This window comes from Gnatocerus cornutus, chromosome 5, assembly GCF_029298725.1.
Source record: "Gnatocerus cornutus isolate USDA-ARS CGAHR chromosome 5, icGnaCorn1.1, whole genome shotgun sequence".
Classification (NCBI taxonomy): domain Eukaryota; kingdom Metazoa; phylum Arthropoda; class Insecta; order Coleoptera; family Tenebrionidae; genus Gnatocerus; species Gnatocerus cornutus.
In genome coordinates, this window is record NC_142237.1 from 10899876 (window position 1) to 11033326 (window position 133451).

At 34.4% G+C, this 133451-nt stretch overlaps 4 protein-coding genes and 1 non-coding gene across 8 annotated transcripts; 3 read left to right on the plus strand and 2 right to left on the minus strand.

Annotated features, from left to right (window-relative positions):
- Window positions 1-213: 213 nt before the first annotated feature.
- Window positions 214-17699, minus strand: LOC148174424 (uncharacterized). Of its 2 annotated transcripts, none has more exons than XM_088035945.1 (4): window positions 17577-17699; window positions 2212-2300; window positions 1784-1879; window positions 214-634 (listed from the first exon to the last, which is right to left on the minus strand). In XM_088035945.1, the coding sequence occupies exons 1-4, from the start codon at window positions 17641-17643 to the stop codon at window positions 470-472; spliced, it is 417 nt and encodes a 138-aa protein (XP_087892071.1). In that variant the 5' UTR covers window positions 17644-17699; the 3' UTR covers window positions 214-469. The 2 variants fall into 2 exon arrangements, with proteins under 2 accessions (XP_087892071.1, XP_087892070.1); XM_088035944.1 differs by lacking the exon at window positions 17577-17699 and adding an exon at window positions 2421-2477 and having other exon boundaries at window positions 2212-2370.
- On the plus strand, window positions 13758-119718 carry unc-5 (netrin receptor unc-5). 2 transcript variants are annotated; one of them, XM_088035940.1, is made up of 10 exons: window positions 13758-13923; window positions 30730-30927; window positions 47620-48006; window positions 76615-76893; window positions 92377-92553; window positions 92669-92722; window positions 92783-92971; window positions 113639-113785; window positions 117302-117559; window positions 117609-119718. In XM_088035940.1, exons 2-10 carry the CDS (start codon window positions 30846-30848, stop codon window positions 119072-119074), a joined length of 3039 nt encoding a protein of 1012 aa, XP_087892066.1. In that variant the 5' UTR covers window positions 13758-13923; window positions 30730-30845; the 3' UTR covers window positions 119075-119718. The 2 variants fall into 2 exon arrangements, with proteins under 2 accessions (XP_087892066.1, XP_087892068.1); XM_088035942.1 differs by lacking the exon at window positions 92669-92722.
- TRNAK-UUU (transfer RNA lysine (anticodon UUU)) lies at window positions 29478-29550 on the plus strand. The gene has a single exon. It is a non-coding gene; the product is annotated as a tRNA-Lys (tRNA).
- LOC148174427 (pickpocket protein 28-like) lies at window positions 76913-80105 on the minus strand. Its single transcript, XM_088035943.1, has 7 exons — window positions 79917-80105; window positions 79628-79867; window positions 79469-79583; window positions 79272-79423; window positions 78622-79079; window positions 78514-78573; window positions 76913-77942 (listed from the first exon to the last, which is right to left on the minus strand). Exons 1-7 carry the CDS (start codon window positions 80063-80065, stop codon window positions 77581-77583), a joined length of 1536 nt encoding a protein of 511 aa, XP_087892069.1. The 5' UTR covers window positions 80066-80105; the 3' UTR covers window positions 76913-77580.
- Window positions 81742-85281, plus strand: LOC148174428 (EH domain-containing protein 1-like). Of its 2 annotated transcripts, none has more exons than XM_088036595.1 (2): window positions 81742-82219; window positions 84140-85281. In XM_088036595.1, the coding sequence occupies exons 1-2, from the start codon at window positions 81742-81744 to the stop codon at window positions 85279-85281; spliced, it is 1620 nt and encodes a 539-aa protein (XP_087892721.1). The 2 variants fall into 2 exon arrangements, with proteins under 2 accessions (XP_087892721.1, XP_087892722.1); XM_088036596.1 differs by having other exon boundaries at window positions 81742-82213; window positions 84146-85281.
- Window positions 119719-133451: the final 13733 nt, after the last annotated feature.

Below are 133451 nucleotides of genomic sequence, written 5' to 3' on the forward strand. Positions count from 1 at the left end.
AGAAATAACATAATTATTTAAAAAAGTAAAAATTAAAGAAAAGATAGTTCTTGCAAAATTTCCATAATCTTAATTGTGGAAAAATGAACTAACTAACGACGATTTGCAAAAACTCTCATTCTTCTTACAAATAATAAATATATTTAATCAAGAAAATATTAATTTCTATACCTGAAAGATGAAACTAAACTATTTTTATCTGAAATTGGGCTAATAGTAGGTAAATTTTAAATAATTTAATTGTTTATTTTGGAATAAAAAATTACTTTTTAAACTGGTGTCTATTTTTTCTTAAAAACGAAGTGTCTTTCATGGAATTTATCTTTTTCAACCCTGAAAAATTAACATTTTGGACTTTCAGGTACAGCTGTTGTATCAGTATAGTCCTTAGCACTAATTCCAATAAAATGTGGTCAGAACAAGTCAAGTCAGGTCTCTGGATCCGTATTTGTTGTCACTGTGGTTGAGGCTAGATAAAGGCTTCATTGAAGGAAGGACGAAAACTACATTTACATCCATCGTTAAGGATAGTGTAGTTAACATGTCGGTAATATTTATCACCTAATGATTTAAAAACGCGTACTTCCTTACGTTGAGTTTCTGCTCGAACCTGTTCATGTTTCTGTGAAGTCGGCTAAAAAAATGGTTTTTAGTTAGTATAAGATTTTAGAATTGTATATTCTAAAACAAGTTGCAGCAAGTGGCAGAACGAAGTAGTCTTGGAAAATGCCTCTGCAAGAAGTTTTAGATGCTGTACACTTACGTGCAAAAATCTTGCACCCTCTTATAAAACTAGGATAAATACTATTATAATTTGAATTTGGGCATAACTGTACTTTAAATTTCATTCCATAAAACAAACGTCAACAAAGCTTTTTTGAAAGATTTTTTTCTTTTCTTTAAGCAAAAATCTCTATTTCGTAAAATCTCTAATTTTTGTTCTAAAATTTTTAATTTTCGCACAGTTAATAAACACTTCAGAAGTAGTACACTCTCTAAAATCCATTGCAATATCTTAAAAACCAACAAAGATACGAATTTTAATGAAAAAAAGTTAAACGTTTTTGGTTCGTCCTAAAACGAAATTTTCTAAAATCTCTAATTTTTGTTCTTAAATTTTGCAATCTGGTATAGTTAATGAACACTTTAGAAACAGTAAACTCTCTAAAATCCTTTAATATCTTAAAAACTGACAAAGATAACGTAACTAACAAATTTTGTTGAAAAAAAGTTGAACATTTTTGGTTCGTCCTAAAACGAAATTTTCTAAAATCTTTAATTTTTGTTCTAAAATTTTGCACTTTAGAAGTTACTAAACACTTTAGAACTTCAGTAACTTACTTAAATTTTATTGTCATATCTTAAAAATGAACAAAAATACGAGTTTTAATAATAAAAATTAGAAAATATTTGGTTTGTCCTAAAATAAAAATTTCTAAAATTTTGCATTTTGGCACAGTTAATAAACACTCCAAAACTAATAACCTCCTCAAATTTCATTGTCATAACTTAAAAACTAACAAAGATACGAATTAAAATAAAATCGAAAATTTTTGGTTTGTGGTTTTTATGTACAGCATATAATCACGCCAGTAAAGTTTATGACTTGAAATTTTTGTGTAATTTAAGGCCAAAATACATACAGAAATTTTGAAAGCCATGAATTTCTAGTTCGTCTAAAGTGGAATACAAAAATCAAAAGGGTGCAAAACTTTTGACCGTTATTGCATTTTCTATATTACGACTTTTATTTAGAATTTTTTTCACTCGTATTTATTATTACCTTATAACACAACATGCACGTCACATTAACGGCATTAGGAATGGCGTTTGACTCCTCATTTCCAAAACTTTCAATCCTTTCTATACAAATTCTAAGCTAAAAGCAAAAGATAAAATGTTTCATAACACAGACGTTTTTTACAATTTTATAAAACTGCAATAAACCATTGTACATTTGCATCTCATTTTATAGACAAATAACTACCTAGTTAACAATGTAATTTTGATTTACAGTGGCTCACAAATGTAGAACGAACTACTACTGAAAATTAGACAATAAAATTCTTCAGCACAGATATTTTCATTTCCTAATAAAATGGGAATTAAATTTCCCTCTAATAAAAGTGTTTGTCTTTGTCATTTAGCGAACGTTAATTCGACTTCATATGCAATGGTTTAGCAATTTTATTATTACAATAGCGAACTTACCCCATCCTTATCGTCACACAAAACGCGCCGAATGTATTTATTATGAATCTCTCTCATGTAGGTTTGGTCTAGTTCTTCATATCCAAAGTCTGAAAGACCGAAATCTTCATCAAACGGATATGCTCGAACAGCAAACAAATATATGAGGACAACTACAACCTATTATTCAATTACGTAAAAATTACACTTTTATAAAAATATAAACAAACTTGAGTTATTATAAGCATTGTTCGACTGATGCAGTTCCACAACTAATACTTAAAAATTCCCAACAGGCTAACAGGTATTTGTACTTGTTGGCTTATAATTAAAATTGGTAAGAATTGATAACGTGATAACCTAATTAGCATTAATAATCCTCTGGGAAGTAAATCAGTACAGGGATTTGCACATTCCAGTGGTATTTTAAGCGATAAGCTCTTGTTGATTGAAAATATAAATTCCTGTTTAGATAACAACGTGATTTTTACAATAAAACAATGTTCTCATTGGCAGTATTCCGCTAATCTTACATTATGTTACATCTATTTTAGTTGATTTAAAAAAAAACTGTGGCATCTGTTCTCAAACTTTAAATTTGTATTTGCACGAATAAATAATGAAGGCATAGAAAAAATACAGTGTACAACTTGCATGAAATGTCTACTTCTAAGTTCTGTCATCGACCACATTATCTGATTAAAAAAACTCACAGTAAATCGTATTTTTAGTACTTGTAATAATTTTTTAATCTTTGTAATTTATTTGTCGATGCCTGATAAGCCTGATTGGTCTCATAGTGATGAAATAAATGATAAATGAGCTCCCTATTAAACCATTATAAAGACACTGTCCGATAAATTACCCATTTAATAAATAACGAACGTTATCTAACAATTATGCAATTTCTTTATTACACACGCGTTGATCACTGCAGCGATAGGATTTTCGTGTTACCTACGTATTTACAAGGGGTTGGGGGTTGTGGGGTCGTCATGTGGTATTATTGCCGTAAAAGCTTTGTTTCCACTTATGAATAAGTAATGCAGGAATCGACAGATGTCTAATATCTCGTTTAATCCACCGTTTTGCTTTCTTGTAACACAGATATTGTATTAGTTCTTCGTCTATTATTTACACAATTAATTCGAAACTCAATTTAAATATTTAAATGATTTTTTTATGAAGTCGTTGGGGAATTTTCACGCAAAGTGCATCTTTTTAAGCATAACTCTGACTTGATGAATATTTTATGGACGTTTCAGGATTCCGAAATTGTGAAAGCTTTACATAACTGGAAGCTACTGAAGTTTACTGGAAAGGAGGCAAATATGTGGCATGTAATTTTCTCATTAGTCATTCATAAGCTCAAAGCTTCGGGTTAACGGTAATGGTGATTGAAGCATCGTGAAGAATTTGACTTCTAGCAGGTATGATTCTTTAATGAAGTATCGAGCGTGGAGTTAATATTTGATACCAATCGGAATAATTGCAATGTTATTTGTTTAGTTATAAGAAAAATTCTTTCTAATTCTTCCACATCCCTGCTTTTCTCATGGTTAGCATACCACCCAGCCTTTAATCGACTTGTCCCCTTTCGAAAGGTCCTCATACAAAGGTTAGCAAAGGACGTATCAAGTTTCCTTTCTTCCTCGTCATCATCTTGCCCCTGATGAGGGCTCCACACACTCGAATTTAAATTGGAAAATGATCGAGTATCGAATTTCATACGGTTCCTTTCGCCTGCGTGCCCCCATAAGGGCGGATTTCAATAATGACGGCGACGACGGGCGCCTCATTCGCGATTTCCGCGCAATTTGTCTCCCAAGCAATGAGTCGTAGCCACCTCATGGGACTGGAGTACATATACACCCACGGAATCGTCGCGAAGTGGCCGTCTGACTCCCCTACATTTAAATTTAGACCATAAGTTTCATAGGTCTAAATGTAGCGTGACTGTGCTTCCTCTGCTTTTGCTTTACATGCCACTCCGAATCGAAACGGCCATTATTCTTATTAATTCAAAACGCTTTTACGGCAAGGCTTTGTCTGCCTTGTCTTCTGCCCACCACATGTGACAATGTTTAACTTGAATTGTCACACGTCAGAGAAAAAGAAATGTTGGAGAGCTTGTTGGAAACTGGAGTCTAAAAATCGGGTGTTTACGTTAGGGCTGTCTCACCTACTTTGTTGCTGTATGTAGTGCAATGAAAACAGTTTTAAAATAATACTCGACCAGTGAGCGTTATAGTAAGGAGCCTCGAAAATTAGCAATTTTATTACTCTCGTCTTTGGTTAGTGAAACTGTACTAAATTTCAATAAAACGTTTTTTTAATAAAATCATAATAATCGTAGAAAAAGCAGTATACAAAATTATGTACAGTACGCTCACGAAAAGCTCATAGCAAAAAAAGCAAAAGCTTGCAAGATTATTTTTTTTGTGTAAAATTCTAACTAGTGATATTTGTGAACTTTGGTTTTAATGTTGTTTTACACGTACCTTAACTTGCAAATACTTGCTCACTTTTTTTATAGAATCGCCGATTCACGAACGACGGTTTTAGCAATCACAAAAATTTCATGACTTTGTAAACTTTTCGGTCAATATTTTTAGAGCAAACTCATGTTTTTGGGGCTCATTTTGCACAGAGTTTCACCCAGATAAGAAATAACTGAATTATGGCCGTTTAAAGTTTGGGAAAGTCAATTTTCAGTTTCGAAATTTTTAGTACTCGATATTTTCAAAACTGCAACAGGAAAAAAAATTATTTGCGTCCTTGTTTTTCTCGTTTTTTTTTCTTTTAGAATTTGTTTTTAAATACCCAAAATTTAATAGTTGTTTTTTTTGAAAAAAAATTCCGACTCAATCGATGAAAATTCTTCAATTTTTTGTTTTTTGGCCAAAACTCATAGTGTTTCAGTCCGATCGATCTGAAATTTAGCCAGTTGATATACATATTTTAAGAGGCTCTTTCGATTGCTTTATAAGTCAAAGATATCAAACGTCGTTTTTCCCGTAAAAAAATATTGAAAATTACCCTAAAACGACTCCTTTAAAACAGCTTTTTTAGTTATTTGTGCCCATTTAACGTAAAACATTACGCAAAATCCAAACTGGTCGAATTTTTAACGTACGTCAACAAATAATTGAGTTATTGTCATTTGTAATTTTGGGTAGTCGTCAGAAAGCTCAATATTAATATCTCGGAAACTATTGGAAATAATGGGAAAACGTTTGCGCCATCGTTTTTTTGCAATTTTTAAATAAAAATTTGTTTTTAGATTTTTTAAAAGTCAAAAGTTGGAGTTTTTCTCAAAAATTCATGACTAAAATTATGGCAAAGTTCTGAAATCGATATCTCGCTTATTTTTAGAGTAAACTTGCGTTATTATACATCATTTTACGCAGAATTTTCTGCAGATTCCAAATCTGTAATTAAAATTTAAATGCGTCAACAAATAACTGAGGTATGGCCGATCAAAGTTTCGAATAGTTAATTTTCATTTTTCCTAATTTTTAAAGCTAAATATTTCGGAAACTATTACAGGTATTGAGATGCGGTTTTTGTCATCCTTTTTTCTCGCAATTTATTAGAATCTGTTCTTAGATTTTACGAAAATCGAAAATTTAATTTTGTTGAATAAAACTTTGACTAAAAATAGGTCGATATCTCGTTTATTTTCGGAGCAAACTAATACTATTATAGTTCATTTTACGCAAAATTTTGTCCAGACTCTAAATCTGTGCTCAAAATCGACGTATGGCAAAAAAACTTTGGATTGCTGATTTGTGTTTTTAAAATTTTAAAAGCTAAATGTCTGTAAAATAACGACAGATAGAAAAAAAACATTTAGTTTTCGTGTTATTTGAAAGTTAAAACTATTTTCTAATCTCTCCTCGTCACTTGTCATTTTTGCACCCCTTTCAGAGGGTTGCAATCGCTTAACTATAGTACGCTATGCTAACCATGGGAAAGCCAGGATGTGGGAGGACGACTTGAAAAAAGCTAATGAATATTTATGCGGCGTTCGGTAAGCTCGGTGTTGGAGCCTGTTGCGGCTGCAAAGACAAAGTGCTACAAATAGTAGTAACAATCAATGACTTACCAAAGGGACGATCTCATTCTCCACATCTGAGTTTTATTAAATTTTTCTATGAATGGGATACAACTTCATCGAGCAAGACCACCCTGTCAGTGTCGCTTATTTATGACGCTTTTAGAATAAAGCTCATCTAAATAACTACTATTATAAACATGTTCTTTGTCTCAAACTAAATAAATGTTCGTATAAAACGCATTAATGAAGGAAGGAGTCGTTGTGTAAGAAGCAAAATGAAACACACCACAGCAAAACACAGGAGGGCATAAACTTGCTAAAACGTAATAAAATTTTACTGGGGGATTATTAAATACTTGTGTTATACTGAGAAAATTATATAAAAATTTTTATTTGTCTTTAAACTTTGTGGCGCCATCGTTCTAAAGATATCGAATAAAATGAATCGTAAAACTAGACGCAAACTTTGCAGATGGGGTGGATAGACGCCGGGTAAGTGAACAGAAGTGAGAAGAAAAGAAGTCATAGAGACTTTCATGATCAAATTACATCCTTACATTTTCAAGTTTATGCGGATGTCACATTACTGGGATTTCTCAGTGGCAATTTGATTTATTAATGGCACATTAAACGTTGTTCCGGAATTTTCGAAAATATCCGGGCTAGATGCGAACTTTTGCACTAAACCTGCGGACCCTGATTTACTATTGAGAAATTATTTAGTAGGGTCTTCTAGGTCTTACAGCTAAGTCAAGTTTTTGGAATATTAACCACGTAATGACCGTCACCTTGGGTCGTGTTTACGGCTGAAGAACCCTTTCGGGAGATTTTGAGTTCTGCTAGACTTTAAGACCGAGCAAAAATTTGAACTGCTTGTCTTTTACTATTTTGGAGGTTAATGGATGCATTTTAATTGTAAAATTGGCGCATATTTAACAAAGCAAACAAATTGAACATGTCAAAAAAGTTGTACCGAATAAACAAAAAAAAACTGAAAACGGAGTTACAATGGATGTCATTGTGAGCTGTTTTCGTTGTCACAATGAAGCGCGGTAGAAACAATAATTCACTGAACGCCCAGTTTCCCTTGGCAGGATCTCATTTATTGAATATCACAAGTTGAAAGTTATTTTTAAAAGATTAGTTAATTAAAACTTTTGAAAATCCGTTATTTGTTATTTTATACGATCTTTAAATTGATCGATTGATTTCTTATTCTAACTATTTTATCTGTAATTTTCTACGTGCAAATGAGTAAATTCAAATGAAATCGGCCATCCAAGTTTTTTTTTTAATTTCAACAAAACTTTGAAGCTTAAAAAGTATACTTTTGCCTCTAGAAAAGACAACTTCTAGTTAAGTCGGTACATTTTTTTTAAACTTTGGCTTTTTAGCGACAGTGTATTGACAACTTTTTTTTAACCATCAAATTTTTTGTGTGTTTTTCGGAGGCCCATTTCACTTAGAATTAATTAAACTTTGACCGTTTAGATTGTTCTGATTGCGCCTATTAAAAATATTTTTCCAGAATTTTGCAGCACAGTTTCTTCCATGTTTTCTCTCCATTTGCATGCCTAGTAAAAACACCAGTGTTAAAACCGGGCGATTCCTCGCTAGAAAAGACAATTTCAGTTTGTTGAATGAAACGAACCGTGATCGGCAACCAGTGGTGTATCTCGCTTTATGTTTTATTAAACATGTGGAAAACGCTTTTAAATTTTTGAAATCTCTTCCACCGTACTGAATGGCTATGACCTATATACATAATAAAAAAAGTTACCTTGCGTTTGATCCTCGATTTAAATAAGAAAACATTGCCAAAACCCAAGAGATTTTGCTCGACGGTTTCTGGGTACAATTGGGGGTCGAAAACAAAAGGAGAGGGATATGAAAGTGTACAGTCTAATATACATAAATCGTTCATTTAGCAACCGTCTGTAATTTGCTATAGTTCGATTTCCCGAACGCGAACTATAATTTGATGAGTGAATTATTTAGGTTATTTAAACTGAAATTTCATTGGAGAATAATTTCACAATGGAATTGAATTCTGCTCCGCGGAAGTTATGTATTCAAAGGTTGATTATAAAGTTACTCCAAGTCGGTTGTTTATTTCAAAAGTTTTTTTAGTTTTAATTGAAGCTGATGAAAGATTAATAAATTAGCTCAAGCTCAAGAAAAAATATATTAGAAAAGACGTTTGTGTGGTTTGTTTACATTGAGTGAAACTCATTTTTTTTCATTATTATTTATTTTAATAAAGACGGAACGCAAACAACTTGTCACATTATTTACTACTTGTAACTTAATATTTGATTAAATCATAATGCGGATGGGATTCTGTTGCACCACTGAACATATGTTAAGCCGGTTCTAAACAAATAAACAAAATTGGTAGAGATTCAATATCGCACGTGATAAACATCCAGCAAATTGAAACTGATAAGGCCGCAGTCGCTGTCAGATAATGGCAGTAGTGAAAATTAATTAAAACCTACTACAGCGTTAATTTAAATGTAATTCGATTAATTTTGCAAATCTAAATGTAACAACGGGAATCGGGAATTAAACAACAATAATTGCATCAGGTACTTGGACCAAAATCATAAAGTGCTATAATGAAAACGAAAAAGTAATTACAGTAAAGCGTATCAGAGCATTGTGCAACAACTTCATTACAATGAGCTTTGTGTTTTTACGTCGCAAGTCTGACAGGATTTCCGGACTTGAAACGGAATTTTAAATATGTCGCCGTCATTATTTTTCGTTAATGAAATAATTATCACGATTTTTTCATTAAGAACCACAATAAAGGCGAACCCTTGTACATCACAATAAAGTCCAATTAAACTAGATAATTAGCTTAACAGGGAGCTTTAGAATTAATTGGAAGGTTGGCGATGTATTTTTAAGGGTGGTAGCTAACACATTTTTTCATTGTTCACGAAAAATTAATGTTACCAATTGTTTTTATTTGAATGAGTGAATTAAAATATCTAAAGACAAGCAATGAATTTTCGACTTTGTTTTTAGTAAAATTCGTATTTTTGTTATTTAAGTTATGCCAATGAAATTTGGCGAGGTTACTATTTCGATCGTGTTGATTAACTGTACCAAAATGCAAAATTTTAGCACAAGAAATATAGATTTTAAAAAATTTTATTTTAGAACGAACGAAAAATTTGCACCAAAAATTTCTTTCGCCTTAAGCTGAGTAATATTTTCCTGTCAGAACGCGCCCCTTCAGTTTATCACCAAAAATAAAATATTTAAAATTATAAACCGCTCTTTATGGTCAAGTACAGCGGCGTCGAAAGGGAGCGTGTTGACAAAAAATTTCCATAAAAATGTAAACGTGCAGAGAAGGCAGACGAGCGCCATGTTCGACAAAGCATAGTTAAAGTGGTTCGGTTTTAATCCGTAAAGTGGATTCAAATCCACCAAGTAATGCCTCGTCGGTCGCATCTTGAGCGATTGTTCCTCCACGAGGGCACCAAAGGAGAGTTGAACAAATACCAGGAGCACGGAGAAGAGCGGGAATACTTGCATATGACATGCAGCGGCTTTTCCGAAAGCATTAACTGCACAATTGATGTTAAGCCGATCTTTTATACTTTCGAGTGCAGTCTTCTGACTAAAGTTCGAATTTTCACTTGGCGATAACAAAGCTCTAAGCTTCAGAAGTGCCAACTAACAATGACGAATTGTAACGTTCTATTGATTAAGACGGCGACATCGATTCCGGAGATCTTAATTAAACTTCGTTCTTTCTTCCAAAAAGTGGAGGAATTTGTCGCTTTATCTAAATTAACTGCGAAAATTGAAGATGTTGTTTTCATGCACGCTTGAAACAAAGCCATTGTGCATTATTCACGGGATATTGAGAACTCAAATCTTAATTAGCTATTGTTGCTGTTTGTTCAACAAAATGCGTTTCTACAGACCAAAAATCACCTAAAGACCGACGGAAATTATTTCTACGCCGTGTTCAGCAGCCGAAGAATTTATGAATGAATCGGAGCCGAACGCACTTCCTTCCCATCATTACAACCCAGAATCTCCACCATATGTTTGAAACGTTGCACATGACTGAGAATATCTTTAAAAGTGTTTTGGTTACTTAAAAATGCTTTTAGACCGAAGCTGTGCACTACTAGATAGTACTCGAGTGCTGATCTGTGTTTTGTCATAAAGTCGATTCTTATGCAGCTTTTATGCCTTCGCCGCTGCAACCGACATAAAGATATCCTCGAACAAATTTCAGATTAAACTACATAATAAAATACGATAATATTAATGGACAGGTAGAACACGCATTTGTACGAATAAAACTCTCCCAAACGTTCATTAATCATTAAAACCCAATCTGTTTTCTTTCAGTTTTGATAAGCTACAACAGTATGGCAAGTGGCAAAGCGTTAAAAGCACGGCTTGTGTGTGTTAAGTCAACGGTGTGACAATGTCACTGTAAACTCAAATTATGACAGGATGTTTGAGTACTAAACGTTTATAGCTGCTTAACTGGGTTCTGAAGGCAAATTGTGATGAAATCCGCGCTTTTTCGAACAAGCGTTAGAAGCGACATCTTGGAAACAAACGCAGATGCTCAAGAATTCACACTCTTGAAGAATCGCAAAAATTCAGAGCGGACAATGCAAGAAATATCGCGACAGGATTTCGCAATAGAAAACCAATTTCATGAGCTGAAGCAGTTGTGTAATTAAGAGCTTATCTTGATGGAATTTCGAGTCCGAATAAACAGACAATTTCTAAACACTGTATTGTGTACATATTTTAAATTTCTTATAATTATACGGAAATTTAAGAACTGAGAACTTTAATAATTAAACTCGAAAATTACTCGCAATCAATAGCGGACATTTGGTGTAAAGCCGCTTTACCGAATGAATAAATCATCCAATTTAATTATTTTTAAACGTGATGAGAACCACTATTAGTCGGTAATGGATAAAATTATATATTTATAAGATGATTATTCGTAAAAAACGCTTATAAATTGCTTCATTTTCATCTTAATTTTAATAACATGTGGTATTATCCTTGCTATTATCATTTAATAACATTCGGTTGGATGAACCTGATAAAACCACGCTGAGTATTATAAAATGATTCTTCTAAACGGATCATTAATTAAACAACGAATGAAGAAAATTTTAATTGATTTACAGGTAGCGCATCCAACAGCTCCCGAGTTCATTAATTTCTTTCTTGAATCTTGATATGCAACTGGAGACCGAGACAAAGAATTCGAAACCTCAGATTCCCTGATCTCATCAAGGAGAAATATTGTTTGTATAAACGAACAAAGAGCAATGAATTTGAAATAATCAGAAGATTGTTATTGATTGATTGGGAAAAATTACAACTTGCAGACTTTTAATGTCAAGGTTTGTGGATTTTCATGTTTAAAATTGATTGAAAATTAATTAGTTAGCCAGCCCACTTTCGGAGATAAGTTCGTGTCTAACCTCTCGATTTAGCCGAGCTACTCATCTGAAATTAAAAATTTAAGGTCGAGCGTACCTGACAGTGATAGACATTTTTGCTTGATGCATTAATATTAATAAAGTTTAGGGAAAATCGGTCTACTTACTTTTTTTCAAATGGATTTATTTGATTTTGATTTGAAGTTAGGCGAGGAAAAAATTATGAAAAATTCACAAAATTTTGATAAAAAATTATTTTGATTACAGATAAGTTTACCTAGTTAAGAAAATTATAATTATAGAGATTGGGAAAAATATTCTCTCTAGTCTTCAGATGTGACCATTTAATTGCATAATAAAGTTTATTTACCACTAAATAAAAACAATTTTCTGCACACAAAACCTCTTCCAAATGTAATACTTTTTTACCTGTAATAAAAATTTCTAAGTCTGTGTTTTTCGCTCTACAACTTTGTAATTAGTTAGAGTTAATACACGACTCAAAACTAGTACCAAAAGAACGAATTTTAGGGAAGGATGTGGAAACTTTACGTTTGGTCTCAAAAATAATAATAATAATAATAGTATCTTTTTCAAATTTCATAGTTGTAGAACTAAAATTACCAAAATTACGAATTACTCGTGAAGGATTCGGAACTGTTTGCTTGGTTTCAAAAACAAAAATTTTTAAAATCTGTGTTTTTTGCTCAACAATTTTGCAATTTAATAGAATTGATACACAACTTAAAGACTGTAACTTCCCTAAATTTCATAATTGTAGCACTAAAATTACTAAAATTATTAATTTTAGTGTAAGATATAGAAACTTTTTGCTTGGTCTCAAAAATAAAAAACTTTAAAATCTGTGCCTTTTGCTCTAAAATTTTGCAATTTGCTAGAGTTAAGACACGACTCAAAACTAGTAACTTCTACAAATTTCATAGTTGTACCACTAAAATTATCAAAATTACGATTTAATTACGTATAATTTTTATAGAAAATTAAATTTAATAAAAATCGGTAATAAAAAAATCTGCTGTTTTGATCGATAAAAAATCGAAAATTTCTATAAACGAAAAATTGACACAAAACTGAACATTTTTATTTTCAGTTAATAATAAAAAAAAATCCCGACAAACATTCGTGTTTGATTTTATATTTTTGCAGACATATTTGGATTTAGGAGGTGGAAATCTGGCAACACATGTCTTACCTACTTATTTATATCCGTAATATAATAACATCTACTTTGTCTACTAGTGGATCACAAATAAATATTTGCTTTTTCCACGCAAAAGATTAATTTTATCACACAAAATAGAATTTCATTTGTAAGTAGCAACTTGAAAGTAGGTCAGTGTGTTGTGCATTTAAGTTGAGATTTATCTATTTTTTCTTTAATCAGCAAGGTAGTATTTAGGTATGTAATTCTAAAGTTTTTTTTACAATTTATTATTATTTTTATTATTTTCTACTTATTAAAATCAAAATAATACTTTTGAATTTGGGTGAGTTTTAATTTTTGAATTACAAATATGTATTTGAACAGATGAATTAAATGAAACAAGCGGTTTCCATCAACGTGCATTAATTATTTTTGCTCAAAATTCTGTCATGATAGATAATAATAACAGATACCGGATAAACAGAAGTGGCAGCTCCAACATCCAAACTCGGATTGAAGTTTAAACATTTTCACTGAATTTCCCAGAATTGTTTACTGTTTTTATTGTATAAATCAAGACAACCATATTTTTCTATTTATTTTCGAACATCGGACAAAATAAATTCCCCCATTAGAAAAACTGAAACAATATTGCCAACTGTAGGTAATCAAACCCTCGGTCACACTTCCAAAGTTAATCCTCCACCAAATTGTACATGTTCTTATATTTTTATTGTTGTCTGCAATTTATCACCGTTCAGTTCCCTTTCGAGCCCCCTGCAAATTCAGAACAAATCGTAAAAATGCCCATTTCCAACAGCCCGTCGAATCGTCTCCGCTTTTCCTCGGCCTTTGCGCATCTGTTACCACCAGCCGAAGAACAACCGGCGACTATGTCAGTCCGTGAACGACCCGCGCAGGAGTTGGGTGTTCGCCGCTTTCATCTAAACTGATCGACTAACGTGCTTTCCCAACTCGTAACCAAAACAATTCGGTTCTTTTTCTGTGCTTTGCTGTGTTATTAGTGCACAAATTAGGATATTCTTTCTCATTCATTGCAGGTTAGTGTCAATTATGGAAGTTTGTCGACATTTCGGCGAGCTTCCCAAAGGCTGTTAATTAAAAATTTAAATCCTTTCGGCGTACGGAACTTCTTTAAAGTTTCGCAGACGGTGGAAGGGGTCTATCGATACTTGATTAACTTCTTTCGACACAAATTAAAAGTTGAGGGCAATTAAGCGGCGGTATTTTCGGGGACAGTCGCATCCCTTAATTGTGGTTTGATTATATTGGGTTAATTGCAGGCTATGAAAGTAATAAAGGATGTACAATGAAATGATATTTTATTGGGGTTATTAAGTTTTTAATTGAATTACGCGTAATTGTGGGGGCGGTACAGCTTTTTCCTCGCGGAAGTGGAAGACAAAACGAGCTTTTTACTCCAGTAAATTTTTGTTCTTCATTTTTGGCTTTCATGACAATTTCTTTTAACATTTAGAATTTGTTGAAGTATTTTAAAATCAAATTGTTCGGTTATAAATCGCGGACGAATTCATTTAGAAATTGAAGTAACAGCAAGTAATATTGACTGATTTTAGTGGCGCATCTTTTCGTGAACAATTTGTGCCGTTTAGAAAGTAATTGCACGTGGGTCGGGGCCTTATTACTATCATCTGAGTACTTACTCGTTATCTTCAATTCGTAATTTATAGCTGCATAGTGTTTTATGAGTTGAACAACACAAGTTGATTAGTAAACAGATGCCAACTCGCACTTCAGTCGAAGACAAGCAGTTACATCTTAATTATCAATTAATTTTAATCTTCGGAATAAGTTTTAATTAATGTGATTGTCATCCGAAAAGTTCGAATTTGGGCCGTGGCAACTTCACGTTTTTGCTCATCTTAATCGCATGAACAATCCATTTGCCATAAAAAGAGAGATGCCTCCGGGAATGGCGTCCGCAAAAAATCTAAACATGAACGTTAAGTCAATTAACAGGCACGTTTTGAGTAAATTTTCTGTTTTTGCGAGGATCGTTCAGCACGCGATACTATCTGGACATACGAAGGAAATCCTAACCCCCCCGACCTTTAAATGCCAATAGATCCATTATCCCAGTGCACTTGTTGTGTGATTAGAGAGAGAAAAATCCGCTCCTCTCCTGACATAATGGGAAGATAATAATTCTCCACCGCCTGTCTTGAGTGGTGATTTATGAATAGATGCCCTTTGCATAACCGAATTTCATGCAGCGGTCAATACTTGAGGGTAGTTTTCTTCAAAGAGCTTTTGAGGATGTGATGGGGCTCTCAGTTCTTGGAAGAAGGCAGCTGACCCATTTTACCACAACTAATTACAGACTTTCGCTTTCCGGGTAATTGGGTTCTCTCCACTATTTTTAAACAGCTACATGCACTAGCAAATTAAAAAACATTTTTGTACACCCTCGTAAAGCCGCTCGTAAAAGAGTTTGACTGAACAAAGGCGGTTTTTCTGCCCCTGACCCATAAAATTTTATGAATTTTTTTCTCATTTCCAACAGCTAATTAAACGAACAAAAGAATATTTTGTAGAAAGGATTACTTTCCGAATCCGAGCTAGGTTTCGAACGGATGTTTATAATTATTTTTTGCTGTTAGAACTGAGTTTCTTTCATCTTTCGATAGATTCAGTGTAACTAACGTTTCGTAACAAATTATTTGACATGCGTGGTAAAGGAAATGTTTGTTTTTAGATAGACATCTTAGACGATCTAAAATTTAAATTCTCGTCGCGGTCTACAACTATTATAATTATAGACCAACGATTTTAATGATATATCTTGGTCCATTTCGAAATAATTTGTGGATTTGTTGTAGACACGAAAATTAATACAAATAACACGCTTGGGAGTGACGTTTGGACACGGAATCATTGAATTCGACTTAAATAAATAATGTTTTATATGTGATTTTTGTAATGGCTTCAGCGTCCAATTTTCCACGCCAGTTGCTTATCTTTTATTTGAATACCAAGCAGTTGATATGGTTCGTTAATTTCTAAACGCGTTTTTTGTTAATACGGTTCAATTAATTGTAAAATTGCCACAGAACGACAGTGTTGAAAGTTACCACGTTATCAGGTTAAAGCGCCTGCGAAAATAATCAAAAACTAAAATTTAAAGTGCTGAAATAAATAGTTTTTCGTCCTGAGCGGACTATTATTTGGTGTGGAAATTCTATGCAAATTGGCGACAAAATTTTCTCAAGATTTAGATTTTTTGTTTTTAAAATGTCAGTTTTATAGTGTGCTTGAAAATAATGTTGTTGTTGAATATTATAATAGCTGATGTGCGGATATATTATCGTACCTCCATAATATAACAACCACGAAGGATATTATTTTTTGATGGCAATTTTATGAGTGCAAAGTGGGTAGACGTCTGACAAAAATTGGAGAGTAATTCGCTATAAAATACTATCTAGTTCTGTCACTGTAAATTTAATTTGAATGTTAGAACGAAAACAATAATTGTGCTGATAACATCAATAAAATATGCAGCTATTTTCGATTCTTCATATTGAAATTCAGCTATTTTTGTACTGGAGAAGTGACAAGTCCAGGGAATAATATTTTTCAAAAATGACCTACTTCTGGCTTCTTCTTCTTTCTTTGTGATTTTGTCATACTTTCTCTGATTTTCTTGTGATTTCATTTTACGTCTCCTTATTTCCTTGTGATTTCATCTAAATTTCCCTAATTTTCTTGTAATTTTGTCGAACTTCTTATTTCCTTGTGATTACGTAAAACTTCCCCTGATCTCATTGATATTTCATCCAACCTCTCCTTATTTTTTTGTGATTTTGTCTACATTCCCCTGATTTCCTTGTTATTTCGTCCAACTTTCTCTTATTTCCTTGTGATTTTGTTAAACTTCCTCTGATTTACTGGTGATTTCGTCCAACCTCTCCTTATTTTTTGTGATTTCGTAAAACTACCCTGATTCCGTGGTGGAACGTTTTGATTTGTCCAAAATAATTTTTTTTTTAAATCTTTTTTTCTTTCTGGCTCATTTTAAAATGAAAATTTCTAAACTTTCTATTTCTTGCTTTTATAATTTGATAAACAAGTCAAAAGTGGTAAAACCTCCAAATTTTATTGCTTTAGAACGAAAACTGGCAGAGATACTGAATTTAATCGAAGGTGGTGGAAATTTCTTATTTGTCAAAAATAATTTTTTTTTTTAATTTTGTTTATTGCTCTAGAATTTTGAAATTTAGCACAGTTTATGAATAAGTCTAAAGTGCTAAAACCTCGAAGTTTCACTGTTTTAGGATTAAAACAGCCAAAGTTACGAAATTAAATACGAACTTTCTGGCTCATTTTAAAATAAAAATTTCTCAAAATTCTGTTTCTTGCTCTCAAGTTTTATAATTTAACACATTTGATAAACAAGTCAAAAGTGGTAAAACCCCTAAATTTTATTGTACTTCTAGTAAATACCCAAAAGTGTGCAGTGTCGTGGTCAAATTTTTATGACAAGAAACTCTTTCAAGAGAAATGACTCACAGTGGAGTTGTTAACTTTTTAATCGCGTGATAAAAATTTGCAACAATAGTCATTGTTTATTTTGCAAATTAATTCAACAGGTGGAGGATTTAAAAAAGTTTACAAACGCAAAATGAAAACAAATTGTGAAAAATCGTGTGCTTTAATAATTTTGAATACATACATAATATTTCGAGCGGCTCCCGGAATAAAAAGAAACTTAAACTTGTGGAACTCGACATTTTCTTCATATATCATCTCATTCGCAGCCTCAACCATAACTCAAGCATTTCGCACTGAATCTATTCCAATTTTTCACATCAACTGCAGCCAAATTTCAAAGTTTCCGTACACACATGCACGTCATCCGTTGATAAATTTGCCCACATCTACGTCTATTTATATCAGCGCTTTGAAGAAAATTAAGGGCACGCGATTCCGGTGCGAAGAAATAGGGTGCGGCCCGTCACCGCCGCCGCCATCATCGAAAGCAGAAGGCACATAACATTGACTAGTGGTGTCTGAAGAGGCAGTGATATATAAACCAATTAAAAGTCAGCGGCGTTTAATGTAATACCTTGGCATCCGCCAAACACGCGTTACCGTGTTCAAATAATAGTTCACGAAGCGATAACATCTACTGGTAGAACTGATGGCGTGCTTTCTGACCATTCGTATTGCTGAGCTGTCCACGCATACGATCCTATAATACAAACCGAAAGGAGCACACTCATCATGTGTGTTACCACTTATAAATTTTTTGATGAGAAAAGTGCCGAAAAAAATTGGGAGAGCGCGCTGGAATGGATTTAGCACGCACTCTTTGTAGTGGAATTACTGATACGGAGGGAAAAATCCAATTAGGAAAGATGAAGATTATATAAGATGCTCGGGATTTTACTCGACAATGTTGAGTATGTGTGAATAAAATACGAATGGAGGCAAAAATCTTAATATAAATCCAATTAAATTCAAGTCAAGATCATTGTGTTACATCCCTCTTTTAATATTGAATTGAATTCGTAGTTTTTTAATTTTTGATTAACGTATGTATCATGAATTCCCTAGGTACTTGTGAACACGATTATGGGATTCACATTTAAATCTATAATACGGCTGAGCATAAATTTTAATATCGAACAATAAAATTATAGTAGTACAGTAAATAACGAAACATAATATGAAATTGTCGGTGCAGTTTTTCCAATTGCTACGTATTTAAATTTATCGACAGTTACAGGACATTAATACAATCCGATAAACAAAATGAGAGAAACGATAAAGCGCATGTAGCAAAACTTTGGCTATTACTACCAGTAATATAAAATTATGATTGTAAGGAAAATGAACGAGTGAGTTACATTTTTCACAATTAATTTTCTTTTATAGGATTATAAATTCTTATCATAGATCATAATACAATTCAATCTGAACTGCAGCAAACAATAAAGAAGGAGGAAGTCGTTGCAATAAATGTTTACTTCCTTAAATATGAGATTATTACTATTATTAGTATGCATTATGCAACAGAATGTGAATAAACAACACCATTGAATCATAAATCTTTACTTTGTTTGGAGTAAAATTTTTACTTTGAGACGTAACGAGAACTTATCTTTGTTTTATAGTCTAGCAGTGAATAATGTTTATAGACCTACAAGGAGAATAATCATTAGTATTAAAACTCAAGTTTAAATACCTATTTTGCAACAAGTTGCAAATTGGTATTGCTTTACGCACTATCGACGTTGTGTTTGTAAAATTCATTTTGCACGAGTAGGAAATAAGATTTTTTCTACAATTGCAGAAAAACAGTGTTAAAATCATGCACACTACTCTCGCGAAACGCTCACAGCGAAAGCTCGCTCTCGTTTTTTTGACGCTTGTATTGTCACTTTTTCGTACTTGAGCGTGTCATTTCAAAATTAAAATGTCAAATACTCTCATCTAACGAAGAATCTTAACTAGAGCGTCAGCGACATTTTAATTTCGTGGATCTGAACGGGGCCGAAAATTCATAATTCCATGAATACCGCTGCCAATGTTTTAAATTATCATCAGTGTGACATGTACATTCCAAGAAAGTTCGTTGCAGACACAAATATGCATCGAAGCAGACTTTATGAATCGTTTTGTTATTCCGTACGTTCCAATCAGAAACTTTTCCAAATTCATGAATATTGAGAAGTCAGTACTGTACACCGAGGATTTTGTTTGCAGAAGTTGTGCAGATAAAATGCATGGAGAAAAACGTATTACAGGGAATTGTATCACGGAACTGATTTGCATGAATTTCGAAGAAACTATTCTAAAATAAGAGCACTTCTGACTCTTCCGCTAAACTTGAATTTCATGCTCATTAAATGTTTTAATTATGCTAGTTAGAAACGCACAGAGAACGCTTGTCCGAAGTTTCAAGTTGGACCATAACATTTACGTTAATTAAGTGCAAATGTTAGTGTTGAAATGGTATTTCTTATCTTTTTGATTGACAGTTGTCTCTAGTTTTTCAAACACGCACATTCTTCCGTTAATTCAAACATCATTCACACCAATCCCACGCTTTTCTCAAATTAGTTTTTTTCTTGACGATCGTGTTTTGTGCCTGGAGGTCTAATCGATCTACAATTTAACTTTGGCGGTAAACTCGAATAGCTTGATTAAATCAGAGTTGGAAACTTAAAATGAACAAATTTGGAACACCTCGTTCCATCATCGATGGTTACAGAGTATATGGAAGAGGTACAAGTTTAATAGCTGCAGAGGGGCTGATTTCCTTCCTGTACGAACTTATTTACAAATTACTTCGTAAGTAGTTTTGCTTGATTTAATAAATCAAAGGTAGAACTTCAGATCACGTCGCGATAAGTTTTCTACCGAAAAAGTTACTTTGTATTATACTTGTAATAAATGCAATGGAAAGATGAACATAACAGGACTCAATTAATCATTCTGTTTACACACTATCGTCCTGGTTTCTCAAAGCTTCCTCCAAACTTAAACAGAGACGAGCAAAATTCTCGTTAATTACGGAAAAAACGCTATTGTTCGACTATTTCAATTGATAGCGCTTTCACTGTGTAAGAATCCTTCGAAAGGACCAATAGAAGGGCGCGTATATCCTTGTCAGGCTCCCTTGGTAGCGAAACAATGCACTGAGCCTTAATTTATCACCCAGTGGGACTATTTCCTTCCTCACAATCGAAGTCGTCTTTAGATTGAACTCTCAGATACTTGTCATTCCTCTTCTTCGCCTCGAGGAAGCTCCAAAAATTATTTTCGGAAGAAATACCGGTAAGAGTATTATAAATGAAGCAATAAAAAAGAGAATTTTGGCTACCGTATGAGATTTATATCTTGGTTTTATAAATATTTTTTTTCGATTTTAGAAAATTTTATTTTTCTTTATTAAAATTTGACTTAGTAACAACTAAGTAACTTTAGTAAAATAATTAGGACGGGCGTAATTTTGTTTAAACTTTTGAAATTTTAGCGATTTCGGAATGGTGTCTGTCTTTTTCTTTCGCCTCAGGCAAAGACGACCCTCAGTGTAAAACCCTCAATTGCTACGTAATTATTTTCTTTTGTGTGGCGATTTGTTGATTTACAACATAGTTATGGTCAACTAACTTTTAACTAACTTTATTAATGAATGCAGTTTGATCTTCGGGCGAAGGCTTGTGCATTATCAAATTAAAAATCATGAGAAACATTGCTTTGACGTTATAAATTTTTGAAAAAGAACAGTTTAGAAAAGTATAGGCGTTATCGACTCTTGATTCCGAATTTGATGACGCCCCCGTCTTATCCTGCGAATCGGATTGTATTTTCTTCGTATAACGAAAAGAAAATACTATTTCTTCATAGTTTAGGCTACTGAGGAATGTTTTTTTAAAAATGAAGATTTTGTGCTGCAATATTAATAAAACTGAAAAACACATGTCATTTATGTTACCCGAAATGGTAAAGAAATGGCTTTAGTGGGATTTTTTGTTTTTGTTTTAGTAAACTTTTTATGCTTTTTTTCTGTTTTGTATATCTTTATTTTTTTCTTGCATTTTTTTTTCATCAAACACTGCTCTTTAAAATTAATGGAAAATTTACTTACTCATTTTTAAAATGGCTTTAAAAACATTATTGACGATTCACACCAACTTGAAATAGTTTACTATTTCAAATTCCTCTTGATGACACACCTAAAACTCATTTTTCTTATTATGTGGGCAAAACTTTTATTAAAAGAGACATCATTTCTTTTCAAAAACTTGTTCCTCTTTTTGTTTGCGGAATATTTGTGCAAATAACTTTCAAACTGGTGCAGTTTTTCTTCTTCGTTATTTACTATTTTATGATCTTTACCTACCTAGAAGAGACGAGTGAGACCGATGCATAGTTGCTTCGAATCTGAAATTTACCTTTATGATTTTAGCAGATCAACCTTAAAATAAACGAATACGACAAAATGCTTTATCAAAAACTTTGTTTACTTTACAGAGGTGGCCGTAAAAGTGTCTGCATATCATTAATCTTAGTTACTTTTTTCACTTTTCCGTTCTAAAACAACAGATCGTCTGTTTAAGCGTTTTTTTTCCCCCGATTGTGACAGTTTTTGTCCGAACAAAACCATCGGGACTGCAGTAGAAAGTTCAGTAGAATTTATCCTGAAATATAACGAGACATTTTATTCAGAATTACTCACAATGTCACTTGCTGAACAATATGGTAACGTTTTCATTCTATACACGAACGGTTTTGAGTTTCAACACGAAAGCACACCGTTATAATGCATTGCTCCATCAGGTTGAACCGAAACTCTGTTTTCAGCAAAAATATGATGAATCGCGTGTTTTTCTTTCAGTTTCGTCGCTGCACATTTTGTTTTATTCGTAACAGAGTTTGTTTGAGACCACCCTTCGAATGGGTTTTTTGTCGAAAAGGCATTAAAAAGCAATGGGATCTAGTGAAATATTTAAGCCCCCTAAAAGGCGGTTTTCTGTGGGGGTCCCACAAGATAATATGATAAGCAGAGGGTGCCGAGGCAGGTAGTTTTTAAATGGATTTCGGTCCCCAAGTTGTTAACTTCATAAAGATGAATGGTTGGCAGTGAAAACTGACAATTAGGGCCATCCACAAACGACTTCTCTACCTATTCTCCCAGAAGGAGATAAGTGCTCTTTGTATGTTTTTGTGTCGCCTTTATCAGGTCATAATTTAATAAAGGGAAATTTTCACCTCTTTAAAAAACCACCACGTTAGCGCGATAACGGTCCGCAGGATTTCGGCTTCACCCTCCAAATTACAAAGTCAATCCCAGAAAAAGTAATAGAAAGCTTGAACAAGGCAATTTAGTAATTTTAAATCTCAGACATCTATTTCTTAGCCTCCATTAATGACGGGACATTAAAGCAAGCGCACAAGTCTATGTTATTATTTTAATTATAATCCTACGCTCCTGAAGAACAGGTTCCGAGTGATTTTTTTAGCCACAAAATTTTATGGCCCCAGAAAGATATGCTCGCCTCGTCTATAATTATTGTTAATGTACATTATGAAGAAGAAGACTCGTAAAGTACGAATAATTATTGCAGTCCGCGCCAGTAAAATTTTTGAAGGCTAAATTCCACGCCACGGAAGTTTTGATATTTGGTGTATCGTTTCGAAATGACCACTTCCCTCAAAGTCACTTTGATCGTTTTAAACTCACATTATGCAGGAACGCCATCGTAAAGTCCCCTAAATAATTACAACAGATTGTCGTAAATTTTCGTCTCGTGTATACATTTCGTTACTTTGGCTCTTACTGTCTGCTTTTTCTTTTACGACTTTAATGTCTTTTTGAAGTCTTCCAGGAGTCTCTGTAATGTCAGCCAAGTTGTAAAAAGAAGAATAAACACTCAAACTGTCGTTATCGGCATTCACGGTAAGTTATGCCGGTCTAAGCTCCTGGAACAAAAATGAAATCAATTTATTGTTGGCGCGGTACCGCCATTCTTGGGAAATTCGATTATTATTAATCCCAATGATTCATCGTTTATTTATGAGTACTTAGGTCAATATCGGTGATATTGCACGTAAATCACGTTCTGCGGTTATCACGCCATCGATGGTTGTTACATGTAAAGACGTTTGTCAAACAGACAAGTCATTGTCTGAACGAGAGATGAACTTGATTGGATACATCGGAAGAATGCGAAATGATCAGATAGGAAAAGAGCTCAGACTTGAATTGATGTTTATGCTCTGTCAATTAAACGGATGAAAAGAAATCTCTTTATTTTCGGCGAGATAATATTTTATTGTTTTTGGCGTTTTAAGGAGAAACGTACTAAATTTCGAAGGATTTCTGAACGTTAGATCCTAAACTGGAGCGGCGGTTTTATTCTATTTTCTCAACAAACTAAATTTTTGTTGGTTTTGTGCTGTCCTCGTGGTTTGGGAGGTCCGTTGTTTTTATATGCAAATTATTCAGGCTCATTAAAATATTTGACGGCAAAGATGCCAGGACACATTCATTTGAAAAATCCTTTTAAATTTTACATAATGACCGTTTTTTACCTACTTCAAAGCAGATGGTCAAATTCTGCTATTTGGATAGAACAGATAGTGGAAAATTGTAAAAGGGCATGACTTTGTGTTTTTTAAATAAGAACAAATTATTAAATTAAATTCCGTGGATGCTTGAAAATTCGCTCATTTCTGTGTTCAGGCGAATTAAATCGAGAAAAAGATGTCTCGTTTCGTGAAATTGGATCTTTTAGGAAAGATTAGATTTTAGGTGGATGTAATGGAGTTGACGCATTCTTGTCTTTTGGATGACTGGTTTTTATTAAAAATATACAAAATTTTGGTCTAAAATATGTATAAAATAGCAGACACCTGACTTCCCCTGATTTCCTTCCGATTTCGTCCAACTTCCCTTTAGTTTCTTGTGATTTCGTTTAGCTTCTCCTGATTTTTCTATGATTTTGTCTAACTTCCCCTGACTTCCTTGCGATTTCGTTCAACTTTCTCGTATTTCTTGTGATTTCGTCAACTTTCTGTAATTTTCCTTATGATTTTATCGCACTTGAATGTGATTTTGTCCAACCTCTTCTTATTTTTTTGTGATTTTGTCTAAATTCCTCTGATTTCCTTGTTAGTTCGTTTAACTTTTTCTTATTTTCTTGTGATTTCGTTCAACCTTTTCTTATTTTCTTGTGATTTCGTCTAACTTTTCCTGATTTACTTGTGATTTTGTTTGACTTTCCCTGGTGATATCCTCTGATTTCCTATTGATTACCCCTAATGTTTTAATGATTTTCCCTAATTATTTAGTGATTTCCTATTGATGTTCCGGATTTCTTAACGATTTTCCCTAATTTCTCAGGGAAGTTAACCTCTCAGATTTCTCCATGATTGGCCATTGGATTTTGAGAAAAACTTGTTTTTTTGATCTATTTTAACCTCTACTACTTATCTAGTTATTTACATTCGAGGAATTGTAAGTAAGATTTTGCGGCTCAGGCTGCATTTGCTGAAGAGACGTTAAATCCTTATAGTGCGAGATTTATTAAAAGCTTTTTGGTACATAAACTATTTAAAACTGAATTAAAAATGTTGATCTGACCCATCTGACAATTTTTTGTACAATATTACTTCCAATTTTCGATAGTTTTAATAGATTAATAAATTTCAAAAATCTCTAATTTTTGTTCGAAAATTTTGTACTTTGCCACAGTTAATGAACACTTTAAAAAAATAATCTTCCCAATTATTATAGTCAAAACTTAAAAGTAAAAATTTTTTGGTTCGTCCTAAAATAAAATTTTCTACAATTTCTATTTTTTTTCTAAAATTTTGCATTTTGGCACAGTTAATGTACGCTTTAGAAAGAGTAATCTCTTTAAATTTTATTGTCATAACTTAAAAACTAACAAAGATACCTACGAAGTTTAATGAAAAAAGTTAAAAATCTAAATGTCACTTCCAATTTTCGATAGTTTTAAAAGATGGCGCCACCAATAAAATAATTTTTTCTTTTGATTTTAAGGTGAAAAAAACAACTTAAATTCCCGAGACAGGAATTTCGCATTTTGCAACTCAAAAATGACAAACAGAAATCGGGAACGCTATAAATATCCTAAAACTAAACCGATCTGGAAGAAAAATCGAAAAACGCCCGTTTATTGCCCACTATTGGTTTCTGATTCGATGGATTGCGAGATTTCTCGTTTCTCTCGTAATCTCCAAGGGTGTAGAGCCGAAGTTTTGTTGTGGCAGTCGAGGCGACTCCACCTCTTGTCGGTTTGTTTTGAATGAGCTGTTATAATTAGTAAAGATGATTCGATACATTAGTGATAACATATGATTCTTTAACAAAAGAAATGATTGTATTGTTCGTCGTTGAGCATCGATGAGACCGCCGCCGTCCAATTAAAATTCTGCGAAATTGCATTATTCACGTCCAGCACAATATGCCTGCACATGAATCGCGCACGTTATTAATATTGAAGTTTACATATAAAAATACGGAATAGAATTGTAAATTATACATTGTTTTCTTTTATAAAACATTATATAAACGCTCAACGTACTGATTAACTATTGTTTGTCGAAAACCAGTTCCTCGGCGTGCTTTATGGCTTGTCGTCGAGATCGTGGAAATAACGAAGAACATTATTCAAATTAATTTTTTATTTAAGCAAATTGAATCGACTCAGTTGCGTTATTATCGTTCCGAAACGAATTTCATTATCTTTGAAGTATACTGATTTTTCGTGCTTCTGACTCCAAAAGGCAATTCTGTTGTCACGTCCGACGTTCAACAGCTTTGTTGAGGGAAATTGTGCGCTGGACAATACTTCACCGGCTGATAACCTACGCACGCGATAAGCTTCACTATTCAACTCGACTTCTTCCACGCGATTCTATTAATTAGGTTTCGGATGTCGATAAAAGGACCAACTTTTCGGACTTTTAGGAGACACATTGTTGTCCCAATTTACTATCAAAATAATTTATAGCGAAGGGACGTTCAACAGTTGTATCCACTGTGGCTGGGCTATAAATTTAAAAGTTCCTACATATACAACGTAGATGAAATCGGTTGGTATGATTGATTGTGTTTGGTCCGATTTTGCGATATGCAAATTTGTAATGAATGGCAGTTGCTAGGATTTCTGAGGAGCTAACAAGGTCCATTTTTTATGTTTGGAATTGCATAAGTTTTAACAGATTAAAATAAATTGTAAAGTCTATGAGGAGTTTCCGGCTGATGTTTTAAATTTAAAAGTTTAAGTTTGCTTCATTGACGGTGATACACTCACGTTCAAAAATCTTGCACTCCTTTATAAAAAATATGATAAATATTTAACAGCTTTGTTGATTGCTTTCAATTTTTTTCAGTAAAATTTCCATTTGTTCTAAAATTTTGCAATTTGGCACAGTTATTGAACACTTTGAAAATATGTAGTAAACTCTAGAAATTTCATTGTTATGTCTTAAAAACCAACAAAGATACGAATTTTAATGAAAAAAAGTTAAACATTTTTGGTTCGTCCTAAAACAATTATTTCTAAAATCTCTAATTTTTGTTCTAAAATTTTGCATTTTGGCACAGTTAATGAACACTTTAGAAATAGTAAACTTTCTAAATTTCACTGTAATATCTCAAAAATTAACAAAGATACGAATTTTTATGGAAAAAAGTAAAAAAAATGAATTTTAATAAAAAACTTTAGCAAATATTTGTTTTTTGGTTTTGGTTGAAATTTTGGTCTAATGTAAGACCAAAAAACATGACTTTTCACATGTAATTTTTAGATTTGTCGAAAATGGAACACAAAAGCTTTTGATTGTAACTGTGTAACTGTGTAATTGTACTTATAAACAAAAAGCAAAACTCAAAAAAGTCCCATAAAACTGACCGCTGATTCCTTTAAAAATTGTTTATCGCAATCCAAAGTGTAATAGCAATAAATTAGTATCATAAAACCGTTTGTGTAATCCCTTTATGAACAATACAGAAATGAAATTTACTGCGAAGCTAGAAATTTACGATCAGCTTTTACCAACTTGACAATGAGCCAAGTGAAATTATGGTAAAGCGCCATAAAACTCATATAAAGATATTTCCATGTCACATTTCAACTTGGCTTTATAATTTTAACAGCTCCAAAACAGAATTGAAAAACTGCCTATTTTTAAGTATCGCCAGACTTAATTCCATTAGGGCCCATAAAGTTCACTTTCCAAAACGATTCATTTTCAGACAAAAAGAACACCGGAGAAGATTACATTAAAGAAATTTAATTATGTGTTCCTTTCTAACGTAATGACCCTCTCGAGTTCCAAATTGGCAACAAATTTGATAAACACAAACAGAATAAACGACATCCTAAACAATCAAATTTAATTGCGGACAATTAATAAGAATTTATTATCTTCCAATCTCCGGAAGACGCAAAGATACAACAACAAATGACCAAGAGGTTATCAGCAGTGGTTTTAATTAAACGATTACACTATCATTCGAGGATTGTAAAACACAATAATGATCAAGCGGATCATTTAAAGTCGAATTATGAATTGTGACAAATCTGTGGAGCAACGAAAAGCGAGTTGAGGTCGGCGGGCCACAAAGTCAATTCTAAATATTTTTCGAGATAACAAGGAAGCTGACGTTGGTAAGACGATCCTCTTCTTGTAACTCTAGAAGGCAATCGAAAGTTCCGAGATTCGAAACGGCTTGAAAGAAACGAAGTTAGCCGTAGGTAGAGATGTTAATTCTCTTCCATAAGGAGGAATTTTTCAAACGAGCGTAGGACGATGATGTTGTCAAAACTTCCAAGTGCTTGAACAAGTGTTTTCGAGCATTTTAATTCTTTAACTTTTTATTTGACTTCAGCCATTCTCTTTATTATTGTTCCACTCGGCGCATTCTGAAAAGTTTGCCTCATTGTAGTCGATGTTTGAATTGCTGGATGCTCCGTCACGGCCCGATTTAAAAAAAGTTCGATTAATTGCTCAGTAGCGGCGCCTGCAGGGATTTTTGTCTCTGCATAAAGATATTTTAAGATGAGTGTCAATCTCTTTGTACGTCACATTGTTTACAGTTGGGGCTCCCCGCGGAGCAGTGCCATCTCTTAATTGGCTGTGGGTTTTTATAACTCAGGTAGGAGTAAAAAACAGACGTGAGGGTTGTTTTTCAGAATTATTACCCCCATCCGGTTTTTACCTGTTCAGCTGTTGTAGATATACGAAATACATTTGTGTGTTTATCTTAAATAGTAGTTGAAAGTGCCGTTTAGAAAAGGAAGATGTCTGGCCTACATTAAAAAGCACTTAACAGTACAAGGTTCTAAAAGGTTTCTGTTTCTCGGCCATAAATATATGATGGGTTAGCACAGAACATGTGTCTCTTTAGATGCAGTTTCGGAAACTGTGCCTCATTTAGACGGATGCTCTTATTAACTAATGCTCTTATATTTGCTTTAACCACGTGATAATGGCTGGAAATGGATTTTTTAATGCACAAAAGCTGTACTGATACTTGTTAAAAAGCTCCATTTTACGAGGGATTTGACACGTCTTTTCGAACATTCTATTTTCGGATTTCGTAATGAGACTTGGGGTGGATCGGACCTTCTGGGATCGCATTACATCATTAGAAGGGAAAAAGTAAAGCCAAGGAGGATTTTCCAGCAAAATGCAATGAAATTTTGACTCTGCAGAAGGGTACGTTCCGCTAATTTGCAAAATTTGACAGTTTACAGGTTGTTTGTAAGGATAAGGTTGGCATCATTGTTCGCGGAATTTGACATTTGTCCGTTTTGACCACAATTTTAGTTCTTAAAGACGTTACAAGTGATGCAACTGCGTTTAAAAACAGAAACGAACAAATTGAATTTGACACATTACATTGACAGAATGTACACGATTGTCTGAACATTAAACCCTAGTTTACACATCATCTTTGCAGCATTTGCAACAGGCTCAAATTACACCATGAAAATTTTAGAAGTTGCAAGCTTTGGTGGACATTTGCAACCTGAATCAACTGAATTTTATTATTCGATCTAGGCGGCGACTATAAACTATTGCAACAGCCCGGGTAGCTCAGTCGGTAGAGCATTGGACTTTTAATCCAAGGGTCCAGGGTTCAAGTCCCTGCTCGGGCGGCAATTTTTTTTTTTAAAGCAAATGGTGCACTGTCAGGTTTCCTTAGCATTAGTGGCAGTAATTGTCGATGGGTAATGGAAACTACGAAAGATTTTGAACAACGAAGTGGAAGTTAGCTGCTTTTCGGTCTTTAATTCAGTCACGCGTTTGAAATTTCGGGTTGTCGCCAGAGGGCCAAAATTTTGGAGGTTCAAAAACGATTTTGCTCGATATCTCCGGAATTAAGGCAAATATAAAAAACCCCTTTTCGAAATCGTTTTTCTCGCGATTTTTTAGCTTAGAAATCGATCTTTAATAGTTCGAATTCGAAATTTTGTTTTTTTCAGTATTGAAGTTAGGAGATACTTACACATTTTTCTAGAATATGGCCAAAGACAACATGTGTATCTGATTATAGCATCGACATTATCGTGTCGAAATAATTTCCAGTTATTTTATTTTTGGAATAATTGCCACTCGCGCAAGTGCCCGCGGCCATTACCGTCATTCCAGTAACAAATATTAACGATAAAAATCTGACCACACATTGTATTATAGGTTTTCCAAAACACAATCAATATCACACCAGTTATCTTGCCTTTCTCATCGTTCGGTAGAAATGGCGTTTCTTTCCAGACACATCAATCTGAAAAAGCGGCCCAAGCAACACTTTTCGCTCAAATATTTATTACGCTATAGATCATTATAACCGCGGGCTGTTATAGGCACGTTTAACATTACTTTATTAACCAATTATATTATTTCGATTTATTGTTCTTCATATAACAGCATTCAATTTAACGTAAATGATGCAGCTTCGGAAAACCGCCCCCGGAATTGGCCAAAATGACGCCACCTTATTTATTGGGTCCTCGACCTCTTCGCACTTGAGACACCCAAATACTATTCCGTAACAAAAAAAGGTTGCCTCCCTTAAAAGCGTTAATAATTCAATCGCTCCAGAACATGTGGGGTTGTTTCTTTCGATGTGAACCGAATGGTGGAGCTTGTGTGAAATAATACAAGCAACTGCTCTCCGGAATAAAATTCCCAATTCGCGTTCGGTTTTATTCTGATTTTTTCCAGCCATCAATCATCCCGGAGTCCATTTCCCTTTTAAACTGATTTACCCGAACCATCCCTTAAGCCAGTCATTCAACCACGTTACATCTTTGACTGTATGGGTGTTTTTGTTACAGCTATCTCAAACCCAATAAGTGAAGTGTCAGAGCGATGTGACAGACACACCGAGGAAGATGCGCTTGTGGTGTCAGTGATGTCTGTGTGCAGCAGCCCTTAGAGCGGAACTGTTACCATGGCGTCTCCGGAAACCCCCCGCTATGGCCTGTCACTTCTGATATTGGCATTTTTCCTCAACATAGCTCGGACTAATCAAGGTTGGTATCAGATTATGAAATATGTAGCGATGAACAACACGCGATCTGGGCTGTCGATGTCACGTGCGCACGGGAGCTCATTCTTTATTAATTTCAAACGTCTCTCGCTTTGTAATTGGAGAAGACACAATTTCTATACCGACACGAAACCTTAAATGGACGGAAATTACCTAAAAGTTTCCAGCGGCCGATAAAATATCCACAGGTCCTTTAAGCTATGGAGGTCCAATATTCATAATTATAGTGTTTATCCAATTTTCATTGTGGTCTTGTGAATTTAAAATGTGCTCGCTGGGAAAGTTTTTCACTCGATAAATGCTTTATTAATGGGACATTCATACATAGTTACAGGCTGGTACACGTAAGACTTATTTAGTCATTGGTGTTATTGATCTGTGCGCAAATACGCGTCTATTCTAATCAAAAATGACACGAAAAACGACGACCGTTCACTTAAAACTTGCGCGATTATGGAGATAATTACATTACTCAAACTTCCTGAAATATTCAGGGGATAAAAACAAACAAAGCTTTTATGAGAACACGAAACGCAAACGGGGAAACAAACAAAAATTTCTTTGGCGGAAATGGGGCCACAGGAAGACCCTTATAAAACCAGGTGAATTTGAGAATAAACATGATTAATCTCCACTATTACCGGGTTTATGCCCAGGATCGTGTGAAGCTATTCTTAGATCTGTGACTGTCCCCAATTACCTACCGCCCTTCGGATCTGCCATAAACAACACTAGCTGCACTATTTCTATTGTAGGAATGAATAGTCCAGGCAAAATAGACATGAACCTCGGAATAATTCGCATAAGGCGTATTTTTTGTGTGAACCTTTATTTTATTGTTCCAAACAAATTGTCAAAAGTCCTCATTGATAGGTATGCTGCCAAAAAAGTTACGCGGTGGGAAATGTCAAAGAAAACATTTTTTGCAAATATCTCGGCAAAAACACCTATTATAAAAATTGTACTCTATCAAATATGCAACAAAAAAAAAAACTATAATATTTTTCGTAGGACTAATTGTTTTCAAGATATTTACAAGAAAATGCCTCTATTTCACAGTATCTTCAAAATAGAGGACTTTGAGCGCTTTTTTATTATAACAGAATCCATCTTCAATCTAAAAAAAGGCACTAAGTTCTATGTTTCGACTGTGGTGCACAAAAGAATAAAATTCTTGAAATTTTGAAAAACACTTTCATATCTCATCTCAAAAATGGTAACTCCTACGAAAAATATTACAAGATCTTTTTTGTGGCAAATTTGATAAGGTACAATTTTTATAAGTATTTTTGTCATTGGAATCACCAGTGACAAGATACTTGAAAATATTTGTTTTCTTTGACATTTATCACCTTGTAACTTTGTTAGCAGCACACCTATAGATGGGAACTTTTGATATTTTGTTTGGAACAATAAAATAAACGTCCACACAAAAAATCAGCTTCATGGGAATTATTCCGAGCTTTTGAAATTTTTGTGTATATTTTGCCTGGACTATAGATGTACTGTTTCTATTGTAGGAAGTTACACAGATTCGAGATGACATCAATGCGCTATGATAACCGGTCTATAATTTATTTGAAAAATTCTCTTACAAGTGAATGCGTACAGTTGAATGGAACTCTCAGTGCGCCAAGGTTTGAGAAACCGGTGCACATTTCCTTCTTCCTTGTATCAAACACGAATGTTATTAGAGAAGACTTAGAGCGGACAATGGAGGAAACCCGAGTTTGTTGCGGCAGATGGCAATATGACATGCAAAACACCGTTCTAAATTTCAAAAATCGATGATTTCCTGATTGGATTAAAAGGAGTGTTCGTGTCTGAATCCTTCAGTATTGCCCACCAAAATGAGTCGTCGCGGCTGTCGAAGGAGTGATCGAATAACAATCGGCCGGATGTTTCTGTTTTAGATGTTTGAAGTTTTATTTTAATCACAACAAAGTGAGTGACACGTAAAGCTTCTGGACATGAAATGTCTCTTTCCCCACGTACATCCTCTGTGCGCCTGCACTTCCATATTTCCATCAATAATCAATTACCGGCCCATAGACAGCTACCACGGAAGGGTTAGCGTTAATTCACACAAGCACGATCTTTGTCGACTGATTCAGTTCCGAGTGGATCTGTGCTGAAATATCTCATTAGTTCCATTAAGCCGTAACGAGCGGTTTTATGTGGAAATTACCAATAAATAACCAATCATATCGCAGCCTCTTCGGCAAGAGTAACAATTACAAGGCGATATTTTACAATTAGTTGGCGTCGCGCGGCTGCGATATCTTTCAAGAATCTTCAAGAGAAACAAAACCAAGCCGACATGCAAATAAATTAATAAACTTGAACCTGACAAGAAGATAATTAAGCTCAATCGCCTCCAAGCGCAATAAAAGGGTTCCATGGAAGTTTGCACCACTTGTTCGCAGAGGAAAAAAGGGTTTGCTATTATGTTTCGTGACTGCTGTTATGACGAATCGTGTCATGCAAGGAAAATTATGTTGTTATACATTACTTTTATTAATACGTGCATTTCCAGAAGGATTGAAATGGAGAATAAAGAGCTTTGTTTTGGGACTTTCATAAGAATTTGTTGTGTCTGGTGTTAAATGTGACACCCACAAAGTCTCCGATGTGACTCATTTGCACGGAAACTTCTTTTACAACAAGGTGTTGGGTTGCAGTCGGCGAGATTAATTTTACAGTCTTCCGAGGAAATAATAACTTCCACGGCATGTATATTTTTATTAGACGTATTACGGGACTGGGAATGGAAAAAACAAAAATGAGAATATAATATTACCAGTCGTTAACAGGAGATCTGCTCCAACACGGGTGAATATTCTCAGGTAATGCTTCTGCGGATTTTTATTCAAATATCTGCCTTAAAGCGTGAAAATTTTTAAAGAGGAGTTAAACAAACATGCTTGGATATTTTAGCGGAGTACTTTTGTTTGTTTCATCACTGATCAATTGCCTGAGAATGGTCAACTATTGTGTAAATTTGATCAGCATCTATGCTGAATCAATACGAGGTACTAAAGCGTTTGAACTTGAAACTAAATTTGCTGGTAAACACATTTGGTGCTATAAATTAGTCATAAATCAGCGCAGTTTTGTTAGTTTTTACGTTATTACAATGAAATTTGGGAAGGTTACTATTTCTAATGTGTACAATAACTGTGCTAAAGTACAATAATTTAGATCAAGAAATAGAGATTTTAGAAAATTTGTATTGTATCTCTGTTAGTTTTTGTTTTAACTATGAAATTTGAGGAAGGTACTATTTTTAAAGTGTTAATTGATTGTACCAAAATAGAAAATTTTAGAACAAGAAATAGAGATTTTAGAAAGTTTCATTTTAGGACGAACTAAATATATTTTTTTTTTATTAAAATTCTTATCTTTGTTAGTTTTTAAGTTATGACTATGAAATTTGGGGTGGTTACTATTTCTATAGTAGTCATTATCTGTGCTAAAGTACAAAATTTTAGAACAAGAAATATTTTAGGAAATTTCGTTTTTGTACAATCTAAAAATTTTCATTTTTTTTTTATTCGTATGTTTGTTAGTTTTTAAAATATCGCATTAAATTCGGAGGGATTGCTATTTATCAAGTGCGTATTAATTGTACCAAAGTGTAAAATTTTACAACAAAAATTAGAGATTTTAGAAAATTTCGTTTTTGGACGAACCAAAAATTTTCAACTTTTTTTATTAAAATTCGTATCTTTGTTAATTTTTAAAATATGACAATAAAATTAGGGGAGATTCCTACTTATAAAGTGTTTAAAACGTGTAGCAAAGTGCAAAATTGTAAATCAAAAAATTAAGATTTTAGATTGCGATGATTAAATCTTCAATATTTGTGCATCTTTGGCGTTGCCACCAAATTTACCTCCACGCATTCGCTTTTGCGTAAGAAATTTCCATTAGCAATTTGTGTCGGCAGACTAATACAGTCATTATTTGTAAAATTTTGAGTTATCTGTCTACCCTACATTCGCATTTTTTTCCTCGTTATTTCTCCATTGTATGAGGGATTATGATAATTCTTAAATAAAATAATCGTTACGAGTTGAATAATGATTCATAATTTCCGGGTTTGAATTATAACTGCCATTATTAACATCCAAATAATGGGAATATAATTCAAGAGAAGCAACAAGATATATTACGGTGTTGATAGTGCCTTCGTAATTTTTTTGTTACGATTTTTATAAAACTTTATTCAGTTCTAAATAACGAAATACGGTGCCCGATCTTGTGTAGTTTGGAATAATAAAAAGGTAGCTATCGACCACAAATGTTATTGGATTTAACTTTTGGTACGTGGGCACTCTGTGTATGTTTGTGCCTTTTTCTCTTTGTGAATCTGTCAGGATAACAGATCAAAACTACCTTTTATTGTCGATGTTATGGTTTATTACAATTATAAATTTTTCATTTTGGCTCCGCGATGTAGACTTACACATGTTCCAACAGGCGTATACATTGGTGTAACTATCATATAAAGTTGGCCAACATGTACAGCGGTGTCAGTTCTGTCTCCAACACAACATTCCAACAGAAAACTGATGTATGCATGCACAAGCCCTCGAAATTGTTATTGAATCAATAAATCGCTTTGACAAGCAAATAATTCAAAATCGCGATTGTAAAATTAAACGTAAACAACCCCGATCGTAAATATTTTATAAATTAGACCGACAGATTGAATTAGTATTGATATTGCAGAAACTCAATTATCGCCGCCAAACTAATGGAAGGCATGAGAGAACACACTTGTAAAATTTATTTGGTTTTCAGCCCTTATCTCATTAATCGTCATGTAAATGAGTAAATTAATAGTAATTAGGACTTCTAATTAAATATTTCCGACGGATTTTTTCTGATATTCTTTGTAACTGACTTCATTTGCATTTTTATTACAAACCGTCGTCTATCCTTTAAAGCGGTCGAAACAAAGACACTGAGGAATAAAAGGAAAAACAACATTAGCAGACTTGAATTTTAATCGTTTATAAAAAATCATCCAAGATGTTTGGAGGCGAGTGAGTTGCCGGTTTTAGGGTCGTTCAGCATTTAACTTATTATGCAAGGGGAAAAAGTTCGTTTCTGCTGCCGTCGCCGCCGACGAGTTTGTTTTGTTATCTGCTTAAGCTTCAACGTACATCGTTTATGTGGCAAGAACATGGTACAGGAATAAACGGCGAGGCAAACGCGCGGTTAGCTAATAAGCACATTTTATTACTTGTCTAAACTCATATTAATGCAACAGTCCTGAAAAGGACCAAAAGTGGAAAAGACTTTTCACCAGCTCAGCTAATTCTAATACTGATTGTATGTAATCATAATCATAATCATTTATTACAGATGATTCTTCTTCATGGGAATCTTTAATGTTCGTGACTAGTACTTTCGGGTAGATTCTGAGAACGACGTACCTAAGTTGAACGTACTAATATTAGTTCCGCAAGCCAATTTTCTTAAACGCAGCATGTATTCGATAACCGTTTTGGATTGTTCACGTTTTCAGAATGGATTATTGACGTGTCTATATTATTCGAAACTTTGTACACTGGTTTAATCAACGCATATTTAAGTTTTAGAGTTGAGGTGCATAGTCACCAACCTCTAAACTGCATTAAAAGTCGGAAAATGAAACAATTGGCTTATTGGAAATCGATTGATCTTTCTGAACTTTATCGACTTCATAATGTGCGGTTTCATTTCGTCTTTTTGTAAACGTATTGGCTTAAAATTGACATCAAAACCGGTCGTGACAGTGTAATAATTATGTTGCAGCTGAATACGAAATGGGAAGCAAATTAAGATTCTGCAATTTAATTAAAATTCGGATCTTTGTTAGGTTTTAAGTTATGACAATGAAATTTATTGAGCTTACTATTTCTATGGTGTAGATTAACATTGCCAAAGTATAACGTTTTAGAACAAGAAATAGAGATTTTGGAAATTTTTATTTCTGGACGAATAATTTTTTTTTGCTTTTTTTCATTAAAATTCGTATCTTCGTTAGTTTTTCAGTTATGAGTATGAAATTTAAGGAAGTTACTATTAGGTGTTCATTAACTGTGCCAAAGTACAAAATTTTAGAACAAGACATAGAGATTTTGAAATTTTTTATTTCGGGACGAACCAAAATTTTTTAACTTTTTTTCATTAAAATTCGTATATTTGTTAGTTTTTAAGTTATGACTATGAAATTTGAGGAGGTTACTATTTTTATAGTGTTCATTAACTGTGCCAAAGTACAAAATTTTAGGACAAGAAATAGAGATTTTGGATATTTTTATTTTAGGACGAACCAAATTTTTTTAACTTTTTTTCATTAAAATTCGTATCTTCGTTAGTTTTTCAGTTATGAGTATGAAATTTAAGGAAGTTACTATTAGAGTGTTCATTAACTGTGCCAAAGTACTAAATTTTAGAACAAGACATAGAGATTTTGAAAATTTTTATTTCGGGACGAACCAAAATTTTTTAACTTTTTTCATTAAAATTCGTATATTTGTTAGTTTTTAAGTTATGACTATGAAATTTGAGGAGGTTACTATTTTTATAGTGTTCATTAACTGTGCCAAAGTACAAAATTTTAGGACAAGAAATAGAGATTTTGGATATTTTTATTTTAGGACGAACCAAATTTTTTTAACTTTTTTTCATTAAAATTCGTATCTTCGTTAGTTTTTCAGTTATGAGTATGAAATTTAAGGAAGTTACTATTAGAGTGTTCATTAACTGTGCCAAAGTACTAAATTTTAGAACAAGACATAGAGATTTTGAAAATTTTTATTTCGGGACGAACCAAAATTTTTTAACTTTTTTCATTAAAATTCGTATATTTGTTAGTTTTTAAGTTATGACTATGAAATTTGAGGAGGTTACTATTTTTATAGTGTTCATTAACTGTGCCAAAGTACAAAATTTTAGGACAAGAAATAGAGATTTTGGATATTTTTATTTTAGGACGAACCAAATTTTTTTAACTTTTTTTCATTAAAATTCGTATCTTCGTTAGTTTTTCAGTTATGAGTATGAAATTTAAGGAAGTTACTATTAGAGTGTTCATTAACTGTGCCAAAGTACTAAATTTTAGAACAAGACATAGAGATTTTGAAAATTTTTATTTCGGGACGAACCAAAATTTTTTAACTTTTTTTCATTAAAATTCGTATATTTGTTAGTTTTTAAGTTATGACTATGAAATTTAAGGAGGTTATTGTTTTTATAATGTTCATTGACTGTGCCAAAGTACAAAATTTTAGAACACAAAATAGAGATTTTGGAAATTTTTATTTCAAAACGAACCAAAAATTTTTTACTTTTTTTTATTAAAATTCGTATCTTTGTTAGTTTTTTAGTTATGACTATGAAATTTGAGGAGGTTACTATTTTTATAGTGTTCATTAACTATGCCAAAGTACAAAATTTTAGGACAAAAAATAGAGATTTTGGATATTTTTATTTTAGGACGAACCAAATTTTTTTAACTTTTTTTCATTAAAATTCGTATCTTTGTTAGTTTGTCAGTTATGACTATGAAATTTAAGGAGGTCACTATTTTTATAATGTTAATTAATTGTGCCAAAGTACAAAATTTTAGAACAAGAAATAGAGATTTTGGAAATTTTATTTTAGAACGAACAAAAATTCTTAAACTTTTTTTAATTAAAATTCGTATCTTTGTTAGTTTTTAAGTTATGACTATGGAATTTGGGTAAGTAACTATCTCTAAAGTGTTTATTAAATGTGCCAAAGTACAACAAGAAATAGAGATTTTTGATATTTTTATTTTCGAACGAACCAAAATTTGTAACTTTTTTTTTATTAAAGTTCGTATCTTTGTTATTTTTTAAGTTATGGCAAAGTTGGTAGAAGGAAATCAATTCTTCTGTTTTCGTTGTACAACTCTGTGAACTTGAATGATCCTTTTGGAGGTAGTTTTTTTACTGTTTCTCTTTGCCATTGAGCCTTGCACCAAAAGATATCAACGGAATTCTGCACTCTTTGCATCTCCCCCTGTTTTCGGTAAGTGACGGATCGTCCCCAGTAGACTATTCCGATTGTTTACATAGAAACACCATTAGGGAAATTTCAATTAGCGTCCACCGTTGATTTCGGAGGTTTAGTTGGCATACGATACTTCATTTTACGTTATGGTCTGATTTATGGATAATGGTTTGGATTTTAATTTATGAACGCTGTAAATAGGGGAACAATGTCCGAAACCGATTTTCCTCGATAATTTTGTCATTTATGCGACTAAATTATGCAATGATAGATAAATTGAATGTTTTCAAACACAACCCAATGAACATTACACACGGCCGGTTTTGATGAATCCTCATCGTTACTTTTTATGGGCAATATTAGTATTTTATTGTTTTTATTTCTACAAGCCTGTTGTTGAAATTCGTTTTTCAAAAGTTGTGTAATGGAAATGTTTTCCATTCAAACAATAAATATGTCATAAACTGTTGTAGGGGTCCCGAGCCGTTGGGAACACATGATCGGAATTGGTAAAAATCCGTGGAAAAAATTAAATTATTAGGCTTTTTCTGGCACCCCTGCCTTTGTGTCAAACATGTCAAAGGGACACGAAACTTTCATTCAATTCGCACTCTTAAGCCGGATATTCCGATCACCTTAATCACTTTTAATTAAGAGTTCTCGGAAATTAAATTCCAGTAATTTAAAATTTAATTAAATTTCGCGACTTTTCATACAAAAAATTCTCATTTCTGGAATAACATGTTAGAGGGGTAGGCAAATCATAGGGCTTTTCACGGAAGCGTACTTAAATGGGAGCATGGAAGTCATCACACCTAGTTAGTGCTGATGTGGAATTTATTAATTATACAGTAGATTGACGTTTCAAGGGTCAAACTTGGCGATGTTGAGGGTACGTCAATCTTGGTAAGCCCGTAGTTATCCGAGGTTAGATTTTATGTGATTACGGTCTCTCAACTTGTACACTTAAAATGTTCAATTTGTTGCAAAAATTGACTAAATAAAACTCAAGCTATTAGTCGATCGTACGTTTCTTATGTCATTTGAATTTATGAGCCAGGAAATCTTTGAAGCCAACTATCAACCGATAGAACGTTAATTACCGCGTAATTTTTTATTAAAATAACGTCAAATGGGATGGAGAGTTTGATTAATCACCAATTACCACAAACGAGTGGGTTACGTGATCACAAGACGAAAATACGAAATTAACAAGCGATTAACTGTTTTTTTTTAACAGCGCTGTTAAATAATGTTGAGAGTTAATTAAGCTTCACTGCTCAAAAGAGACCAAACCCTTTCCAATTAATACAAAACCATTGTGATAATTTGCAAACATAGCCGAAGTATGAAGAGACACTGTTCCAATAACTCCACAATCAAATCATTCGGGATTTCAAATCGCATTAATTATTTGATCCCTAATTGAGCGTATACGACATGGGCTAAAGTACCAATATCTCCCTGTTTACGAGCACATTTTGGGGTCGAATTTTAAGAACTGCCATTGCGATTCTTTTTATTGAAAATTAGGACAATTCCCAACTAAAATCCCTACATTCTTACTAATTTATTCAAGAATTAGCTTTACGGCGTCACGTTCTTTCACCGCTTCAAGGAGCGTTGGGAGCAACTTCGTCCATCATTTTAATTTAAATTGTTTCGTTTACAGTGATTTATTTGGGTGTTCGCACAAGACGTGAGAAATAATCTCTTCGACTGAACGTGTAGGACGAAGACATTTGTTCGAACCGCGCCGTTCTAAAGCATCAGAAGTCCATCCATCTCACCGAGCAATTATTTATATTATAACAATATTTTACGTTGACGTGAAAGATAAATAACAGACGTAGCGAATGTCATCACTAACGATTTGCGGAACCGCGCCAGGATTTCGTCCTGACAGTGCAAGAACGAGCGTGGAGAAATTATGATTTTTTTCCCTTCCGTCAGATGATCTTCATTCTTCGGCGGCAGGACTAATAATGCGTGTTAAATTTATGTCATGTAATCTCTTTAACGGAATGTCGCTGTAAGAATGTTTTAATAATTGAATGAAAAACGCTCATTTTGTGTCATCCGGAATGCTGTTCCTTCGGTTTAAACACGTATTGTTGGTTTCCGCGCTATCTCAATTGATAAGCGCAAGAAAATGAATAAAATTAAATGGTGCGTTAAGCTTGTTTCTCTTCGAGCGGTGCATAGGAATTATGGTTGACGAGAAAACTGGACGCTGGGATTACATTTAAACCGCGATAAATCTCGAAAATGATATTTCTTGCGGGAACATGCTGGGAATGATAAAAGCGGATTAAGAATGAAAGATTAAAAGTAATGGAAAATTGTTGCAATTAATGCGGTGGAAGCGTCACGTTGATCAAAGTATAATAAATTGACAAAAAAAGTGGGAAGATCATGAGAGACATTTTTATAGTTGGTATACAGTGAAATCGAGCGGAGAGAAAAGTTGTGCTATAAAGAACAGGATCTGATGCTGATAATGGCTACTAGGAAGGGCTTTTTCATTTATTTTATTTTTCTTTGATTATATTTAATCTAAATGAAATCCGAGAAAAGGAAACATTTCGTGTTTAAATTTGCAGTTTTGGACATTAAAAATATTCGAGATAGAATTAAATTCATCAGTAGTTCGAGAAAAAATGCTGTTTGATTCAGATTTGCTTCTGCATATTGTTTGCAAGTTCTCCTACTTGAGCAAGAGAAAAATTTTTGTTAATTCTGTGGATATTTCAACACAATTGTTTAAATTTTGTTTATTATAAAAAATTCGTATTTTTTTAATTTTGTGGATATTTGGACAATTTCTTGTATGACTATTTAGACAGATCAAATCTACAAGAAAAGGAAGCTTTGGAGCTAAAATTAGAATTTTTATTTTGAACTCACAGATTTTTGCATTCACTAGTTTTGTACATTTTTAAAAAAACGTATTTTTGTTAATCCCGTGTATATTTGAACAATTTTTAGTTTTAGTATTAAGACAGATTAAATCTACAAGAAAATTGACACGTTTTATGATTTTGAAGCATTGGAGCCAAAATTCGAATTTTTATTTTGAACTTACAAGTTGTTTCCTTCGCCAATTTTGTTAATTTTAAAAAAATCGTATTTTTGTTAATTCTGTTGATATTAGGACAATTTTCAGTTTCAGTATTTTGGCAGATGACATCTATGAGAAAATAGACACATTTCACGATTTCGAAGTTTTGGCGCCAAAATTAGAATTTTTATTTTGAGCTCACTAGTTTTTGCATCCACCAATTTTGGTCATTTAAGAAATTTTGTATTTTTGTTAATTCTGTGGATATTTGGACAATTTAATGTTTGATTATTTAGATAAACCCAATCTCCAAGAAAATAGAGACATTTCATGATTTCGAAGCTTTAAAGTCAAAATAAAATGTTTTATTTGAAACCTGCAGGTTTTTGCATTCACTATTAAAAAAAAAACTATTTTACTTCATCTCAAAAAAAAAAAAATTTGTTAATTCAGTGGATATTTGGTTTGGAGAATTTTCAGTTTTATTATTTAGACAGATGAAATCTACGAAATAATAGACACTTTCCATGATTTCGAACCTTAGACGCCAAAATTAGAATTTTTATTTTCAACACACAGACTTTTGAATTCGTTAATTTTGTTCGTTTTAAAAAATTCGTGTTTTTGTTAATTTTGTGGATATTTTGACAATTTACAGTTTCACTATTTAGACAGATGAAATCTACGAAAAACTAGATACATTTCCTGAATTTGAAGCATTGGAGCAAAAATTCGAATTTTTATTCTGTTGAGATACACTTTAAGGAAATTATTGTGCGCAATGAAATCTAGCAACAAAAACGTGGAATTCAATTTCCGGTTTGACACCGTCGGTTGGTTGAAGCCAATTTTGTCAAAAATAACAGCCTCCTCTTCGTGAAGTTTATTAAACCACCTCGTTTCGAACTGTTAAAAATAAAGAGCTCCATCAATTTCAATTTATAGCCTTCATGAAATTGTTGCGTCAGTTAAAAATTCATAAAACTTTCGTCCACAGTAAAAACAACACGTTTACTCAAGATATTTACCATTTTTCCGTTCCCACCCTTATTTTGATTAACACAGTGGTAGTAAAACCACTCTCGCCGAGGCGATTTAACCGCTTAAAAAATATTTTCGCTCCAATTAATGCGATTATCGCCTGCGTTACGAACCCCAAAAGCTGCGATGACCGAAACCACATATTTTCGTAGGCAACCTTCATTTACATGGGCAACAATAACCGTTCTCTTTTTGCAATCGAAAAAAAGAGCCGAGTCTTGGTAGGGCCAAATTAGGTATAAAATCGTCGTCCACGCCAATAAAACATACGTTAAAAACGCAATAAAACCAAAGCAAAATGCTAAATGGCCATTATGCATGTACTTCGTTGTCAAAATGTTTCATGTACGCCGGTTATTCACGATGTAAATTTATGTAAAATGACTCGCTTTTTGTAATGCGAGCTGTAACTTAATTGTTATATATTCTCGGAGAGCAGCGCCATGGGATTTATACAGTAGCAAATGGAGATTGCAAATGTGGGCTTTGGCGGGTATCTGTGGGGTATTAGTTCGAACTGCGGGTCAGTTTTATCCTAGAAAATCTACGACCTGGACCGTGCAAATTAATTTAGAAGCCAGAAATGGATTCTGGGGATGGAAACACAACCCACCGAAAAAAAAACCAACAAAAACTTTAATTATAACGCGGCGACATGATCTGGATTATTCAGCACTAATGAAAGTTCTTTTATTTTCTTTATGTTGGTGTCAAATCTGAAATATGAACGCAAAAACAGAAGCTAATAAGAACAAATAAACTTTTTGGCTGAATTTTAATTAAAGTGGTATCTTCAAAACTTTTATTTCTGCGGGAAATGGTGGATGCGCCAAGGAAGAATATTAAGCAAACGTCTTAAGTTACAAATTAATTTGGCGAAAATATGGAGCGGTAAATATTTGCCCTGATATCCCCTTTCATGGGAAGATTTCCCAGTTTGCAAATATTTTCAGCTTGTAATTATAGAGGCTAGTGTTTAATTATTCCGGTTACTTCTAATGATGACAAACTGGACTGTTGTGGTCAGCATTCAAGCATAGTTTAGTTGGAACATTGGTTGAAAGGCAGTAAACTACTTTCAGCATAATATTTTTATCTGTTGCCATGGTCTGATAAGATAAACTGATTCTGTTTGACGGAATCAGTGTCTATTTGACGGTGCTGGCGTCGCGACGCGTCGTTACCAACTGTTGAGTCCTAGCGCATCTTATTAACATGTAAATGATGTTAGTAGATATGGGCGCAAAGTGTATCTATTTTGTGAAATTGACTCCTCTCTATGAGCTCTTGAAAAAAGTAAAAGGGTGCTCGTGTGGAATATGCAGAGGTTGCTAACGCAAATGTGTTTTTTCAAGGAGTTTTGTTCATTTTAAAAAATTCGTATTTTTGATAATTCTGTAAATATTTAGACAATTTTCAGTTTCAGTATTTAGACCGATAAAATCTAGGAGAAAATAGACACACTTAATGAATTTGAAGCTTTAGAGCCAAAGTTATAGAGCCAAAATTAGAATTTGTATTTGGAACTTACTAGTTTTTACATCCACCAATTTTGGTCATTTTAAAAATATTGTATTTTTGTTAATTCTGTAGATATTTGGATAATTTCTTGTTTCATTATTTACATAGATGGTCGAAAATCTACGAGAACATTTTTATATTTTACATTTTATAAATTTGAAGTTTTAGAGCCAAAATTAAGATTTTCATTTTGAACTCAATTGTTCCATCCACCAATTTTGTTCATTTTTAAAAACTCTAGCGCATCTTATTAACATGTAAATAATCTTAGTAGATATGGGCGCAAGGTGTATCTATTTAGTGAAATTGACTCTTCTTTATGAGCCCTTGAAAAAAGTAAAAGGGTGCTCGTGTTGAATATGAAGAGGTTGCTAACGCAAATGTGCTTTAGCGAGGAAACTATTTAACCGGATCGCCCACGTGAGTAAAACCGGTAAAACACTTAAAGGAAACCGACTAATAAACAAGACGGGAATACCTGTAAATAGTCAGTTGCGAAAAAAGCGAATAGATAACGCACAGAAACGGCAAGGGTTAGGCTTAACAGTCGGCAAGAGAACTCTCTGATTTATCGGTAAAGATCTTAGCTTGGTCGACCACGCGATTGCCTCGGGGGGCAACATATAAACAAGTTTATACCTACCGACCACTAACATATTCACAAACGTTCAAGTTGTTGCCAGATATCTACCTAGCGATCTGGTAAAATAAATTAAGGTAATTAAGAGAATCATGTCACTAGATTCCTCTTTAATGATATGTTGGACCAGATGAATCTTGCCGAGTAATTTATTCAGGGAGCAGGGAATTAACTCGCTAAATTCGGAAAGCATTCGCTAATAGACGACATTTTATGCAGCTTGGCGGGGTACCATTCCGGTTTGATTACATGGACGCGGTAGCCGCCGAGCCATTATTGCTCCCATAAAAGACCCGACTTTATTAATATTATTCTGGGCTTCCAGCGTCAGACACCTGGATTTACACAGAGGCGATCTCCGACTGAGTTTCTATGGACGATTTAAATGAGAGGTACAAGGGCCGAACACTGTTCAACTAAGTGAAACTTGAAGAACATTTTTTTAATTGCGCTCAAGTGTTCGACTAATGGGCTTGCTTGTCGGGCCATGGGTGTGTTCAGCAGCGCAACTAAAATAATAAATTTAGGGCAGATCAGCCTCGCACCAATTTTGGTCATTTTAAGAAATTCGAATTTTTGTTAATTCTCTGGATATTTGGACAATTTTGTATTTAGGCAGACGAAATCTAGAAGAAAATAGTCACATTTTATAATTTTGAAGGTTTGGAGACAGAATTAGAATTATTATTTCTATCTCACTAGTTTTTGCATCCACTAATTTTGTTCATTTTCAAAAAATTGTATTTTTGTGAATTCTGTGGATATTTGGACAATTTTTTGTTTGATTATTTAGACAGAGCAAATCTACAAGAAAATAGGCACATTTCATGAATTTGAAGCATCGGAGCCAAAATTCAAATTTTTAATTTGAACTCACATATTTTTGCATTCACCAATTTTGTTCATTATCAAAAAATCGTATTTTTGTTAATTCTATGGATGTTTGGACAATTTTCAGTTGAGTATTTAGACAGATGAAATCTACGAAAAGATAGACACACTTCATGAATTTGAAGCTTTAAAGCCAAAATTAGAATTTTTATTTGGAACTCACAGGTTTTTGCATCTACCAATTTTGTTCATCTTAAAAAATTCGTATTTTTGTTAATTCTGTAAATCTGTGGACAATTTTCAGTTTCAGTATTTAGACTGATAATATAGGACAAAATAGACACACTTTAAGAATTTGAAGCTTTAGAGCCAAAATTAGAATTTTTATTTTGAACTCAGTTTTTGCATTCATCAATTTTGTTAATTTTTAAAAAATCGAATTTTTGTTAATTTTGTAGATATTTGGACAATTTGTTGATTGATTATACAGATAAACCAAACCTACGAGAAAATAAACACGTTTCCTGAATTTGAAGCTTTAGAGCTCCGCCTGAGTCGATTAAAATGAGTGAACCAAGTGAAACCCAAAGAACATTTTTTAATTGCTTTCAAGCGTTCGACTAATGGGCTTGCATGTCAGCCACGGGTGTGCCCACCATATCAACAACAATAAATAAATTTCGTACAGATCACCTCTGGAAAATAAGACAAAGTTTTGGTTCTGGGGATATTTAAGCTACGTGACTAGTTTCTTCAAGTTGTTTGTTTATATTTTCCAGCGTTCACCTGATTGTTCCTTTGTTCAATCCACTATTCAATTTGTCAATTCAACTTGTCGTGCTTAAATATTAAACACGTTTGCATAAAATTTCTGCTTTTTCTCTGGAGGAAGTTATAAACTTGCATCGAACTGTCGTCGCAAGCAAATCAAAAACATTATTCGTGCATCCTCGATAACTGAAGTTCGTAATTTAAAATTCAATTCCATTTAGGCTTTGTTCTGAAAATTAAATACAAACATTTACACAAACGACATTCAATGCATTTAAAAAGGTTTTAAAAAGTTTTAACTCATTATCTATATTCGCGTTGCAACTGGATAAATGACGAAAAGTAATCACCACTTCAAGGAGGCAGAACGAAATAAGCAGGGGATTGAGTTGTTTCTTGGAGGATTTATTTCTCAGTTTTTCCGATTATTATTAATGAATAACAAGATCTGTAGGAGAGTCGTTGTGCTCTTTTAAGGCCTAATTGCTTTTACACTGCGTAAAATGACTTCAATTTTACGTACGTTTACCATGATTGATACGGTGGCTTTGAATAATGCCCTCGAGACATAAAGAGCGGTGCCCTTTTACAAAGTTGTTTTTGCGGATTGCTCTTTTTCCATCCAATTATTTCTCGATAAAATATCTGCGGTTTACCTGAAAAACCTTCGCGATAAATAAGCGAATGAATAATGAGCCATGGACTACCCGATACTTAAGAGTTTCATCAACTCAAAGAAAATTAATGACTGTATGACTTTCAATTTATCTCTTTTCCAGATGGCCCCTTCCTCGAGGACAACACCCCGACTAAATCCACATCCGATCACCACGACGAGTCTCTTCTTCTCAATTCTGACTCATTACCCATTTTTCTAGAGGAGCCTCAAGACTCTTACGTGGTCAAGAACCGTCCTGCCACTTTAAAGTGTCGAGCCGCCCACGCTCTTAAACTTTATTTCAAATGCAACGGTGCAAAAAACGTAGAGACTTACAAATTTGAATTCGTTGATCCTCAAACGGGGGTGCGAATGATGGAAGCTGAAACCAACGTGACTAGAGACATGGTGGAGGAGTTCTTTGGAAACGAAAAGTTCAAATGCGAGTGCTACGCATGGAGCGGCAGAGGGAACATCAGAAGTCAGTCTGCGACGATCGATGTTGCTTGTAAGTAGTTTTTTAGTCCCCCAATAAACGTTTAATTGGGCCCCAATTGTTGGCACCTTTTTGTAGTTTTCTCTGAGTTATTCAAGAGGAACGAGAAAATTTTGTCAAACGCAAATCCGGATGAGTTACGATTTTTCTTATGCAAATTTCCGTCTCTATAGTCTACGTGGTAAGATTTCTTTTGGTTTTTCCAAGCAGTGGAAACAATGCGCTGGATGAATAATGACTTTCAACTTTCTACAGCTACCGGTTTGAGTTAACTAGAAAGAATTATCGACTGAGACCGAGTAGTTTTAAATGTATCCTCAAGCAAATTTCCATTCGTTCTATTATTTCCTGACTGCCTGTGTCAGTTGAATTAGAAAATAATCAGACAGTTCGATAGTGGAATGTTCGCTGCGTTTGGTCTTTTTGTCGCGGCAAATCTGGATTTATTGAAATCCATCCACATCCCATTTGGGTTTTTTTGCGGTGCTCGCGCTTGTGAATTTTCGCAAATACCTCGTAATCTCTTACGTCAATAAAATCCCGCATCAATAATTATTTTATTTTCGTTTCCACAACGCAAACTTTACGAAAAATCTCTAATAATGAGAATGTCCGAGAAGAAAAGCAGTTGAAACTTCGGCTGGCCAGATTACTGGCAGTAAAGTTTTAAAGCCACAAAGAATTTAAGACTTTCCGACCAAAGATGATTGATTAAACAACGAAAAAGAAAACAACTGCTTTCTCATCAATATTGATTCTTGCGGTCGAGAACTTTGCACAAACAATGTAGTAAAGCGACCAGAATTTTATCCTGGAAATGCTTTGCTGCGTTTTGGCTAATTTCCACAAGCTTAAGTCTCTTAAACTTAAGTTGTCGCCAGAGGACCAAATTTTAGATTTTCCAAAAGTCGAAAGTTGCAGTTTTTCGCGAAAATTCATTACTAAAACTGTACCAAATTTCTGATATCGATATCCCGCTTATTTTTTGGAGTAAACTTGCGTTATTTACATCATTTTACGCAGAATTTTGTGCAGATTCCAAATCTGGGATTGAAATTCAAATCTGAAAACAAATAAGTGAGTTACAGCCGATCAAAGTTTCGGAAAGTTGATTTTCATCTTTCCTAATTTTTCTAAAACTTTTAAAGCTAAATATCTCGGAAACTTTTATTTTCAAGACAAAGCCGAAATATGAGAAATCCTCCCTTAAAATTTGTAACTTTGGTAATTTTAGTGCAACAACTATGAAACTTGGGGAAATTACTAGTTTTTAATCGCTTATTAGCTTGGCCAAATTGCAACATTGTTGATCGAAAGACACAAATTTTAGAATTTTTTATTTTTAAGGCGAAGCCGAAAAATGAGAAATCCCATCTTAAAATTCGTAATTTTGGTAATTTTAGTGCTACAGCAATGAAATTTAGGGAAATTACTACTTTTTAATCGTTTATTAATTCTGCCAAATTGCAACATTGTAGACGAAAGATACAAATTTTAGAAATTTTTATTTTCAAGACAAGGCCGAAATATGAGAAATCTTCCCTTAAAATTTGTAACTTTAGTAATTTTAGTGCTACAACTATGAAATTTTGGAAAATCACTAGTTTTTAATCGTTTATTAGCTCTGCCAAATTCCAACATTGTTGATCGAAAGACACAAATAACTGAGTTATGGGCGATCAAAGTTTCATTTTTCCTAATTTTTAAAGTTAAATATCTCGGAAACTATTACAGATATTGAGATGCGGTTTGCGCCATCGTTTTTCGCAGCTTATTTTGCGTTAGAAAAAGTTTTCAAAAGCCCAAAATTTGATGGTCCATTTTTTCGCGAAAAAAATTTCCGCCCCAAATGATGAAAAAATTTCTATTTTTTGTTTTTGGCCAAAACTCGTAAACTATTCGTCCGATTGATCTCAAATTCGGCCAGTTGATAGATTTTGGGCACCTCTTTTGATTGATGTAACAATTAATGTTTTTACCTTGAAAACAGTGTTTGAAAATAACCTCAAAAAGACCTCTTCAAAACAGTTTTTGGTCAACTTTGCACAAACAATGTAATAAAGCGGCGTCGAAAAGAAAGAATCGATTGTGAAACTTCCTGTCCCCTGATGACGTATCATCCCTCATCTTAGGGTGACAGTCGTTAACGCTTTGAAGTCGTCGAAATTCCAATTAAAATGCACCGACTGAGAGATGGCCACCCTTGGAGTTAAGGGAGGATAATGGGCTATCATAATTTTCAATTTTTCTGATAGTTTTTTTAATCTATTGGTGTTTATTCGCGTTCAAAGAAAGACAAGTAAAACCACTTAATTTCGCGTGGGCGTCTAAATTGGAAGAATGCTTGAAATTATTGAAGCGTCAAAATGGAAGATGAGCTGTACCGCCGTAGGCTTTTCGGATATTAAGCAATTTTTAAATAAGAGCCCCGTTTAAAGAAGATTAACGGCATGAAATTAGAGTGGCCATGTAGATGTGCCTTTTCGTATGATTGAACGTTATTCAACGCGTTTTTTAATTGCTTGAGAGAGTGTCGCGATATTTCTTCATGTTTTCGAGATACCTAATTACCAACATCCCTTCTCCGGTCGCGAAATCATCTGAAGAAAAATGACCATCCTGAGTAGTTAGATTTACGTTGAAATAATTACGGGGCATTAAAACAGTAATCTATAATTACACGAGAGTGTAGGCCATTATCTCAGATATCCATCATGCAATTAACGTTCTGCCAAGCGCACACACGTACACACATGCGTCACGTCTAGGCCCTATATGCAGGGTGCAGTTCTGCGAAGCTGTTATTTAGCTAATTAAGCTACCAACTCAGTGCCGAAAAAGACTGATTGGCGCCCCAAGTATTTGCCTAAAGCGTATAAATAGGCTTCATTATGCGATTAAACGGTCTGGTACGTGACCGTTTTTGTCACAAACGAACTTCTTGCGGACGATAAGTGGATGGTAAATCGATTGATGGTTTATAACCTCGCGGAACTTTTACAGGCTCTTCACGATTTCTTAAAATACTAGGAATTGTGGGAGTCTGATGCATAGAAGTGTTTCAAGTGTGCACGGCATATGAAATCGCTTGTAATGACGTGTGTGTGAATTGATGTAGTGTGGTGCTATGTAAAAATGCTATATGTAACAATTTCACATGAAAAGGCTTTTAAGCGACCAGAATTTTTATTTTTCTTGGAATTGCTTGAAATGCTTTGCTGCGTTTTGGCCAATTTCCACAAGCTTAAGTCTCTTAAACTTAAGTTAATCTCAGAAACCACGACAGATATTAAGAAATGCTTTTCTCCGTCGTTTTTCTCGCGATTTTTTAGCTAAGAAATCGTTCTCAGATTTTCCGAAAGTCGAAAGTTGCAGTTTTTTGCGAAAATACATGACAAAAACTATGCCATATTTCTGATATCGATGTCTCGCTTATTTTTTAGAGTAAACTTGGTTATACATCCGACAACAAATAACTGAATCATGGCCGATCAATAGTTGATTTTCATTTTTCCTAATTTTTCCTAATTTTTAGAGCTTAATATCACAGAAACTATTAGAGATATTGAGGTGCGGTTTGGGCCATCGTTTTCCTCGGCTCATTTTACGTTGGAAATTGTTCTCAAAAGCCCAAAATTCGATAGTCGGTTTTTCGCGAAAAAAAAAAATGTTTTTGACTAAAACTCGTAAACTATTTGTCCGATCGATCTCAAATTTGGCCAGTAGATAGATCTCGAGCTTCTTTTTCGATTGATGCAAACATAAAGGTATTAAACGTCGTTTTCACCTTGGGCTCATTTTACGCAGAATGTTAGGCTGAATGTAAAAACACAAGAATTTTTAATTTTTATCAACAAAGAACTGAGTTATGGATGGCCGTTTGAATTTTTGGGTTGTTGCGAGAGGGCCAAATTTTTGAAGGTTCGAAACAATTTGTGCTCAATATCTCGGAAATTACGACAGATCGAAAGAAATAGTTTTCGCCATCGTTTTTCTTGTGATTTTTTAGTTAAGAATTATTTTATAGATTTTCCGAGAGTCGAAAATTTGACTTTGTTGCAAAAATGTCATAACTAACCTGGGACTCATTTCACGCAGAATTTCGCGCAGATTTCAAATCCGGCCTCAAAATCTACATACTTCTCGAGTTGTGGAACAACCTTTATATTATGGCGAAGTCTGTTCTACTCTTTATACGAGTTCTAACTTCCCAGAACAATTCTTCAACTTTGGTATAGATGGTTATGTAATATCTACCAGTAGCTATCATTACTCAAAGAACGCCTTTAATATTACATTTTTTAAGAAGGATTACACATCAAGAAAGGAATCCTTGTTAGTAATAAAGCCGTTGCACCGAGGCGTATCATTCAAACGAACGCTTTTTTTCCCATCATCAATTTTCGTTATTGAGATATTAAATCGAAACGTGCGTATCAAACGGTTTCTATTGGATTTTAATCTATACCTGCCCCTATTGTAGTAGCAACGAATTAATTAAAACTCGTGTAATTCATCATCTTTATTATTGAAAGAGCGACGGTTTATCATTGCTATTCAGTACGAATGTCTGGTGCGTTCCCAAACCCGTACGTTTGATTATTTCCAGTTGTAACAGACATCAAGTACCAAAGAATGAACGTCAAAAAAGGGTCCCATGACAGAGCAATCAATCACGTCTTTCCGATTCCTGTGAGAGCAAGTTCTTGCCTTTCAATTAATATAAAAAAAAGTTTGTCGGTACCTAATTAAGGGGGAAAATCGCGACAAAGTCAAACACAAGTTTCCAGGTAAGCGCTGCAATTTCGCGATGGTCGCAATATCTCTAATCCGGCAGGGCTGCTGCGGTATTAATCTAGCCTTCCGTCATAATTCATGTCACTCATACCCAGTGGCGTTTCCGGTCTGAAACAGGGGAGGTCCAAAACACATGAATTTCTATTGTTCGGAAAGCTTTCACGCCGTTAAATTTTCAACGCCAGGAATCATTACAAAGGATAATTATTCTACCATGATTTCTGGCAAACAGTTTTGAGAGTTTGTGTACAAATTGGCCAGGAATTAAACGGTCCGTTACAATGTTAATTAATTGTTTTCAACTAATTGTTTGGCCAGCTATTAATTACCCGCATTTATATTTTAACGCGAATCACTAATAGGACCGTCTGATTTGTTGCCGACGAAAATCATAAAGCACAATTGTATTAGCCGTAAATAATAGTTCGAAACTATTGTTGCGATGCGGTTTTAACCGCCAGTATACAACCACGGATTGTACAAATCCGGCGGTTATTAAATCCAACATTTCCGGGACCCCCGGATTTTTATTGAGCGGTTTAAAAATTCGCTATTGGGAGACTGACGTGTAGCGACAGATAATAATTGCAGATGTCAGAATGTGGGGGACAGTGCCGGCGCCAGGTCGTTAAATTATGTGCGAAAAATGACACAGTCATTATCTCCATTTTAGAAGCTAAATAAGCTCGGCGCCTGGGGCATCACTCGGAATTTACATTCTCTTTTTGTTTATATTTAATTAGATGGTGCTAATTTCACCGCTCGCTGATTTTAGCTCGCGTGCCAAGAGTTTAATGATTTTTCGGGGAAAAAAACGAACCCAATTTAGATTTTATGAATCAAACTAGCTCATTCCAACAAGTTTTAACGGTTCCTTTTATGTTGTGCAATAATAATCATTTTACTTTTGACTGCGAGGAATTTCAGTTGCACTTGATATATGAAAGTGAATAATTGCTGTTTCTCCTGGAGGCTCCGTAATCGAAGTCGAGTGATACATCGTTTCTCTTCAGCGGCGCCGCAGTGTTTAAGAACTGCTCCTCCAGGGATCTATGAAAATTTAATTTACCTACTTTAATCTATTTATATCATAACACAGGAAGCAGCTCTTAGCGTATAATAATAGCAATCACAATTAGACAAGGTTATTATAAATGATTACGGCCTCAAGCTGTTCATGGTGGATTCTCTCGGAAGCAATCATGGATGATAGAAGCTAAAGTGAATTGCTGATTACTAGTATACGTTACACTTTGCGGAATTATTGCTATTATAGCCATTAGGCAGAATAATTTGTTTAAATAAACGTTGCAATCGAACGACATTTTACTGCATACGGGAGAAGATGCGTTAATTGTTAATACCTCCAGTAATTCAGCCGGATTTTGATAATTTTAATAAAACATTAATTTGGTCGGATTTTTTTTAAAATTTTGTAAATGGAAAGTCACTTCTAAACTGAAATGGCTTTCTGATTCCACGCCTGAAATCTATTTTATTTTATCAGGTCCGCATTTTGAGAAATTCTTGAAAAATTAACGAAAGTTACCTACTCAAAAAAAATTTTATTGTACAAATATCTCCTGACCTGATGGAACAAACCAGGCTTCGGATTTACAATTCTACCTACTTTAAAACAAATTTTGTTCAACAGTTGTTAACTTAGTTATAATACCTATCCAAGTCAAAAATCCTCAAAATTTTGGTTCTCTGGCGACAATCCAAAATTTCAAACGCCTCTAACTCAGTTATTTTTCAGCTGACAAGAAAAACAAGAGTGGTTTTGAATTGAACGCAAAATTCTGCGTAAAATAAGCCTATAGAGCTCAAATTTCTTTAACAAATAACCCAGAAATCGATCGAATTAGATTTTTAGAGGATGTTATTAGGGTAATTTTTCAAATGCTGTTTTGGAGCGAAAACTCCAATATAATATCGATCGAAAGAGGAGCTTGAGATCTATCAGTTGATTAAATCTCGTATCGATAGGGCAAGTAGTTTACGAGGGGCGATCAAAAAACAAAATTTTTCATCGACTGAGTCACAAAATTTTTTTTGCCGAAAAAATCGACCATCGAATTTCCGACTTTTGAGGGTAGATTCTAAAGTAAAATGACCCGAGAAAATCGACGGTGAAAACCGTTTCTCAAAATTTTTCGGAGTTTCGGAGAAAAAAAAATTTCAACTCAAAATTCAATATCCGAAACTTTGATCGTGTCATATCTCAGTTATTTCTAGGCCGATCTTACTTTTGTGGATTTTGCTTGAAATTCTGGGTAAAATGAGCACAAACAGTTTGAGTTTACATTACAAATGAGCGAGATATCGACCGAATTGGATTTAGAAAAATTATTACAAAAAACTCAAAATTTTAATCTGCAAATGATAATAAGAAATGATAGAGGAATGTAAAGAATCCGAATTCGACGAAACTCAGAGATCCAAAAAAATTAACGAACACAAATAAATGATCAGGAATACTGAAGAATCAAAAGGGTAAAAATAATTTGAAACATCCAAATAATTTATTTGATTAAAAACGATGTAACATCAAAGAAACTTATATTTTCAAATTTTACTGACGTTTAAAAAATTTAAGAAGATTTTGATAAGGGTACTAAAAATACACATATAGATTTGCAGCCCCCGAATCATTGGGGTCCCTGTAAAATATTTTTTTACTCGCTCTTGTTAAACGTTTTCTAACATTTTTAGTGTGTACTTTTTTTTGGTTCAGCATTATTTTAACTAGTCGCAGTTGTTGAGTCTGTTTTCCCAGTTCCAAAGTTTTCGTCTCTTTTGAAGCTCCATACTTTGACGAGCGAAGCGATGAAAAATTAAACTCGTTTGAAAAGTATCCATCTGAGCAATAGTCAAGTGAACAGAACAGAAAAATAAAATAAAGCGTTGTGCTCGTTCGGGGGTTCCCATCGCGCCGAAGCTTTGCCACCATAACGGATAGCGTGGATGCCAGAGATAGGGTTGGATATATCGGGATATAACCGCAGAGCTACGGCGCACACATTTGAATACCGAGCTAACTTTGTCATAGATGTATGTTAAATGGTTTATGCAACAGTAAACTCCATCTAACCGACGACGTACATTCCCGACGCCAAGTTGTCACCAAACTCCAGGAGCAAACTGATAAGAACGAGGGACACGGCTAAAGTTACTAACTTTCCAGCTTACGGAGTTCTTCAGTCTTGTTTACAAGGCGCTCTAAGACTGCCGACGCGCAATGAGCAAATTAGTTGAGTTTTTCGTTGTGTATAAGTTGGGAAAATAAAACCATTCGTAAAGTTTTAACTCTATCAGTAGACAAAAAGCGTAAATATCTGTTTTTCGTCGAGGAAATCTCTACAATGTCCAGGAGCAGACAAAATTAATTTGGGGAAAGTTGGAATAAAATCGTCTTTCAGTTCAGAAGCTAAACTGGCAACCGATCCAGCTTTAAATTTGTTAAAGTCTGCGGTTGGGAGTTACGCCGAAGCGATTTTTATCATTTAATTAACGTTAGCAGAGTTGGTAACAGAAAATGTCAGAACATCCCCTTAACCAGATTGTATTCATTCCAATGGAAACGTGAATTCTCGTATCGACAAAATTCTCATTGTTTCGGCCCAGGCAGGCGCTTTCATCAGGGAATGTACACATGTAGTAGTAGCTCTGCTTGATAACATTATGATGAATTGCACGACATTACAACTGTGTTTTAGATCGCAAAACCAGTTTACAGAATTGAAATTGACTTCCCAAAGTGTTACATCGAAAATTACACGTGGCTGCACATCAAACCCGATTACAACACCGACCATTACTACAATGGGTAATTTATGTAAAGAATATCGAAGCAATTAATAAAGAAGAGAGAGATAATACGTATACAAGAATTTATATTGAACTTTAATGCGCTCCATAAATTTAGCGGAGTTGGAATTAAAACTTTCATCTATGGTTGGAACTTGGGCGGAAGTAACTCTGCTTTTGATTTGTGTTTCCTTTGGATTTTGCAGACGGTGTCGATGGCTTCTGCTAAACAAAATACAAATAAAATTTTACGACGACTGCCATCATTAATATTGATTAAGGAATAAGCGCCAGCCATCACACGCCGCGAGATTTTCAATGGACTTGTCGCGAGAAAACATAAAAAGTTTCGCCTCCTACTCCATGCTTCATTAAAATAATCCCTGCATAATCAAGACGGAGCGGCTAAAACTAATTGTTTCGCTTATTTGTTAAAATCTGCATAGTACAAAGCCGTTGAAAGTTAACTTCCTGAGGACAGTTTAATTTGCACAACATTTTTTGCAACACGACATTCATTATTCAAGCTGCCAGCCGCGGAAGCACGAACTCTTTAATTTGACGTTAAATAATTGTAGCGATTACAACAATTGACCAGTTCGCATAATAAAACTATTTAAACTACTGTACTTTATTTAATTAAGTTAATCAACCACTTTGCAGTCGCCATTAATTTAATAACCGCTCATTTCGAGCTGCGTTTCAGATAAGCGCGTTTAAATATGAATGACATTAAAATCGGACACAAACCAATTAATATCCACATGTTTTTTGAGTGGAAGTTATGAAGAGTCGGGGAAAAATTCACGAGGCAAATAAAGAAAACGGACAAGACGGAAAAGAATCCGGGCGTGAGAATGGCAAATTTTTATATGAAATATTAATAATTTGCGGCAATTTTCTATAATAAACAAAATGAGTGTGAGAAATGACGACGAGGCGTAAAGAGTGTCAAGATGAAAGGAGCGGGCGGAGCGCTGCTTGTCAGGCAAATTGGGAGGAAGCGCTGAAATACTAAACCTTGAAATCTGCGGATTGAATTTAATTTTTGTGCATTTTATTCGGGGTAGCTGAGGATAGAATTTAAAATTTGAAAATTGGCGAAAAAAGTAGTTTTCCATATCTAATTCGATGAATATCTGGCTTATTTACGGTATCTCCGGAATTATGGCAAATATAAAAAATACCCTTTTCGAAATCTTTTTTTTCGCAAAATTTTTACCTTAGAAATTGATCCTAGATGGCGTAAATTTAAAATTTTTATTTTTTCAAGGTAGAAGCTGCCTTTCGGTCTCTAATTTAGACTCGGTCGCTAGATCGCTTATTTATAAAGCAATCTTAAAGTATTGGTGCTCATTTTACGCAGAATTTCACGCAGAATCCAAAATCGTGCGAATTTTTGAAATATGTCAATAAATAACCGAATTAGAAGCGTTCGAAGTAGCGGATAGTGAATTTGTAGTTCCGAAATGTACAAAGCCCTATCTTTGAATCCGGACCTGATGGCGCAAAACGGACTTTATGTTCAGAATCAGAAGGCCATTCCACTTCTCTATGTTAATTAGAATTTTGCACAAAAACTACGGAAAACTTTATTTTTGCTAATCAAAAACAGACGAACTTCATGTTTCGCTCGGCCATTTCTCACTAAAAATGACCGCTTCGTCACATAAAGAAAATTTGTATATTTCACGTGTTTGTGAGTAATTGCGAGCTTTGCAGTAGTGACAGTGTCGCGGTGCGACACAAAAGAACATGATTAATGGTGTTTTTGGCCAGCTTTTTACGACAAATTTGTTTATACTTTGGACTCGAAATATTCGGTAATGTCTATAAACTACGCGGGGGTCTCGAATTTAAAAAATGAGAACCACATGTGGCCCCGTTTTTACAGATGTACTACGCTAATTGCCTGTGTCAAAATAAATATGCGGATTATTTTAATGCTGAGTAAACATTCAATATAGTTGCAGGAAGTTGCAATGGCATTTGGAATTTGATTTAGATGGATTCGTTGGCGTGACTAGCTGGAAAGTTCAAGAACTGTGAAAGTGATTTAGCTTGTGTGTGGGAATCCTTCAGTCGTAAAATTCAATGATTTTAGAAATGAATAAGTTTACGTAATACAAGTAGTAAATTGGAGGCAAAATATCGAAAAAAGCTCGGAGAAGCGCTGACAGATTTCTCGTCCGTTTAATGGCATCATGAAGCCATTCTGCGGTTTTTTACGGCCTGGTAATGACCATCCAGCTACAAACAAATAAGTACGCGTCTCATTTTCATGATTGTCGCATTAATAAATTAGCATAATTTAAATTTCCGCTGCCATCTAACGAGTTAATTATCATAGAACAACACTGCGCTAAAAACTCGTCGAAAGGCTACATAAAAGCGCAGGTTTCGTTTTGTATCTTTGGTTTTAAGTGCAACGCCGTGTTTCCGCCATGCCTTGTCGACACAACAGGATACAAAAATACACCACCCACGGGCTTAAAAAAGCAAAAACAATACAGTAAGTAAACGTCTGGGCGCCGGGGGATTGCATTCGGCAGTTGACGAATCGAATTGTTACGCAGCTGAGGAATATCGAATAACTTTCCCCGTATTCATCAAAACTACTTTATCGTGTTTAGTTGGGGAATTTATGCGCATTTTATAACGAGACGCAGTCTGGCAGAATAAGTTTACGCGCGTTCCAGAGGGATGAAATAAATGGAAGAGTTTTTAAGTGTTGGGCAAATCGCAGGATTTGCGTCGATTTTCGACGAATTGTTATGATTTTGTTATCCTTATGAATAATTCACGGAAAGGGTGAGCCAATATTTACCTCCCAAAGCTCCAAACTACGTTCCAAATTGTTCTTTCATAAATTCGAATTTATACCCCGTAGGTTTACATTCCGGCTTTGTTTTTATGCGGGATTAATTCCACCCATATATTCAGACTTTGCCACAATACACTGACAGAATCGGTGGATGCGATCATTACTTTCAATATTCCTTAAATTCCGGGGTCGGTGTGTGGACCATAAATTAGGAGCAGGAATCTGCCGTGGAAATTTTATAATACGAACAAAGGTTTTTAACGTGGATAGTCATTATTCGTGGATCCTCTTCGTTTGCCGCACAAAGGGCGCTTTTTACGGATGTGCTTATGCATTTGTCACTTTTATTTCTCTTGGACACCGGAGCACCACCCCGGAGTTTGCATAAAACCGCCGAAATGAAAGAAAGTTTTTTCATTTTTCATCTTACCGGATAGGCCAGGCAAAATAAATATGAACCTCGGAATAATTTGCATTAAGTTGATTTTTTGTGTGGACCTTCATTTTCTTGTTGTAAACAAATTGTCAAAAGTTTCCATCTATAGGTGTGCTGCTAAAAAAGTTACGCGCTGGTAAAAGTCAAAGGAAATAAATGAAAATTAATTAAATTAAAATATTACGAGATCTTTTTTGTGGCAAATTTGATAAAGTACAATTTTCATAATAATTAATTTTGCGATTGGAATCACCAGTGCCAAGATACCTGCAAATATTTGTTTTCTTTGACATTTACTACCGCTTAACTTTTTTAGCAGCACACTTATAGGTGGGGACTTTTGACATTTTTCCTTATGGGAATAATTGCGAGGTTTTGAAATTTTTGTGTCAATTTTGCCCGGACGCCCATGTTTTGGTTTGGAATCAAAGTCATTACACCGGTCAGCCCGGCAACTTTTCACGATGGTTAATTACATCCCATTACCACCCTGTCATCTGAATGTATAGTCTGTCCTCAGTGTTACCGCTCTGCAATTACAGCCCCACCCTCGCGTTTCGCAGTACTTAAAAGTGGGTCGACGTGCTCTTTCGGCCACCTCAAAAATTAAATAAACCATTTTAAAATGATGTATGGTGGGCGTGTCTTGAAGCAATTTAAAAACGGGGACTTCAAGTACACATGTGACAATCTGTAATTAACTTTAGAATGTGGCTGACGGATAAATAAAATGACAAATGACTGGCGAGTTAAATTGAGTTTTCTATCGAGATAAGCCGTTTGGATTGCTCGTTTACTGTTAGAGCTAACCAGAAATTATAACGCCTATACCACCTATGCGTGTTGCATAAATCATAGAAAACAATACCTGACAAAAGTAAAAAGGGAATTGGTTCTCGCATTGTTTATTTTAATATTTATTACACCCCGGCAACTGTTAAGAAATTAATTTATTTTTGTTAATTTGAGAGTGGGAAGAGGTTGGGGCTACAATCCATCCCACGATATATTAAGTTGTTACGGCTGTCTTGAGTCGACTCCTAATTATAGATTGTTATAGTTTAATTAATGGTCATGGTGGAGGGCAATCCCTAAGAAGAGACCTGTTAGGTGGAAAAGAAACGCAGCGCTGGAGAGGATTATCGGTGATACTACAACTAAGCCACATAAATTCGATTCATTCAAATTTACCAAGCGCTATGAATATTAATAGTTGGGAAAGACAGTCACAATGGTGGACCACGAAAGGATTATTTTCGGCAAAGTCCGGTTCTATATAGAACTATACATGTCTATTTATGTTATAAAATGCCGTACAATATTAGAATGGCTCTGAGTCTGCCTCGAAAATTAATTTTAACGTTTTGTTTTAATGTTGCTTTCATACCTACTTGAATTTGTAAATGCGCAATATGTTTATTTACACGGCCGTGGATTTAAGAATGACAAATTCACAAATTGAGGTAGGTATGTAAAACAACTGCTGATGATATTCTAAATAATTATTGTTGATTCCCAGACTCCTCCAAGTGTACTTAAGTTAACACTGTAGCTTCATTATTAAATGCCCATAAATAAAGTCGTGCTTAGATAAAATCAGGAAGTTGCAAACGATCGTTATACTGCTGCATAAATGATATTGTGATGGGAAGGAAGTAATAAAAACTTTAGTAATAATACATGTAAAACTAGATCATATTTAAAATAAATATAGACTGTAAGACATGCGAGTACTGACTCACTCTTCATAATCGTTGGAAATTAGAGAGTACAGGGAAAAATAGATCGATATCTTCGCGTGTCTTACTTTTGAGGAAGATGTGGTATTGCAGGGGAGTACAAACCTTTTCCGGATTTTTTTTTTCTGGAGGTGTAACACCTTTTACAGTGCTCTGTGAGGTGCCATGATTTATTTCTTTCATAGAAGAACGAGGGAAAGCATGTAATGCCGTGTTTAAATGTTGACTCATCAACTCCCCAGCATGTTTAAATGAATGGTGGTTGTAAAGGCTTCGACTTGTTTCGAAAATTAATGTCCATCGATAAGTCAGAAATTTGAAAACACGTATTAAGATGTTAACGAATGTGTATAATGAAGGTTGGTGTTAACGACTCACATTTATACACTTAATTGAAAACGAGTCTTTAAAGATGACGTTATCGTAAAGTATCAGTTTTATCGTTTATGCCGAACAAGAATTGAATTTTTTTATTGTCATTCCAAAGATATTGAAATTTTATAGAAACATGAATATTCAACAGCTTTAAATTTAAAAAAATACGACGCTGTAAAGTTCACAACTTTTAATTATCGTTAATTCCAGAATAAATTACCAGAAAATTTATGGCTAGGAATAAATTCATTACTGAATCAACAATTACGCTCAAAAGAATAGATTTCAAGAATAATTTTCCCCGAAAAGAAAGACAGCGGGATATAACATACCCAGCCGCGATTAATAACAGAACCCGGCACTTTGCTGCAGACAATCCAACCAACATAAATATATCAAACATCACTAGCAATGACAAATAGTGCGGGGGTGGACACCCCTTCTTACTCCCACCCCAAAAACTTTGTGCCCGTCCACCCCAACAAAGTGGAAATGTTTACTGCAACAAAGACGTCCCCTCGTCTTCCTGCACTTTGTATAAGATTTGTTTTTTCTAAGATGACATTCTGATATGACTCAAGTTTTCTTATCACTGAAGAGTTATTGATTTGGAGGGTAAATTTGAATTGCCTGGGATATTTAAAGGGTGTTGGGTTTCAATGAGGCGGCGAAATACGCAGATCTCTTGTTTGGTTTCTAAACAGACAATTCACACGTAAATGGAGTGTGACATTCTATTTCTGAGACAGCCCTCTTCAATTAAAAGGAATGTCAGTTTGTCCAAATTTTTACTCTGGCAGGGGCTATTAACACATGACCGCCCAGTGTCCTATATACAGAGTGCGGCAACCCCCAAAATCGTCCTTAATTTTGAGGACAAAATTTTAGGAGCTGACGCAAAAATTTGTTTTTTATTACGGTTTGTTAGACATCGCGACGCCTAAGCAGTGTAATTTTTAGCAATTTTTTGGTTTTTGTGGAAATACTCGCGAAATATTTTTTTTTTTTTAATATAACTGTGATGCAAATATTTGAGTTTTTATTTTAAATCTAATGCAAATTATGACGGCGCAGAGGCAAACTGTTGCATGAAGGTAAATTTTGATTAACTAGGGCATGTTGCACTTTTTTAACACCCGAAATCTTTAATTAACATCGATAAAGCGTCAATTTTACTAAGTAAGACTTTTGTTACAATCTAAAGCGAACCAAAGGATAAATGTCATTTGTGTCATAACTTTAAAACTAACAAAAATATGAATTTTAATGAAAAAAATGGTAAAAATTTTTGGTTTGTTCTAAAATGAAAATTTCTAAAATCTTGATTTCTTGTTCTAAAATTTTGTTCTTTGGTACAATTAATGAACACTTTAGAAATAGTGACCTGCATAAATTTTATTGTCATAATTTCAAGACTTTCAAAAATAAGAATTTTAATGAAAAAAAGGTAAACATTTTTGGTTCGTCTTAAAATTAAAATTTCTAAAATCTCTATTTCGTGTTCTAAAATTTTGTACTTTGGCACAGGTAATAAACACTTTAGAAATGGTAGATTGTCTACATTTAATTGTAATATCGTTAAAACTAACAAAGCTACGAATTTTAATGAAAAAAATTAAAAAGTTTTGGTTCGTTCTAAAATAAAAATTCCTAAAATCTTTATTTCTTGTTTTAAAATTTTGTATTTTGGCACAGTTAGCGAACATTTCAAAAAAACTAACCTCTTCAAAATTCATAATTAGAACATAAGAACTAACGAAGTTAGGAAATTTAATGAAAAAAAGTTAAAAATCTTTGTTTCTTCTAAAATAAAAATATTTTTAACACAGTTATATATTGAAAAAGAATTAAATTAGCGGTTGATTTCACAAACCTCTCAAAAAGCTAAAAATTACATTTTTAAGACGTCGCGACGCCAATACGAAATAAACAAAATTTTGCGTCAACTTCTAGAGCTTTGTCAACTATTATGGGCCCGATTTCAAGTCTGTGGCGCAAAATTGCTTTGACGCAGTTGCATCAGTTTGATTGGGGTTGCTAAGGCGCAAGTCTCATTACAATGCCGCAAGTCAACATAAAATCGGGCTCTATGAGAGTAAACAAATTTTATCTTTAAAATTAAAGACGATTTTGGGGATGGAAACGAGTGTTACCGGATGCTTAGAAAAAATAGAAGACAAATTTTTTTTTTCAAGATTTTTTATAGGATCAATCATGTATCTAAACTAAACATCATAATGTAAAATTTATGAAAAAAGATTTTTTTTCTGGTAGCGGGCGTTAAATAACAGTGATTCTAACTAAACAAATTTTATACGTTTTCACCTATTATTGTAATTGCGGCCACAGTCGGTGTTCAATTAGCATTCTTTCTTCCCATTTGTTGGCTAAAACACGTTAAATCTGGAATAATTCGGCCGTTTTGTCATAACAAAGTATCAAAACGTGTCCCGGATTATTCCGGTAATTAACATTCGAACTGTCGCTCGTCATTAAAAAGCGATTAAATCCGCAATGAAATCTACATTTGAATGTGGTCGACCTTTTGACATCTTGCAAATCTCCCAACCAAGTACCAAATCTGCAATTCTGAATTTCATATTCCGTATCACGTTTCCTTTGTCCTCTCGAGTTCGCACACTCCGACTTATCCCTCTCTAACCACACATGATAAATTTGCGTTTTTCTTCACTATCACGTCTTAGCGTCATGTCCTACATTTACTTGATAGTTTGCGTGGTGGTATAAAACCGCCCCACAAAATAGATTCGGTTTTTTAGATGATGAAGGATGTAAGCTGACACTCTATCAAGACGAAATTTCAATATTTACACAAAAACGACACCCCTGTGGATTGGGGATGATGCGGTGTCGTACTTTTATTACGGTAGCCATAAGTGAACCCGCTCCAGGTTGTTTATTGCTGCTGCAGAAGTAGTAATTTTGATAAATAAGACATGACTAAGAAACTAAACTCGCATTTTTATCAATGAAGAGTAAACGAGGCATCCCGAGATGCAAGAGCGCAATTTAACCGGAAATCTGCCTTTACTTATCGGGGAAGCCATCATTCAGTAATCTGAAAAGTAATTTCGGGTCCATATTTCATTCCTATTATGAGTGAATCAATCGGCTTACAGCTGAATAAAAGCAAAAGCGAATAAATTCGAGGCTCTGTACGGTTCAGAAACTCTTTAGAGTACCATCCATCTCTCCAGATTTTAATTTTGGAAAAATGTTTCTGCACAGCGGGACTCCCAATGTATCATTTTATAAAAACGCGAAACAATCCACCAGGTTGGGGAACCATGACTTGTCGATTGAGATGTAAAATTAATGGGGGACGAGGGATAGATATTCCACTTTTCAATCAATTCTTTCGCTGAGGCATTAATCTTCTCCATCGCTTGATTAGGGAGATGCCAGATTATGCGTCTTGTGTAATGCATGGGTATGGCTTGATCGCATTAGGTCGGTATCAAGGTGTAAACGGACAATGATGTATTTGAGTTACCGCCCTATATATCTACGACCACGCACCCACCATAATGATACAACCTTCGGCGACCCACGACAACATATAACCAAATAAATTATTACGTTCACCACTTCAGCTGTACACAAACTATCAGCTACTAATAACGTCAACGAGAATTATGGCCGATTTTAGAAAAAGTGCATGGAAACTGGAACTGACTTCAGTGAAAGCTTAGTCACCAGCGATGACGACCACACACACAAGTGGGTGCGAATTGCGCTGACCATAAACATTACGATTACACGCGTAAAAATTATCAACAATCGGTCGCGACGAACAGAAACGTCTTTGTAAAGCGATACTAATGGCGTGTTTTGAAACACACTCAGGAAGTGTTGTAGGATTATGTATTAGTAGGCCCTAAATCAGACGGGATTTATGAATCACACTGTATTACACAAATTCGAATAAAAAATGAATCTCTGTTTCAAATTTAGATTTGTTTAAACTATGAAAATGTTAAATAGGTAATTCTTTCTCAATGTCGATCAGTTACAGACAATTATGTCGGATTGTATAATAATTTAAGTTTTACGGTAGCGTTTCGCGTCCATAAAGTGGCTTTTTATGGATGGCGTCCGTAATGAGTTTGAATTTGGACATAACTGTACTTTAAACTTCATTCAATAAGACGAAAGTTTACAAACAAAGCTTTTTCCGAAAGTCTTTTTTCTAACCTAAAATCTCCATTTATTATTCTAAAATGTTGTACTTTAGCACAGTTAATGAACACTTTAGAAAAATAATAAACTCTCCAAATTTTATTGTAATATCTTAACAACTAACTAATACGAATTTTATTAAAAAATAGTTCAAATTGTTGGTTCCTCCTAAAATGAAATTTTCTAAAATCTCTATTTTTTCTTCTAAAATTTTATACTTTGGCATAGTTATTGAACACTTTAGTAATAGTAACTTCCCCAAATTTCATAGTGATAACTTAAAAACTAACAAAGACGCGAATTTTAATAAAAATTAAATGAAAATGTTTGGTTCGTCCTAAAATGAAAATATCTAATGTCTCTATTTTTTGTTTAAAAATTTTGTACTTTGCCACCTTAAAAATAGTAGCCAAATTTCGTTGTCTTAACTTAAAAACCAACAAAGATACAAATTTTAATGAAGAAAATATTTAATTCGTCTCAAAATTAAATTCTCTAAAATCTCTATTTCTTGTTGGAAATTTTTGTGCTTTGACACAGTGAAAGATCACTTTAGAAATAGTGTCATGCATACATTTTATTGTTATAACATAAAAACTGACAAACATCCGAATTTTAATAATAAACACCAAAGTATTTTGGTTCGTCTTATTATGCAATTAAATATTCATGATTTTGAGTGAAACAGGATACAAGCCGAGGCGTAGCCTTATTTTTTTCAAAATTTAAAAAAAACTTAGATAGGCTGTAGAAAGTAGTAAGTTATCGTTTCCGAAGATATTTTAGAAGTTTAAAACCTTAAATGCCACTACTACCTATTTGAACATCCTATGAAAGACACTTTTTAGCAATATCTCTCCTTTCACATGCCTTTGAAGCCCTTTATATCGTCGTGTACATGTACCCGCACAAAAAAAAGTAAATTCACGACAACGTGCTTGCATTCAAACTTCCAAAGGATGCACTATAGGTGGACATTTACAAATTAACTTGTCAGCATTTCCGCCCATCCCCTTGCAATTTGAGCTGCGAAAGCACCGATTGTATCCATCTACTTAGCATAAAAACAAAGATGCCTTCATCCACTATGCACCAAGTGTTTTGTTGTCAAAAATGGCAAAGTACCATTAACAAAGCCATTATGCTTCCTATTACAGCTCCAAGCCTCTTGTAAGCAAACTCCTCCACAATGCATTATTAAAATAAAAAACATAGAAACTTGTACAGCTTTATCGCTATTACCAGATTAACTTTAGCTGTAGGGTGCTTGCTTTGTTCCAGGAACTCTATGTGTTGATTGTATCAGAAAAACGTGGAAAATGTTAAATCGCTATGAATTATCTCACGCTGTTTTAATTTTTACTGCACCTCTTTTTAGGTTGTTTTACTACATTTACTTTACGTGACAAAACAAATTAACAGAATTTAAACACCCAATTGTATCTAAAAATACAATTCTGTTAGAACGCTTCATGCTATTGATCTTTGAAGACGATTGGACTGTCCTGTCCAGGATAACGATGTACTAAGACGCCGGATTACGGGATCGTTAAGAGATTCGGAAAATCGTCGGCTAAATGCCAGAGGATCAACTCGGACATGTTCATTGGACTGCACTAACACCCACAAGGGATTTCACTTACTGTTACAGCTCTGATGTGGATCGCACTCTGCTAATAGATACAACGCACATGGAGCAAGCTATAAAATAAATAGGGGTACATTAAGGGATGCCCGGAAAGGGCATCGGCCTCCTGCACCTTCCATATCACGTCCGATAAACTATCTGGCATCAATCCTACATATCAGTGTTATTAAATTGCTCATTTACATATAATAGATACGAGATCCTGTAATTAGTAGTTCGTGATTATCTTTGCGGATAGTTAAACCTCCAATGTGGAAGAAGTTGATTTCAATAGACGATTTATCACGATTGACAATAGGCGATGTTCGGAATTTTTCTTTCGAGGTTTGAATGGTAATTACGCCGTGGAAATTTTTAAATACTTAGGAATGCAGATCAGGTCGCTAATTTCTTAGTTTTGTATGTAAAGTTGAGAGTTAGTTACTTATAAATCCAGGCAAAATAGACACAAAAATTTTAAAAGCTCCGAAGAATTCCCATAAGGCTGATTTTTTGTGAGGACGTTCATTTTATTGTTCTAAACAAAATGTTAAAAGTTCCCATCTATAATAACTAATATTTGCAAATATCTTGTCACTGGTGATTCCAGTGGCAAAAATACTTATTATGAAAATTCTACCTTATTAAATTTGCCACGAAAAAGATTACGTAATATTTTTCGTAGGAGTTACCATTTTTGAGATATTTAAGTATTTTTCAAAATTTTCAAAAATTTAATTTTTTTTGTGCACCACAGTCGAAACATAGAACTTAGTACCTTTTTTTTAGATTGAGGAAGCATAGTGAACTTAATCCACGAAAATTCCCAGCAACTTATGAAATTAATCTTCTGCAATTTTTTTTTCATGGTACTTATTTTCTTCAAGAACTTCTTCTAGTTTTTGAGAGCCCTCAAAGGAACAGAATGGATTTTATGTTTTTATCTTTGTTGAAATCGTACAATTTAGACTCATTTACCTAAGATTCAGGTAGGATGAACCTCGGCAACATACTGTTGAAAAATAAAACTTAACTTTTTGACCCAAAATTAAAACTATAACTCTTACCACCATTAAAACAATTAGTTTTCACTGGTTAATTTGAAATAAATGAAGACACAGTTTTAATTGCCTTCTAAACTTCATTTTAGTCTTCAGCAACAATCAGCAATAAAAAAATTGGTCATTGCCAATATTTAAAACTACTAATGCACAACATTTTAACCCTTTTGGGTCCGCCCTAAAAATAAAAATTTCTAAAATCTGCCTTTGTTGCTCCAGAATTTTGAAATTTGGCACAGTTATTAAACGGGGCAAAAATCGCAACTTCTCTAAATTTAATTGTTGTGGCTTTAACACAACTAAAGATACAAATTTTTATTTTGAATTTTAGAACTTTTAAGCCTGTCCCAAAAATAAAAATTTCAAAAATCTGCGTTTGTTGCTCCAAAATTTTGAAATTAGGCACAGTTAATGGATGAGTCAAGAATAGCAACTTTCCTAAATTTTATCGCTGTGGCTTTAACACAACCAAAGATACTAATTTTTATTTAGAATTTTGGAACTTTTAAGTCCGTCTCAAAAATAAAAATTTCTAAAATTTGAGTCTGTTATCTCAGAGTTTTCCATTTTGGTACAATCAATAAATGACTCAAGAGTAGCAACTTCCTTAAATTTCATTGCGGTGGCTTTAACACAACCAAAGATACAAATTTTTATTTAGAATTTTGAAACTTTGAGTATGATAACCATTGAATAAATTTTGTTTAGCTGTCGTCATACTTCTTAGAGTTCTCTTAAAGTACCAAAGGGCTTTTCAAAATGTAGGATTACCATTTAGAACTTATGGCGAGTGCGGACTATTAGTAGTTTTACCTAGTTTATGATTCTTTTTTATCGGAGGCAATGATCCACAAAATTCGTTATATTTTGAGGGCATCAAAAGTGGCAATTAACCTTTCTGCGTCCCGCCATGTCAAAGCAATGAAGCAGTTAACCCACAAAATCCCTTCTCTTCCTTGAAAAACTCGATATGTTTCCTAGTTATGATAGGCCGAAGGCGTTGAAAATTTAATTCCGGATGGGCTTAGTTTTTCGGAGCTTCTGGTTGGCAGACAGCGGATAATTATCCTGAAAGTAAACCTGCTCGTAAAACGTTAGTAAACCGAAATTTAAAACAGCAGTTCCCCTTTCTCCGTGATTCACTTACCGAAGCCCCACCTGAAACACTTGCAGCGAAATTATAATGCATTCACTTAGTCACACAATACTGAGTCAACATGAGTCGAGGAGTTGTGGGTGCTATGCAATTATGTAACGCTTTATTAGTGTTTTATCTTAATGAAAGCTGCTCTGCCGGAAAGTGACGGTTTTTGGGGAAATTCGACCCGAATGGAGGGTGCAAGTGTGCTAAGATAAGGTTGCTGTTTAGTTAGTGACGCGAATTCGGTGCATTCGTGAAGTTAGCTTTGTTCCCAAATAAAAAACGAATTTTGACCGGTCGTGTAATCCAATATTGATAACTCGATAACTCGGCCACGGCTCGAAAGCTCAGCTGAATGATATTGTAGGTCGTTAGATTACATGTCTGAGAAGCCGGATTAGGGTTGCGGGGTTGGTAACCCTGAGAAACTCCTCCTTGCTTTCGGCCTTGCTATAATTGGATGACGGATGTCTTTTTCTTAAGACTATATCGAGTGTCATTTATCGGGAACTTAATATCTTATTAACCTCATGAAGAGATTGGGATTTTCATGATGGAAAACCACCAAGAACTCGAAGTCCTCGACGTTCCCTTATCCAAGCAAGTGCGTTTTTGTGTGCACACGCTCTTTATAATTTATAGGTTATTTGAGAGAGCTTGTTTGGATCCCCCCGGGCTTCATCAGTGCTTAAGTTTTATAATGGTTTCTTGAATGATGCATAGCGATGCGTCCGCCAATCCAGGCCAGGCTATGGAACTCGCTATTTTCAGAATTATTAAAATTTCAACGTGAATTCAACGGCTTCATTTCATTTAATTAATACGGTGCATCTTGGCGGCTTCTGCTTTTAAACCACTTTCTCCAGACTGCATGCTGCTCCCTCTGCAGATTAACGGTTTAATTCTTGTCGCTTGGTCTGTTTTGTCATGCAAACGGATTTTAATATTTCATTAACTAAATTCTTCCGGAACTTTGTCCTCTTAATTCACATGAATTATTCAACGGTCGTTATAAAATGGGTAAATTGCAGTTTTATAAATCCTGTCCACTATTCGTTAATGGTCCCTCTATTATAGAGAGCGAAGAATATCATCCATGCTCTAGGTATCGTCTAATTACAAAGTATTCATTGCGGTTTAGCACAAAAAAGGAAATACCGCTCGATGATATTGAACTGTTATCTATCAGAACCGTTTAGCCCGAATCCTGCTAACACACTGCCAATTAGGAGTAAAAGATTCTTATTTACTAGTTTTGCCCACTTTCGCGTTACTTCAGAATCTCGCAGTTTTCATTTTTTGCCTCTTGCAATATTTAAGACCAGTCTAGATGGAAGTTCTTTAATATTGCATAAGGGAAAGACTTGCAGTAATATCAAAGCATAAATCCTCAGCTCGCTGTTATATGTAAATTTAAACAAGTGCTCTGAATTATTTAGCTTAACCCACATATACACTTGCATAAGGACGAGCTCCGATCCGGCCAGGATGAAGCGGGACTTCGGGATTATCCTAGTGGAAATATATGTATGGGTGTTTGTTTTCTAACCACATTCTGCTGCGCTGTCTGTAAGCAATGGGGCTATTTTTGCTTTGTTTCGATTCCATCTGGGATTAGGTTGTCGCGAAGTTATTTGACTAACCTACTAATTGTTGTTGGGCCTATTTTTTTAATTATTTTTTTCTACTTCCGTTACTAACAAAATTGACAGTTGGTTGGAAATTGATTTGTGGTCTCGGTGGTTTCGAATTTGGGGTCGTAGAAAAAGTATAGTGAGGAACACGTTTATAAACTACTTTACTCTACTTAGTTAATAAATGAATCAAGAGTAGCAACGTTCCTAAATGTCATCTCTATGACTCTAACACAACTAAAGATACAAATTTTTATTTTGAATATTAAAACTTTTAGGTCCGTTCTAAAAATAAAAATTTCTAAAATCTCCGTTTGTTGCTCCAAGATTTTGAAATTAGGCACAGTTAATGGATAGGTCAAGAGTAGCAACCTCCCTAAATTTCATCGCTGTGGCTCTGACACAACCAAAGGTTGACAACCAAAGAAAATTTTTATTGAGAATTTTGGAACTTTAAGTCCGTTTCAAATATAAAAAGTTCTAAAATTTGAGTTTGTTGTCTCAGAATTTTGAAATTTGGTACAGTTAATAAATGAGTCAAGAGTAGCAACTTCCTTAAATTTCATTGCTGTGGCTTTAACACAACCAAAGATACAAATTTTTATTTTGAATTTTTAAGTCCGTCCCAAAAATAAAAATTTTTGAAATCTGAGTTTGTGGTCTCAGAATTTTAATTTGGTACAGTTAATAAATGAGTTAAAAGTAGTAACCACCGAAATTTCATCGAAGTAGTATTAACACAACCAAAGATACAAATTTTTATTTTGAATTTTGATACTTTTAAGTCCTGATGCATAATGGCCTTCGTATAATAGTATACCATAACGTAAATTTCAGAAAATGTCAACTTGTGCCGATTTATAGAGAACTGTGTTGATCGCTGAACCATTACAACAGAAAGTTAAAACTGTTTTAATGCATTTCAAACGTTTCGCGGAATAGATGAATAAAATTTTAATGTACAAAAGTAGTCATTAAAACAGCTTCATTGTGACTCTGAAAACACTTCCATTGTAATTTTTTTTTATTCTATTGGCTTGGCAGCTTCTAATTTTCTCTTTTTCGAACAGTTTTGTCCTAAGACTACCTCCTTAGATAATTAGCGGTGGGTTCTTTATTACACTCGCGGTGTGAATTGATTGCTATTTCGGTTTGAGCGGAACCATCTGGCAACTTCATCGCGTCTATTTCCATACGGTGTGAAATTTATGTAAAATTGCTTTGAGGGGCGCATATTTGCCGAAGATAATTTAGATAGAACTAAACTCGTTTAATTCAGCTTCAAAAATTCAATGTAGTTTATGAGATTACCGTCCATCGGTGCGTGGTGTAAACCCACTCTTTGTTTCCTCGTTATTTAAAAAATGTGGAAGTTTGCTCGTAAACGAATTCCTTCTGAAAAAGCGTTTAACATCTTCCCGGAAATTGTTTAAAACAATGAAGTCACGGCATGTGGTACGCGAGTTTCTCATTGTGCTCGGTCTGCCTGCTTACCTTTCACATCAAAGATGTCGTCTTTGTAATGCAGTCAATAGCTGTGTTAAAACAGACCTCGAAGTTATGAGGCCTTCAGAGAGACACAGTGAAATATTACTTGTCATGATTTCATTCAGTAGCAGCTACCTGTGTGGAACATGACAATAATGTCGAAATAAATATGTTGGCTATCCTCCGGAGTCTGGAGCGTAAATATAGGCCTTTATGCAGATTAAGTTGATTGTTCCGGGCTTTTTCAAAGGATTAATCAGTGCTGATGGACGACCAGCACTTTCCAAGGAACACGTTCGACAAACTGCAGATTGATGTTGATGAAAAACGAGAAAAATAGATTTGGAAAAACAGTTATTTCTAAATACGCCGTTTGAATTCTGGCGTGAACTCCCTTCTTTAATAGCGACCCGGTTTGCACTCTAATTTGCCTTTTTATATTCCTTTGCCTGAAAAGGATTCTTTTTCCACGGCAAACAAGCAACGCGCACAGTTTGTGTGTTTTCAATTCTCCGCTATCAAAAGCCAACCAATTTGCAAATGGTAACTTACACATTTATCATACGTGGAAGAAAGCCGAAGGCAATTCGCAGTTGACACCGGAGAACTTTTACCCAAAAATAAATTTCAAGGGATTCAGCATCGGAGGCATTCGTCGTAAAGACGTGTTGAATGCTTTGCCACGGATCTCTTGTTCCATTGTACACTTTTGTTTACTCCCCCATTTTTATTTATACGCGCACATGTCTGGCTATAAAATAAATTATCCGTCTTAGCCTATTCTCAGAATGCCGCTTTGACACTAATTAACGCCGTCATTGTTTAAACAAAGCTTGATGAATTGGCGAGGAAGAATACACGAACTCCAACAGGAAACATTCTTTGGAGCTGCACCTGCATTTCGAAGAATTGGAAATTGGTGAATCGAATAGTCCAAGTTAGTGTCCCGGTTTTTACATTGTGGCTTTATCAATTTTAAAACTGTCACTTCCGGTTCGGTATTTTCCACCCCTTTATCCGCGTCTCGATTAACCCATTTCTGCCAGCGTTTGGAGACAGGCCAAACTGAGCCAAGCTGATATGTCAATTTAAAAAATTTTGTTCGTAATAAAGCCCCCTAAGTGCGTTCTTATGTCGATCGATCGCCGCTGCGGTGTGTCCTAGACCAAACTCCATCCTCGGCTTACAATTTAGATTATATTTAACTAATCGCGCCCATCGCCAAATAGTCCAGGAATATTAGAAAAATTACCGTTAAAAAAACAAATTATTATTAAAGTTTTTAAACTGAAAAATAAGCAGAAAAAATTACCGAAGGCATCAGGAATTAAATAAAAAAAAAGTTCTCTCACCTAACGTTGGAGTTTTATTCCTTAAAATTGGGGTAAACACCCCCAAAAATTGTTTTCCTCATTTATCTTCTAAACTATTTATTTTAGAGCAAATATAATTGTCTTATCCATTTTTTGCGTACAACGAATGTTACTCGCCCAAATGCGGCGCGAAGATTAGGGTGAGTAGGAGCAGCGTCCTGTATGCAGTGTTCATTCTCTAATCAACAAATTTTAGAAAAAAATTACTTGAAATTACTGAAAACATCTGAAGTTGAATGACCTCATGATTGTGACTTTATAATCCATTTTGTTCTATCACACAGGACTCAAATTTATGAAAAAATGCGAGTACACTACGTTTACCTACATTTTATTTTCCCAATTTTATTTTTTGAATCTTTGTTATAAATACATCATTAAAGAGTTAATCAAATAATCTTAAATTAATTAAATAAATTTTACAAGTTCTTGCTAAGATATTTATGAAATTTAAAAACAAACTTAAGCTAATATGGTTGCAACACCCGTTTTCCTAGGATTTTTATTCAACTTTGCACTACAAAAATATTGCCTAGAAGTGCAAAATTATAAATCGTACTTTTCAAAAATCGAAAAAATGTCAAACAATTTAATTTCCCCAAGATTTACCGAAACATCGTTCGCAAAAGTTTACACGCATATTTAGATTTTTGGAATAACCAATCGAACAATAGTTATTTGTTTCACTAGGCTAGAAAATGGTAATTTGGAAATGCAAGGAAAGTAATTTCCGAACATTTTGAAAACATTTTCTAGCCGTGTCAAACACGAAATTTTGTGCGCCGACAATTATTAATAGTTAATATCCATTCACAAAACATAAAAATCAAGTTACCTTTGATTTCTGTAAAATCAGAGTGTACTTTTCAATCATCATTTCATGCGACTGTACTTTGAAGTTTGTTGTCAATGTCAGTTCAGTTTGTTTAATTTTAGTTTACCTTAGAGAACTTCTTAGTGTCTTGTTGAAACTTCCCAATGCAGAAATTATCTATTTCTTACGGTTTCTTGCAGAGTGAGTCAAAATTAAAGATTTTATTTTAAAATTTTGGCATTATAATTGTCAAATTTCCATTTGGTTACCAATCTCACCAACTGTTCCATTTAGGGTTATTTTTTATCGCCAACCATAGTAACTTTTATGTTTTGTGAATGGATATTATTTATTTTGACTTTTGGTTTGAATTTGGAACGTCATTCCCTCATTTAGGGGAATTTCATCAGCTGGAAAATAGATTGGTAGCACCCCATTCAAATCAAACGATTGCAGATTAATTTAAATTCAAATGTGTTTCAGCAAATTTTTGTTGTGTCTACTTAATTAGTTTACCTTTATTATTTTAGAAGGTCATTGGCCTCCAAAACGGCACACAAATTGACACAATTGACATTATGCAGCGATGCCAACTTGCAAAATAAAACCAACTAATCGAAATGTCACGTTTGACATTCAAAAGGTGATTTTCTTGCCGCAAATGAGTTTCACAAATCTCATGAAAAGTGACGGAGGCGCACAAAGTGAATTTTGTAAATAGAATGTGCTTTCATGATTTCTTGACATTTTCCATTGAAATTAATAAAGTTAAAACAAAGAAAATTAAACTTTTTACTAGCACTTTTTTCAAATTTAACATTTAATTTTCTCAAAAACTGTACGATAGATTGATTTATAATTTTAGAACTTTGCTATTAGACCTTTGAAGAGTATTTCTGTAAATAATTTAATTAAAAAATTAGCATAACGGTTGTTCGGGCCTCAAAATTTATTAGTTATTTACGGTTCAACTGAGTTATTTTAGATATTACCTACAAGAGGGATAGTTAACATGCGAGGCTTGTGGAGCATATTTCTTGAACATACTGTAGAAATAATTTTTTCGATCCATCGATTTAGGAATTAGTAATTTCTTAATGTAGCTTTAATAATTTTCTTTGTATGACAATTAAATATTGATTAATGACAATTCCAAAAGCCAAACTCTTTATTTTGTTTAATTCCTGATGACTTAAGGATTTTTTCTAAAGTTTCAAAACTTTAATAATTTGTTAGGATTTAAAACCTAATTTCCCTGAACTAAAAGGGAGCAATCGTCTAAAGTCATGTTTGGTTTCCAGACATGAAGAAACTGTTTGAAGAGAGCCCTGTGTCAACCCGCGTGGAACTCGGGCACCAGATGGAGCTGCGCTGTGTGCCCCCAGTAGGGGTGCCTCCTCCGAGGGTCTACTGGCTCCAAGGAGGCCAACCTTTGCAACCGGACACCTCCATAATCGTGTCGACAGAAGGACACTTGCTCATTGGACAAGCACGGGCTCAAGACACTAATAACTACACGTGTGTGGCGGAGAACATCGCCGCAAAGAGGATGGCAGCACCTGCAGAAATCGTCGTGTATGGTGAGTTTGTGGTTTAACCCAGATTTGCTTCAGTGAACTTTTTCGATTAGTTGAACTTGGAGCAACCGAAAGTTTTTATGTTCGGATTTAATGAAGCGATTAAATCACACAGTTTACGCACTTGTTATCAATGTCTTAAAGTGGATCTCGCAACTGGAATTTACGAGGGCCGTTGCTGGAGATTATTTTATGATTAATTATTTAGGTATAGCCGTGGTTTTATGACCCGTGTACTCTTTAAGGACTCAATTTAAGTGATTGCTTCCTCTGAACGAGTTACGACACTGCTACTCCGGATACCCGTAATCCTTCTTTCGTTAGTTTTCATATCGCCGAAGAAAAACTTGGGCAATTAATACTGAGCCTGAACAAAGGTATGACAAATGGTGTTATGTCAGCAGACTTCACTCTGATTCCTTTCTAATCTTCCACATTATCGGAATAATAAAACGACTTGCTACTAAGCCACGATAGCTTTCTAACCCCTGTTTATTTTTAAACTGATTTTATTCAAGCATAAAAACCAAGAGGTCCTCGACCAGATGTTTCAAAAGATAGAGGACCCGTTTTCAAATCTGACATAAACTAACATCCACTCGATTTTTTTCAAGTGCCACCTGTTGAGGTGATCCGATCAACCAAATAAAAAACTCGAGGACTTTTATTGTTTTAAGACAATTATTTTTTCTACCAAATTTCTTGGGTGCTTCTCCACAAGTACCAAATCCATTTTATGGTGAAAAAGTAAATAATTTCCGCAAGCGACACCACGGAGAATCCGGTGAATAAACCAAGGAGTCCTCCGAAGCTGGCCCAGAAGTCCACGCTGCTAAAGAGTTCGTTTCGTTCCATCGGCATGAAGGTGGAGTCTTTGAATGTTATGTACACGGCGGTGTAGGAGCTTTCCTGTTTCGCGGAAATTGAAGGTTTCTTCGGACTACTTTCTGCATTGTACAGTATGGAGATGCACGATGGCAAACAGTTGCAGATTGTTTGGGTGCTTTTACTGCCAAAGAGCTTGATTTTCATTTCTAAATTCAAGGCAGCTTCTGAAAAAATACTTTTTTTAGGCGACTTCAACTGAAAATGAAATTTTAAGGCCTCAAAAGCGTCCTAAAAGTAAGTCTTTTCTGGCCGCAAACATTTTTGGTCGATCTATGGTGGCGCCATCTATCCATAGTTTCGCATATTACATCAAAATACCGACATTACCCCCAATTATATCATTTTTTGCGTAAAATCAAATCGACAAACTGCTGTAAAGCGCAGACAGACGTGTTGAATTATTGAAAATGAACATGTCTAGCAGTGCTGCTGCGACAACATCAAAAAGCACATCAAACACCATTTATACAAATTGTGAAGCTATATATGCCAAAACTGCAAAAGTAATTAAAGAAAATATGAACTTTTCTGAAGGATTCATAAATATTTCCAATTATTCAGTTGTTATAAATGATTAAATCAATAAATCATAAGTAAAAATTAATTAACTTGTAAATTTAATGATGTTGGCTATCGCCTCGGCTATTAAAAAAAGGCTCGGCCAAAAAGAAACACTTTTTGGCCTTGGTACACAAATAACTATTTCATCCTTTTGTTGTGTGAAAGGAATTTTACCTTCCATGGAGAGTACGCAGGTTTCGTCATTCAATCCACAAAGTCGTGTTGATTTCTCGCCTAAAATTAGTGTTAAAAACAGACGCACCGGTAGATTTAATGTCTTACGTGGTAGATAAAACGGCACACAACCACATCGAGTTTCGGTAAGATTGGCTATGCACTCAACTTTACAATTTTCTTCGGTGTAGATCCTAAAATATTTCAAATCTCGTTCTTTGGAGAAAAAGCAACCTCGCTTATCCGGATAATAATCATATAAGCACGTGGAAGTTGTTGTAATGTCCGGTTTAATCCAAATCTTATAATTTTCGTTCGTTGACAATAACAAGTATCTGTTCGTCAAAATCGGTAAAGACGCAGGATGGTGAAAAATAACTTGATATCCTTTGTAGTGTTGGCATAAATTGACCACATCAGAATCGGAGTTACGAAGCCCAAAGACCATTGTGTCAGTCACGCTGGTGATTCTTTCAGGGATCGTGGAATTTAAGGTGTTGACAAAATTGTTGTCGTAATCCCAGTTTGTGATTTTTCTGTGATTCACATTTTCTTCGTGTAAATAACTGAAAGATCGAATTTTAGTCCGATTTTTTAAACCTGCAGAGAATTTTCATGGCGGTAAATTTAAAATACGACGCTGTGATTGGTCGGTTGCTTGTGGCGCCATCTATCTAACAAAATAGACATGTATGTACTACAGGTATCTAACTTGTCTCTTTCAAATTCTCTGCAGGAAAAACGACGTGTTTGCTTACGTAATATTTTGAAAAAGATCAGTTTTATCCAACATATTAAAAGAGAAGCAAAGTCCTGACCGAGTGAGAATGGGCGAGAAATGTTTGTGGCAATCAGAAGCGCCTTTATGTATTCGACAGAAGTGAAGAACCTCGTCCACGGACGGGGCATTCTACAAAAATTAAAACTATTTTTTTTAATTAGATGGTATAATCACCCTCATGACAAAGCTGATGGACTCCTGATCGACCTCATGTTTATACTCTGGTGGTACAATATATGGAAAATCTTTGTTGACACAAAACATGCTCATATCCATAAAACGTTGCATTCTAGAACTCGCTTTTACACATTTATATTGATCATTTCCACTTACTCTTCAGTCGTTAAATTGTTTTTAGAAACCCTCTCATGGAATTCTGTGTAGTTATACTTTGTTGCTTTGATTTGAGTGGCTGGACAAATGGTAACTGCAGGAAACGGGATGTCCCAAACATGCAGAGGAGATTGACGGAAACTCACAAACACGGGATTTTCTTCTCGTTTTTTTAGTGTGATGAGAGTCAGACTAATACAGGTGTAAATGCAGAGACTAAGAATTGTTATCCACCAAACCCTGCACAGTACCAACTTTTTTATATAAAGGTAGTTGAGTTGATTCTTACCTTTCAAAGATGGGACGTGCACCCAGATACTTAAATCCGTGAATGCTGGTGTTTCTGGCGAATTCTTTGAAGCAGTTGGAGGTGATTTCCATGAACCGTCGCCTCCTTGTGGGTCTAAGTGAACTGAAGTCTTCTTTTTTAAATGGCATTTTTATTTCATGCGCTAGGGCTAGTTCGTATTTAGGATGGTTCATGATTTATTGGGAAGTGACGACTGACTGATTTGATTATTCTCAGGTTGATACATTACCTAATTTGATGCAATGCTATGAGTCCCACTTGTGAGATTTAAGTGATCATTATCGTGTAATGTCAACAAGTAAATCGATATTCATTGTTCTGATTAACTATATTGTTGTGAAATGTTACTATTGAAAGGTTTGTAATTAAGCTCAGCATAAGCTTGTTTAATTTGTATTGTTGACAAAGCATTATTTGTGTCTGTTCCGGGCATAAAAATGCAATCACTGAAGAATAATTTGATAATATCATGAATCAGTGATGAGTATATGTTTGTTTTAACACGACACCCAATGCTCATTAAGACACTCAAATTTCAAAATTTTAGAGCAACAGGGACGAATTTTACAAATTTTCGTCCATTGAACGGGCCAAAAATTTCCAATATTGTGGATTCGCACCTGTAATTTCCGTAATTTTGATGCTAGAGCGATGAAATTTGAGGAATGTCCTACTTCTGGGTTGCTATTTTATTGTACCAAATTTAAAAATTTTAGAGTCACAGGGACGAATTTTACAAATTTTCGTCCATAGAACGGGCCAAAAATTTCCAATATTGTGGATTCGCACCTGTAGCTTCCGTAATTTGGATGCTAGAGCGATGAAATTTGAGGAATGTGCTACTTTTGAGTTGATGTACCAAATGCCAAAATTTTAGAGCCACGGGGACGAATTTTAAAAATTTTTGTTTAGAGAACGAATCAAATGTTTCCAATATTGTGTATTCGCATCTGTAATTTTGGTAATTTTTGTGCTAGAGCGATAAAATTTGAAGAATTTTCTACTTATTAAATTGTTATTTTACTGTCCTAAATTTCAAAATTTTAGGGCAACAGGGACGAATTTTAGAAATTTTCGTTCATAGAACGGACCAAAAATTTCTAATATCGTTTTTGCCTCTGCAATTTTCGTAATTTTGATGCTAGAGTGATGAAATTTGAGGAGTTTGCTACTTTTGCGTTACAACTTAAATGTTAAATTATAAAATTTTCGAGCAACGGAGACGAATTTTAAATGTGCTCCGTGGCGATGATTTATCGCTCTTCAATCCTAATGGGCATCAAATTACACCGCACTTGGTTTTCACATTAGCGTGAGTAAACAGAACGAATCGAACCCGGCGAGTAGTCGTTGAATAATTTATCTAATTAGTAACAAACGCTGTAAATCACTTTCCCATGCTCATCATTGAATTTTAATTAGATGGTACCTAATTAACCCGTGTCAGATTTCTGTGACGATGTAAATTGCGTACCTACATCTATCCAAAGCAAGTACGAGGTCACGAGTGTGGATCACAAAATAAATTATACTTAAATTGATTCTCATGCTTGGGAGAATTAATTTCGTTTAACACAAGTCATGTTGACTGTTTAAAAGTACCCAACATTAATCAGATGCAACGTCCGACACGTCTTTATCTATGAATAATTTATCGTCTAACGAAGAGACCATGAAAAAGCTTCGTTCGCTGGAGGCGAGCTCGCTCCACGCCGCGTGTTTTTTAATCTCATGGAAACTGATAGGAATGACAGTCTATGACATTTTGTTTGTTTACTCCCCTCAACTGTCGTAAATTTCGAAAATGTTCAGTTGGATGCTTCAAAAGCCCGAAGTAATCCACGAATGCTACGAGAATGTCGCTGAAGGTCTCAAGAGCATTTACAAGAATAAGATGTTACCCTTGGAACAGCACTATTTATTCGAAGAGTTTCATTCTCCCTCATTGAATGATCCGGATTTCGAATCCAAACCGCTAATCCTGCTCGTGGGTCAATATTCTACTGGCAAGACGACATTTATAAAATATCTCTTGGAGAGGGACTTTCCCGGTATGAGAATAGGACCGGAACCAACAACGGACAGATTTATAGCGGTGATGTACGGCGAGAAAGAAGGTGTAATACCAGGGAATGCCCTCGTCGTCGACCCCAAGAAACAATTTCGGCCGCTCTCCGCTTTTGGAAATTCTTTCCTAAACAGATTTCAGTGCTCACTCGTGAAATCTCCGGTGCTCAAAGGGATGTCTATTATTGATACTCCGGGGATCCTCGCAGGTGAGCTAGTGGTGAAATATTGAACGAACCTTTTCAGGGAAATTTGACACGATCCTGCAGAATGCATAAATCAACTCTAATTTTTTACCACATATTACAACGCGTTTAGTTTCACGGAAATTAGGTTTTAAATCCTAACAAATATTAAAGTTTTGAAACTTTGCAGAAAGAATACTTAAGTCATCAGGAATTAAACAAAATAAAGTTTTCTCACCTAAAACGTGGCTTAAAATTGGGGTATACACCCCCAGAAAATGTTTTCCTTATTTATCTTCCAATCCATTAATTTGAGAGCAAAAATAAAGGTAATAAAAATGTTTGAAATTGCTAGAATAGAGACTAGAATTGCCTCAAGATTCCGAACCTGCAATTTATTTTATTCTATCAGGTCAGGACTAAGGTTTATTTTTTTAAATATTTTTTCATTTTTTCTTCTTACTTATACCTCGTTTATATTTGTTTTTTTTTTAGATTTTTTTAACATACTTACAATATCACAATTCTTTGTTATATCTCGTGAAAAAAGTGAATAAGTTATCCAACGAACTATAGAAATTATCGATTTTGCCAAGATATCTCAGCAAAACTGATTTTCCAGAAACCAACTAGTTCGCATTTAAAAAGAAATTTAATGCATAACTCATAAACTGTTGTTTTGATTTTTACTGTAATACAACATTATAACAGATGGATTCTCAGTTTTTTATCATTTGTAGAATCTCATTCGTTTCCACATAGAGTTTGGCTTTTAGAATTGTCATTAATCAATATTTTATTGTCATACAAAGAAAATTTTTAAAGCTATATTAAGAAATCAGTAATTCCTAAATAGATTGATCGAAAACATTATTTCTACAGTATCTAAAAGTAATAGTAAAAGTAATATCTAAAATAACTTAGTTGAACCGTAAATAACTAATAAATGAGGCCGAAACAGCCGTTATGCTAATTTTTTTATTAAATTATTTGCAGGAATACTCTTCAAAGGCCTAATATTTAGCAATGCTCTAAAATTATAAATCGATCTATAGTACAGTTTTTGAGAAAATTGAATATTAAATTTGAAAAAAGTGCTATTAAAAAGTTTAATTTTTTTGTTTTAACTTTAGTAATTTTACTGGAAAATATCAAGAAATCGTGAAAGCACATTCTATTTACAAAATTCATTTTGTTCGCTTGCCTATTCCAAACATCTAAATATGCGTGTAAACTTATGCGAACGATGTAAATCTCGGGGACCTTGAAACTGTTTGACATTTTTTGGATTTTTGAAAAGTACGATTTATAATTTTGGACCTCTAAGCAATATTTTTGTGGTGCAAAGTTTAATAAAAATCCTAGGAAAACGGATGTTGCGACCATATTAGCTTAAGTTTGTTTTTAAATTTTATAAATATCTTGGCAAAAAGTTGTAAAATTTATTTAACGAATTTAAGATTTTTTGATTATCTCTTTAATGATGTACCTATATCAAAGATTCAAAAAAATATTTAATAAAACTGGGAAAATAAAATGTAGGTACCTATACGTAGTGTACTCGATTTTTTTACAAATTTGAGTCCTGACCTGTGATAGAACAAAACGCATCACAATAAGTAGATCATTCAACTTCAGATATGAGGTTTTCAGTCTTCAAGTATTTTTTTTCTAAAATTTGTTGACTAGAGAATGAAGACATTCCGCATACAGTAGGTACGTCTACTACATTAATTGTCAACATATTTTTTTTACTTCTATATTTGTTCTAAAGTGAATAGTTTAGAAGATAAATGAGCAAAACAATTTTTGGAGGTGTTTACCCCAATTTTAAGGGATGAAGCTCCCACGTTAGGTGAGAAAACTTAATTTTATTTGGTTCCTGATGCTTTTGGTAATTTTTTCTGTCAAGTTTTAAATCTTTGATATATTGTTTTTTTTAACGGTTATCTTTAGGTGAAAAACAACGCATTGACCGCGGCTACGACTTCACGGGAGTCCTCGAGTGGTTCGCCGAGCGCGTTGACAGGATCATTTTACTCTTCGATGCCCACAAGCTGGACATCTCCGACGAATTCCGGCGCTCCATCGAGGCGCTGCGGGGCCACGATGACAAAATTCGCATAGTTCTCAACAAGGCCGACATGATTGATCATCAGCAACTTATGAGAGTGTATGGGGCCTTGATGTGGTCGCTTGGTAAAGTCCTCCAAATGCCTGAAGTAGTTCGAGTATATATTGGATCGTTTTGGGATCAACCGTTACGATTTGACGTCAACAGGCGTCTCTTCGAAGACGAGGCCCAGGACTTGTTCAGGGATCTGCAGAGTTTGCCCAAGAATTCGGCTCTGAGAAAACTGAACGATCTCATCAAGCGCGCGCGTTTGGGCAAAGTTCATGCATATATTATTGCCGAGTTGAAAAAGGGGATGCCGACGGTCTTCGGAAAAGAAACCAAGAAGAAGGAGTTGATTAAGAATTTAAACGAGATTTATGTGAAAATCCAGAAGGAGCACAATATTTCTGCGGGGGATTTTCCGGACATTCACAAAATGAGAGAGACTTTGGACAAACACGACTTCCTCAAGTTCCACTCTTTAAAACCCAAGTATCTGGAAGCTGTTGACCAAATGTTAAGTGACGACATCTCCCAGCTAATGTCAATGATTTCCCACGAAGTTAATGAAATCAATAAAATCGAAGTAACTGGAGGGGCCTTCGAGACCGTCGTGGATCAGAATTCTCCTTTTGGCTACAAGCGAGGAGAAGGTGTCAACGCTGGAATGGGCGAGCCTGATTGGATCGTCAACAAAGAACGGGCATCTTACGACGCAGTTTTTGACCGATTGTCTCCAAACGGAACTAAATTATCCGGAGCATCGGCCAAGGAAGAACTCGTTAAATCAAAGTTGCCGAATTCCGTCCTGGGAAGAATCTGGAAGCTCGCAGACGTTGATAGAGACGGTTTTTTGGATCGTGACGAGTTTGCTTTAGCTATGCATTTAATCAACGTGAAGTTAGAAGGTAACGACTTGCCTGAGGTGTTACCCGCACATTTAAAACCTCCGATTAAAAAAACATATGATATGTGATATTACTGCCTATAATTTAAATTAAGTGTTTTATGGAGATAATTAAAATTTACTTCAAACTCTCAGTGTGTTGTAAAGTTATATCGCGTGCACATATTTTTTGATTAATGCATCGCATCACAAAGGTTTTATGGCTTTATTGCGGTGGTTTCGAGGTTTATGTGCATGTCAGTAACCAGTTTTGACACCGACTTAATTGTATTTGCTTTCTCGGTGTTAATTTTGCAATTTGCAAGTTTGCGAACATAAATCCGAGAAAACTGCGGCTTGCTTGTTAATTTGTGTTTGTATCTCATTATCGCCGATTGTGAGAAATTGAGTGGATTATAAATAAAAAATTTCTGGATTTTCAAAATTTTTAATATTTTATAGTCGCACTTGTAATTTTGGTAATTTTGATGCTAGAGCGATGAAATTTAAGGAACTTGCTCTTTTTGAGATGCTATTTCACTGTTTTAAATTTCAAAATTTTGGAGCAACAAGGATGAATTTTAGGAATTTTAGTTCATACAACGGGCTAAAAATTTCCAATATTGCGGATTCGCACCAGTAACTTTCGCAATTTTGATGCAAGAGCGATGAAATTTGAGGAATTTGCTACTTTTGAAATGTTATTTTAATTTTCCAAATTTAAAAATTTTAGAGCAACGGGAACGAATTTTAGAAATTTTCGTTCATAGAACGGGCCAAATATATTCAACATTTTGTATTCGCATCTGTAATTTTCGTAATTTTTGCTGCTAGACAAATGAAATTTTGGAACCTTGCTATTTTTGGGTTCCTAATTTAATCTTCCAAATTTTTTAGAAAAACGAATTTTAGAAATTTTCGTTCATAGATAGGATCAAAAATTTTCAACACTTTGTATTCGCACGTGTAATTTTCGTAATTTTGCTGCTAGATTAATAAAATTTTGGAAACTTGCTTCTTTTGGGTTTCTTATTTTCTGTTTCAAATTTCAATTTTTTTCAATTTCAATTTCAAACTCCAAAATTGTGTATTCACACCTGTAATTTTCCTAATTTTGCTGCTACATAAATGAAATTTTGGGACCTTGCTATTTTTGAGTTCCTAATTTACTCTTTAAAATTTAAAAGTTTCGCAGCAACGGAGACAAATTTTAAAAATTTTCGTTCATAGAACGGGTCAAAAATTTCCAATATTGTGTATTCTCACCTGTAATTTTCGTAATTTTGCTACTCGATAAATGAAATTTTGGGAACTTGCTATTTTTGGCTTTTAAATTTTAAAATATTACAGCAACGGAGACAAATTTTAGGAATTTTAGTTCATACAATAACGGGCTAAAAATTTTTTCGCATTTATAACTTTTGTAATTTTGATGCCAGAACGATCAAATTTGAGAAATTTGCTACTTTTTAGTTGTTATTTTAATTTACCAAATTTCAGAATTTGAGAGCAACAGGGACGAATTTTAGAAATTTACATTCATAGAACGGGCCAAAAATATTTAAATTTTGGTATTCGCACCTGCAATTTTCGTAATTTTGATGCTAGATAAATGAAATTTTGGAATTTCGCTATTTATGGGTTGCTAATTTACTCTTACAAATTTCAAAATTTTACAGCAGCTGAGACAAATTTTAGAAATTTTCGTTTATAGAACGGGTAAAAATTTTCCAATATCGTGTATTCGCACCTGTAATTTTCGTTATCTTGCTGCTAAATTAATAAAATTTAGAGAACTTGCTACTTTTAGGTTGCCAATTTACTGTCCTGAATTTTAAAATATTTGATCAACAGAGACAAAATTTTAATTCTATTTACTGTCTCGGTGTTAAATCTGCAATTTGCATAAATCTGCGAGAAAACTGTTGCTTCCTTGTTAATTTGTGTTTGTATCATTATCGCCTGAGAAAATCGAGCGGATTACAAATAAAAATTTCCGATATTTTGAATTTTCGATGCCCCAGGGTCCGCCTCTATCAGTCCCTGCCCATCTACCCTTCTTTAATCAACCTAAAAGAGTAAAAACATTAATTGAAACGAATCAGTTTGTGAACACAAACTACGTCTGACGATTCGGAATTCGGGGTTCGAAAAATGGTCGCTTTTGGACAGCCCGAGGCCGCACTAAACCAATTAAAACAAAGAACGAGGCTTTCGTCCTAATTGTATTCGTATTATCCTGCATTTAATGGTTCTTTTTTTCACGGATTAGTTCCGAGTTTCGTGGCGACCAGTTCGAATCCTGCAGCACCGGCCGTCAGCAAAATTACCAGTGTAATAAAATCAAAGCAACACCCATTCATCCATTAAAACCCGACATTCCGATGGACTTAATCTGCTGGGACTGCTGAAGTCGTCATTCAACTACCGTTTTCAGTGCAGTGAAAAAGGAGCAGACAGGTGCTATTGCCAACGGTACATTAGGTCCGGATCATTCCTGCTATAAATTATTATACCTGACATGTTTTGGAACACCTGGGGAATTATGGACAGGTGAAATTTAAAACCGCGTTTTATTAAACACCGAATAACCGAAAACAAACAATATTATTTGTGGGCACAGATCAGAACATGCGTGTTGATTTTCTTTCGTCACTTTCGTGTTATTTTAGTTTCGGCGAACATACGTGAAGATTAACATGGGAATAGGTAAATATTTGTACACATTTATCGATGTAAATTTCAATGCGTTTCTTCACGCCGCGCCGGTGTCCCATTTTCTACACCTTTCATCTCGGCAAATCTGTTTATTTTGAGAATCGAATTTGTTTTGAATGAAAGCACATTTTCCATGATTTACTTCTTCATATTTGTTCACACTCTATAAGGAAGAAGAACTACAACGCGTTTTGATCATGTGAGCGAGCTTTCGCTATGAGCGTTTTGCGAGAGTACTGTACATAACTTTGATATAACTTGTGGTTGTAGATTTAGAGGTCGTGTTGCTTCTCACTTGAAGAACGAGAAATCGAGCTTCCTTTGACTGTTGGGTTATTTTTAAAAATAATTAGTTTCGGAAGCTTCAGCCAGGAGAAGCGGAACGTTCAGTGATGCACAGCAGAGTCAGAAAGAAAGAATACAAGAGTATTTTAAGTACAGACACATTAACAGGAGCTTCATTCATTAGCTTTGGACAAATAAGTTTGAAACGAGCAAAACAAATGTGACTGCAATTACTCAAGAGCTTGCTACAGAGATAATTCACTCCCATTTGCACACTTCTTTGATCAAACGTGAACACAAATAACAAAAATAGAACGACCATATAGAGTTGACAATGAAGTTTGGCGAGGTTACTACTTCTAAAGTGTTAATTGTGCTACAGTATAAAATTTTAGAACAAGAAATAAAAAATTTAGAAAATACTATTAACGGACCAACCAAAATTTTTTAACTTTTTTCCATTAAAATTCGTATCTTTGTTAGTTTTCGAGATATCACTATGAAATTTGAGGAGGTTACTATTTCTAAAGTGTTTATTAAATCTGCCAAAGTACAAACATTTAGAACAAGAAATCGAAATGTTAAATAACTTTATTTTAGGACGAAGCAAAAATGTTTAACTTTTTTTCATTATTCGTATTTTTGTTAGTTTTAAAGTTATGACAATGAAATTTGGCAAGGTTACTACTTCTAAGGTGCTTATTAGCTGTTTCATAGTACAAAATTTTAAAACAAAAATTGATATTTTAGAAAATTTTATTTTAGGATGAACCAAAAATGTTTAACTTTTTTTTATTAAAATTCGTATTTTTGTTAGTTTTAAAACTATGACAATGAAATCTGGCGAGTCTACTACTTCTAAAGTGGTTATTAACTGTGCTGTAGTACAAAATTTTAAAACAAAAAATAGAAATTTTAGAAAATTTTAATTTAGGACGAACCAAACATGTTTAACTTTTTCCATAAAAATTTGTATCTTTATTAGTTTGTAAGTTATGACTATAAAACTTGAGGAGGTAACTATTTCTAAAGTGTTTATTAAGTGTGCCAAAGTACATAATTTAAGAACAAGAAATAGAGATTTTAGAAATTTTTATTTTAGGGCAAACTAAAATTTTTAACTGGTTTTTATTAAAATTTCTATCTTTGTTAGTTTTTAAGTTAAGACCATGAAATTTGAGGAAGTTACTATTTGTAAAGTGTTCATTAACTGTGCCAAACAAAAAATTTTAGAACAATAAATGAAAATTTTATGTTAGGACAACCAAAAATTTTCAATTTTTTTATTTAAATTTGTATCTTTGTTAGTTTTTAAGTTATAAAGAATACAAGAGTGTTTTAAAAACGGACATTATCAGGAGTTTCATTCATTAGCTTCGGACAAATAAGTTTGAAACGAGCAAACCAAATGTGACTCCAATTACTCAAAAGCTTGTTACAGAGATAATTTACTCACATTTGCACATTCCTTTGATCAAACACAAATAACAAAAATAGAACGACCATATAGAGTTTGAATTTTCCATACATGTTCAATTTCCACCTTCAAACTCCCTGAATTGTGTTTACAAGTGCGAAAACCGAAAAAAAACAGCTTCCCGATGTAATCTCAAAGTTTTATAGACATCGTCGAATTCACGGGATTATTTACACATATTTCCGGAGGTATTTTCGAATTCCGTTCGTTCCATGACTATTAATCTCGAGCTCGCGAAACTGGGTTTCGCTCACGGCCAATATTTGAACCCCATGCAGTGCGTCTCGGCCACACACACCTACGCACACTCAAATACAAAAGGATAATAAATAAATACGACCAAGTCATTAAATATAAATACACCGACAAGCATGCTTCCTTTTTTTAAGCCGCCCGTTAAATATGCCTGTCATAACATTCTGGGATGTTTTTTTCTCCCTCAAAACAGCGGGGGTTTATGGTGGACTATTGTCTTACAACGTGGAAAGAATTCCAAGTTCCACGGACTGCGTTGAAACCGTGTTGATCCTTAATGTATTCCAAGGAGGAATGACACGTGAGGTGGTCTCAAACCTGAAAATGCGCCCCCATCTAGAGGAAGTTCGTAATTTAGAACTTAGTATTTGCTTTTATCAATTCTCAACAAGTGGCTATTTGCAGTTTGTCGATCCAGTGCACGTGCTTTTTATACAGATGGATTGAATTTTGACACGATATTCCGCCTCTAAGATTTTTTATTACGAAAGTTTTTCCGAGACATCCAAGTTAAAATTGACAGGAAGGTTCAGAATGATAAATGATTGGAATGGTAGTTCACTTTAAAACAAGTTGTCGATTTGGGGATTCGGGGAAAAAATTACTTGTCGATGCTGTCGCTGATACGGTTACCGGAGGATTTATAACACGAGTCCGGGAACTTCCACAAAAGCCAAAACTACAGTAAATTCAAACAATTTCCATAAAAACGACTGTAAACAGATTAAACTCGGGATCAAAAGGATCAGAATCTTACCTATGGGATCCATATCAAAATATTCCAACTTTGAAAAGCCGCCGCTGAAATTTCACTTATTCCAAATTAATTAAGTTCTGATCCGCATCATGAAGCGATTGTTTTCCAACTTTAATTAATAAAATTATTTTTGGAGAAATTTCAAGGTTTGCAGTCGCATCTTCGAACAAAATCTGTAATTTTATAAGCTTAATCCGATCTGCCTTAAAGATATGCCTTTGTGTCACCGCAAAGACAAAGACATTAATTTCGAGGCCTTTGAATTAATTTTGCCCGTTTTAGAGATGATTAAAATAATTGGAAATATTGGGGCGAAATGCTGAAAATAACTAAAAACACATTTGGAGGGATAAAAACAATCAGTTCAAGAACGGAAAAAGTTTATTTATCAGAGTTGCTAAGTGGAACAAAACAAGCAAAGTTTTCAGATTACGGACGAAACAACTGACAGATACAAAGAACGATGGGGAAAAAAGATCAGTTTAATTCTGCGGCTTAGCCATGCTTTGATTTCAGGTTCTTTAAAATCCTCGGTATCTGAAATGGAATTGCGCTTTATTCTTAATCCGGCGACGCAATAATAGAACTGGGATCACTTGCTAATACAGTGGCGTTCAAAAATAAATTTTGCAAACTCTTCATTTTTGTATTCCATTTTAGAAAAAACTAAAAACTACATGGTAATTACATTGAATTTGACAAAAATTTCAAGCCATAATTTTCACGGACGCGATTATATTATTATTCTGTACACCAGAAACCAAATAATTTAAAGTCTTTATTAAAATTCGTAATTTTATTAGTCTTTAAGTTATGACAACGAATTTTGGCGAGGATACTACTTCTAGACTGTTTATTAACTGTGCTAAAGTACAAAATTTTAGAACTAAAAATAGAGATTTTAGAAAATTTTATTTTAGGACGAACCAACAATTTTTAACTTTTTTTATTAAAATTCATATTTTTGTTAGTTTTTTAGTTATGTCTATGAAATTTTAGGAGGTTACTATTTCTAAAGTGTTTATTAACTGTGTCAAAGTACAAAATTTTATAACAAAAAATCGAAATGTTAGAAAATTTTATTTTAGGACAACACATTTTTTTTTATTATTAAAATTTATTTTTGACAGTATTTGTAGTGTTTCTATGAAATTTGAGGATGCTACTACATATTTCTAAAGTGCTTATTAATTGTGCCAAAGTACAACAGTTTAGAACAAGAAATAGATTTTAGGACGAACGAAAATTTCCCACTTTTTTGTATTAAAATTCGTATCTTTGTTAGTTTTTCAGATATCACTATGAAATTTAAAAAGGTTACTATTTTTCATAGTGTTAATTGACTGCGCTAAAGTAGAAAATTTTAGAACAAGAAAAACTTTCGAAAAAGCTTTGTTATGTCATATTTAAATTTTAATATTTATATAGTTTTATGCAAGAATTTAAAACGAAAATGTACGGGCCTAATGGACTTGGGATTGTTCCCCAAAAGTTGCAGTTGTCAATGTAAATGTGCTGAAAGCTAATTAAACTTGATTTAGTATTAATAGAGTTCCTGTCTGAAACTAAAAGAATATTTTATCAGCGCTTTGAAGTTTCGTTGTATTTATCCACATCGAAACAATTCACCTGAATATTTGAACATCGGTATGTTCCTCTTAAAACGTCCATTAATCTTCCACCGTAATTTCAGTGAATGGCGGTTGGTCTCCTTGGTCCATGTGGACCGAATGCCGCTGTCCCGGCGCGACCCTTTCATCAGGAAAGATGAGCACACGCACCTGTACCCACCCAGCTCCTAGCAACGGTGGTCTTCCATGTCAAGGATCCAGCATCCGCCGCACTAAGGATTGTATTCCTTGTCCTCAAGGTACAAAATTTCAATAATATACAGTTACAAATGTCACTATGCACTTCCTGCTTATTGTTGAATTAACCCAAACTGTTGCTAACTAACCGCTTGTCCTTTCCTGCTTCTAACGTAGAAGAGCTGGTGTTGGATAACGCTTACGACTACGACAGTTACGATAACGGCTATGGTAAATGCTCGATAAGTTTCTGTTTTTTCGAGTGATTGTGAAACATTTATTTTTTTTTAGTGGAGCCGGCGAGGTGGTCAGCGTGGTCGGATTGGTCGCATTGTAACTCGGATTGCTTCAAAACTAGAAGAAGGCAGTGCATTCCGGGGAATGGACAGGGGAGGAAAACGTGCAATGGCAAGGATACGCAGACAACTTCTTGCAATTCGGAGCAATGCAGAAGTCTTGAGCTGAGCAGAGTGAGAGAAGGTAAGTCGCTAATCAATACCACCTTCCGGTTAAATTAAGAGTCTGTTTTAAACGTCTTTTTAACATTTTGACTTTTACGTGAGTAACATTGAAACATTTAAGGTATGAGTGCTGGTTTAGTTTAATGTGTTTTATTATTTTTAAGAAATAGAGATTTTAGAAAATTTTATTTTTGGACCAACAACAAATTTTCAACTTTTTATATTAAAATTCGTATCTTTGTTAGTTTTTCAGGTATCACTATGAAATTTGAGGTGGTTACTATTTTTAAAGTGTTTATTAACTGTGCCAAAGTACAACATTTTAGGACAAGAAATGAAAATTTTCGAAAATTTTATTTTCGGACAAGCCAAATTTTTTTAACTTTTTTATATTAAAATTCGTATCTTGGTTAGTTTTTGAGATATCACTATGAAATTTGAGAAGGTTACTGTGTCTAAAGTGTTTATTAACTGTGCCAAAGTACATATTAGGCCAAGAAATGTAAATTTTAGAAAATTTTATTTTAGGACAAATCAATTTTTTTTTACTTTTTAAACGTTTTTTTAACATTTTAACTTTTACGAGAGTAACATTGAAACATCAAAGGTATGAGCGCTGGGTTAGTTTAATATGTTTTATGATTTTTAAGTCTAGCGACTGCAGGAGAACAATGCAGTTGTAAAAATGACGTTGGTATACGTGTACCCATAAACGCAGTGTATTTATCATGTAAGTTTCTTTGATTTATGAGCGTTTATTAAAAAACATTGCAGCGATTCATGATCGTAAAAGCAATAAAACTGGCATTTATAAAACTGTTGTAGAAATGCAATTATTTGTGAGAAATGAACTTTTACAACACGGTAGAACAGAAATAAATTGTTTCTTCCTGAAAGATGGACTAAAAATGCCTCCTCGCGTTAGGCATTTTGCGCAATTAAAGAAGAAATGTTATGTGATTATGGGGATGGCATGAGAGTTTAATCCGTTCAGATGGCAGTCAATATTAACATTTCTAGGCGTCATAACCGGCTGCCAAATGTCGACGTTAATCCCGAGTTATGTCCACTGCGGTCTGCCAGGTCATCATCAGAGCACCAACGCTAAAACCCATATTGATTTCCGGTTTCTCTCCGGACGTGTTAATTAATAGAGACCCATTTAGAAGTTCCATGAAACTGACACCTTGGAACAGGGCATGGGAAAAAACGCACCGGGCCGGGCTAAAGTAGTTCAATAAAAACACAAATGAACGGGGAAATGAGAAACGGAAAGGTTTAAGTATGCGTGAAAGTTTCCTAATTACCAAGAGGTTGACTAATTAGATTTTATCGGCTTAGAAGAACAAAACGTGTAATTTTAATGGCGCGCTTTGTACAACAATTAGTTGCGGGGATGTTTTCTGTCAAAACAATGATGTTTAGCATTTCCATTTTGTGGGCGCTTGATTGTTGTTCATCTTGATGAGATGAACACAGCAGAAATGCCTCGTTTTCGGAAACTGAATGATTGTTATCTTAGATGAACAAACATATAATTGAAGAGTCATCCCGAAAATTCCGAAATGAGCTTTCGCTATAGCTGTTCGCGAGAGTACTGTACATGTTTTGTAATACTGCTGAGCGGAAATTACAAATCGATGACAGTAAACGGATTTTCGTCTTCACTATTTAACTTTTTAATGGATAACTTCTAGCTTGTGTTTTCAAGGCGAGCAGAACTTTTCACAATTTTTATTCGAATTTCTAATTTTTCAGTTTTGAAGCTAAGACAATGAAATTTAGAGCAATTACTACTTTTGACTTATTGACTGTCTTACCCATTTCTCATTTTTTTAGCAACAGGGGCATATTTAAAAAAAATATTTTTAAGACAAGCCAGAACTTTCCAAAATTTTCCATTGAAACCTATAATTCTAGTAGTTTTTATTCTAGAGCAACAAAATTTAAAGAAATTACTACTTTTGGTTTGTTGATTGTCTATCCTAAAACTCAAATTTTTTGAGCCGAATTTTAGAATTTTTTTATTTTCAAGACAACTCAAAATTTCGAACCTGTAGTTTTAATAATTTTGATGCTAGAGCAATAAAATTTAGAGAGGTTACTATTTTACACTTGCTGATGGTCTATCTCAAATCCCATTTTTCTTGAGCAATATGAAAGGATTTTAGAAGTTTTCATTTTTAAGATGAGTCAAAACTTTTCAATATTTTTCATACGGACCTGTAATTTTAATAGTTTAAGCTGAAGCGCAATGTAAGTTGAAGAGATTGTTACTTTTAGCCTGTAGACTATCTGTCCCAAATTTTATACGTTTTGAGTAACATGGACAAAATTTAGAAATTTTTACTTTCAAGACCAGTCAAAAATTTTCAATATTTTTAAACTCGAACTTGTAATTTTGATAGTTTTGAAATTTGAACAGATTACTACTTTTCACCTATTGACTGTTTTTCCAAAATCTTGTAACTTTTCAGCAACAGGGACGAATTTTAGAAATTTCTGCTATCAAAACGAGCAAAAATCTTCAATTTTTTTATTTTAATCTATAATTTTGGTAGTTGTGACGCTAAAGCAATGAAATTTGGAGAAATTACTACTGCCGACTTGTTCTTTGCCTGTTCCAAATTTCAATTTTTTTGAGAGGCATAAACGAATTTTGGAAATTTTTGTTTTCAAAACCAGCCAAATATTTTCAAAATTTTTCATTCGAAAATATAATTTTGTTGGTTTTGACGCTAAAGCAATATAATTTGAAAAGATTACTACTTTTGATCTGTATACTGTTTCTTCCAAATTCCAAACCTTTTGAGCAAGAAGACAAATTTAAAAAAAAAAATATTTTTAAAACAAACCAAAACTTTCCAAAATTCTCTATTCAGCCCTGTAATTTTTGTAGTTTTCACCCTAGGACAATAAAATTTGGAGATGTCACTATTTTTGATGTGTTGACTATATGTCCCAAATCTCAAATTTTTTAGGGAACAGGGACGGATTTTGAAAATTTTTATTCTTAAGACGAGCCACATTTTTACATTTGGATCTGTAATTTTAGTAGTTTTGACACTAGGGCAATAAAATTAGAAGAAATTACTATTTTTGGCCTGCTGACAGTCTGTTCCAAATCTCTGTGTTTTAAAGAAAGGGACGTATTTTAGAATTTTTTACTTATAATATATATAATACTTCGACGAAATCGCTGTGTAAATTCTGAGGGTACATTTATAATTAATGTCTGAAGGAGTCGAGAGCTCTTTATTCTGCTTCGTAACAACTAACATGTTCTACGACTCTCCACTCATTGTGCAAGTCAAATCGAGGATATTTGCATTATCCCCGTCATCCCTCAAATATTCCCAGGCGGCAATTTGCCTCGATTAATAAGTTGCTAAATTACAACCCCATCTTATTGTGTATCTCAACGGAACGGCGCTTAAGCAGCTTTCATCGCCACTGGAATATCGTTTTATTCCGTCATACATTCGCATATAGAAATGTAATGGTACTCCGTGAGTATTCACCCTTGTCACATATGGAAATATTCCGGGCTCTTCGTGCTTTCACCCTCAAAACCGACAAAAGCGCCGACCTCACCCTCGCTTTGAGGGAGCTTTATTTAAATCTTAACGAAATTCCTACGCGTGCTCTCTACTTGCGCCCCAGGAATTCTGATAAATGCCTTTAAGTCAATGATGATGTAATTGTGTATTAGTCAATCATTTTCGCATCAATTGCAGGGTTTCGCCACCTTGTCGACATCACACCCCCAATTTAAGGGCTGAAACTAATTACACGTAAGAGCGCGTTACATAATCAGCGGGAATATTACATGTGCGTCTACATTTTTCCGGGCACCGGAGAATGCAAATTTTCTTTTGATAAATTCCCGCGACTATAATACGCAATATGCATATAATTCCACAAACCTTCTAAGGTTATTACAGTTAGCATTCCTGTAAGAAGCGGGGAACCTCCAGATGTGCCTAACAAATTAAGGACCGCGATATTGAAAAAGAACGAGCGTTTCAAATAATTTGTAGACATTTATTTCATACCCATTGGGCTCTATTAAATCCGCTCATTTTAATTTTGCGCCTAAAGCTCGGTTCTCAAACAGATTAACCTTATGTATTCCGTTGTTAACCTTTTATCGTTAAACTAAACTCGGAGGCGATTTTACTCATCGTATACCCATAAGTATAATAGAATAATGGGCGTAAATCGCCCAAATGCGTTCTTCGAATAAATGATTGATAGTGTTTTGGGATCACATAAATTTAAAATCTAAACCGAAACGCAAAGTGTCTTTAAATTATGACCATGTTGTGTTATGATAACAGGACCGTACATCACAATGGCATTACGAAAGCGCTTTTGGCCCAAAATGTAACACGAAGATGCCGTTATAAGAAATATGGGCACGAATAAAACTGTTTTTTAAACTGACGGTTTGTGAGGCTGTGCCGGTGTCATTTTGAGTGCCATAATTTAATAATCTCGCAGTCGATAGTTGTACAATTTTGACAAGTCGTTCCCTTTTAACTGTTTTTTTTTTGAGCGCCAAATATGAAAATTGTAAAATTACTAAACAGATGTTACAATGTAGGTGTAATTCTGAGGGCCATAATTTCAGTACCTCTCTGTCAATAATTGTCAAATTTGGTGAGGTTGTTTCTTTTTAACTGCTTCTTCAGAGCGCCAAATTTGAAAACTGTAGACTAATAAATACAGATTTTACACTTTTTGAAATTTGAAAGTCGTTAAAAGATCGAGAATGTCACAATTAGTCATGTCATAATTTTAGAATTTCTCTGTCTATAACTGTCAAATTTGGTGACATTATTCTTTTTCAACTGTTACTTTAGAGCGCCAAATTTGAAAATTGTAGACTAATAAACAATGATTTTACAAATTTTGAAATTTGAAAGTTTGACAGTGTTACTCTGAGTGCCATAATTTCAGTATTTCTCCGTCACGTCATACATGTCACAATTGGTGAGATTGTTTCTCTTTAATTGTTACTTCAGAGCGCCAAATTTGAAATTTGTAGATTAATAAACACAGATTTTACAAATTTTGAAATTCTAAAGTTATTAGCAGCTCCCTGTTGTTATTCTGAGTGCCAGTCGATAATTGTAAAATTTGGTGGGGTTGTTTCTTTTCAACTGTTTATTCAGAGCGTCAAATTTGAAAATTGTAGACCAGTAAACACCAGCTTTTACAAATTTTGAAATGTAAAAGTAACTAAATTTGAAGCTAAATGACGATTTCCCTATAAAAAAAAAAAAAAAACAGTTTTCTAGCCGTATCTGTAAAGTAGAGATCGAAATGCATGAAATAATGAAGTTTTATCAATAAATCGGCTGAAATGTGCTTGAAATCCGCAAAATTCAAAGTTAAGTTTTTCATCCTCCTCTCATTTTTGAGATATTGCAGCTGCCTCTGCTTTAAACGAACCCGGCGAATTTTGTCCGTCTATCAGCGATTTAATTTTGGTAAGAGCTTTCTGTAGACTAAATTCTTGTATTTGAGTAAAAAGACTGGACGCCCAAGCAAAACATGGATACTCTGCCTTTTGGAAAAGCTCCAGAACGCTGCAAATTCCATGTAACAAAACCGGTAATTTACTCGCTAATTTTTTTTTAATTAGAAGACTTCCTCCGTCCAGCTTCTTGTTATTGTAACCGTTCAACATGTGTCATTTTCACAGAACGCATTACATGTCGCTTCACAAACATTTAAGTCAATTTGGAACGACATCACAGAGCGACGGTGTTTTCATAACCTGAGGTGGAAATAACAAATCTTCAATGGAACTAGGAGGAATATTAAAGAGATCACAGGGGGCGTTTCATATTTCGCGTGACAATAACACCTTGCTAAATTTACAGGAATAACTTCGGGATGTCACATTCAGGCTGACTTATTTTCCCACTTCCTACACAAATTCGTTTTGTTTCGGTATCGCAGCATGTCACGTAGCTATTACTCCGATAAATAATTTCGGTCTAGATTTGTTCGTGGCGTTTTATTGTGCTTTTCCAAATTATAGGACCAAGGGGTGAAAATAGATTGTTGGTTTCAATTTAAATTTTTAAGTGCGGATAATTATTTAGGGTCTTTGAGCGAAGATCGGTTATTAAAAGGTTTTAGCAGTGCAGAAACAGCCCGTCATAAAAACGTAATAAAAAGTGGGAGAATTAGGGAACACAATGAGTTTCCTCACAATAAACGCCATAATAATAAATAATCAGAAGACATCCCCCGTGTTTCCTGCGTGTAGGCTCTTTCAGCTTCCGGTGTTATATTTCGGGTTATACTCGCACGTTTGGTTATCTCAAATCCCGACTTTTATTAAAAATTTAATCACTCCGAGTTTAAGCTTGTATTAATTTTATTCCCGGCATTCTAAATCATTTCGATGTAATCCACCTGAAGTGCTGAAACAGCGAAAGGGCTGAAACCGTGCCAAATGCACTACTTCAAACTCGCCAACACTAATTAAAATGCCCGGTACGCATGTTAACGGGCGCTGAAAACTGAAATCGCTCTTAGTGAAAGTTTGCTTCATTAAAGAAGGTTTAAATACGCAGTTCTCATGCAGGATCAAATGTAGAAAACGTGTTTCTATTTAGCAAATAATAATCAAAGGATTTCTAAAGTCGGAGCCTTCAAACGGTCGTAATGTAAACATTCGGACAAGCTTGTGCTTCACGTGATAATTACTAAGAAGTCAACACCAATACTCTCCAAATTAAAATTCAAAGAGTTCAAGTGGAGACGGCGCTTTGACACCGCAGTTTATAAAAATACATTGTGGCCACTTTAACACGCGTGTAATTTCAAGAAGCCCAACCAACGCTACAGACTTCTGTTAAATGAAGTGGCGTATTCCACCGGAAGTGAGTTCTGCAATTAACATGAGAGTTTGGAGCACGTGCTGGGCTTCACAGTGTTTGTGGAAGCCCACTCTAGCTCGCAATTCGATCTGGGTGGAAACGACCAAAAGCAACAAGCGTTAGCGATAACATTCGGAGTTTTGAGAACTGATAACATCTTATGCACTGGATAAAACGTTCACCTTCTAGGTGTACGATTGCCGGCGCTAGCACGAATTTTTATTTTACGAGCGTGACCGAACACCTCATCCATGGAATTGAATAAATGGATAATTTCGTTCCCGCACACGTCTGGGCTGAAGGAGTACGAAAACAGCAAAAATAAACAAGAAGATTTAAGCAGATGCAGTGTTGCCAGATCAAAATTTCAATTATCACTAGATTCTAACTAAAAAAATCCCTAGAAAATCTCTAGACGCCATGAATTTTATTTGCAAGACTCTTCATTTCATTTTTTCTGCAGAGAATTTTTTTTTACAATTAGTTAAGGTAGCAAATGACCATCCAAGGTCACAAAAGATGTTTAAATTTTCTTTGTGCATTTCGTTCCTGTTGCAAATGCTGCAATGGTGAAGTTATATGAATTGAGTTTTAGAGTAAAAAAGATCGTGTAAGTTCTGTCAAAATTAATGTCAAAATTCAATTTGTTACCGTTTTTAAACAGCATGGAAAATTTAATTTACTTGGACTCTCTCGCACTAATTATTTAACTAGATAGCTTTAATACACAACAAATTTCATGTCAAAATAGCAAATGTCAAATTCTGGGAGACAATGTTGTCAATCTTATCAATTCAAAAGTTCCAAAGCCAATTTGTCAAAATTTCAACTTCAAATATAAACCAGAGATCAGTTCACTGTGTTATTAAAAACTCCTTCAGATGCTCTAAGTTCCCGGATTTTCACGATATTTTCCAATTTTTTCACGAAGAATGACAATTTGCAAAAATTTTATTATTATCTTGGCGCCTCCACCATTTTTAACAATTTTTATGACATTTTTGTCACATTCATTTTAAAGAGAAAAATTCCTACATTTTTAGGTACTACCAACCCCCAAAAATCCCCAGAAATTATTACGCGCAGCTGAAGGATCAGTTTAAGAGCTTGCACTAATTAATTACGTAGTTGTAATGCCTAACATTATTTTTGACAAAATTGGCAAATGTCAATTGTCAAAATTTGTTATTTCAAATTTCGCGCGTACACCTTTTACTCCGCAGACGTGGTGACTTTTGTCATTTAATCTCTCACTGTACTAGCTATAAAAGTTTTATGTCAAATTCTGAGCGACAATGATGCCAACTTTGTCATATCAAAAACTTCAAAGCTGATTTGTCAAGATTCCAACTTTAAATAAGAAATGCAGTCCACTCTCTCATTATAAACTGTTTCAAATGCTTTATGTTCCCTGATTTTCACGATTTTTCTCCATTTGTTACAAAAATGACAAATTTTAAAGAGTTTTATTATTATCCTGCCACGCCCGCTATTTTTCAGTAAATTTTATTTTATATTTCCTTTATTTTGGTAATATTTTTATAAAATTTGTCACATTTTATCAAGAAAAATCCCTACATTTTTTTGTACTACCAACCCTCAAAAAATCCTCAGAAATTTCACTTCACTTGGACCAGTTTAAGTGCATAGCAATTTTCATGTCAAAATTGGCAAATGTCAAATTCTGGTAGATAATGTTAAAGCTAATTTCTCAAGGTCTCAAAAAATGTTGAAATTTTCTTGTGTATTTGTGTATTTCAAAATTCAATTTGTCAAAATTAATGTCAAAATTCAATTTGTTACCTTTTTTAAACAGCATGGAAAATTTAATTTAGTTCGACCCTCTCGCACTAATTAATTAATTGGCTAGCCTTAATCCACAGCAAATTTCATGTCAAAATAGCAGATGTCAAAATCTGGAGAACAATGTTGCCAATCTTGTCAATCAAAATTTCCAAAGCTAATTTATCAAGAGTCTAACATCATTAAGAAAAAAAATAACTGTCCACCTAAACTGACTGTAGACATCGATTTTAAAATGCTGATTTTATAAACGCAATTTCTGCGAATCGTCAAACAAAAACTCATATTTATCAAATTGTCATTAAATGGTAGAAGCATTATTTAGAAATTATCAAAAAACTTGTTATTTGGTTGTGGATTCGGGGAAAATCTCTTGACCTGGCAACACTGAGCAGATGAACGAAATAGTTTTTTACATTCGAAGAACTGCTAGTAGGATCTTATGGCGCGACGAGAATGTGAGCCGCAGGTAAAGGCGGCATTTGCTGGAGAGAATCAGCGCGAGAAACGTGTGATTTACAATAATTCAAAAGGCCAGAAATACCATTAAATTAATAATTCATTTCTAGCACGTTTTTTATTTCGTATGTGGTATTCATTAAACCGGTTATTGCTGTAATAAAAATGGATAAAATTATTTAATTATCACATTGTAATTGCCGTATATTCCAATTTACATTCACGAAGAAAATCGATGTTTGAGCAGAATTACACAGGCGACCAAGCAATATGTTACCTCGTTTTTATACAGGGTGTGAAATCAAACCTGTGCAGTTGGAACACCAAACAAGTGTTACGATCATTTGTATTTGAAAGTCGTGTGAGATTACTGCTAATACTCATGTTCATTTATTTGTTTGTCTTTGAATGTCATGAGGACAAATTACGAGGTTATTTTTCAAAGAAACAACGCTTTCTTCTCTAACACTAATAGCTTTCCCTCGTTTTGTTTCTTATATGTATAATGGCAGTTTTTCACTTTCTTTCCCGTTTGCAATGACCTGAAGTTCGGAACAACCGGCAGGGAAACATCCATAATCCCTTTCTCGGAATTTCCGATAACAATAAGAGATGTAAAGAGAGCATTTTCATTATTACTAAAATAAAAAGACGCCGTTTTAATTTCGTGAAAAGACGACCCGAGTGATTTTTCTATTGACAAGAACGTGAAAGAGCTTTTATCTCTCGTGAAAGACGTAAACTGTGATTAAAGCACGATGTTAATTTTTCGCATGAAGAGTGACGCAAAACCGATTGGAAGTGCGCAGCTGAATTCAAGCTTCTTGGTAAAATATTTGCGTCCTGGGGAGCCACCAGCTGACCCTTAACCCTTCCGCGCGTTGTAATAATGGCCCCATATAAGACACCCTTCCGACAGAGGCGGCTCGTGTCCCCGTAATTATTTTTTTTGTATGTTTTACTAGTATAGCCCCCGAGCGCCCAGCCAGTTACACAATAAATAACACTAATTAATGTAAATTAAAATAGAACTTGCCAGTCCATTGCAGTTATAGTTTTTCGAAAAAGGAGCCGCCGCCACTGGAGGACACCCGTACGAAGGTAGAATTTATGTTACGACGCGTCTACCGGCTCGTATTTTGTAGAAATAGATGCCCAGTTCAAATAAATTAACAACTTGGAATACATCGGGATACTTAACGAGCAGTGCAGATTCTCACGGGATACCGCCCGTGCGCTCTTTAAAAATTGTTTATTATATTTTTAAATCTAAAACGATTTATAGGAGAAGTTGGACATATGGGTTGTGTTAGCGGCGGTTGTGGCTGGAAGGCAATCCATAAATGTCCCAGAACCGAAACATAAACCAGCTAATGATTATTCCGGTCCCTGTTGAACAGAATAACGATTAAATCTATGTTCTAGCTAAAAGCTGAATGCTGGATATAAGTATATCGGATTTAAGACAGTCGGATTATTCATTGCAGATATGAACCTGTTCTGCACATTACATTTATAGGTATCGGGTGATCAAGAAAATTTGTGACTGGAACAGATGTAGAAATCATGTCTGGTAACAAGGATCTAGCTTTGGATGTGGTGAGAAGATAATACTTTATTGCTTTTTGAGATGTATTTCTAAGGACATGGTATTAAAAATAAAAAGCACTGATTTAGAGTGTTAGAAGGATTGAATTAATTGACACGCGATCTGCAGGCCGTAAACTGCGGCATTTAAATGGAATTTTATAGTATGTTCACGCTGTTTCAGTCGGGTAGACAATAACGTGGGCAAAATAGTATATTAAAACACTAGTTTCTTAAAAAACAGTTGAAGAGGAACAACCTCAGCAAATTTGATAATTATCGACAAAGAAATACTAAAATTATGGCACTTAGAATATCACCGGCAAACTTTAAAAAAAATCAAATTTCAAAATTTGTAAAAATTTGTGTTTACTAATTTACAAACTTTAAATTTGACGCTATTAAGAAACAGTTAAAGAGAAGCAACTTGACCAAATTTTACAATCACCGGCAAACTTTTAATAATTTTCAAATTTCAAAATTTGTGTTTATTGGTTTACAATTTTCAAATTTGGCGCTTTTAAGAAACAATTGAAGAGGAGCAATTGCACCAAGTTTGGGAATTATCGATAGAAAGATACTGAAATTAGGACACTTAGAATTACCACCGGCAAACTTTCAATAATTTTCGAATTTCAAAGTTTGTAAAATTGGTCTACAGTTTTCAAATTTTGCGCTCTTAAGAAGCAGTTGAACAGGAACATTTTCACCAAAGTTGGGAATTATCGACACAGAGGTACTAAAATTAAGGCACTCAGAGTAAAACTGTGGAGTTTCTAGTCACATTCAAATTTCAAAATTTATAAAATCTATGTTTATTTTGGTCCCCAGATTTTAAATTTGGCACTCCCTCACCAAATTTAAAAATTATCGACAGTGAGATACTGAAATTATGGCGCTTAGAATAACACTGGTAAGCAAGTGCCAACTCACAGAGCAGTGCTTAAACAATGCGATGATGTAACTCTTAAAACACCGAATCAGAAAACAGTATATCAAAAAAAAACGGCTTCGCAATTTCACTCGGACTTCCAAAAAAACATTTTCCGTAATTGTAAATCACAATAACTTATATTAGCCTAAACGTCGTATAATTTTTGCTCTCATAATTGAAAGTATTTTCTTTCCTTCAAAAGCAGTTTTTGCACAAGTTTCTTAGCGCGAAAGAGTTTATCTGCGTGCTTCATCTCTTTGTTTTAATTAATTCCACAATGGACACCTAATTAAGGTATAAAATGAAATTTCGTCCCGACTATTATCTCGTAATTATTTGAATTAAAAGTTTATCATCTCGTGTACCCTTATACCATTCACCTCGACATTTGTTTAAACCCCCGAAATAATTTTCCACGAATTAATTTAATTCGTTTCGGTCTTGTCATTTTGATGAGATAAATAGCATGCGGGTCTAAACAACACAGGAGGCTCTACTGGTTCATACCCGGAAAAAAGTGTCCATTGTTTCAAATGATCCGTGGAATTGGTGGAACCATCGGAGGGGCGGATTGAACATTTCCAGGGCTGTCCGCTGCCACAAGCAACTTGATGCATTGGCTTGTACATTGAAAAAACTAGAAAGAGGCTAACCCAACAAATACCTGAATAGAGGATTGATCGCTTCGTGGTGGTCGTAAACAAAAAGAATCTACTCAAAGTCGGACACGTCCGGTTTGATCACACGAGTGGACATGAAGAGTCCTGTTTTATTGAGTCAGAGGCCGATTATGTATCGATTAGATAATGAAAAAGCGATTAATTAGGCGGAGTCGTTGGCGAGGGGTTCATTTTTGTGATGGGGTGAATTTTCAATTGGGCAATTTTCGACTATTTACGGAACATGATGTCTCTAAATTAAGGCCCTTAATTTGACGATTTATCGCAGGACTGTGTTCAATGTTCTCTTCACTAGAGGAGGGCAAGTGGTCATGATAGCACGATGATTCATAGTTTCAACTAGCAGAAAACTACTTGAGTAAATCCCGGGCTTAATCATCTCTAAATGTTTTCTTTCCGACAAAAATCTTGCTGATGCTCCAAATGATTCACTAGCTATTTTATCGTCCTCTAGGAACGGAGATGAGTAATAATCCCCGAATATTATTGCACATCTAATTGCCGTTGTTTTCTATGAACACTTTCTTAGGGAGGAAAACGCGTCTTTTCTCCATCCTCGATCTGCGTTCTACAGATCAAAGGCGGTCTTTCCAAGAAAATAAAATTAACATATTGGCTGAGCTTGAACTAAAAAAGATTCATTACGAGCAACCGAGTTAATTGCTTTTAGATTTTGCTGACATCGTAGTTAAAAAGATTAAAACTGCATGGTCGGAAGTAATTTTCATCGTAAAGAGATGACGGAAATTGGTCACATCTTCAAATACTTGCAAAGGGTGTCCTTTGTAAATAATTAATGATACTTTTAAACGCTGAACATGTTTCAAGCTTTTTAATCTTTTGACGAGGAAAGGCGCCATAAACACGAAATGGTTCGAAATAATTTTCTACTTTCGCTACATAAACTTAACTTTTAAATTGTCTTTTTTGGACTTAATCTCAAAAAAATTATCGTTTGGAGGCCCAGGTTCGCCGGAAGAAAATTTTATTCGAAGAAAATTGCTCATTAAAATTAAAACTAACAATGTGTTCTAGAACACCCCCTTTTAATAGAAGTCAAATTTTAAATCATCGTAGGTTACATTTTGAAAATTTGTTTGAATAATTGCATTTTTTTATTTTTTAAATTTTTGATGGTTTATCTGGTAACAGAATATTTTTGCTGAGAAAAGCATTTATATCATACAACTTTAAAACCAAGACAACTGGGTAAAAAACGTAGTTGGCAAAATATTATAACTACACTGCGCCGCAAAATTAACGTAAACTTAACGTAAAATTTACATTTTTTAAAGATATACATTTTTTACAACTGGGCCCTTAAATGTACATGCATTTTAAAGCAATTTTGACAATTTAATATCAAATTTTTCCACAAAATTAATACTTGTTGCAAAATTGCAAAAAAGTTGCAAAAAACAAAAGTGGGAATTGCTGTAATTTTTACCTCGAGTTTTACAGTTGGTGTCGACAGTGTTTTACTTTCTCGAATACTGATAAGTGATAACTAGATAGATTCTTCGTGGTTTACAGCCATTTCTGACTTCTTATTTAACGATTTTTTGTCACATTTGTGTTAAATCAGTTAATGAGCTTTTTAGTTCTGAATGCATTGCAAACGTTTAATATGCAATTTCAGATTGTCCTATAAATGTTCAATCACATTAAAGTAATCGTAACTTGGTGTGAATTTTAATTTTGCTGGGTAGTGTACATAATTAAAATCTCTAGAATGTGCGCCTTTTTCTCAACAATTTTCCAGTTTGCTAAAGTTAAAATACGAGTGAAAAGTAGAAAATTCTCCAATTTTCATAGCTGTAACACAAAAATTACTAAAATTACGAATTTTAGTAGTGGACGTCAGAACATTTTGCTTCCTCTTGAAAATTAAAATTTCCAAATATTGTGATTATTGCAATTTGGTAGAATTAATGTGTATTAAGCCGTGTGGCTCAAAAGTAGTAGTTTTCCCAAAATTCATGCTGAAGCAATAAAACTGCCGAAATTTTAATAGTTTTTAAAATAAAATTTTTAAAGTGTGTCTTCTGTTCTAGACTTTTGTAATTGATTAAAATTAGAACGTAGGTAGTAACTTTTTCAAGTTTTGTAGCCAATGTACTGACATTATAAAAATATTCCGAATTTAAACAAAGTGTGTCTAAATTTTCTGCTCTGCTTTAACAATTTCTAAAATTGGGTTTTTTGCTCTACATTTTTGCAATTTGGTAGAGTCAATTGACGGCTCAAAAGTTGTATTTTCCCCAAATTTCATAGCCGTAGCACTGAAATTACCAAAATTATTATAAAATTAGTTATGACATTTTGATAACCACGTTATTGCAATTTCTTATCGGTCTGCCTTGGTTTTAGAGTTGGATGACATAAATACTTTTCACATCTGTGCTTTTCATAGCAAACATACTGTTGTCGATTATAGAATTTTCAACTATTTTCAAGCCATCAAAAGTTTAAAAAATAATAAAAATTCAAATATTGATACAGAAATTTTCATAATTTTTCAAAATAAAAGTAATTCAACTTACGATGATTTAAAATTTGACTTTTTATGAAAAAGGAGGTGCCCTAGAATACATTGTTGACTTTCGTTTTCATGAGCAATTTTTTCTCTTCCGCCGAACTGTGAGGCTTGTTAAAATATGTCGACATTGTCCGAGCATAGCAGCGTTCAAAAACGTTGGCACATAGCTGATACTCGAGACTAACAATAAGCTAACAGTGTTTGATTTGGTTACAGCAGTCGGATAGTTCACACGCCATCCTCCACAATTTGCGCGTTCAAATCGCATTATCCATTTTATAGCGACAACGAGATTTACGATCCACCACGCATTTTGGTGCATATAAAACGGACTTAATATATTTATCCGGTCGTATTTATAGAAAGGTGTAAACAGGCTCAACGGTAACATGGTAGAAGTTGCGGGTCAGCGACTACCAACGACTATGCAAATGCACGGAATAAAACCGACAGCATGGACAATTCGCCTGTCAAAGCGAGGAAGTCGCCGTCATTCGCTATAAAAGGACTACAAAACGGGAATTAAGCGAGAGTTGTACGGCACGTGTGTGGTAGCCACTCATCATACTCCTTACAGTCCTTTTGTTGTGTCATTTATCTCCCGCGCTGTCGAGGATGCACAAGAGACGTTGTCCTAGGACGCTAAGCCCTTCAGTCACGCTTGACGGGGTCTAAGCCGCTGTGACAACGCTGGGAATGTGGATTTTCAATGGAAATTGTAACAAAATATCAGCTTTAGCAGAAGACTTCACTTTCAAATTATGGCTCTTTGGGTTAGTTTTTATCCCATTTCTTGTACCGGAACGATTGATTTATCTGCAATCAACCTTTGTCCCACCACAACTCTAAATTAATTTACTAAAGCGCACAGGTCCAACAAAAACACTTTCTTAATTAAACTAAGTTGTTTGGCGTAAATCATGACACAACACAATTAACCGACCTGTGCCGCTCACACAAGATCTTTAAGAGCCGTCAAGCTCAGACTCGTGTGTCGCTTCTTTGTCCAACACTTGAAGGAAGATTTTTCGTTTCCACAATGGAAAATACAATGTGTTTAAATTTAGAAATTCGCGTCTTTTGACATTGTTAGTCACGCTGTAGGTTTCCGTTTTTCTCCACTTTTCTTTCTTTACAGTCGTCTTCTTTACCTGAACCAATTACATCGAACATTGCTATGTTTTATCCTTTGGAATCAAATTTTCCTGCGAGTATGTCATCTCTGAACCCTCAAACGTGAGGAAAAGGGTCTAGTGAGTAGCTTGTGACAGTGCACGGGAGCATTTCCGGTGGAATTCCCGGCATTCCCGGCGACCCCGCTAATTGCCGCCCCCTAAACGAGCCGCCCTAAGGCCTCGGGCTCCATATGTGCCGACTCAAATTTCGAATTCTTGATGAGTATCAGATTTAGGGTTATTTATGGGACTTTCGTGGCTAATTATTTCGGGATTACCCCACGATCAGTTTTTATTTTTAATTGCGACTTTTCGAAATCAGCGGTCGTAAATCACGCAGGAGGTGGTGGCCGGAATAAAAATTAATTGCATCAAATTGAAATCTCATTTTTGGCACTAATTAGAGGGTAAAGACGCTCCGAACTTGACACTTACTAATTGGTTGTGTTCATTGGACAACCAGGAGGTGGGATGCATTAGTTGAAACATTAAATGGGTTTAGTTCTCGATGTAACTAAAATTAATGATGAGCTAAATGCAACAGAGTTTCATGTCGGTTCGTCATTAATAAAACGCGATGTGGGAATTATAAAATCAGATCTTTTCAACAGTAATTTTTCTTTGTACAATAGGATTAGATAAAATCAAGCTCGGACGTTCGATCAATTCTCATTTGAAGGGCGGTGATAAAACTCTCTCATCTATTATCTATCATGACGCGGAAAAAAACACGCAAATTGAAATCCGACACAAATATCTATGATTCGCTATTAACTGACCCGGCGCATCCACCATTTATCTTGACATATAATGTAATGAAAAAAGTTCCTAAGGAGTGTTGACTGAAAACAAATCATAATTGCAAAAACTTCGAAGCAAAGTCCGACTTTTCCTTGAAAAGCGCCCCCGATATGCCCGTATTTACCCATAAATATCTCAATCGAATTTCGCTCAGTTCGTGTTTAGATTCAAGTTAGTAAGTAGACCGGAGGGCTTATATTACTTCCGGTTGACCGCACGGTGCTGCACACTGCAAATAAATGAATCCGAACCTGAATACAGTGGTTGGCTAAAGGGTTCGCGCCTTAGAGGTTAACTAATAGCTCCGTTTGCGCTCCGGTGATGACATAGAGTTTAGGATGCGTAATTTAAATGTAGAAACTGCTAGGGTTGAAATCTCGGCTCTAAGTACACACGAACTTCACGGTTATTGCGGCAAGTTTGTTCGTGATTCAATTATACACATTGAGAGTTTCTTGGGACATCTTAGTTGGGCGAAAAAGTGGTCACCGTGTTGGAGAAGAATTTCGTATGCAAAGAGAGTTCGGTGCATAAAACGCCTTACCCCTTCGGTCACGTAATGAACGTTTCCGAAATTTCGTATTCAATTCCGATATCTCCGGATTTCGCGCCGCTGTATAGCGGCGCCTTCATAACTGTTCAATATATCTCCTTTGATAGGTTCATTTCTTTTGACAAACGTGCGTTTTAACCCTTTAACTTTTGCTACATTAGCGCTGAAAGCCGCCTGCAAAAGGACTTTTTAATTTCAGCGATGCTTCCGGATCAACTTGTTTAATCCATTTCGTTCATTCATAGAACTTGCGAAAATCTCCGGGAATAACTGCAGGCTTTGTTGTTAATGTTGTGCAAACCACGCGGTTCGGATATCCATTATCGGGTAATAAACATGAAATCTCAAGGCACGGGCTTTGTGGCAATCCCTACATAGGAAGTAGACGACATCAAAGTACCCTCGCAATCATCATTCAAACTATTCCTGCGCAGAGCAATTCCCAACAAGAAGTGCAATTTTCTTCCAATGCCATTAAGTCCGTTGGCCGGATATCTGGAGACTATTCATCGTTGCCGAGTTTGGATCAAAACAATTCGTGAGGTGTTTTCTTGCAATTGCCAAACAATATTATAGTTCAGGGAAATTAGGTTTTAAATCCTAACAAATTATTTAAGTTTTGAAACTTCGCAGAAAGAATCCTTAGGTCATCAGGAATTAAACAAAAAAAAGTATTTGCGCATCCTGTATTCACTGTCAACAAATTTTAGAAAAAATGCACTGGAAAAGTAAAAAATCATTTGAGCGAGTAACATTCGCTGTACGCAAGAAATGGATAAGACAATTTTTGTAGAAAATTTAATTGTTAACATTTTTTGTTACTTCTATATTTGCTCTAAAGTAAATAGTTTAGAAGATAAATGAGGAAAATAATTTTTGGGGGTGTTTACCCCAATTTTTAGATGAGAGAACTTTTTTTATTTAATTCCTGATGCCTTGGGTAATTTTTTCTGACAAGTTTCAAAACTTTAATAATTTGTTTGTTTTAACGGTCATTTTTGATCTAATTTCTCTGGACTATTAGCATTTAGGATCAACGGCACAAATAAGCGCCTATTCTCCTCAAGCTGCCATAAAATGTAATTCACGTCTTCTAACCGCACAATCTCGATCTCGCCGCATAAATCCCTTGAATCACTTAAACAGCTGCTCTATAATAAGCCGCAGCAGGGTTCCTGCTGCACCATAGATCAATCCAATCGAACTTATTGTCTATTTCACAGAATAGTCGCAAAAAGCCCTCGAAGCGACGTATTTATAGCCTCCGAGATGTTTTCTTCATCCTATTAACATGGAGCGTGTGTTGCATCCAATCAATGCTCATTTTTTGTTACTCATACTAATCCCGGGATCACCCAAAGTGAAAAAAAGTGAAATAAAATCTCAAAGATCCCACGAAATGCTATTTTCGTGAGTAATATGAGAGGGAGTGTCAACCGGAATGGTTTTTATTGACCAAAACATCCGCGTGGACGTTACTTATTGTTATTTCTTTGTGTTATTTTCGGGTTTAAAAAATCAAACTTTCAGCAGTTCCGTTAGTTTTGTGATAAAATAAAGCTAGATTATTTATAGCGGCCATAAATTCATGACTTATTCTTGCGTATATGCTCGGATGTTTGTTGCAAACATCAAGAAACGAGTTTTCGTAAATCTCTGTATTCAGTGTGTTGTGGAAAAGACGCCCAGCACCGAGTTTATGTTCGTGTTTGGTATTTTATGGGGCATTTTTTATCATACCTACTATCAGAAATTCGTAGTAAAAGAATTTTGGGAAATCTTCTCTTTAGGAAACACTGGAGTGAATTGACAATTTTAAAAGAAAGTGCGTACATTTTGTTTCCCAAATATTCGTCGTTTTTTTTATATTTCAGCCTGTATAACAAGGCAAGGCGCCCAGAAAATGTCGTAGGTATGCATTTCCATTAGTACAGTATCTAAGATTTGGTTCTAAACTCGGAACGCGGGTTAGCATACTTCCCTTATTGTTTACCAAGTCTAATGAGAATTATAATAGTTCTAAAGTCATTAAAAAAGAGCGCCGCTGTATTAACGGCGAAGACTAATGCGTTGATTTCAAGTTAACTTGCGGCATTGCGTCAAATCAATTCGATTCAGTTTTAGTAACGACAAAACAGTCGAAGAGACGCATGAGGTAACAAAGTTTAGATTTCACTTCACAAACGGCAGCGTTGTCCAAAATGATTTTCTAGTGATAAAATAAAATAGGTTAGTTATCTAATTGACAATTTGATTACACATAACGGCCTGACAAACTGTGTCAAGTCATTTCACCATTAATCCAACAGGCCATAAAAGAGACGTTTTTAACTGAAAAACTGCGTAATTTTTGGAAATGTCACTAATTTGACATTTGATTTCTCACCAGAAATCTCCCTAGACAACGTTGCCGGTTGTTTGAAAAAAAACGGACTTTATATCGAAAACCCATCACATAGAAAATCATTTGATAGAATAACTTAATTTTCGATCCAGTGACTGTTGGCATTACTCAACTTTCGTCCGAATTCGGATTTTTTCGTTTTCCACATGTTTTGTGCCTGACAAGTGACATGTGTATGGTTATGTTTTAATTCGTCTATTTTAAATTAATAATACAACAAATAGAATTAAACTTCAAATAAATTTTGATATTTTTAGTAACTACATGTGGACAAAGGAGCGTGAAAACTTAATAACTGCCAGTGTTTCAAAGAGGCGAAGTTATCAGATGGCGCGGCCACAATTCCGCTTGGAAGAAGGAAACGTTTGTGAATTTAAATACGAAACACGGAGGAAATAGAAAGTGACTGTCTAAATATTTTAGTACGCACTCGCCATCCGCCCACTAAGGTTCTCTCATAAACATGCTTCCAACTGGCGACAGAATTTATCCCAGTTAAAACGAATTCCATTTCACATTTCCGATCAATCCGAAAAGTTTAAGCAACGCCTAAACCGTCTTATTTACAGATTAATTAAAAGAGCAATCAGGCAATGTCGGTGTAATACAACGCCCATTAATTAACTCAGCACCTGTTTTTCAGCTCTTTGCCTGTAAATTGGAGCTTTCAAGAACCCTCGACAGTGTTTTGCTGACCTGAAACTCGTTGAAGTAATGCGTTTAGCTCGTAGTTTAGCAGATATTTGTATAGTTAGTTTATTAGGTCAAACGGCGTTCGTGCACCGCCATTAATTCTGTTATGGCTTGTTGGAAATTGTTTCACCTGTTAATTATTATAATCGATTGTTCCAGCAAACTTGGAGAACACGAAAAACGACATAGCCCTCTACATCGGCGTGACTGTCGCAATTTTCTTCGTTTCGCTCTTATCCTTCTTCCTCACCCGCATGTACTGGAAGAAGAACCAACACCAAAGTCTCTACAACATGGCTTCTAATGGTAAGATTGTATCTTGGATTTTTTTATCGCCACTACATGCTAGCGGGTCACAGCACCTACGAAAGCAAATAACTTGATTGACCTTTTCTGGGCCGAGAAGTGAAATAAGAAAACAGATGAAAATCAAATAAAGAAGGGAAATCAAATACGAAACCTATGTTTACGTAATCGATTCACACACAAACCCGGGCCGGTTTCAAAATGGACCGCCGGAAAATATGAAAACTGATGGAATAATATCAAAAGTTTCAAAATGAAATTAGTTTGTCACAGGCAAAGTGTCTCATTTTCAATCAGTAATTGCGATGCGTGGGGGATTGGTTTTGGACAAAATGATTATTTATTCTAAATTGGAATCAGATTGGCGGATCAAACGCTAATTAGTAATTAATCGAACTTTAAAATACATAAACTGTACATTGCACTCTTCATTATTACGGTGCGTGCTAAATGAATCCATTTTAATAAATTATTCTAGGCCTAAACTTTGGAAATTGGAGCGGGAACAATTCGTAATGTTTCTACTAAATTTATAAAACTAATTTTATAGTAGCATATTATGTACAAGCTGCTTAAATGTCACTATGGTCACGAGCGGAGCGAGTGCTTAAAGTACGACTGGCTTGAGTCGTTTATAAACGTGTTACATACTTATACTTTATTTACGACATTAAATTGCGCAGCAGAAAAATAGTTTTCTAACACTGCTGTTAGAGTTTGGTGTTTTACTTATGCAACACCTCGTAAAATTCAGATTCGTTTTTCTCGCGTTTTTTTCTTTTAGAATTTGCTCTCGAATACCCAAAATTCGATTTTTTTCGCAGAAAAAAATTCGATCAATCGATGAAAATTGTTCAATTTTTAGTTTTTTAACGCAAAGCTTTACGCAGTTTTCAAAATCGGGTGAATTTTTAACGTACCTCAACAAATAATTGAGTTATGGTCATTTGAATTTTTGGGTAGTTTTTAGAGGGACAATTTTTTTAAGATTTGAAACAATCCGTGCTTAATATTTCAAAATAGTTCTTAGATTTTCCAAAAGTCGAAAGTTGGAGTTTTTTGCGAAAATTCATGACTAAAACTATGCCAAAGTTCTGATATCGATATCTCGCTTATTTTTTGGAGTAAACTTGCGTTATTTACATCATTTTACGCCCAATTTTGCGCAGATTCCAAATCTTGGATTGAATTCAGATCCGACAACAAATGTCCGATCAAAGGTGATTTTCATTTTTCGGATTTTTAAAGCAAAATATTTCGGAAACTACGTTAGGTACAAAGAAACGGTTTGCGCCATCGTTTTTCTCGGGCCTTTTTTCTTTCGAATTTGCCTTCGAAACGTGTTACATACTATACATTTTCTACGACTTCAAATTGCGCAGACGAAATCAATTTTTCCTAACACTACTCTTACAGTTTGGTGCTTTTCATACATAACACCCTGTATAATTCAGATTCACTTTGATCGCAGGAAAATGGGTAAAAGAAAAAAGTAAATAAAATTCGACAGGTGCGCCGGCACCGGAGCGCGTTGAAGTAAATATGATTCAATTTTTCCCAATCAGAATTGGTGATGAGCCGCAATAGTTGTGCTAACAGAAGCGGGATCATTATTCTGTCAAAAACGCTTTAAATTTTATTCATTATAGAAAGAGACTTCGCTTTTGCCTTTGTGTAGCACATGTGGCTTTCATTTGGTACCTCATTAAAAAGACCATAAAACCGCAAGTATTTCTTTAATTGAGCGTCCACTTATTTATCATATTTTTTAATTAGTATACTTTGCGTCTATATCCGAATGCATTTGGTTATTTATGCGCGTGATGGACCGTTCTTAAATCATTTATATGCTTCGTTGATTATTTATAGAGTTATCCGGTATTAGACAGATGTTCGTGTGAATCTCGCTCGTAAAGAATGACTTTTGGGACACATGGTTTTCGTTATCTGTCGAATATGTTGCGGTAATTTGCCTAAATGACAAAATGATGGAGTGGTGCCGAGCTAGGAGGGCTAAGCAGGAGACGAAATTTTTATGAAAATATCTCCCGGATTTGAATGAGGAACGATCAAGAATATTCTGATATAAACCCATTAGTTTTCCACGAATAGTAAATCAGAGGGGAAATGAATCAAATGCCTCCTAATTAGTAACTAGGACTTCTCCACTAATGATGCCGAAATTAATTACTCGGTCTAATTTTGGATTCCCAATTGGCGTTGTGGATAACCCGTACCTAATTTTATATTTAAGTGACATGCAGTTCGGTTAACAATTATGGTAATTAGATGGGTATTTACCTCTCTAGACGATTCCATACAAAGCCCACATGCAGCATCGATTATGCGCATTCGGACAATTTTAGTCCAGAATTAGCAGATACCAACAAACTCGCCTTTGTATCATTAATAATCCTCGAAAAACCATTACGATGAATGAATTTGGACTACTAGTCATCGAACGATTTATCATCGGAAGATGCGCGAATCGTTCATCCGCAAGAACTAAAACAGAAGCATACACAACTAGACGGCCAGCCGAAGAGGAAAAAGGCGAGAATTTAAATAGGGGGTCGGCGATGTTAAAATAGTTCTAAAGTTACAATTTAGACATCTTCAAGATTAACGATGTTTCCAAATCGTCGATTTTACGACTGCTGCTCGAGGAGAGTGCTCACATGTTTTCGAATGTCAATGTTAGTTGAAAACAAACATGGGCAACACCTAATGGCTTATTTTACCATAAGGCATATCGCCGAAAATAGCTATTTATGGGGCTGACGAAAGCTATTCGAATAAGAAACTAGAGGGATCTGCCACCGTTGACAGGAATGCCAATTTATAAAAGGTCCAATAAATAAATCGTATTCAATCAAAAACTTAATTTGTTCGTCGCCATCGTTTTTCTCGCGATTTTTTAGATAAAAATCTAGATTTTCCAAAAGTCGAAAGTTGGAGTTTTTCGCGAAAATTCATGACTAAATATATCCCAAACTTCTGATATCGATATCTCGCTTATTTTTTGGGAGTAAACTTGCGTTATTATACATCATTTTACGCAGAATTTTCCGCAGATTTTTCCCAATTTTTCCTAATTTTTAAAGTTAAATATCTCGGAAACTAATAGAGATCTTGAGATGCGGTTTTTGCCATAATTTTTCTCGCGACTTTTTGGCTGAGAATTCGTTCTTAGATTTTACGAATGTAAAACTTGCGTTAAATGGGGCGCGTTTTACGCAGGAAAAAAACGAAGCAAAACTAATAGTTATCAATCAATTTTATTGAAAATTTAATCCGCAATGAATCTCCAAGCCATCAAAGCACCCCCAGCTGTACTTTTCACTTTCGAAACCCTCCTTAAAACCACGCATTTATGATTATCGCCACAGTAAAACATCATCTAAATACGCAATAAACTCGCCAGAGCAACTCGCCTGAATACGAAATAGAGTGGAGATGCTTAAAAAACATTTTATAACCAAAACCTTCCACTTATTAAAGTCGTAAATGTTTCAGATTACCATCCGGAATTTTTCCCGGAGCACGATAAGAAGTCATTAAGCCTTCAACCAGACCTGACTCAAACGGTCCCGCCGTGCTACGAGTATCCATACACAACTCCGGCGACATCTGTGACACGATCGGTATCTGAACACCACTATGACGTCCCCCATCTAACTTCCGGGAGCGACATTCAAATGTCGCCGGCGACGAGTTCCACGCTGGAGTCGTCGAGTGGGAAGAGGAGTCAGTTGAGTGGTTTTACTAACAATTGTAAGTTTGCTTTGTGAAGAAAAATCACGTCTAACTTCTGTTGTTTCAGCTGATTCCACGTATGAAGTCGCAACAGAGTCTGTAACGTTACCGTTACCTTCTTTACCGACGGCCTATGCGGTAACGCCAACGACAAGCGGGAACTACACGAGCACAGCAGTGACGCACAGTGGAGCTTTTTTGAATCTCTTCGATTCCGGGGTTAGTTTAGTAGTTCCCGAAGGCGCCATTTCCCGGTCAAGAAAACAGGAATTATTCCTGTCGATCCTCAACGAAGACTGCTTCAGACCGAAGCTTGCGGAAAATTTAACACAACTGAGTCCTGTAGTTTCCTGCGGTCCTAACGTATCTTTGAACAAACCTGTAGTATTAAAAATCCCGCACTGTGCTGAATTGACGAAGAATAATTGGGTCATTTCAATCCTCCAAAGCGATTGCAGCGACTCCCAATGGCAGAACGCGGTTACTTTGGGCCAAGAAACCATCAACACTTCGGTGTTCTGTCAACTGGACAAAGATTCCGTTTATTTAGTCACCGAATGTTTGTCTAGATTCGTGATGGTTGGTCAATCAACCAATGGAAACGCCTTGAAGAGGCTGAAATTGGCAGTTTTTGGTCCGAAGTTATGTTTCCAGAGTTCCGTCGACTACAGCGTGCGAGTGTACGTTTTGGAAGACACAGAAAGTTCGTTAGAGACGGTCTTCGGACAAGAAAAACGCCTCGGAGGCTATTTACTGGAAGAACCTCGAACCATCACGTTCCAAGACGGTGGCAGCAATCTTTGTCTAACTCTCGATGGTTTAAGTGAAGGTTGGAAGTGCAAACCTTGCTCTAACTACCAAGAAATCCCTTTTAAACATCTGTGGCAAGCCAACAGCAACAGTTTGCACTGTTCGTTTACTTTAGAATGGTACGAAATGAACAGGACTTTAAGTTTCAAACTTCGAGTGAACCAGAAGGGTTTTGAGTACCACCAAATCTTCGATATTATTTGTAGAGACGATAGTGATATTTCCATCGCAAAAAGCAATTCAGGCAAACTGCCTCGCCATGGTGAATTGGTGCCAAAAATAACGATACAGAGTGAAACGAACCGATCGAGCGATTCGAAAAGGCTCGTTGATGTCGGGCATCCTTCAAAAAGTGCCAAATCATATAAGCCAGACGAAGTCAAGTTGGCTAAAAATTTAATTGTAACCGATAGAGGGGTATCTACTTGTGATGATTTTAATTTTAGATTAAGTAAGCAGGTGAAAAAGCAGCTTTGTCAATGTTTAGATCCTCCGACTCCTAGAGGAAACGACTGGAGGATGCTAGCACATGCTTTTAATGTTGATAGATATATTAATTTTTTCGCAACGAAACCTTCGCCCACCGACTGTATTCTAAACCTCTGGGAGGCCAGATGTAGACAAAGCAACGCCTTGACTGAGCTTAAACAAGTCTTCACCGATATGGAGAGATTCGACGCTGTGACCATTTTAGATAATTGTTTGGGACCTAACTGGTTATAAACACCACACTTGTTACGTCTTTATCTTGGGACTAAATTGGTCATTCTCAATTGTTTGATATTTACTAAATTATAACTCTATTTGCTTTCATTTCCGAACGGCTTGTGGTTATAAATCATATTTATGTAAATTATATATAATTATTTTATAAGTTGTTGATATTGTGAAATTTTGTCTTTGATTAGACATGAAAATACGGACCACGTTCCACCATTAAAATTGTGCAATTTGTAGATAATATTCTTGCTGGACAGCCAAACGAATATTTTCAACAATCTCTTATTTGATACAAGTATATGCAACGTAGACTCTAGCAGACACTGCCCCAGTGGAAGATGATTGCACTTATTGTAATCAGGTTGGAAATATTCGTTCACTTGTTACAAAAGCACTAGATAATCGAAATGTTAGTCTATCGTAAAAAATATGGTAAAAGTACGTCAGACATTAAAAAACATAAGTGGAGAGAAACGAAATATAATGTAGAGTTTTATACAGAAAAATCAAAAGTAGTTTTTTAGATATTTTAGGATGTTTTGTACAAAGTAATATTCATGTAATTAGAGGCAGGTCTACGTTGATAAGTAGTATGTATTTTAGAATATATGATGATGTATATAGTCAATATACGACATTTTTTAAAACTTGGCTTTATTTTTCGAATGCAAAACTTTTCCCCCGCACATCTTACAATTTGCAAACATTTTATCTCCTTTCACTTAACATTAGGAGCATCCCTTATAAAAATGAACGAATTGTCTTAAATGTTCCGCCTTTAACTACGTTTTACTTCAAAAAAAAAAAAATTGATGAGTCTAAACACGTATTTATTAAAGATATCTTTCTATACACACCAGCGTCCCCTAGGAAGGGGAAACCGTAACTCCAACCTGAGTAATTCCCCTTAAATGCGCAGTTTTACTTCGGCTTACCGTGAACAGGGGGCGACATTGCTTTCAGTGAAAAGAACTTTTAGTTTTTTGAATCTCGTAACAAAGTATTTCTTAATCGATCCTTCTGGGATTTTGAACTGGTGCGCCTGCAGCAACTGTTAATAAATCGACCTTAAAGTAATTGGAACTAAGAGAACTGCTAAAATTAGAAAAAAATATTCATGCTTGAAGACAAAATTCCTATGTGCCCAATTACAAACTTCTAGAGCAAGAAAGACAAATTTTACAAATTTTTAATAAAATGTGCGCCGTTTCTTCATAGCAAATGTTATTGACAGGGGATTAAAGGGACACGTCTCCTTTGTTCAATCATTTTATAACTTGGTACAGTTAATAAACACATTATAAATAGCAAGTTTCCTAAATTTGCTTGTCATTTATTGAAAATTACCGGAATTACATTATTTTACACACACATTGAAAATGTTTAGTTCGATCGTAGACAAAAAAATTTTAAAAAGCTTCTTTTTTGCTCGATAATTTTGTAACTTGGTACAGTTAATAAGCTAGTTAGAAATAATAGGTCCCTTAAATTTCATTGCTTTATCTTAAAAATTACCGGCATTACAATTTTTTACACAAAATATTGATTTTTTTTTGTTGGACTAAAGACCAAAAAATTTCTATAACACGTTACTTTGGCTCGATAATTTTGTAACTTGCCACAGTTAATAGGCAAGTTAGAAATAATAAATTTCCCTAATTTCATTGCCATATCTTGAAAATTACCGGAATTACATTTATTTACACAAAATATTGGAAATTTTTTACTCCCACCTAAAACCGAAAATTTCTAAAACGCGTTTTATTTGTGCGATTATTTTGTAACTTGGCACAGTTAATATGCAAACTAGAAGTTATAAGTTCCCAAAATTTCATTGGCATATCTTAAAAATTACCGGAATTACATTTTTTTTCACAAAATGTTGAATTTTTTTTAGTTTGATCTAAAACCAAAAAATTCCAAAACACATCTTCTTTGTGCGATTATTTTGTAACTTGGCATAGTTAATAAACAAGTTAGAAATAATAAGTTCCTTAGATTTCATTGCCTTATCTCAAAAATTACTGGAATTACAATTTTTTACAGAAAATATTGTAAATTTTTTAGTTTACCAGACTAAAAATTTCTAAAACACGTCTTGTTTGTACGATAATTTTGTAACTTGTTACGGTTAATAAACACGTTAGAAATAGTAAGTTCGCTAAATGTCATTGCCCTATCTTAAAAATGACCGAAATTAGAATTCTTTTACAAACTGTTGAAATTTTTTTAGAGCGATCTAAAACCGAAAATTTTTAAAACACATCCTTTTTGCGCAATTATTTTGTAACTTGGCACAGTTAATAAGCAAGTTAAAAATAATACGTTTCCAAAATTTTATTGTCATATTTTAAAAACTACCGGAATTACAATTTTTTACAAAAAATATTATTTTTTTTTTAGTTCGATCAAAAACTTAAATTTTCTAAAACACGTCCCTTTTGTTCAATAATTTTACAAATTGGTACAGTTGAGTAAGTTCCTCCAATTTCATCGCCATATCTTAACAATACGTATTTTTGAAGAATATCTCTGGAACAAAACGAACATACCTATTTGGAATTAGAAGCCAATTCTACGTAAGAAATGAGTTTCCGCTTCTTCACTTCTTTATTGACTTGTGAAATTAAAAAAACACTCTGTATACTGAAATAATACCAAATTTAATATTTAAAATTAAAATGCCAACTAAAAAATCACTCGATAGATAGTGTCCGAAGATGAAAGCAATATAATGACGTTGGAAAAGCTCTTGGGAACACGAGATATTTTTCGTGCCCAACTAGATTATCACTTGGAAAAGCTGATAAACGAAATACAATTTTGAAAACTATGTGGAAAATGTCAGAAGAGCGATATATAATATTTGATTACGGAGAGGGTCGCTAAGCTGATTTAGCCGATTTTAGTTCTAAAGCGCGCTGCGTGGAGAGGTCTGTCTATACTTTTTAAATAACACTCAATAAATGACGTCAGCGAGCATATAGCCATTCGGCACCCCCAGAATATGGCTGACACTGTCTTGGCTTGGCCCGACCGAGTTATTACCCGATTAGGCTGTGTGTTAATTTTCACTCTGAAGACTAAACTCCGCAAGCAAAATTTGTTTTAAACTAAATTTATGATAGAAATAAACAAATAAGAAACATATCTTTGAAGTTTTTTTGGTACTCTGGAACGGATTGAAGGCAGATAATTCGCAGTTTTCTTGACAAGTCTAATTTTTTGTGATTTTTCGTATTGGTATAAATAATTTCGCAGAATTTAATGGGAGAGGAAGGGCAGGTTTAAAAATCCTGAAATATGACTAGTGTGCAAGAGTCAGATTTTTACATTATTGGCTCACAGCCATCTGGTGCTCCATTCTGGTGCCGATACTGTCGAGCATACTGAAACTGAACCGCGAGGCGCTGAAGAAAATCCGATTCTGTTATCTTTTTTGCCATTCGTGATTATGGCGGCTCCCCCGGTCACCCATAAATTACTCTCCAACTTCAAGTTGATTTCAACCGCAAGTTAAGTCAGACTTGCACCACACAATTTATTACTTCTCTTTTCTCTAAACTTGAGATTTTCTCGACGACCTCGCAGACAAACAACCTATCCTGAAAAATACAAGATAACGAGATTTCGTCGCCAATTTTACGGTTTCGCTTTTAATTGGTCGTAAAAAAATACAGACTTCTCGCATTGGAGAAGCTATATTGTAATGAATTTTGAAAGCGAGATTTCTCTTTGACTGGAGATGTAATAGGCTGTGCGGTGGGTGGACGTGAGCGCTCCTTTGGGGGTTGAATATCGAAGGTGGCGATCGCAATCTTATTACCCGAGTAGATGGACATCCAGTTACTTTATGAGCTGTCATATTGACGCACTTGCCTCGGGGTGGCCCCATGATATATTATCTGTGTAACGACTTACTGCTACATTGTCGCGTCTTTATGAACAATCTGCCTTAATAGAAATAAATATTCTCCGCAGAACAGACTTCCTAGCATCTAATTTTCATTGCCAATTAACGAAATTTAGTAAATCAAAATACAAGGTTTATAAATGTTTTTGGCATCAAGGGTGGCTATGAAATGTCAAAAAAAAAAATCAGATGTGTGTATTTCTTATTCGATTTCGATTTTGGGCTGGTGCGCCAGCAGCAACTATTAATAATTCGACCTTTATGTAATAAAAAATAAGAGAACTGCTAAAATTAAAACAAAATATTTATGCTCAATGACAAAACTCCAGTTTTTTTTGTTGGCAAATCTAGAAATTTCTGAGTTACAAAAATCATATTTCTAGTAGTTTTAGTGTTAAAGTAACAAAACTTAGCGAGATTATTACTTTTGACATGTTTATTAATCGGGCTCAATTACAAACTTCTAGGGCAAGAGAGACAAATTTTAATTTTTAATTAAAGGTCCGTCCTTTCTTTATAACAAAATGGAAAATGGGAACGGGGGACTGAAAATTTCTAAAACATGTCTCTTTTGTTCGATAATTTTCTAACTTGGTACAGTTAATAAATACATGAGAAATAGTAAGTTTCCCAAATTTTATTGCTATATCTTAAAAATTACCAAAATTACAATTTTTTACACAAAATATTAAAATTTTATTAGTTCAACCGAAGACTGAAAATTTTCTAAAACACGTCTCCTTTGTTCGATAATTTTGTAACTTGGTATAGTTAGTTAACAAACCCCTGACAAATAGTAAGTTTTATTGCTATACCTTAGAAATTACCGAAATTACATGTTTTTCACAAAATGTTGAACATTTTTTATTTCGATCTAAGACCGAAAATTTCTGAAGCACGTTTTCTTTGCGCGATTATTTTGTAACTTAGCATAGTTAATAAGCAAACTAAAAGTAATAAGTTACTTACCAGAATTATTTAATTACCAGTTAATTACCAGAATTACAATTTTTTACACAAAATCTTAAAATTTTTTTGGTTCAACCGAAGACTGAAAATTTCTAAAACACGTCTCTTTTGTTCGATAATTTTGTAACTTGCTATAGTTAATAAGCACGTTTGTAATAGTAAGTTCCGCATATTTTATTGTCATATCTAAAAAATTACCGGAATTACATTTTTTTTTTTCAAAAAATGTTGACAAATTTTTTAGTTCAACTAAAATTTGTAAAATACGTCCTCTTTGTTTGATAATTTTGTAACTTGGTACAGTTAATAAACACATTAGAAGTAGTAAGTTAACCAAATGTTATTGCCATATCTTAAAAATTACCGAAATTACATGTTTTTTCACAAAATGTTACATTTTGTATTTCGATCTAAAATTTCTAAAACACTTCTTCTTTGCGCGATTATTTTGTAACTTGGTATAGTTAATAAGCAAGTTATAAATAATAGGTTCCCAAAATTTCATTGTTATGATTTAAAAATTACGGGAATTACAATTTTTTACACAAAATATAGAAATTTTTTTAGTTTGGCCAAAAACTGAAAATTTCTAAAACACGTCTTATTTGTTCGACAATTTTGTAACTTTTAGTAAAGTTAATAAACACGTTAGAAATATTAAGTTCCTTCAAAAACGACATACTAAAACAAATGCCAGAGCTGTCCAAAATTGTCCTTGATTTTCATAGCCGGAGATGATCTTGTAGCTTGGAAGAGAAGCTTAGTTTTTGCTCATTTTTTTTGGACTGGACTTGCCAAACGGTTGTTTTTCAGCGAACGCCTGATAAGACTAATTTTAAATGTAAATAAAGACAAATAAAATTAAACTTTAAAAAAATTTAAATAAAATCCATTTACAACTAGCAATTATATTAGATTAGAAATGTATCGTGGGAAAAAAAAACATCCTCAGTTGGCTTTCAAATTTAAAGTCATGTCTTTGATTGATGAAACAGTGTTTTGTTTCTGTCAAGTATAATAAATAACCTCAAAATGTTGTCAAAGTGACAATTAAGAACACGCTTTGGAATTCCAAAGTTAACTGAGGATGGATTTTTACAGAGCGATTCTTTTTAATATTAATCAAAGGTGGCTTCGCGTATTTAGCACGTAGCTTTTAGCGAATTCCCACACTCATTGAAGGGTTGACACATGAGCGTAGAATCAACTGGCGCCAAGGGGCACAATTTGAATTTGATTATTTGTGTGTCGAAAACAGAAAACACCAGACGAGTCCTATTTGCCTTTGCAAAACGAACACTTTTTTTGTAATCGCGAAATGTTGCTACAAGATAAGCCATGCCTCCAAGGGAACTGTCAGAAATTTGCCGTCTGTCAAATTTAATTTGCGTTTTTGATTTGAGGAATTTGACTATCAGAAGATGTTATAGCCGTTTTTGCAAGAAGAATCTAAGAAGAAAATCAATCACCATTTGTGATTGATGTGATTTGAAAATTGAAAAGATTTTAAGAATAACAGGATGTTAAAGGATTTTTTGATGCAGCCTGTTTGAAAAAAGAGCGCCTAATTTCTCCTTTTTAATTGTTTTTATTGCTTCTTTCTAATAATAAAACTTAACACGAAGGGCGGAATAGGTGGGTGGATGAGAATGGCAAGGTGGAAGTGACAGGACACCGGCATTGCGATTATAGCAGCTTTGCGTTCACAACACACTGTCACGGTTATAACTGGATGCATAATCTTGGTATAATCGCGTCACCGTAAAGCGGATCAAGTGGTCCTATTCTGATTAATAGCCACCCAATATGACGATGTGCTAATTTCAATTTATCTACCCCGACCATTGAAGAACCCCGTCGAGAAAAACTGTAATTTATTGCTTATCTAGACGTGTGCAAACTTCTGATTACTTCATAAAGTCGATTTAAGCAAATTTTGATAATTACTGTTTACAGACCAATCATTTTCGTTTCTTGAAGAATCAGCGACACAAAGAAAGAAAACATTTACAAACAAAAACATAACGGAACGTATAAACATATAAAAGAGCAATAAAACGGAGTAAGAAAAATAATTCTCGCTCCGAAATCGATTCCGGCCGCAGAAAGCTTCTTCTGGGCGTATAAAATATGATTTTCATCCATACGGATACAGTCCATATAATAATTCCGAGAATCAAATAAAAATAACCATAAATCAGAAACATTAGCATAAAACGACGCTGTATGCAAATCGCACCGTCGCAGACGAAGACGCCATCTTAGATGACGTATGCGAATTGAAGCTCATATCGACGCTATATTACCCGATATTTCCACTTTCACTGTCTCGGTTTGCTTATTTATGTCCTTCTTTCATTTGATTTTATTGTTGCGAAACATGTCTTCTGGATCAACTTAGTTTCAACGTCTAGCTTATACCTGATTACATTAGTATTCCACAAACGGAGATCTAGATCTGGCCCTGTCCACTCAACTCGCCGCAGAATGTGTCGAATGCTTATTTGTTATTCTGTAGGCCATCACGAGCGCTTAGCGAAGAGACGTCCAGAAGGGACGGAAAGGGACGCCTCTACATTCACTCTCACTTATCATTATGAGTTTTAATTTATCTTTTTTCACTAATATAGGCTGATTTTTTGTGTGGACGTTTATTTCATTGTTCCAAACAAAATGTCAAAGGTCCTCATCGATACGTGTGCTGCTAAAAAAGTTACGCGGTGGTAAATGTCAAAGAAAACTAATATTTGCAAATATCTTGTTACTGGTGATTCCAATGGTAAAAATAGTTATTGTGAAAATTATACCTTATCAAATTTGCCACAAAAAAGATCTCGTAATATTTTTCGTAGAAGTTACCATTTTTGAAATATAAAAGTATTTTTCAAACTTTTAAGAATTTTATTTTTTTGTGCACTACAGTCGAAACATAGAACTTAGTGCCTTTTTTTAAATTAAGGAAACATTGAGTGAACCAAACCCACGAAATTTTCTAGCAACTTATGAAATTAATCTTCTGCAAGTTCTTTTTCATCCTACTTATTTTCTTCATGAACTTGTTTTAATTTTCGAGAGTTCTCAAAAAACAGGATGGATTTTATGTATATCTTTGTTGAAATCGTATAATTTAGACTTAATTTACCTAAGATTCTAGTAAGATGAACTGCGGCAATTAGCACATACTGTTAAAATAAAACTTAACTTTTTCACGCAAAATTAAAACTATAACTCTTATCACCATTAAAACAATAACTTTTCACTTGTTTACTTAAAATAAATGAAGACATAGTTTTAATTGCCTTCTAAACTTTATTTTAGTTTTTATGTCTGTCTTCAGCAACAATCAGCAATAATAAAATTGGTCATTTCAATACCATCATTTAAAATTGGTAATGCACGACATTTTTAACCATTTTGTCACTGTAAAATCCTTTAGAGTTCTTAAAAGCAAAAATGGTTTTACTTTGTGGAAGTCTGCTGCGACTCTTAAAAGTACTCACACAAATTTTATTTTAAGACGAATTAAAAATTTTCAACTTTTTTTAGTTAAATTCATATCTTTGTTAGTTTTTTAGTTATGACAATGAAATTTGGGGAGATACTATTTCTACACTGTGCTAAAGGCCAAAAATTTAGAACAAAAAGAACAGATTGTAGAAAATTTTATTTTAGGACGAATCCCAAATTTTCAATTTTTTTAGTAAAATTCGTAAATAAAAAGACAAAATTTTAAAACAAGAAATTGAGTTTTTAGAAAATTTTATTTTTGGACGAACCAAATAAATTATAAAAACTCGATCTTCACCTATTTCAGATAAACAACTCAATTTTATATTTTGAAATAATAGTTAGAATTATATTTTTATTTAAACACCTTTGATAGATAAGTTTAATTTTTTGAACACTATGTGGTTATTGCCGAGATTCAGCTAGCCCAAATCCGATGAAAATAACGCTTAAGTGTGAGATGTCGACGAAGATTACAATTATCCATTTTATTTCTTTCAGGATCTTCAGAAACTATGTCAAGATTTATTTGTTGCAAATCTGATAAGGTACAATTTTTATAATAGGTGTTTTTGCCGTTGGAATCATTTGAGATGAGATATTTGCATAGAATTGTTTTCTTTAACATTTAGCACCTATCGATGGGGCCTTTTGACAATTTGTTTAGAACAATAAAATGAACGTCCTTACAAAACATCGGCTTTATGCGAATTATTCCGTGGTTCATGTTTATTTTGCCTGGACTATAAAATAAGTAAAAAAAAAGAATCGAGTATCGGGAATTAACTGCAGATCTAAATCTTTTTATTTCGTTATAAATATGATTGGACTAATCTCAGACAAGTGTTGAATTTCCGCGCACATTTAAAGCGCGCGAAGTGGGCCCTTGCGACAGATTCGCTCTAATATTTTTTAACTCGGTAATCTGATATTGTTCCTTGTCCGCGCATCAGCTCAGTTCACCACCCGGAAAATTAAGTTTGCACCCCGTAAAAAACCTCGAACAAGTGTTAAAACACAATCCCGAATTTCTAAAGCAACATTCACAGTACCGCATCCTCATCACGATCAAGATACGAGAGACAATATTAAAATTCAAACGACGCCACTATTCATAATTCATAATAAAAACATTAGTTTAATGTAGTTGTAACAGACGTCACAACTGTATAATAACATGGGGATTTTTTCAGAAGAGAGGAAGAGAGGTTGGTATAAATGGCAGGAAACCGGAACTAGGGATATTCTTTTAGCGAATATTTTTGTAGTGCTGTTTTACATTTTAAATGCCATTTCGATGAATGGTGTCGACTACAATACGAGAACTGCGTGCTCTTCTTGGGGTCACGTCGTTTTTTACCCCTCACAAATCTTACAGTTACCCCAAAATGGGCGAATTGCATTATAAATTTTATTAAAATACCTAGTTAGTATTAACGAAACAAATGAATATGTCCTGACGAAGTTATAAATCATAAGTTGCGGTTGTACTTTCCTTGTTGGCACCATTGAGGGGATGTCTAACCTCCTTTGTTCAAGAAAGGGTTTAGTAATTAACTTAATGGTCTCGAAACAAGATTGCATTTGGTTAGCAGTTCAACTGTTTAACTGATAAAATTGTTCCTTTATCTTGTAAAGTGGCGAATAATATCTACTCGGTGGTTATAAAGAGAGTAAGGAGTGCACAAAGGCACGGAAATTCGGAAATTGATGGCTTTTTTTAACCCTTTAACACACAAGATTTAATGTCTTTGCAGAAAAATTCTTTTATTGGTTTTAATTTAGATATCATCATTCTTGTAGCTCAATTAATAAGTATTAAGTAATTTTTAAGGTGGGATGGCCTCCTGACTCCAAATGTAAGGTCCTTTTGCTCCATTAAGTTCGGATTCAGAAGTATTTTTGAAAAAATATTTTTGTAGGTTCTACTGTACACATTCTAAGGCATCTTTAGAAAGACTGAGACAAATGCCTTGTTATCTCTTGTCGCTTAGAAGTTACAGAACAAAAATCATTGAAAATTTTGTAATTTTTAATCGATTTCATTAAAAAATTAATGCCAATGCTCACAAAATCGTAATTTCTAGGCACATATTAAGTTTTAAAATGGGCTTTGATGCAGACGCAGCCCAGAACATACATTTTAGAAATCTTTTTGGTGATGAAGAATTCTTTTATTGCCAGAAAAAAATGCTAGAAAAATTCGCATTGCCAGAAATAATTTTTTAGCTTAGAAATCGATCTTCGAAAGTTTGAATTCAAAATTTTTATTTTTTCAATAGTTTCGGATATTGAATTTTGGGTTGGAAAATTTTTAAAGCTCGATATCTCCGAAACTACAAAAGATCTTGAAACGGTTTTCACCAGAGTTTTTTTCGGCTCATTTTACTTTAGAAAACGTCTTCAAAAGTCAAAAATTCAATGGTCAATTTTTTGAGCAAAAAAGTTTTGCGACTTAAACGATGAAAAATTTTCAATTTTTAGTTTATTGATCGTCTTTCGTAAACCATTTGCCCTATCGATCTGAGATTTGGCCAGTTGATATATCTCGAGCTCCTCTTTCTATCGATATATAATTCAATAATACTAAATGCAGTTTCCACCCCAAAATAGAGTCTTGAAAATGACTCTAAAAACACTCCCTGAAAATTTATTTTTTCTCCAAACGTCACAAAAAGTCATTATTTTTTAGTCGTTTTTAGACAGTAAAGTAAGCAATTCTGTTATAAGTAATGAAAAGCGCTCGTTGTCATGGAAACACTTTGTCTGCCTAGGCAGAAAAAGTACTTTTTGTGACGGTTACTATTTGAGACTTACATTTTGTATGGCCATTGCACGATCTTAACATTGAAACTCTTTAAAACCAGTATTTTTCACAATTAATGTCATTAATGACAACTACATGCATAGCCATCCATGTTTTTAGTTCAATCTGCGTTCACTCATTGTCGGTCGTGGGATTGAATTTAACGCTTGGAGAAAAAGTAATATTTGTTATTTGGCCGAAAAGTACCACTTTTCTCTGTATAACAAAATCTACCATATTTGTTATGAAAATTTGAGCTTAAGTTACGCAGAATTTTGCGCTGAATCCAAAGATAACCTTATTTTTCTCATTCGTCAATAAATAACCGAGTTAGAGGCGTTTGAAATTTCGGGTAGTCGCCAGAGGGGCAAAATTTTAAAACTCCGAAAACGATTTTGCTCGATATCTCCGGAATTATGGCAAATATAAAAAAACCTTTTTTTGAAATCGTTTTTCTCGCAATTCTTTAGCTTAGAAATCGATCTTAGACAGTTCGAGTTCAAAATTTTCATTTTTTTAAATCTTGACTTAGATAGTTTGAACCGCTGGCGATGTTTAAAATGGAATCACATTGAAGCCAAATTTGGAGAAATAAATTAAAATTTATTGATTTAAGAATTCCATGCAAAAATTATCTAAAAAAAACTCTGACGTAGCAAAATTTGTCGGCCAATGTATTTATTGGAATAATATAAAATTTCGCGCTCCCGCCGTTTTTGCATGTTTTATTTGGATAAAAGTGCAGTGCGCCGTACAACAACAAAGCCATCAGTTCTCTCAGGAGTTCCGGCCTCGAACCTTTGCGCCAGCGAGCCAAAAACCGAAAGAACGTTACATATCGGCATACATTATTGGTCAAAAGACTCACTGAGCGTATTCCGATTGTGAATTATGATTTTGAACGCGAAACGAATCATATTTTCGTCGGATTCTCAAAGGAGGACTCTATCTTTTTCTTGCATGTTATCTCCAGCACAGTTTTTCTTATTTCAACACATTGAAATGGCCACAAATTACGGAGCGACTCTTTGTGAAACCTATTGAAGTCGTAACCGTGAAAATCATTATTGATATGTAACACTTTGAGGGTGCCAAATAGAAATGTTATATTCATAAGTAGGGGTCGAGCATCGACCGGAAAGTTTTCTTTTCGATGAGCAATGTTTATTTCTTGGGTTTGTATCCCGATTTAAGCTTCTTAATAAAGAGTTTTATCTAAAAGCACTTGCCAATCAAGGACAATATCCGCCTAATGACTTTTTGGCGTACAAGGCCCATCTGTTCAAATGTTCGCGGCCGAGGTCAACATATGGTGAAAATGGGGCTACAGAACGGCTTTCAAAGATTCACAGTGTGTTTAGAAGTGGTGTACAGTGGCGCACGGGAAAAAATCTATCCAACTGGTCACTCCTAGACAATAGAAATTTTTACGACGCCCCTGGATGCCACCCTTCATTAAAACCGTTCTTGATCCACTGAATGAAATGAATAAATACTCTCAGCTTCAGTGGAATTAGCAATCCCTCACTAGTAAACCTGAGGGGTAAAAAGGTTTGATTTTAGCCACACTACATCCCTAAATACGCTGTGTGGTCATTTTGAGCATCACTCAAAAATAGTTTCCACTGTATACATGAACATATGTGCGAGTTATACGATTCGTATTGGAAACTATTCGCCGAGATTAAAATTCTGGGGGTCCTTTGTGTTATCTCTTCCCTCAAAAAATAGGCTTCAATTGACTGTACAAACCAAAAAAGTTTCGCAAATAGATATGTGCATAATAGACGAGGAAATTTGGGAAAGACCAAAATAAACTTGAATAACGTCCAACGAAGTAGAAATGACAGAAACAAATCTCAAGTCAATTGGCTGTTTTTAGCTCAGATGGTGTAAAAACACATAATCCGGTTAAATCCCCGGAGAAGTGCTAATCGAAGAAGGCTGAGATATTGTCGCAACAGAGCTTTCTATACTTCACTGCACACAGAACGGGGAATTAATTTAGTGGAGAAGATGGGAGGATATCTGCTAAAATTTGGACATAAAAGAGAAAAAAAAAATTATTTTTACTATTCTAAGGCTGTGTAATAAGAGGCACTAGTTATTCGTTTCATTAAAACAAAAACTACGTACCTATTAAAAACTTGATTAAAACTCTGTCAAACATCTGTGGTGAATATCCGCTTATTTTTAAGGCAAACTTGCGTGATTATAGCTTATTTTACGTAGAATTTTGCCCAGATTTCAAATCTAGGCTTGAAATTTACAAAAGACAACAAATAACTGAGTTGTGGTCAATTAAACTTTCGAATAATTTATTTTATTTTTTTTATTATTTTTCTAATTTTTAAAGTTGAATATTTCCGAAACTACTGCAGATATTTGAAAACGGTTTGCGCCATCGTTTTTCTCGCGATTTTTTAATATTAAAAATATTTCTTGAATTTTTCAAAAGTTGAAAGTTGCAGTTTTTCGCGAAAATTTATGACTAAAACTATGCCAAACTTCTGATATCGATATCTCGCTTATTTTTTTGAGTAAACTTGCATTATTTACATCATTTTACGTAGAATTTTCCGCAAATTCTAAATCTGGAAATGAACTTCAGATTCGATAACAAATAACTAAGTTATAGCCGATCAAAGTTTCGAATAGTTGATTTTCATTTTTCTCATTTTTTCCTAATTTTCAAAGTTAAATATCTCGGAAACTGTTAGAGATATTGAGATGCGGTTTGCGCCATCGTTTTCCTCGGCTCATTCTACGTTAGAAAGAGTGTTCAAAAGCCAAAAATTCGATAATCAATTTTGGGTGAAAAAAAATTCCGACTCAATCGATAAAAAATTTTCACTTTTTTTATTTTTGACTATAACTCGTAAACTGTTTGTCCGATCGATCTTAAATTTAGCCAGTACATATATTGTGATTTTCTCTTTCGATTGATGTATACCACAAAGGTATTAAACGTCGTTTTTTACCTTGAAAAAAGTGATTGAAAATCTTTTAAAAGAGTTTATGGTCAATGCTTCGTTTATTTTCAAAGCAAACTCAACTTATTTGGGCTCATTTAACGCAGAATTTCACGGTGAATCTAAAACCGGGAGAATTTTTAATTTTCGTCAACAAAAAAACTGAGTAATTGCTGTTTGAATTTTTGGGTTGTCGCCAGAGGTCTAAATTTT

Excerpts from the sequence above, each read along its gene's own strand:
- LOC148174424 (XM_088035944.1), bottom strand. Across the intron at positions 1,880-2,211 it reads TGTGTGACGATAAGGATGGG|CTTAGAATTTGTATAGAAAG; the intron begins GTAAGTTCGCTA and ends TTTTGCTTTTAG. Across the intron at positions 635-1,783 it reads CGTGCATGTTGTGTTATAAG|CCGACTTCACAGAAACATGA; the intron begins GTAATAATAAAT and ends CCATTTTTTTAG.
- unc-5 (XM_088035940.1), top strand. The coding sequence starts at position 30,846 with ATGGCGTCTCCGGAAACCCCCCGCTATGGCCTGTCACTTCTGATATTG. Across the intron at positions 92,972-113,638 it reads GCTGAGCAGAGTGAGAGAAG|CAAACTTGGAGAACACGAAA; the intron begins GTAAGTCGCTAA and ends CGATTGTTCCAG. Across the intron at positions 117,560-117,608 it reads GAGTGGTTTTACTAACAATT|CTGATTCCACGTATGAAGTC; the intron begins GTAAGTTTGCTT and ends CTGTTGTTTCAG.
- LOC148174427 (XM_088035943.1), bottom strand. The coding sequence starts at position 80,065 with ATGCCATTTAAAAAAGAAGACTTCAGTTCACTTAGACCCACAAGGAGG. Across the intron at positions 79,868-79,916 it reads GCACGTCCCATCTTTGAAAG|GGTTTGGTGGATAACAATTC; the intron begins GTAAGAATCAAC and ends GGTACTGTGCAG. Across the intron at positions 79,584-79,627 it reads AACAATTTAACGACTGAAGA|AATGCAACGTTTTATGGATA; the intron begins GTAAGTGGAAAT and ends AGCGAGTTCTAG.
- LOC148174428 (XM_088036595.1), top strand. The coding sequence starts at position 81,742 with ATGTTCAGTTGGATGCTTCAAAAGCCCGAAGTAATCCACGAATGCTAC. Across the intron at positions 82,220-84,139 it reads GGGGATCCTCGCAGGTGAGC|CTTTAGGTGAAAAACAACGC; the intron begins TAGTGGTGAAAT and ends TTTAACGGTTAT.